This window comes from Sphaeramia orbicularis, chromosome 11 (genome assembly GCF_902148855.1).
Source record: "Sphaeramia orbicularis chromosome 11, fSphaOr1.1, whole genome shotgun sequence".
NCBI classification, from domain to species: Eukaryota; Metazoa; Chordata; class Actinopteri; order Kurtiformes; family Apogonidae; genus Sphaeramia; species Sphaeramia orbicularis.
In genome coordinates this window covers 44,419,485-44,563,663 of record NC_043967.1, presented here as the reverse complement: position 1 = coordinate 44,563,663, position 144,179 = coordinate 44,419,485, and the positions used below count along the sequence as shown (strand labels likewise).

At 37.3% G+C, this 144,179-nt stretch overlaps 1 protein-coding gene and 1 long non-coding RNA gene across 3 annotated transcripts; one reads left to right on the top strand and one right to left on the bottom strand.

The window, feature by feature from the left end:
* Positions 1-24,772: 24,772 nt before the first annotated feature.
* LOC115428716 (TGF-beta receptor type-2-like) lies at positions 24,773-133,764 on the top strand. 2 transcript variants are annotated; one of them, XM_030147901.1, is made up of 7 exons: positions 24,773-24,825; positions 76,875-77,016; positions 81,117-81,307; positions 92,428-93,203; positions 102,722-102,863; positions 128,361-128,485; positions 132,601-133,764. In XM_030147901.1, exons 2-7 carry the CDS (start codon positions 76,883-76,885, stop codon positions 132,778-132,780), a joined length of 1,548 nt encoding a protein of 515 aa, XP_030003761.1. In that variant the 5' UTR covers positions 24,773-24,825; positions 76,875-76,882; the 3' UTR covers positions 132,781-133,764. The 2 variants fall into 2 exon arrangements, with proteins under 2 accessions (XP_030003761.1, XP_030003760.1); XM_030147900.1 differs by lacking the exon at positions 24,773-24,825 and adding an exon at positions 65,562-65,796.
* On the bottom strand, positions 99,894-105,466 carry LOC115428717 (uncharacterized). The gene is made up of 3 exons (XR_003936677.1): positions 105,347-105,466; positions 102,877-102,879; positions 99,894-99,904 (listed from the first exon to the last, which is right to left on the bottom strand). It is a non-coding gene; the product is annotated as an uncharacterized LOC115428717 (long non-coding RNA).
* Positions 133,765-144,179: the final 10,415 nt, after the last annotated feature.

Here is a 144,179-nt window from a genome sequence, read left to right as displayed (position 1 = left end):
CATCAAGACTCTGCCATCTGCTCAATATAGACCAAGATTAAGTTGGAAAAGCCTGGATGTGCATTCAAATATATCTGTCCTACTTGTGGTACAAATTGTCTGATTGATGTGTATTTACATCGGAGTACATGGTCTTTGAGGGGTTTTCGGATGCAGCATTTGGTGGTGATAAGGAACTGATGGCAAATCTGGTACCATCTCCACTGGTGTATATAGAAACTGATAAATCCCACATCTAGTGTAAATGTGGAATTTCTTAAAATGGTTTGGATTTATAGAACAAACACTAAAAGGAAAATACAGTAGGAAGTTAAGTGGGAGGCAGAGCTGACCTGATGTAAATGATATTTGGTTTATAAGTCGGCTGAAATTTGCTTAGAGGTCTTATTTCTGTCTTTGTGCATAAGAAATCAATAGAAGTGAATCCCCAAAGGAACTTTGTGTTGGTAAATGCAACTTATGCAAATTTACAGGATTTCAGTTCTGTTCAACATGTTGATGCTCATATGAACTATGTTTTCAGCTCAAAAATGTCCAATTTCATCACAATTAATGCTATATTTTCATGTCACAAATGGCCAAGTTACATTTGAACTGAATTTACCTGAAAAACAAATATTTTACTCTTTTAGATTCCCCAATTTTTCTTACCAGATTCTATCCTACATATCACATGTTTTATTTTTACAGGTTCAATAAGGAGTATGGTGCTGATCCATCCTGCTTATGTTACACCAATACATACATGAAGAATGTCACACGTCACTTTTTAAATCAACAGTTTTCTAATAATAAGCATTTTTTATAAAGAAATAACAATTCTATATTGTTATTTACTCTTTAGTATGATGATAAACTATACAATAAATAATTCTGATCCTAGTTTTTGCACAGGGATCATTAGTGTAAACAGTGACATGGCTGCCGAGCATCAGTATGATGGGATCTGGAACAACCATGTCACATCCGTCCACTGCCACATTTTGTGTTTTTGTGTCAGCTGTTATTGTTTTAGATCCACAATACTAACATTTATGAATAAGAGGAGAATTAGCAGTTGTAAGTCTATAAGTTTATTACTAATAAAGTACTGGTACTGACCAGATCATCATGGGTAATGTCATGTCTGTCCACCAGCAAAAGTTTTCACATACACGTGCTGTTCTTAATCCAATATTTCTGAAAATATAGCTTCCACTGTCAAATAATATCAGTAGTCTGTGCACAAATGGATTAGCATTATTTCAACACAGTTCTATGGATTTCTTACAACTTTTTTTTTTTTTTTTTTTGACGAAAATGCCCACTCATTTGACCCCCTAAGTAAATTTTCATCGTAGTATGTTTCACCAGTATCTCCATCACCTCTGAATGTAAACCGGTTTTCTCTAAATTGCCTGAATGTAACCATCTGATCCACTTGGCGCTGCAGCCGCTCCAAATGAACAACACTAATTACTTGTAACAGTTGTTTGAGTTGCGGAGGTAATCTATTTGTCTCCAACAAACGATCTATTCAAACCTCAAGGCTGACGAGGCCTTAGGTTCCAGCAGGTGAACACAATTGATTTTTATTCCAGGCTGATCTAAACAAAGGATTCTGGGAAATTGGCTTGATTGGGAGTTGAGACCTTAATGACCCTGAGCTTCCAGATGCAGCCTGAATAGTTTTGCATTCAATCAACAATCTGTGATAGTCAGCAACCAAACACACACCTGGTGCTTGCTTATTAGCCTGTACTCCGCTAAAAGAGACATAATTAACCAAATGGGAATCTGCTCTGCTGAGCTCAAATCTAAATAATGCCCAAGAGGCAGTCGGTGTTTTTAAGGGGAGGACTCATTATTCTCTTCATCTAGGACTATGTGAAAGCAGCATTAGGACGGTAAACCTCATTACAACACACTAAATGTAGAAATCTCATTTATTTGGAAATGTGTGATTCATTTTTGTCACTATCTGATTCAGTCTGCTTTCTTGAGAAGCTAACATGTCTGTAATCAGGGGAACATCTGAAACTGTGACGAAGGCGCTTTTGGTTTGTTTAATTGATAAGGCATGATTATTTTGGCATAACTTAATGACTTAATTACTGCAATGTGGGACCGCTCAGAAAGACGTGAATAAGAAACACAGATTTCAAAGAAACATCACAGGTTATACAGATTAGAAGAAAAAATGAAAATAAGGAGTAAAAGATGAAGATCTGGGGAGTGAGTAATTATTACAAACATTTCCTGCACACATACTTTTAGTTTTACTTCCAAATAATAGATATGGACAAGTATGAATTCATATTTTCAGTTCCTCATTGAATTTTGTTGTGACAGCAGTTACTTTAGTGGGTACAACGTTGCAACAAAATCAAAAAAAAAAAAAAAAAATCACATTTAGTTTCACAAACTGTGAAAGGTTTTACATAAGTACGACACTTGAGTGTTTTGTTTTGACAGTTGGCAGCTGTGGCCTTTACTTAATTTTCATCAGATTCAGTTTCAGCTCCAGGTGACAGCAGTTTTCAAGGAAAAAAAAGTAAAATAAAACCAACAAAGACTGATGTACAGTAAAAAAAAAAAAAAAGTAAAAAGAGTAGAGGCTTTTGTAAGTATTTTTTCATAATACTCCTACAGTAGTTCAAATATACTTCTAAGTATATAACAGATTAGAGAGAATATTTGTCTGATGGTAAATATACAAAATTAACTGCTTTTCTTACTCTGTTTCAGGCAATAATAGAAGACATATAAAAAAAAAAAATTTAAAAAAATAAACTTTTTGACTAATGCTAGAGGAAAACAATGACCTGATGTTTATTAAATGAGGCAGGCTGATTCCAAAGCTGAAAGCAGAATTATGATTCATGTTATGATCATGTAAAAAGCTTACATTTTCTAGTGCAAATGCATTTTATTGTTTATTTACAATCTGCAAATAACATGAGCTGAATTTGTCACTTACAGAAATGAACAACACACCCAGTGAAGAATATGTAAGTATGAGAGTCCATCAGATTTATTCCAAAATGGTTCATTCTCTGTTTGTTGTGCTTGTGGGTTGTGACTGGAAATGAATCGATGAGCATGTGACTGAATGTGGACTTGGGTAAGGTTTAGGAGGTTGGTGCAATATTTTATGAAACTGCTTGAATTAAAGCTGAGAGTCCACACATGGATCACATCTTTATCCACTGTAGTGCTATATGGAGGTGAAGTTAGAACATTTGTGCCACTGTCCAGATCTGTATGGACCTGACTGTATGAAGGGAATGTTTACACTGCTGGTCTTAAGGCTCAGTTCAGATTATTTTGCTGAAATTTGTGTTGTTGTTCATATTATCATGTAAATACGACTCATGTGTGAACAGTCTATGGTCCTGAAGTGACCTGCATGTGTGGAAGATGTAACACAATGCCTTTACACAAGTAAATATGGGTTGTGTCAGGTCCCGCCTCCTCCAAAGCAAAATTGAGACGTAAAAGTCGGATGAAATGCGACATGGTCACATCGCAAAACATCAGGTACATATCTGATTTAGAACCATGTATGAAAGTGGCCTGGGTCTGGATATTAACAATCCCATTTGAGCTGATCTGTCATAAAATAATCAGATGTGGGTCAAATATGGATGAAAACTCTGATCTGAGCCACTTTTACCTGCAGTGTGAACAGAGCACCAGATGTACAGGTCCGCTGCTTCCATGTATTTACTGTAGATTTAAACAGTACTTGCCACTACTTAAATTTCTCCATATGTTTCCTTTTGTGCTGTTTTCCAGTTTTAATCCTGCCTAGTTCTTTTCCAGGAGCAGAAGCAGCTTTATCAGTCTCAGGCCTTTAGCACATGCTGATAAACAAGGTGTGAACATCTTCGCCAGATGTGCTCCTGAAGCCGACCAGAGAACAAATGAAAACATGGATGTCTTACCCCACGTCCACAATACAAACCCACTGAGTCAGACAGCAGCTCCATTTCAATATTCCCATGATGAATTGCTATCATTGTGTTGCAGGAATTGGGAGCTCAGCCAAAGCCTATTGAAGTTTACAATGACATTAGTGGAACAATTGTATCCCAGGAGATCCTGGGGGCCGCACACAAGGCATTTGTTCCCCAGGTGCCCCGGCAGTCGCTCTGTGCCAAGGGCCCCGCTCCGTTCTCAATACACTCCTGACAATAGGTGTTAATTGAGGATTTGAGAAGAATGCCAGAGCCTCATGACTTTTACATTAACACACTTCTGCCTTTCTGGAACTGATCTGTGAATTCAGCAGCACCGATAAAATCACACACCTGTGGTCAGTGTGACTGATCAAAAACAAAGTGTTTTCATATGGATAAACAGAATATTCACAGACGGAAAGAATTACAAAAGTGATGGAGATGGGAATCATGATGGAAAATAAGTATATTTATTTACAACATATTTTCCATGAGTAGTAGCAGATCCAGAAAAAGAGTCCCGATGGGGGTCCAAGGGGATGAAGTGAAGCAAAATGAACATTATAAATGACATAAAACTGAATTAGTTTTATTTTCATACACTAATAAAATGAATACAGTTTCTCCTCACTAATGTGACCACTTTTGGAACCAAAGCAAAGACTTGGCTTTAATAAGGTTGTCTTCAGTTGTGGCACTGAATTCCATTGCATTCCAAACAAGTGATGACAGGCAGAACAAACCCCGCCCCTCGCATGTATTTCGCACATTATATGAGAAAATTACAAAAATGTGAACTTTGACCTACCTTTCCCAAAATGTAATGACATCTATTCTGGGTCGCTGACAATCTATAAACCCAATTTGGTATGAATTCAACTAATAGTTTAGTTGCTAAAGTGTTAACAAACAAAGAAATAAACAAACCAAATCAAAATCAATACCCTCTCCCTCCTCTTTGGGTGGCGGGGCAATGATTTTAAATGATAAAAAACAGGATACAGTAGAAGTTTGACCTGTATGACAACTTTGTGTGATTCACTCGATCACTGGCTTTGTTCCACGGCAACTCCAACATGTTTAATATTCAGTCCATACAGTTCTATAGTTCCATCTGTGTAATACATTCATACCTATTATTGGTTTGTAAAGCCTGGAAAAAGCAACAGATGTGTTTGTTTAAATAGGTCAGTATTTTGTTTTGTTCATATCTATCGTGCCTATTGTCTGGTGTTTGATTTTTGGTTTGTATTTTTGGTGTCTTATAAGCCCATGTAAGGGCTTGGCATGTTTTTTTTTTAATATAAGACACAATAATAAAAACATTCATTCATTCATACCTTCTGCAGCTGCACGTTTGTTTTTCATGCAGCTTGAATAGACAGTCGTCTCTTCATGATTGAACTTCAGTCTCTTAAGTCTTTAATATGAAGATTTTTAATGAAAGGCAAAAACACATGAGAAAATACCAGTTTTTTCCAGATGGATGTCTATGTGCACTCATGACATCACATACCTCAGGTCGTTCCACCAGGTTAGGAACCTTCAGAGGAGCCTAAGGTTAGGACACACCTGAGTGTTCCCCCCCTCCACCTATACTCACCTGTTCTCCATTCTGTCACCACTGCCTCCATAAACCACCCCAAGGCCTTTTGTTCTCCTTCATTTCTTTACGTCTCACTTATCGTCCTTGTTCCTGTTGGGTTCTCCTGGTGCTTCTCACATTCCTTTTGTGTTTTGGTATTTTCTGCTTATCTTTATAAAGTTTAATAAATTCCTTTTTGTATCTGTATCCGAACCATCCATTCATCCCAAAACCGGGACATCGAAACCATTTTACCACATAAAACTAAACCTTTTAGCTGGTGTTTGGAGCTCTATGTTGTCGTATTAAGACAAATGTATTACATCTGTGAGTAAAGGATGCACTGACATTGATGAGATTTATGCCTTTTTCTATAGAAAGTTATTAAACATTACTCTTGAGAACATTTATTGTGTATCTAAGCAACTTAGTCAGTCCCAACCCTAGTTCTCCTTCCAGCAGCGACAACAGTCATTACATGTGCATTCTTTCAACATTAATAATCTAATGATGTCGCTCGTGTACTTTTAAGTAGGTTGGATTGTGCATGTGGGACTTAATGGGGTATTTTAACGTTGTTCTTTTGTTACTTGGGAATAGTTCTCCACCACTTGATAAGAAAGCAACAAAGGGAGAGGAAAGAGAGCCTCAAAGAGAAACAGAGATGAATGGAGTGAAAATAGGGGGAAAAAGGAGGAAAACTAAGGGAAGTAGAACCTAATCCCTTCCATCCTCTTCTCCCCTCTGCAGCTCATCAGGCCTGGGGGGGCTGAAGGATGAACCCCTCACAGCTCACTGTCTCCTGCAGACCTGCTGATGTGATCTACAGCAACAACATGCAGGTGGAAAAACAGAAGAAGACCACACATGCTCATTGGCCGACCCCACGCCCCCGCTCTGCAGATTTGTGGGACTGTAATGGCAATATGTGTAAGCTACTGACACATGGGGTTGTAAAACACAGCTCTGTGCAGCTCTGCAGACCTTCACCCCTCCAGATGTGACCCCGAGGTATGGTAGGAAAATATAGTGAGGAGAAAACACAGAGGGCCTGATTTACTAAAGATTTGCGCGTGTAAAAACGTGCGCAAACTTGATTGCGCACGTAAAAACACATTGACGCTGATGTACTAACACAGTGTTTCCGAATGGGGGGCGTTAGGACACTGTGGGGGGGGGGCATTTGGAAGGAGAAAGATCAGAAGGGGATGCTGAGACCGAAAAAGGGGCGTTAGTCTGTATGAGTATCAACATCAAGCTGCATGTTATGTCAGTGGCGAATTTCCGTGCCCCCCCCACACACACACACACACACACAATAAGGTATGTCGTGTACCTTCTCCCATCTTCGGTGGTAAAGTCCGACCACCCCCACCCCCACCCCCCTTTCACGAGGGCAGCACTACCTATGCAATGTATTGAGGTGCCACTACCACCCATGGGGGGATAGCAGTCCGTGATTGTTGAAGCTGGGAGATTGTGGTCCATGATTGTCAGAGCAGGGGCAGTAGCAGTCCGTGATTGTTGTAGTGGGGGGGTGTTAGGAGGGTCATGATAACATAAAGGCCTGTCTGCTCAAAAAACAGAAACACTGTACTAATAGGACGCACCAAGGGTTGCGTCTCTCAAATCGGCAAAATAACTTGTGCGACCCATTTAACGTGTTTGATGAATATGCAATATGGGTGTTTCTGCCAGAACGTGCAAAATTATTGGAAGGAGTAGATGCAAATATTTATTTAGCGCGCGAAATATGATTTACCAAACCTGAAACTGATTGCGGTGGCGGATTTTGTGTCTATATTTAGTGCGTTTGAAAGGCAGGTTTTAACTGGCACAGAGGAGGCGGCATAGGCCCAACCAAAGGCAACGGACTGGACGAGTCTTTTCTGCTCATGTCAACATTTTTGGAATGATGGAAGAAAACGTAATTGAGACGTTTAGCCTACCCAGCAATGACATTTTGGAACTTCTACATGAACTGGGGGATGATTTGGGGCCAGAAACAAGGAGGAGTCATGCAGTACCTTTTATGACAAAACTCGCAATGTTACATTTGCTTGCGTCTGGATCATTCCAGCTCACTGTTGCCATGAGTGGTGGTGTATCTCAGAGCAGTTTTTCCAGTGTACTGTCTACATAACGACCATCAGTAGTGCATGCAAAATCCTCATTTAAATAGGGCGGTCTCCAAGACTTTGTACTTGTTGTCATTTGCACAGGCAATCTTAAGCCACTTTTACACACAGATCCCGGAAAAAAAGGTGAGATGGTGATCCCACCGTTTTTCCACCATCGACACATTTCCACAGCCAAGCCAAAGGAGTAACAGAGGTGAGACAGGCTGGACTTTTACAGAGCAAACCTGCGCTCCACAATTAAAGGGGTGGTGATGCAGCGCAGTCTATAGTGTGACATATAACTTGCACATAGAAAATACCCCCGGCATAGCAGTGTTGCTAACCTGTCCAGTTCCACAAATGCTAGCATGGATAGAGTCCTCTGCTCAAAGTGACAGCAGGTTGTGGATCTCGGTGTGTCCCCACTTCGACATCTTTCTGGTCGCGTTGATATGTTTGTTTACTGTACTCGGCCTGCGCTCATTTTTAACCCCCCCCCGCCCCCCCCCCCCACTGTGGGGGTCGTACACGTAATATGTCATCAAAATGTTACACCTGTTACTACCTTCAGAGGCGTTACAGAGCCACAATAAATTTGGGACCAAATGATCCCACCATTTTGTTTACACAGACATCATTCTGGAATAAAGACAGAATATTCCCCTGACAGAAGTGCTGTGTAAAAGGGGCTATAGCGATCACCTGTGACACGTAAATCAATAGCGCGCACATTTTTAGCGCAAGCAAGCAAATTAGCATCCGTTATTTGCGATCTTAGTACCGTACTTTCTGGGCTATAAGCCGCACCTGAATATAAGGCACATCTGACTATAAGCCACAGGTGTCCACGTTGTGACATGAGATATTTACACAGAAAGATGGTAAACAGAAAGATTATTTAAACATCTATGTACATGCCTTCACTGCTTTTTTCCAAACGGTGCCTTTAACATGACAGTAAAACGGCAGGAACACGGCTGGTTAAAAACCCAGAAAAGTCATTCATCTCTATCTTCATCTTCCTTCTGCTCATTGAAACCACTGCAGTTGTCTTCTTCAGTGTCAGAGTTGAACAGCCTCAGAAAGGTTCCGTCACAGACCTTCTCAGTCTCTCCTCCGTTGTTGCTCAACGGCACTTGCGTGCAGCAACTCTATTTCCTTCTTGGACAGACAGGTCGATTGGTTTTAACTTAAAAGCTGCATCATATGGATTTCTTTGTGTGTTTTCCATGATGAAGGTTTGTGCATGACACACAAAATGATTGTTAAAAGTTAAGCTTAAAACTTCTCTTCATCACTTCTTCCACCTGTCTGTCTCCCTTTTGCGCTTCCCACTAGAGCGCCCCCTGGAGGCCGTTACCCCGGAAAAATCTATACTGGAGCTGCATCGCTGTATAAGCCGCAGGGTTCAAAACGAGAAAAAAGAAGGGGCTTATAGTCCAGAAAGTACAGTAAATCAGGTCCAAAGTCCCCTCTGCAAACTATCTGAATATTGACACTAAATATGAACTTTTGAAGTGTTTTCCAAAGTATAGTTGAACTATGATCCCAATCCTCATTCTGCCTCTAATACTGTGTATTGTAATTCTGTGAATGCTATTGTTGGTTGTCTTGTTACTGAGTCACAGGGTGTTTATTTCATCTGTCAAGTGGATAACCCTTTGCCCTCATCAGGCCGGGTGTTATGAGAGCATAATGAAAGAATGGTCTATATACCACAAATGTCATGCCCTCTCCAGCAGCAATAACAATAGAAGGTGGACTTGGTTAAGGGCAACAAGCAGGGGAAATACCGCTCTATAAATATGTTCAAAGTGCTGTATGTGAGTCTGTAAAAGGTTGGTGTTGACTGACCGAGGCACTCAGCCTTTTCTGGATTTAAGATTCAGTAAAGGGGTGTCGACTATAAGCTGAGGACAGAAATGAGGGCTGCTTATTCTTGGTCAGTGGTCCATGCCGTACACTTAGACACACCAGACCCACTCACATCACAGAGCTTAAGCTGATATCCTGCACCCAGGTATACTTTTTTCTGTCTCATACACACTCATATAGACTGTTTCCTGCAGAATGTTTTAATCTCTGCAGAGTTATGCTACATTACACATGTTATGGCTATGGCAGCCTAACCCTCCACTGAACTACAAAGAAACTCAACATAGGTGAAGCTCGGGCCCCAAATGCTCTTAACTACTCCCACATGCTGTGTATTCAGCTCGGTTTGCCAATGTGCAAGTATGCCAACTTCTATTCATTCGTGTGCACTTTTTTGTTTAATTAAATTGATTTTCTTTTCTTTTTTTTCTTTTTAACCCACAGTTCTGGCCTACAGCTCATGGACGTCTGTTTCTTTATGCATGGTATTTCTGTTAGTAGCCTCTGTAGCTGTGTGTATGGGTGCATTTGCAATCCAAAACAGAGCAGCAAACATTATCCATCTCAAATTCTTGACCCCACAACTGCCTCATCTGGTTTTCCTCTCAAAGTCGTATTTTTTTCCAAGTCCAACCTCCACAAAGTCACAACTTCCGACCCGTGATGGACTGGAACAGCAGAGTTTCACTGCTCCACAGGGCAAGTTACCGACATGAACAAGCTGCACTTCCAAAAGTATGACCTATTTAAAAAGAAACATTTAGCTTTTATGGAAACACACTTATTTATTTCCTCACCAGCAGCTCGATGAGTAGATCGATGCTAATCACAGTCTTAGTTTAATATGAGGCCAAAACTATAATCTCAGAGTACACCTGTCTCAGATTACATACTTCAGTACTGTAACTGTGTGTTACAGCAAAATACAGTGCACTTTAAGTACCTGATGTATATTAAAAACTATCCAAATGTTTAGATCACTGTATGCTTCTCACTCCCAATTAGTGCTGTGTTGGCTGTACAAACTGACTTATTAAAGAAGTACAGTATAAATAGAAGTACAAGTCAGTAAATAATGTGGCAGAAATCCAACAGAAAGTTATGTTTATTGCAGATATTCTAGTGGGTGGTAGTGTTCTGTGGATTAACCATTAAAAAGGTTCATCAGTAACAAAGGAGAACGTGTCTCTATTTATAGTTCAAGTTAGCAAAATAAACACCTGGTTTTATTTCAGATTCAGTTTATTGTCATTACACATGTACAGCGACATGGCAACAAAATACAACTTAGCATCAGAAGTGCAATATCAGCAATGTAGAGAATATACAGTATTAAACAACAAACTGTGTACAATGAGTATAATATCTGCAGATATTAGTACTATGACATTCATAATAATAATATTATTTTAGACTACACTAAGTACACAATGTACACGTCATACTGCATATAAATGGAAATACCAAAACTGAAATGTAAAGCAGGTTGGATATATAAAATCCAAGACTTTGCCACTGGGGAGTGGAGTTTGCATCCTGATTCCTATAGGGTTTCAGAGCCAAGCAATATATATACTGTATATAAAATAAGATTTGGTAAGGTTTAAATATTTATATACATATTTTATCATATATTTGGAAAAGTTTTAAAAACACACAAGTACTGTGAATTCTTTCTTAACTGACAGTTGTTTGTGATTTGGTTGGAGTCATGTTGAATTTCTGGAGTCAGAAATTACTGTATTTGGACAGAGGGAGGAGCTATAAGAGGATAAGGGTTATGTGTGAGCTAATGCTAAATGCTAGCTTCCTGACTGGATAATACTATTAACTTCATGATGCAAATTGTAATTAAATCATTTTACTGTCTTAGTGTAACCTGTTAACTGCAACTACAGTGGAGCTGTCTGTCAGGAAAAAATGTTATTAGATGAAAATAAACTCCAAAAGCAGGTCAGTGAGCTATCACACAGCCCTGTAAACTCTACCTGTATTTGAGCTGTGATTTAATGAATGGAGTCAAAGTTAATATATGGACCAGATCACTTATTAGTAGGGATGGGAATCGATAAGAATTTAGCGATTCCGATTCCATTATCGATTTTGCTTATCGATCCAATTCCTTATCGATTCTCTTATCGATTCTCATTGGGTGAGGGAATAAAAGAGTAAAAATGGGTGTGTTTGCATTAACTGTCTTTTATATTTCCATCTCTGCACAGAAAATATAACATATACAGTATGTACAAATAATAATAACAGATGATGCCGGGCCTGGGGGGGGTGGCGTGCAGTGAAAGTGAAACTATAGACGCTTTACTAATTGCTCTATTGCCGCATGTCCACTACATGGAATCGGTTCGGCTCAGCTCGGCTCGTCTCCTGTTGTTGTGCACCTCATTTCCTTTCCCCTACCTTTAGAAACTTGTATTTGAGGGGGAATGACGTTAGTTGCCCGCACCAGAACCGGACCTGGGCCCGGCGTTCTGCCGCAACATTCACTAGTGTCGCTAAGTGGCGTATCAAATATGTGACATTCCTGTAAATGAATCACATGCTGTGGACAAATGTTTGAGCATATAGGAGGGATTCCACCCTTTTGAAGAAATGGAAGCTTTGACAGTGTTCCAGTGGACCTGGTATCGACTTTTTAAACCATTTCTGCCTCAACACCATGTTGACTGTGTTCTGACCAAAACAATGCAGCGTACACGCGATGTCATCGCGCATGAGCAACAAAGGCAGAATCGATAAGCAGAATCGTTAAGCAGGCAGGTAAACGATTCCAAGGAATAGAGCTACTGGCATCCAGTTCTCAAAAAGAACCGGTTCTTGATTCCCATCCCTACTTATTAGGGATCCAAATAAAAAGGATGACACCAGAAACACCTCATGTTATCAAAGGGAACCTGGGCTTTTTGGAGGAGCATCTAGTGGTCATCAGTGGTATTACAGCTTTACATACTTCAGCCCTGACATCCTTGCGTCTTATTTATAACCCAGACGTTGATGGACCCACTGTCAGCTTCGTGTTCGTGTTTTGTTGGACTTTATGTGCAACTAAAAACACTTTATCACTGTATGTGCTTTCCACTGTGACTATCACCAAAACATCCTCCCCTCCCCGCCTCTTTTTTCTAAAATATGGAGCTTTGCCAGGGACTTGATCATTTAATGCAGCCCGAATAGTCTGAAAAACCTCAGATAGATAAGTGGTGAAGTTAAATAACGAACACGCCTCATAGATGTGAAGGTTGAGCCATGAAAACCTCGTCTCATTTATCTGTTACTGCCCACACCATCATTACAGGAGCTGAGCTTAAAACATCCAAACTATAAAATGGGCTCTAATTGGTCGTTTTTCTGAGTGAGGAGTGTGTTATTTAGTCATCTCATTCCATGTGCTTGGGAATCTGCCCGGCGATGTTGCTATAACCAATTGCACTAGCTTTTAATAACACAATTATGGCTGTTTTATATTTCATCATTTAAGCAGGTCGAGGCTGTTTTGCGAATGTGGCACATCCTCCGTTTTAGTGAGTTAAATGGCTAATGCAGAGAGGTGAAGGCCGACCATCACAGCAAAAAGGACTCAGGCCAAGACCAACAGAGCTCCACAGACGTACCTCACCTTCCCTCTGCCAGGATTTCACCGCTCTGCTTTAGGAACTGGCCTGGCATTTTAATGTGCACTCTTTATTACTTTTCCTCCTGTTGGTCTGTCTTTTGACTCCAACATATGTGTGCACTGCAAAAATCTAAATCTTACCAAGTGTATTTTTCTCATATCTAGTCCAAATCCATGCGTTTACATGACAACTTTTATTCCTGGTTTTATCTGATTAAAGGTTAGATCCTATTTCAGATGCCCATGTAAACACCTTATTCCAGTTGAAGAAGAAAAGTTCGGTTAAATTTATGCCCAATTAAAGTCACTGGTTTAATCCCCTTTTAATTCCGATCTAAATTATTCCTCGGACATGTAAACCCTTTATTCCGTTTGGCCTTTATTCCTTCCATTCTGCACATGCTCGTTGTCTTGTCCTGTCGCGATGACGCACACATTCTGCACTGGTGGAAGAACATGCACTGCAGTCTAGTCAACCCAAACCGCTCCACTGGGCTATTCTGATGGGATCTACCAGCCTGGAAAACCCTGAAGGAAGAGTTCATCACCTGTTTTTTTATTAATTCATTTGTCATGCACTAATGAGTTCGATAAGTGGGCAAATCAGTTTGCACTGCAGTGCACCATTTGACTTGTTCTCGCAGCCCTTCCGTTAGTTTAGCTTAGCCTAGCTTAGCATAATCGCTTCATTCCTATGGTCAGACGTCGCCAGGCTTTTATAGGTGATCCGTAGTATTTTATGAGTGATTTAGTGAAATTCAATTCTCCCTAATCATTCCTTTAGTCCGCTGGGGTCAATATGATCACAAACTGAGGCTCAAATCATGGTGATGTGACTGACTGCACTAATAAAATCTTGGGAAATAAAAACTAATGCAAAGCTAAAGTGGTAAAGCAAAGCTAATTTAGCGCATGCATCCCTTCCAACAAAAAGATTTTCCAACTTCCGTCAACACAACAGTCCCAAGATTGTATGAGTGCGGTAAGTCGCAGATCTAAAGAAATAATTAGGGAGAATCGGATTTCAGAAAATCACTTACAAAAGACAACAAATCACCTTTAAAAAACTGGCTACGTGTGACCATGGGAATGCAGTGACTATGCTAAGCTAAGCTAACAGAGGGGCTGCGAGAGCAAGGCAACGTGAGCACTGCAGCACAAACCCTTTTTGCTCACTTATCTACCTCATTAAAACCTCATGTAAACCTTTATTCAGGTTTAACATTTCCATGTAAACAGAAGAGAACATACTTTAGTTACGAATTAATTTCTTCTGGAAAAATAAATCGGATTTAAAAAACATCATGTGACTGTATCCATTATTATCTCATCACACTTAACCCTTTCATGCATGAATTATGTGAACCTTAGTCAAGACATTTTTCCTGATTGTTTTTATTCTTCTTCAGGCATGAAAAAACAATGCAATCAAAAAAATTTTTTGTTGTTTTTTGTTTTTTTGTTTTGTTTTTTTAAAGAGTTACAAAAATGTCCACTCAGCCAAACACCATGCATTTAATTTTTGAAGCAAAGAAACATTCAAAGCCTAATATCAGAAAGTGATATGGAATACTATACAATAAAACTATTTTCAAGTGCTGCTAATCAGATGTTTTCTCACATTTTAGCATACTCTAATACTAGGTATGATTCACTTCATGGAGATAAAATGCAAAAAAAACCAAAAACCTTTTGTTAAAAAAAAAAAAAAATACAGTTTAATAACAATTAGCAATTGCTTTACACTAAAACATATCACTGCAGATCAGGTTTATCAAGAACACCAAAGTTACAGTAACAGTATGAACTGCATTGCATGGGATGATGCATAAGTGTCCACTGTGTTGGCTGATATGGAACTAAAACAACAAAACCCATGAATATACAAGAGAACAGCTGGAGAATAACTGTCCACTGCAGTGACCACTATGCATGAAAGAGTTAAAATAAGACCTGCAGTGGTGTGCAAAAATAATAAAACACTTGTCAAATCTTAAGAAACTGGTGGTTTATTTGTTCCCAGAGCCTGAATTTCACTTTTTTTTGCCATTGCAAAAGGTAAAGGCAAAGGTACTAAGAATATTTCACCTACAAATTTATCAGTCCAGTCCTTTTTTTTTTTTTTTTTACATTTTACTCTGATATTTAGTGTGGCCCCCTCCGCAACAATCTAAGGAAACTCTAAGGAAACTCTCTGGAATGAGCTTCTGAGAGCGTGGAATGACATTGGGGTTGAAACTCAGAAAATACATCAGCACAGTGCTAGAAAGATGCACTGCTGTGATTGTTTCCAAGGGGGACCACACTAAATATTTGAGTAAAATGTACAAAAAAAAGGACTGGACTGATACATTTGTAGGTGAAATATTCTCAGTTCCTTTGCCCATGTCTTTTGCAATGGCAAAAAAAAGTGAAATTCAGGCTTTGGGAGCAAATAAACCACAAGTTTTTTTAAGATTTGGCAAGTGTTCTAATATTTTTGCACACCACTGTAATTATTTTCCAGGACTTTTTCAGCCGCTACACAGACTAGTTATGACATCATACCCTAATCCATCCCCCCTCATTCTTCTTTTCTACAGATGTAACTGTCATTTAAACAGATTGTTTCTATTTTTATTATTCAGACATTTAATGTGCAGTCTATGGCTATAATTTATCAATCAAAGATAAGTAGGACAAATATATCATAGAATAATGCAAATACACTGGAAAAATCTAAATCTTACCAAGTGTATTTTTCTCATTTCTCATCAAAATATGTCATCACACTTAAAAATAAGACATAATCACCTAAAGAGTAACTTATCAGTGAGATGCACGAACTTATTTTTAGACAATAGATCTGGAAAATCTTATTTCAAGAAAACTTACCAAGGTCATTTTCACTTGTTCCACTAGCAGATTTTTTTTTTGTTGCTTGAATTAAACAAAAAAAAACCTGAAATTAAGCAAAAAAAATTTTTTTTTAAAATCTTGAATGAAGCAAAAAAAAAATCTTGAATTAAGCAGAAAAAGTCTTGAATTAAGCAAAAAAAAAAAAAAAAAAAAAAAAAACTTAAATTAAGCAAATAAAATCTGCCAATGGAACAGGTGAAAATGATTTTGGTAAGATTTCTTGAAATAAGATTTTCCAGATCTGTTGTCTAAAAATCAGTTCTTACATCTCACTGAAAAGTTACTCTTTAGGTGACTATGTCTTATTTTAAGTGTGATGAGATATTTTGACTAGAAATGAGAAAAATACACTTTTTCTTTTTGATTTTTTGCAGTGTGTTTGACTGTTTCTAACTCCAGATATCATACTGAAGGCCTAGCGGAACTCAGCCTGGTTTCCATGGTAATTGCCGAACAACAAGTGTACACAGCGGTGAATATGAAACCGTGCGGGCTGAGGCTGGCAGTGAGCAGACACTGGGCTAATGACGCTGTGTCAGAGCGCCAGGGCATTCCACACTGCTCCTCCATGAAAGTACAGAAGGAGCTCCAAAGGAATTGAAAGAGACAGATAGGGAGAGAGAAAAGGGAGTGACGGGAGAGGCCTGAAGGCAGAGATACACACTGTGGCTCATGGACACAGCTGGCAGCTGCTCCAACTGAACATCTGGACTTGGAGGCCTCATTAGATGAAAGATGGAGGCTGGATGAGATGGGCGTCCGAGTGAGTTAAAATAGAGGCTTCATGTGGTGCTGCTGGTCAGAAGGCAGGAATATGACCAGGAGAGTAACAGGCTGTGATGTGTGTGTGTGTGTGTGTGTGTGTGTGTGTGTGTGTGTGTGTGTGTGTGTGTGTGTGTGTGTGTGTGTGTGTGTGTGTGTGTGTGTGTGTGTGTGTGTGTGTGTGTGTGTGTGTGTGTGTGTGTGTGTGTGTGCGTGCATGCATACACTTGTGCGTGCATGTGTGTGTGTGACTGATATCTGATTCCATGTAAAAACAGATATTTTCTCATGCATTTTTCCTTTTCATCCACATGAAAACTCCAGTTTAGGTCACTGAAAATGATCATTTCTTAACCCTTTCATGCATAGGCCACTCCAGTGGGCAGTTCTTCTCCAGCTGTTCTCTTGTATATTCATGGGTTTTGTCATTTTAGTTTCAGATCAGCCAACACAGTGAACACTTACGCACCATCCCATACACTGACATTCAGACCATTACTCTAACTTTGCTGTTCTTGATAAACCTGATCTGCACTAACATGTTTAAGTGTAAATCAGTTGTTATTTGTTAGACAAGAAGGGTTTTTTTGCATATTATCTCCATGAAGTGAGTAATTACTAGCATTAGAATATGTTAAAATGTGAGAAGACATCAGATTAGCAGCATTAAAAATGTTTTTATTTCATTGTTTTCGTCTCACTTTCTGATATTGGGTCTTAAACACGTTTCTTTACTTCAAAAATGAAATGCATGGATATTTTTGTAACTCCATAGGAAAAAAAAACTCAGTCGCATTGTTTTTTTCATGCCTAAGGAGGAATAAAAACACTGAAGAAAAAAATCTTGACTAAGGTTCTCACAATTCATGCATGAAAGGGTGAAAATGAAAATAAAGATAAAGATAGTTTTATTTGCCATCTGTACACATTCAGGTACATAGGAATTATTATGCAGAGTGCAAGTATAAACGATGCAATCAAAATAGAGGTCAGAGATAAAAGCAGCAAAAAACAGAGGGGGGGATGTTTTGGGTTTTTTTTGTCGGGGGTGTGTGTGGGGGGGTGGCCTATAACTAACATAACTAATGCTAGTGTGAAATGACAGTGAAACTTTACATACTTTCAATGTCCAGCTCTCTGATTCTATTCGTCTATTATACAACGGATCTTACATGAAATTTTCACAACTTCTAACCCAGTGTTTTTCAAACTTGGGGTCAGGACCCCACGTGGGGTCGCCTGGAATTCAAATGGGGTCGCCTGAAATTTCTAGTAATTGATAAAAATTAAAAAAAAAACCTACAAAAAAAACAGACTGAGTTGAGAGAGACAATCACAATACATAAATTGTGATAATAAAATGTTCATTGTGGTCAGTTTCAGATGCTGCAGCTCTTTCATAATTCATAGTTTGAGTTCTTGTTTGTTCAGTATTAATTGTCAGCCTTGTAAATCCAAGCTGGACTGACTGTACATATCCTGACCAAGGAAAATCAAATTCTCACTTTGTGCAGTAATCTACACCTGGCTTTTCTGCCTCCATCCATAAAAACATACATTATATAGACTAAATGTCATCTAAAATTAATGTTTATTTGCAACATAGTATAACAAACTATTACATGATCGAAAACAAATTAATTTTAGCACCAAAATGTCTGGGGTCGCCAGAAATTTGTGATGTTAAAATGGGGTCACGAGCCAAAAAAGGTTGGGAACCACTGTTCTAACCTGTATCTACTGGACCCCCCCCCCAAATGCTCGGCCCCATGAATTTGTCACGTTTACCCCCTCTTTTATGGCGCCCCAGTGCATGGGGATGTTTGTGAATTCTGAGACAGTTGGGTTCAGGTGAACGTTAGTGCCAGTAGTGTAGGATATAGGTGGAAGAAAACTGTCCCAACCTGCCTGTTATTTACATTGGTTGGTTGTCCCCACCGAGAATGAAATTCATTGAGCAGAAGTGGGGATGTAAAAACCAGAGGTGGGGTTGATCCCCCCCACCCCCCACCCCCAACAAATCGCACTCTGAGTAAAAGTATAATAAAAGTATAAAAACAATTAAAAGACAATAGCACAGTGACTTGTAATAAAAATCTATAATAAATACTATCCACAAATTGGACTAAAATGATTGACTGATGATTGAAATGATTATTTTCTTAAAATTCCAGCCAGACTTCATTTTCCTGCTTGAGAACAGGGGTAGATGGAGTTTTAGGGTCTGAAAGTCACACTATGCAAAAAAAAAAAGCATTAATGTCATACGTGTCCTCTGTTTATTGTAACGGTAACCCTATGATCTATAGCAGGGGTGTCGAATTCATATTTGTTCAGGGGCCCCATTCAGCTAAATTTGATCTGCTGTAAATTTGAACCAGTAAAATAATAACATAATACTATATAAATAATGTCAACTCCAAACTTTTCTCTATCTTTAAGAGTGAAAAAGTTCATTTTCATTATGAAAAGGTTTACATCTACAAACTATCCTTTAAAACAATGTGTGTAACATAAACAAACTGAAAAAAAAAAGTGTAATTTTAACAATATTCAGCTTCAGTTTATCATTTACACATGTACATTATAATATGAAAAATACACAAAACATTTAGTAACAGGCAGAATCTTGTTAAAATTGTACTTACTTCTCTTAAAAACATTTCAGGTTATTCATATTTGTTCAGGTTATTCAATTTTTTTGTGAAATTATACTTTGTTTTAGTATAAATACATGAAAATATTTACATTTACAAAGAGAAAAAATTGGAGTTGTCATTATTTATATGTTATTATGATAGTATGTTACTGCTCCTGCCCACTGGAGATTAAATTGGTCTGAATGTGGAACCTGAACCAAACGGATTGTTAACATCTTCAGTGTAAGTTTTGCATTTCATAAATTCATCCCAAGGGCCAGATTGGACACTTTGGCGGGTCAGATTTGGCCCCCGGGCCGCATGTTTGACACCTGTGATCTATACAGTGTATTTATGTGGGTTTGTGTAGATGAAAACTTTACTGAAAATGAACTGGTGTCTACGATGCTATGACTGAAAACAGAGGTGGGAAATATCTGTTTCTGCTACATGACGGCATGGTCTGACTGATAACCAATAACCAGGTAAATGCAGTAGCTGGAACATAAATGTACTTTATTTGAGTATTTTCATTTTAATGTTGCTTTTTCTTCTCCACTTCATTTGTCAGACAGCTTTAGTTACGTTCCAGAGTACAGTTTTCCATCCCCATCCTGTGGAAAAACATCTTCATATGAGTTGTTTTTGGATGTTTATGAAACTGAGGGATTTACGGTTTCTTTATGGGTTTTGTTTAGAAGAATCCCCTTTTTAAAAACCTACTGAACTCTCTTAAAACATGGATTATTTGGAAAATTCATGTTCACAGAGCTGAAAATCCCATGAAAAGTTGATTTCTACAGCAGCAAAGTGCAAGGTTCTGCTTGCTTCAGGTATATTTTGCCACTACTGTATAAATGCACAATGAGAGAATGAAAATATTGTTTTTCATAAATTCTGATGGAGCAAACCTTGAGCTCATATGATGATCACCTGACTGATGAGCTCTTTGTTATGTTTTCTCCAAACTGCAAGGACATGAGGCCAATGCAGAAGTATGTGAAAGGTGGAATAATGCTGACGGCTTCAGTTGGCTGCAAAAAGCCAAGGTTCCCGAAGATGGACAATGAACCTCTCTCTAAAAATATTACTTTATAATTTTTATCCAGGAGTCATTCCATGTCTTCTGTATTATTTGGACTGTTACGCCCTGGCTCAGTGGGTGCCTTTAATAAATTATCTGGCTCTGGTTCCTGACAGACAGCTATAGTTGTAGTTAATACATTTCACCAAGGCTGTAAATTGACTTTGTTAAACAGTATGTGATGTTTACCATTTTACCAAAGCAGTAAGCTAACAATTAACATTAGCTCACCCCTGACCCTTCGAACTCTTATGTTACACCCCTTTTGTCCAAATATGGTCACTTCTGGCTCCAAAAAGCCAACATGGTGACAACCAAACTGCAAGTTACTCAAATAGTAGTTCACAAATCACTGGGTGATGTCACAGCTGCTCCATCCACAAACTAGGTCAAATTTATAAGATAAGATAAGATAAGATAAGATAAGATAAGATAAGATAAGATAAGATAAGTGTTAGAAAAATTAGGAATCCTAGATTCCCCCATGCATTGTTTTCAGTCCCCAAACCTGGATGAAGGAAGGGATGTTGGGATCCAGCTCGAAGGACCAAGTTGATAGAAAAATTCTGTGATATACTCTGAGACAAAAGACGGAGTCACTGGATTCTGGAATCAGAAGATTTTACTCGCAAGGAGTCAAGTACATACAGTGAGATGCAGCAGTTGACTGACTCTCAACAGGAAGTGTAAGATCTTGTGAAAGAACATGAGTGTTACAATCATTGGACCAAATGTACAAATATTATGACGTTGATCAGGTTCTCCATTGGCTTAGGTATTCAAAACACGGTGATGCATGGGTTCAGTGACTGCGTCTGTACTCTTCCTCCACCTGCCCCATGGCCTGATCTCCTTAAGGGCAGCAGCCCGCTGTAGTCCCAAACTGGATGGACAACAAGTACACTTTGGTCCCAAACTAGAACAAAACAAACAGATAGCAAAGAACTGGTAGACATATCCTGAGTGGATATGTCCGGGCATTCTTGCAAAATGTCATCATAACCCATCCATGACTCGTGCTCTGGACACCTGATATTTACAGGTAGCCTAATTTTTCTAACAGTGAGATAAGATAAGATAAGATAAGATAAGATAAGATAAGATAAGATAAGATAAGATAAGATAAGATAAGACTTTATTGATCCCACCATGGGGAAATTTCACAGCTGACAGCAGCAACATACAACACACCAGTGCAAGAGAAAGACAGGTAAAAAAAGGAAAAAAAAAACACAAGTGAGAGTGAAATATAAAGAACTTGAAAAGCACTCAGAGAGCGCAGACCTCTACCAAGGCAGATCAGCCCCCCCCCCCATCACCACCAAAATTCAATCATTTGTTCCTTGTGCCAGTATCAACATTTCCTGAAAATTTCATCCAAATCCGTCCATAACTTTTGGAGTTATCTTGCTAACAGACAAAAAATCGACAAACCCCGATGAAAACAAAACCTCCGCCGTTCCTTAGCGGAGGTAAAAATGAGAAATTTGGTATTTAGAAAAATACTTATATAAACAGAGAATTAGAATCGAACATTTTTAAAATGTACATACTTACATTATTTACATTGTAGTTGCACATGTACATGGTGTGATATGCAGAATCTATATAGCACATGTATAAACTGTTGGGTTTCTGTAAATTGGCTTAGAGTCTGGTACCAACTCTATTTGTAAAGTGTCATGAGATAACTTTTGTTGTGATTTGGCACTATATAAATAAAATTTGATTGATTTGATTGGTTTTTCCCTGTATGTCGCTTTGGAAAAAAGCGTCTGCCAAATGCAGAAATGTAAATGTAATTTTTTTTTTTTTTTCTCTCTCTCCTTTTTTACGGGCTCAGCTGGCTGACAGGCAGCTGTCTGTACCGATAAGGCAGCAGCCGACGCCAACTGTACTCCCAGTCATCATTGCCCATTTTTCTGACACCTTTGCTTGTGTATCCTTTTTATTTGGACATTTTACCAGGGAGTATCTCACACTACTTTTTTTTTTTTCTACTTGTCTTGTCCAGCGTCCTAACAGCAGAATGGTAGCCTGGTTCCTTTTGGTGCTGAACAAATTTGCTTTGCCAAGGGTAACTTCATAAAGTATATGAAGCACCCTTTGATATTCTACTGTGTTTATTATGAGTTTTGTTGAACCACATTTCGATGCCAGACCTGACATGGGGGGTGGGGGTAGAAGAAGGGGAGAGAACAAGAAAGAAGAAGGTGGCGAAGACCCTCCCAAGAAAGTATGAACAATACAAACAGTAACAACCATGGAGACAATTATAATGGAAACAATAACTACAACCAGAACTGAGTAAACTGGGCAGAAGAGAGAGAAAAAACAAAACAAACAAAACTACAAAAAAAACCCAACAACAACAATGAAATACATAAGACCTATGAAATGATGAATATAAGAAAAGAAAGCATGAACAAAATATTGTATACCACGTTCGCACAAATAATACCTATAACAAATAATACCAGTAACAAATCCACATAACATCAGTTGTTCACATTAATCTGCTGTGACAGATGTATGAATGTGAATGTAAATGTAATTTAAAACAACACAAAGTGCCGTACAAAGTTGTAGATACAAATATAAGATACGCGAAAACTAGTAAAATAAGAATAAATACAAGATATACTAAAACTGATAATAGGATAAATAGCATCTAAAAGAAAACCAGAAGATAAACAAATAGAAGTCACACACTTGTATTAAAAGCCAGCGCAGATAGATGGGTCTTTAAAACAGATTTAAAGTATTCAATGGTTTTCCCAGATTCTGATAAACTGTGAAAACGTGTCATTTTTAGATCGAAAACAACATAATGCTTCCTCTATTTGTAAGAGCCATGTGTAAAAACTATACCCAACTCCCAACCAGTTTATGAAAACACAACTTTTCTCGCATCTCTTCCAAAGTTTTCTTCACATTAACTCGACATTCTAAGGAAACGCAGCTCACGTCCCTGTATGGGAAATACTCTGGGATTCGGTGCCTAAAACTATTCTTTCTACATATTTCCCATACTTTGCCACTCCACTTTCCTTTGCAGCCTGCCACAGATTGTCCCAGACACAATAGGCTGTCGTGAAAAATCAGAGTCTTGAATGCAAGCTGTAATTTTGGGGTTGACTTCAGGTGACCACACGCTTTCCTCAGGACGGTAACAGGCAGCAGTAGCAGCGGCGGTTTTCCTGTCACGACAATAAAACAACACAAAGCTGCTACTATCATTGTTGTTGTCGTCTGGCCAGTGGTGGGATGATGCAGACGAGGCCAGGGCCGGGGCCGTCGGAAAATCCCAGCACGATAAAGCCAGATGGACCAGCACGCATACACACACTGTCCTTTTTTTTTTTTTTTTTCTTTTTTTTTTTTAAGGTCATTCTTATCAGATAGGAAACGTTAAACCTTTTCACCTCGTGTTCCTGTAACAATGTCTCTATGCGCTGAGGTCATCCCACAGTGAGGGGGAAATTCACCTCATAGCAGCTGCACTTAAAACAAAGAGCTTAGGCAGCAACTTGAGGTAAAAGTTGAGCCATAATAGCAATGCATTTTAATGAGGCTGGACCACTGAGGCTGTCCTGGAAATAGATGCAGTGTGATCCATTTCCTCTGCAGATTTTTAGGACAGGACCAGCATGCATGAAAATGGGCTGCTGTGGCGAAATGGGGTTTTTTTTCTTTTTTTTTATTTGTATCAAGTACATTATGCCAGAATATATAGTCGTGAATGGATAGCTGTGGACTGCTCTGCCTACTCCCACTCAGAATTTAATCTTAGCACAGTGAAAGCACATTTAAGGAAACGCTCCTTTACTAATCTATTATGGCTGAGGGCTGGTCTGCTCTGCTGCTTGGGGGAAAAAAAAAAAAAGTATAAATGTTGCAAATTCACTGCAAGATACTGATATCTTTGAATTCTTTATCTTACTTCCCAGGATGTCTTCATCTTGCATTAAAATATCATGAAAAATCTTCTCTTTCAGCAAGTATAATTTCAACATCCGTACAGCAAAGAGGCAGAAAACAGCTGGAGAGAGGCAGCACTTAGACAGAAAAGAGCAGCTCTGTTATCCAGCAGTGTCAACAAAAGCCAGCGCACAAGTGACAGCCATGGTATTGTTCACACAGCAGCTGATTATGTTGTAAGACGCTTTTTTACAATGTGGAAAACAGTGTCTTTCTTTCGCAGAGAGAGAGAGAGACGCATGCACAATTAAAAGGAAAAGGTCGGATTTTAAAGTTGGAAAAGGAAGGGGTTCAGTGGCAAATAAGGTTCAGGTAGGTGGGCTTCAGTTCAGATTTGTCATCTTATGTTTACTTTATTCATCCTTTATTTATCCAGGAAAGTCCCAGTGAAATACAAGATCCATTCTGTTACGGAGTCCAGGTCCAAGTGTTAGTGTGTTCTAATGTTTTCTATGAGAAACTAAGAACATAATAACACAAAAAGATGGTAATAAAGAAGACAATAGGCAAGGCAAGTTTATTTGTACAGCACTATTCATACACAGGGAAACTCAAAGTGCTTTACAAAGGCATAAAAAAAATCACAGAAGAAAAAAAAAGCAAGACACTGAAGTTACATTAACCCTTTCATGCACAGTGGTCACTCCAGTGGACAGTTATTCTACAGCTGTTCTCTTGTAGATTCATGGATTTTGTTGTTTTACTTGCATATCAACCAACACAGTGGATACTTATGCACCATCCCATAATACACTGCAATTCATACCGTTACTGTAACATTCCTGTTCTTGATAAACCTGATCCGCAGAAACATATTTGAGTGTAAATCAATTGTTAGTTATTAGACTGTAATTAACAGTTTTTGTTTTGTTTTGTTTTTTTAAGTTGTTGTGTTTTGTTGTTTTTTGCATATTATTTCAGTGAGTAATAACTACTATTATAGTATGTTAAAATGTGAGAAAACATCAGATTAGCAACATTAAAAAAAACATTTATTTCATAGTTTTCACACAGTATGACAGTAAATGCATGTTTCTTTGCTTCAAAAATTAAACGCATGGTGTCCAGCTGAGTGGACGTTGTTGTAACTCCATGAAAAATAGGTTCATTAAAAAAAAAAAAAAAAAAAAAAATTCAATCACATTGTTTTTTTCATGCCTAAAGAGGAATAAAAACACTCAGGAAAAAAATCTTGATTAAGGTTCTCATAATTCGTGCATGAAAGGGTTAAATACACATTTCTTTGCTTCAAAAGTTAAAAGTATGGTGGACATTTTGTAACACCATGAAAAATAGGTTCATAAATAAAATATTAAAATAGCAGTTGCATTGTTTTTACATGCCTAAAGAGGAATAAAAACACCCCGGAAAAAAGTCTCGACTAAGGTTCTCATAATTCATGCACGAAAGGGTTAAAATCAAAAAAGGGAAAAACGACATTAAAATCATTCAAGATAAAATGTAGTTTTAATATGCAGGAATAAAAGAAAAACAATTCTATTAAAATCATACATAAAATTAACATTAAAATTAAAATAGAGTAAAGCAAGACATTAAAATAAAAAAAAGTGCATTTAAAGGATGAGACTGAACAGAGTTTATTCATAAACACATGAAAAGAGGAAAAATGTTCATATTTGGGGCTGATTTCAGTTCAGTTAGTATTATATCTTGTTCCTGTGCAGCATAACGGCTAAAAACTGCTTCATCATGTTTAGTTTGAATAAATCATATCAGTGTTATCCATAACTGATAACATCTACTAAGATATGAAACAGGTTTGTTTTATAAAGAAGGAATTGTTTCAAGTATGATTAAGTTCTGCCGTTCAGTCCATGTTTATGATGCATTTAATAGAAAAAAGCAGTTTAACAGTGTTACTATTGAATTATGATAAAAGACTGGAGATATACAGGGTGGGGAAGCAAAATTTACAGTGAACATTTAGTTGTTTTTTCTCAGCTGGCACTACGTCAATTGTTTTGAAACCAAACATATATTGATGTCATAATCATACCTAACACTATTATCCATACCTTTTCAGAAACTTTTGCCCATATGAGTAATCAGGAAAGCAAACGTCAAAGAGTGTGTGATTTGCTGAATGCACTCGTCACACCAAAGGAGATTTCAAAAATAGTTGGAGTGTCCATAAAGACTGTTTATAATGGAAAGAAGAGAATGACTATGAGCAAAACTATTACGAGAAAGTCTGGAAGATACTATTAAAGAAGAATGGGAGAAGTTGTCACCTGAATATTTGAGGAACAATTGCGCAAGTTTCAGGAAGTGTGTGAAGGCAGTTATTGAGAAAGAAGGAGGACACACAGAAAAAAAACATTTTCTATTATGTCAATTTTCTTGTAGCAAATAAATTCTCATGACTTTCAATCAACTAACTGGTCATACACTGTCTTTCAATCCCTGCCTCAAAATATTGTAAATTTTGCTTCCCCACCCTGTAAGTAGTTTAGCCAACAATGCCTTAGCACTAAAACAATCAACAGTTTTTCTTTGTTAAAGGGACTGTTTTTTTTTACATTTTCAAAAAAACTAAAATCACTATATGCTTTAAAATATCATTAGTGTTTAGAAAAAAGAGCTCTAAAGTTCTGCCATAGATCTCAGTGTATTTTATTGTAAAGGTATAAACTGAATTATTTACAGTGACGGGTCTGGGCATTTATGTGACCACTAGAGGGAGTAGTGAGTCACTCTGCCGGTGTCACATGGTGAGGAAAACTAACACCACAAGGCCTTTGACCAAAGTGTTAGAAAGTGACCAGATGGAATGAGAACCATAAAGAAACAACTTTTAGAGTCAAGGAAATTGACAAAGTGATAAAATCTAGAACCACTCTTGTTGTTTTCTCCACTGGACTCAGCTGTAAATGAAAAAAAATGGAGTTTGATGATGAAATGGTAGCATTTCTTCCACACGAGTGAGTTTAATTATGAGGTTTATGAAGGTATAAAGTTATTATGGGATGTTATTATCTAAGTTTTTGTTTGTTGATCCTCGGTTCAGACTAAGCTGTGACAGTTCTGACCTTGTTTGTTGGATTCCAAACAGATCTTTAGTTCAGCTTCTGACAACACAAACTGGACAGAAAACAGAGGTGATGTGTGGTTTTACTGTGGCTGAGCTAACAGAGCTAAGCTAACAGAGCTATAATGTAAACTATCAGCTGATGTAGCATGTGATGATTATGAGACTGTAATTTTGACTGATGGGTTTTGGTTTGAAGAAGAAAACTTGATGATGCTATAATATAAATGTGTGTAAACTGTGGGTTTTCTACTTTATTCAGTGAGTGAAACAGTCTGTGGATACATAGTGTTGATTTGTTGGTGGTTTTAGTAGCTGTAAGGGTGTCCTGGTGTATGATGTCCCTGTGCTCAACAATACATATGAGTGCTTCTATGAAACTGGTCCCTACAACAGGACATGGAGGCTAAAAATTCAAACCAGATGTAGATTAATGTTATGAAGCAAGTTTGGAAGCACTTTGGGTCTATTTTAAAAATAAATATTTACTGAGATAAAAGAGAAACTATTTTTCAGCTAAAACACATTTTTATATTATTTATATACAAAAATTTGTATATAACACGATAAAAAGGACACTAAAATTATGTGCTACTATTTTTTCAAATATCTCTTTATTCTATCACAGGTACATTTTGGGAATTGAACTAATTATGCAAGGCAGAGTGTTTCACAAAAATGACCACTGCTGCAAAATCTCTCACGATTTATATGTGTTTAAATGGGAAGGTTCTGCATGTAATGCACGTGGACACAATGGATTACACACAAAATCTGGAATGAGACTGAGATTCATGAAAAACCCACATGTCTGAATTAGAAAAACCACTAGGATTGACAAACGTAACACAGTGTCTGACACATAGGTAGCTTTTCCTGTCCCAATTTTGGTCCTATTTTTGGCCCCAATATTTTATTAAAAATTCAGTAATTTTGGGATGGCTCAGAGCAAGAGTATATATATATATATATATATATATATATATATATATATATATATACATATATATATATATATATACACATACAGGGTGGGGAAGCAAAATTTACAATATTTTGAGGCAGGGATTGAAAGACAGTGTATGACCAGTTAGTTTATTGAAAATCATGAGAATTTATTTGCCACAAGAAAATTGACATAATAGAAAATGTTTTTATTCTATGTGTCCTCCTTCTTTCTCAATAACTGCCTTCACACACTTCCTGAAACTTGCGCAAGTGTTCCTCAAATATTCCGGTGACAACTTCTCCCATTCTTCTTTAATAGTATCTTCCAGACTTTCTCATAATAGTTTTGCTCATAGTCATTCTCTTCTTTCCATTATAAACAGTCTTTATGGACACTCCAACTATTTTTGAAATCTCCTTTGGTGTGACGAGTGCATTCAGCAAATCACACACTCTTTGACATTTGCTTTCCTGATTACTCATATGGGCAAAAGTTTCTGAAAAGGTATGGATAATAGTGTTAGGTATGATTATGACATCAATATATGTTTGGTTTCAAAACAACTGACGTAGTGCCTGCTGAGAAAAAACAACTAAATGTTCATTGTAAATTTTGCTTCCCCACCCTGTATATATATATATATATATATATATATATATATATATATATATATATATATATATATATATATATATACATATATATATATATATATTATATTTAACTGAGGTCATCATTAGGTACATCCTGGGGGGAAATACTGTATGTCTAAATGTGTCTTTTATTATTGGGTCTAAAAGTGCCAGATACCAAAATGAACCCAGTTTTGTAGAAGCACATATAACCCCTGTAACGTAAACATTAGCATCATCCAGATTCATGTCAAATACAGTGGTGTTCACATTTTTAGTCTTTACACCCTCTTAAAGACAGCAACAGTCACACATTAGACCCTAAGAAAGTAAATGATGCTTGAGGGGCCAGTTTGGAACAACTAAGTCACTTTGCTGAATTTTCTGGGAAAGTACTTTATATTTCTGATCGGATCCCATGATGAGATTCCAGCCAAAAGCAAAAATAAACAAAGTTTTAAGAGTCTCCCTGTTGCACCTGAATGGAGATGAGTGCAAAAGTCAAATTTCCTGAGGTATTTAAATCATGCCTGTGTCAGGAGAGCTGGTGGGAGCGCACTGGAAGAAAATTCCTCCCAGTGAGAAAGCTGGCAGGCTCTGTGTTTGGATAAACATGCTGGGATCTGGGAGAGGGGGAAAAAAAAAAAAAAAAAAGGTGTCTGGGCCCAAAAACCACAGTGAACTTCATTAAAACTGATGAGTAAATGTGAAATTGATGCCATGGCCCAAATGGAAAAATCATTTTATCTGAGAGCAGTGCATCCAGCAGAGGCTACCATCAATATTCAGCTTTGACATCTGGAAATCTGTGCAAATTATATTCAGCTGAGAGAATATGTTAAAATATTCAATCATCTGCTTGTTGTGAGCCTCATTAGCTGCACTACATACAACTGTAATATGGTGTGTGTACTAAATAAAGCCTACAATGGCTCTATTAGGCGAAGGGTGTAATTTTCTTGTCATTTGCATGCTGTGTTGATGCACCGGCTTTGAATGAACATACAGAGATTCAATTTCACTCTGTGTCATGCACAGTTTGTTTAAAAGGAAGACACTGCGAGCAGGTTTTTTCATGATCACAGTTATACAAGAGGAGCCGGAATTTCCATGGAGCGTCTGAAAAATGAATGCATGTTCACAGTCACAGGGAATTTACGAATAAACCGTGGGGGGGGGCGAGTGTTCCGACCGAGGGAAAGCTCACGGAATGAGGCGTTAAATTGAATCCATTTGAGCGTCTGACGTCACAGCCGTGCATTTTTAACTGCGTCTTAAAGTGTTTGACATAATTCTCACTGAGTTAAGAGCATGAACATGTTGGCTGACTGCCCAGATATGGAACACATTTAAAGCACATCCACAAAGAGCGTCACAAGTGTCGAACTACAGACACCAGCTATAATACTGTGAATACGAAGAAGTAACAAAGACCTTAAAATTCATTTAAAAACACGTTAAGTAACAGTGTTTTGGCACAATACACTGTAAAATGTTTAAAGAGGTTCTGTGCAGTATTATTATACAGTAGTGTTGACCGAGACCAAGACAAGACCAAGACCATGACACACTAAGACAAGACCAAGACCAAGTCTAAGTCCAAGACAGAAAACAGACTAGAGGTAGAATCGACATGACATGATTACTCACATCAGTTGTAGAGCAAAAGGCATTGCTGTGAAGTATCATGACTAGTTAAATCAGATTCATATTGTCCTTTCTAGTAAGTGGTCCTTGTGTCTTGAAGAGGGCGTGTAATACATAATGATACTATTCTCGGATGATGCGGTTTTTGGACAAATCTCATTGAGACCACTATGTCCTAGGCCAAGACAAGACCAAGACCAAATGAGCTGAGTCTGTGACAAGACCGAGACCACCAAAAAAAGACCGGTGTTGAGAACTACATTACTATTATGTGGTAAGAATAAGAACACATTTCATTTATCGGCGCCTCTCAGGACATTCAAGGTCACCGTACAAAGTTGTTAAAATAATAATAATAATAATGGATTGGATTTTATATAGCGCTTTTCTAGATACCCAAAGCACTTTACATCATTGATCCATTATTCATTCACTCTCACATTCTCCCTCTGGTGGTGGTAAACTACATTGTATCCACAGCTGCCCTGGGGCAGACTGACGGAAGCGTGGCTGCCAATTTGCGCCTACAGCCCCTCCGACCACCACCAAACATTCATACACATTCATACACCAGTGTGAGTGGCACTGGAGGCAAGGAGGATGAAGTGCCTTGCCCAAGGACACAACAGACTGACTAGGATAGAGCGGGATTCGAACCGCCACCTGAGCCATGGCCGCCCCCCTAAATAAATAAATAAATAAATAGTATATTCCAACTCTCAAAAGCAAAGGGGGGCTTGTACCAGAACAGTTAGACCAGGGGTCACCAACCCTGGTCCTCAAGGGCTACTATCCCGCATGTTTTTTTTTTTCTCTTTCTTTATTCTTTTACCAATAAGGCAGCAGCCGACACCAACTGTACTCCCGTAACTGTAATCCCGTATGTTTTAGATGTGTCCCTCTTTCAGCACACCTGACAGTCGTTGTCAGGTTTCTGCAGAGCTTGATGATAGGCTTATCATTTGAATCAGGTGTGCTGGAAGAGGGATACATCTAAAACATGAAGGATGGTAGCCCTCGAGGACCAGGGTTGGCACAGGTGTCAAACTCCGGTCCTCAAGAGCCAGTATCCTGCATGTTTTAGATGTTTCCCTCTTCCAGCACACCTAACGGTCGTTATCAGGCTTCTGCAGAGTTGGATGATAGGCTTATCATTTGAATCAGGTGTGTTGGAAGAGGGAAACATCTAAAACATGCAGGATACCGGCCCTTGAGGATCTGAGTTTGACACCCCTGAGGGTTGGTGACCCCTGAGTTAGACCAAATCCACTTCTGAATTAACACTATGTGTCCACAGACTGTTTCACTCACTGAATAAAGTATAAAGCTCATGTTTACACACATCTGTTTTATGGTATTATCATGTTTTCTTCTTCAAACTAAAACTCATAGCTGCTTATTTTAACAGTCAGCGAAAATAACATTGTATTTTATAATCTTCACATGCTGCATCAGCTGATAGTTTACATTATAGCTCTGTTAGCTTAGCTTTGTTAGCTTAGCTCTGTTAGCTTAGCCACAGTTAAACCACAAATCACCTCTTTTTTCTGTCCGGTTTGTTTTGTCAGTAGCTGAACTAAAGATCTGTTTGGAGTCCAACAAACAAGGTCAGAGCTGTCATAGTTTAGTCTGAACTATGAATCAACAAACGAAAACTTAGCAAGGATAATAACATCCCATAATAAATGTATTTCTTGATAAGCCTCATAATGAAACTCGCTCGTATAGAAGAAACGCTGCCACTTCATCATCAGATTCCATTCTTTTCATTTATGTCTGTGTCCAATGGAGAAAACAACAGTAATTCTAGCTTTTATCACTTTGTCGCTTTGACTCTAAAAGTTGTTTCTTCATGGTTCTCATCCATCTGAACACTTTCTAATACTTTGATCAAAGGCTATGTGGTGTTTCTTTTCAATGGGAACCAGTAAACAGATTTATGGAGTTACATTTGAACTCATGGAGTGACTGTGGAAAACATGGAATAGACAGACCAAAGGTACTGAGCAAGTTGGATGGAAACATTTTTGCATATATTTTACTACTTTTTTGCGTGTCATTGGACTCATTTGCCTGCTCTTTGTAGGTTACTAGACAACAGTTCATTTCTACAATTCGACAATTCTACATTTTATTACACGATGCACCCACTGCAGCACATGATACCCCAGCCAGACTACTTTTCCTAACTGTACTGTAACTCTAACCAGTTTGATGGTGTATCAGATAGAAGTTATGCTTTAAAGCTACTATGTGTCTGCAGCTTGACGTACTTTATAGAAACATAAATAAACAACCAACTGAAAAGCTCTGTTAGTGTTCTAGAACCAGGGATGCTTTCAAATCCATCTGTTTGTGCTGGACTTTTCTGTTTTAGCTTCAGGTGTGGCTCAGGCTGCTGTTTTTTGGTCCAGTCAAAAGAGTTTCTTATCTGGCTGTTTTTGTTCCGATTTTCCCCCGTTCTCGACCAAGGACGGCAAACGCCACATTATCTTATGTTTTATAAGTTTATCCTATCAGATTATCCCGTGGTCTGAGGTGTGTTAAGAGTCAGTTTGTCCTGATAATTGGCTCCGAAACAGGTCAGGGCCGACAATCGTAAATACTAAACTTGTTCAATATTTACGACCAAAAATCTTCACGTGTGTGGGGAAAACCAACGACTCCTGAGTCATGACTCTGTGAATTGTGATGTGGAACGGAATGTAGCCAATCAAGAAGCGAGCTGACTGAGGAACAAGGAAGCAGGCGTAAATAAAAACAAACATGGCCGACCTGAAACATAAAGTGGACCTTAGAAATTCAGGATTTTTCCGTCAAAAATAGTCCCAAGAACACCATCATTCCTTTCTCTTGTATGTCCTCTTCCATGCTGTGTGTTGTCTTTTCCGGTTGTTGCTATGTTTCTTCTTCGTTTTTGTTAGATCACGTTTGATCACGCGAAATTTGTGTCTTGGTGGACTAGATTTTAGATTAGTGGTGGGACAGAATTGATGTGTGTGGTGTGCTGAGATTATCGGAGCATACCACACACAGTACGATCAAAACTGTTCAATGCCTGATTTTTTATCTTCATGTGTGGGGTCTGTGACAGATAAAAAATCTCCTCAGATTTATGTGTGTGCCCGCTTTAGTCTGAGACATGGTTTGGTTCATCTAGTTATAGACTTTTTAGAAGACTTTCAGACTTTTAGACCAATCACAGGAAGTTACACAAGAATACAGTTGCCAAAGAAGAAAAAAAGTAGATTTTGGAAGAAGTTAAACATAAGCTGAATTAGTAACATGCCAACATTTGATACTCAAGATGCAGAATGTGTGGAGCAGTGGTTCCCAACCCTTTTTGGCTTGTGACCCCATTTTAACATCACAAATTTCTGCTGACCCCAGACATTCAGAACGGAGACCTTTTTTTTTTGGTTGCTAAAATTAATTTGTTTTTGATCATGTAATAGTTTGCTATACTATGTTGCAAATAAACGTTAATTTTAGAGGACATTTAATCTATATCACAGGTGTCAAACATGCGGCCCGGGGGCCAAATCTGGCCCACCAAAGGTTCCATTCCGGCCCGCGGGATGAAAGTGCAAAAATTAACCCTTAACAGTCCAGGTTGTCCAAATCATTTTGGTTCAGGTTCCACATACAGACCAATGTGATCTACAGTAAAAAATAACAACACAATAACCTACAAATAATGACAACTACAAATTTTCTTTGTGAAAAATAATGTGGAAAAAATATAAGTGAAAAAAATAACATTACACTGTGAAAATATTTACATTTACAAAACTATTCTTTCACAATAAAATGCAAATAAATACATAAATATAAACAAAGATGAACAACCTGAAATGTGCAATTTTAACAATATTCTGCCTGTTACTAAATGTTTAGTGAATTTATGGATCCACTGTGATTTGTAGTTGTGTTAATAATAAGAGATGGAATATTGTAGAAAATGTTCAAATTTTAGTTCCAAACTCCAAAATTTTTACAATATTCTGCCTGTTACCAAATGTTTGTGTAACACTGTGTGTAATGTATATGTATAAATAATAAGTCGAGGCATAATATTGTTAAAATTGCACACATTTTTCAAATGAAATTTCTGTTTTTTCAGGTTATTCACATCTTTTTTGTAAAATGTAAATATTTTCATAATTTAATTGGGGTTTTTTTTGTACTAAAACAAAATGGAAAAACTTGTATTTGTCATTATTTATAGGTTTTTAAGTCATTAGTTTACTGGTCTGGCCCGCTTGAGATCAAATTGGGCTAAATATGGCCCCTGAACCAAAATGAGTTTGACAGCCCTGGTCTATATAATTTATATTTTTATGGACGGAGGCAGAAAAGCCAGATGTAGATTACTGCACAAAGTGAGAATTTGATTTTCCTTGGTCAGGATATGTACAGTCAGTCCAGCTTGGATTTACAAGGCTGACAATTAATACTGAACAAACAAGAACTCAAACTATGAATTATGAAAGAGCTGCAGCATCTGAAACTGACCACAATGAACATTTGACAGATAAACAGAACCACAGTGCTTCAGTTTCAGCTTCAGAGTTTGTCATGTCTTTTATGGATTGAGATTGTCTCTGTCAACTCACCATATATTTTTTATGAGTAAGTTTTTTTTGTTTGTTTGTTTGTTTTTTTTATCAGTTACTAGAAATTTCAGGTGACCCCATTTGAATTCCAGGCGACCCCATGTGGGATCCCGACCCCATGGTTGAAAAACACTGGTGTAGATAATGTAGTCATCTGTTCTTAAAATGGAACATCCAAAAAACTAAAACTAACCAGACCAAATGATTTCATTAAAACCCAGATTAACCTTGTGTCAGACTTTTCAGATGACCCTGTGAGGTCTGGGTTCTTCTACTGCTGTTAAACACAAGGTTTCCACTGTTGCAATACTGTATGTCTTGTGTTTGTTTTTGTCATCTCTGTCAGTTCCCTTCCTCTTTCTCGGCCTCTTATTCTCGCTCACACATAAACACAGAGTATATGGTTCCCTTTTGTCTGGCAGGGTTTCACCACGTGGCTGCGGCTCAGCTCCTTGTCCTCCTTGTTCTTATCAGCGTCAGGTCGTGGTGGTATTTCCTGCTTGCAAAAAGAGCAGAAGGTGGCACAGGATGAGTGCTGTTTCCTGTTCTGGCACACCCACTGCACACTGTACCCACTGGCCCCGTCCACATCCACAGCCCTGCAGTCGGGGAGGATTAGAGGGGGCTTGTTAAGTTGGCCCTAATATACGGAGTATGTTTCCAGCTAATTCATACATCTGTTTGCCTCAGATCAAAGATAGCTGCATGATGCTGATGGCTGGTTGGCTCCGAGCTGCTCATTTACAATTCATTTGATCTCGGTTGGATTAATGGGATCTGTTGGAGGGGTTTATGCTCTTTGGACAATATGCAACAGGGTGACAAAAAAATACAGAGGGGTCCTTTTGGAACCACTGAACCGTTAGAAACACAAATAGTTCCGTTAGTCTGTGGACCACCATGAATTATGTCGATTTTTAAAAGCCAATCATTTTTTTCCTTATACTTTCGATTGAGCAGAAAATCTACTCAAACAGAATTTAACCTCTTGAAACCCAGCGACGCATTTTTGAGAAGAGTTTCACAGCTTTACTAAAAGTGTTATCCACTGCAAAGGACATTCCATTAACCCATGAAGACCCAGTGCTACTTTTGTGGCAGTTAAAAAAGAAATGAGTTTTTCTCTCTTCTTAACCTTTCTTAAAGGTACAGTGTGTAACTCTCCTATCCTAGGTGGAAGAAAATACTTGAATTACTGCAAACACAGCGTGATTTCTCTGTTCGTTTGTTGTGTTTACCGAACAGCTGGCACTTCGGGACAAATAGCCTTGGCTGTATCTTTTGTGATTTTCGTATACTTCGTTTTCTGAACCTGCCAAAATGGAGAGCACCTCAACTTCTCTGTCATCACTTCCATCAACCTGGTCTCACAGAACTGTATTTTACACCAATTATTTACATGGATTAATAGGATTAGTGGAGCAGTTTAGGTCAGTAGGTGGTTTTGGTCACCAGTTGCTGTTTGGGTTTTTGTGGGTTGTAGAGCCCCGTTATGTAATAATAGTGCTGTAATGCGGCTAGTACAAACTCTGAATCCAAATGCAGTAACTCGGACACAAAAATAAGGTTCAAAGGATTTATTATTCACACACAGGTGAAAGAATAATAATAATGACAGAATCTTGAGGATAAAGGTGGGAGATATCCTCCTCTGATTCGTCCTCCGGTTCGAGGGCGGCAGCCCGTCTCCCCGAGCGGCGTTTGGGGTATTTTCCCCGACTGGGGAAAAGCAAAGGGAGGTCAGGGACGGAAACAGGTCATGCACAGGCAGGCTATCACTCAGGCAACAGGACATAAGGGCTAGACAAATACTCACGTACCAGAAAGTCAGGGTGAGAAGATCGAAACCAGGAAATCCAATGAGGCAGACAAAACCGACAGGGAGCAGGCAGTAGGCAAAAAACCGAGGAATCCAAAAAGGGTCACAACAGGCAGACAAAACGAACAAACGAGGTCAAGACGCTGGTAAGAACTACAAGAGTTACAAACTGGCGACTGACAAGGGGAAAGGACAGGGTTTAAATACACAAAAGGGAGGGAAGACAACTAGACACAGGTGGAGCAAATCAGGGCGGAGACAGGTAATCAGGTAAGAGGTCAGGGAGAACAGAGAACAGGAAGTAAAGACGACAGACAAGACACATGAGGGGAAACTTAACAAAATAAAACAGGAAACGACAAACAAAACATAAAAGACAGACGAGACCAGACTAACGTCTGGCTGCGGGTATGACAAGTGCAATATGTAATAATGTAAGAATTTTGCATTTTGTAATATCTTATACATATTGTGTCTTCCAAACGTCTGTGCATCAGTAAGTTTCTTGTCAGTAATACCTAATTAGTGCAGCTTTTGTCTCTATCTTGCAAACACATTCTCCATTATAATGAATACAGTTACATTTGATTTATGCTTGACCATTGAAACATCTGAGTAGTTTTTAGCTTACCGGCCAACAGGCCATAAGCTATTGTTGTTATGTGGTGTCCGGCGGCGGCATCTGTCGTTGTCTGTCGTCCGTTACAAAAATTTCAATTGTCTTCTTCTCCGAAACTACAACTCCGATTGACTTCAGACTTGGTATACAGCTTCTTTATGATGATGTCAACAAAAGTTAGTGAAATTATTTGGATCCGGATCTGATTCTGGATTTGGTGTGACTTTGAAAAATTTCCACATTGTATGAGATAGGAAGTGGATTGATCCAATAAATCAGTAAGTATCAATGATATCAAGTTGGAATTTGAATTTTTTGCAGATCTGATTGGAATATGACCAAAACATGGGCTATTTCTGTAATATAATAAATACACATAACTGGGTGATAATAAATGGCATCTGGACACATTTCCCAAAGCTTTTAATTTGGCCGGTAAGCTACAGGGCCATTGGTCCGATTTTTAAAAATTAATTCTAGTTAAGCTGGAATGCTAACTGCTGTTCTGCTGGTATGATGGTTTTTCCAGTCAAGGCATCAATTTTGATGGGTTATTCCATAATGCACCAAAAAAAAAAAAAAAAAGTGTTACACCTGCATTTTGTAATACAGGGTGGGGAAGCAAAATTTACAATGAACATTTAGTTGTTTTTTTCTCAGCAGGCACTACATCAGTTGTTTCGAAACCAAACAAATATTGATGTCATAATCACACCTAACACTATTATCCATACCTTTTCAGAAACTTTTGCCCATATGAGTAATCAGGAAAGCAAATGTCAAAGAGTGTGTGATTTGCTGAATGCACTCGTCACACCGAAGGAGATTTCAAAAATAGTTGGAGTGTCCATAAAGACTGTTTATAATGGAAAGAAGAGAATGACTATGAGCAAAACTATTATGAGAAAGTCTGGAAGTGGAGGAAGCAACAAAAAACGTACCAAAGCTTTTATTAAAGCTCTCAAATCCAAAATCCTAAAGGATCCAACCAAATCCATGAGAAAAATGGCAATTGAACTTGAGGTAGACAACAAGACCGTTAGAAATGCAGTAAAATATGATTTGAAGATTTAAATTCTCATGACTTTCAATAAACTAGTTGGTCATACACTGTCTTTCAATCCCTGCCTCAAAATATTGTAAATTTTGCTTCCCCACCCTGTAACTGTTGTAATATGTAGTAAATTATTTTGTAATAACTGTTGTAATATGTAATAAATGATTACAAAATGCAGCAAAGTTTATAACAAAATACGTTCAAGAGTTTTTATTACAAAATGTGGCATGTTGTTACATAATGAAGTGAAAAATGATTACTTTTTTACACATTGCACTGTTATTACATAATGCAGCGTTACATGGGTTAAAAAATGTATCTGAAAAAACTGTTAGATGACACTGTTTTCAATCAAGATAATTATTTAATGTGAAAAAGCCCAAACTGTTACTTTCCTGGGTCTCAGGAGGTTAAGATGGGAAAAAGAAAGAAACAGGCAGTAAAAAAAAAAAGGGAGTATTTAATGAAACTTCACTTAGTATGAAGGGTTTATGTAACAAGTAAAGCAGTGATTAATTTTAAAGGAATATATAATCATAGATAATCATCTCCACGCGCTCATGTTTTTGATTTTACATTTAGAAGAGAAATGTCAGCTCACCAATTAAACAGTCTATCTCCACTTGTGATGCTTTTCAAGTTTGTGTTAATATCCACAAATGAGGCTCATGTGTCCCAGGCTCTCAGAAGGAAAGTCCCAGTGGCCACCTGGGGGGGTCCCTGTGGGTGAAGGGGGGGGTGTCTGTGTGTGACATTAATATACTGTCTTCTATCATTTATTGTGGAAAGGCTGTTTGGTTGGAATGTTGTTTCATCGTGGGCTCGGTGCTGCCTTTCCCATGGGAAGTACACAGAGCAGCCTTTGGTCTCATCAGGGGGAATCTGCAGATGTTTGTAAATATCAACGCGGCTGCAGAGACCAGGGAGGACTTGCCCTTCAAACACTCTGATGTTGGATGTTTATTAGAAGTGGCTTTCTTGGGAGACCGTGATCACTGGGCTGGCGGCCTGGCTGTGTTTGGAGAGCGGCCTGTTGCATGTTTTTGACTTTCCTCCGCATACGCCCATCCCCTCCACATCCAGGCTGCATTCCATAATAAGCCCACTGTAAATCAGTAGATGCTGGGTGTAGGTTACCGCCGCTCCGAGGCTCCACTCTGGGCGTCCTCGTGTCAGATTACAGAGGTTTAAGGTCACACTTAAACAAATTAAAGCTGTTTCTTGCACAAACATTGGCTGTAACCCTTCAGTTTCATGGACTCATATATGATTATACGTATACACATATAATAATAACCCTTATTTATATAGCACTTCTAAAAACAGCAGTTTACACAGTGCCCTGACAGTAAAGAGGACACTCACAGCCAAGGTTATTATCGTTAACGAAAACTAACAAAATGACGAAAACTAGAATTGTAAGAAAAATTTTGTTAACTGAAATAAATAAAAAGTATAATTTAAAGAAAAAAACGATAACTAACTGAAACTGTGTGCTTACAAAACTAACTAAAACATATAAAAATTCTGGATAAAATTCCCTTCGTTTTCGTCTTTGTCAGTATTGGATTGATGTAAAATCGATTTATTTCTTTCAAGCAGTTTTAGCTGCTGGCACCATATGATATTTAATGGTTCGTCACTTGTGGTTTACAGTCGTCTTCTGGTCCCCGCTCTACCTGGAAACATGGAGACTAAAGTTGGGAGAAAGCAGCAGAGTCCTGTCTGGGATTTATTTGAAAACGATGAATAAGAAGATGAAAGATATTTTTTAAAAAAACTTAAACTAAACTAAAACTAAGCATTTAGAAAATAACAAAAACTAATAAAAACTAGCAAACCTGCTCTAAAAACGAATTAAAACTAACTGAATTAGAGAAAAAAAGCCAAAACTAAATAAAACTAAACTATAATGAAAAATCCAAAACTATTATAACCTTGCTCACAACGATACCAATTAACCAAACAATAGAGAAAAAAGTGGGAAAGAACTGTCACAAAGGAACAATTCTACAGGCAAATCTGGAATTATAGTGGAAATAATGAAAATGAGACAACAAAAAAACAAAAGAGTAAACTCCATATTCAATCCCAATAAAAAGGGCCATGAAAGAAAATAGAAAATAGTGATTTTTTATTTTTTATTTTTTTTTTACATATTTAATGATCTTTTTGTCGTTTACATGTCTTACCTCTTCTTTTCATTCACTCAGGTTCATTTAGAAACTTTTCCAGACACATTTCTATTTTAATTCAGCTAAAACATCCTGCATTATGTTATTATTTTGAATTTGACTTTGCTGTTTGCAAGCCAATTAAAAGAACTGTACCGCACTTTCCTGACCCCAAATTTGGGATAATCAGCTCCGACCATTCGCTGCATTCACTGCATTTACTAAGTTTGGCCTCTTTATCAATCAGAGCAAAATTCTCTTAAACCCTGTAACACTCACTTCATTGCGATACCAGAGAGTTGTTTATTTCCAGATTCCACTGAGCAGCAGTAGTGACTATAATTCTGATATTCAGCCATTAAACCCTTCCACTATTTCCTGGAGGACATGTTGGGCTCTTTATCTGCTAAATGCTGACTCTACTTCATCAGATATTGGTCTGTCTGTACATTTTCCTGTGGTTTATAAAGTGGTATTGATAAGTGCTGCTTCAAATAAAAGTCTAAATTACATGAGGATATGCTGTTACGTTTGCTGTGGTATTGTGTCGATAAGCTTATGAGCATATATTGGCGTCCATACGTAACAGGGTCAGTTATTTTGCAGCAATGTGGGTATGTAGACAATATTGTGTATTGTTTGTTATAATTACACAAAATCTGTTCATTTTATTTTCATTGGTTCAATTGGTTAATACCTGGCATTATGGGCCTCCGTGTCAGTATGTGGGACTTTTAATTTGAGTCTGTTCCTCAACGAGTAATTTACTGCCCACTATAACTAGAGTTTTCGCACCTTTACCTCTTCCCTTTTGTTCTGGATCTCTATAAGCAGCCGTGCAGTCAGAGGAAATTTTTGGTTTAGCCTCTGCTAATTGAATTTTTAAATGAACTGGCTGTAAACTGTATGAGGTGCTTATGATGTGCTCAAACACATTTGTGTATAATTTGGTTTGTGTTGGACACAGGTGTCAAACATGCGGCCCACCAAAGGGTCCAATCCAACCCGTTGGATGAATTTTTGAAATGCAAAAATGACACTGAAGATACTAACGATCAATGGTGTAAAAAATCATTTTAATTCAGGTTCCACAGTTAGACCACTTAGATCTCAATTGGCTCAGACCAGTAAAGTAGAATCATAATATCCTATAAATAATGACAACGGCAGATTTTATCTTTGTTTTAGTGTAAAAAAGTAAAATTACATGGAAATGTGTGCAATAACAAATTATCCTTTACAAAAAATGTGAATAACCTGAACAAATATGAACAACCGGAAAAGTCTTAATAGAAGCAAATGCAATTTTACCAATAGTCTGCCTGTTACTAAATATTTTGTGTATTTGTAATAATAATGTAATTTGTAATACACATGTATAAATGATAAACTGATAAACTGAGGCAGAATATTGTTAAAATCGCACTTGTTTTTTCCAAGACATTTCAAGTTGTTCATGTTATTCAGATTTTTAAGGAAACGTAGATGTAAAAAATTATCATAATGTAATTTTACTTTTTTCATTGTTATTATTTTACTGGTCCGGCCCACTTGCAATCATATTGGGGTGAATGTGGCCCCTGAACTAAAATGAGTTTGACACCCCTGATGTAGGGGTTTTTTTATGGGGGTCGCTGACTGGAGGTTTTTGCGTCTCATGCCACTTTTGTCAGGAGCCGAAAAAACAATAAACGGAGACTGCCTCCAAAGTTATATGTGCGGGTCTTCTCCTTCAAAAAACACAACGCTGAGTCCGACACCACCGGTTACACATAGTTGCATTAATTATTGGTCTAACATTAATGACTGTGTAAAGTCTCCGTCAAATCCCAAAGATTAACCCTGAACGACTCTTTCATAAAATTAACCTGATGAATCCCAGCTTTGTCATCCTACATTATGTCTGTGTGTATGAAATACATGGAATGACCCATTGTTGGTTAAGTTGTGTAGCTAATATCTGATCATATGGAAGTAGCGAATATTGATTGTATTTACATGCACATCAGGCTCTTTGGTTCTGTTTAGGAGTATCCTGTCTTTGTTAATGTATCTGGATTTCAGTATCCCAGGTACAACCTTATCCCAGTTTTAAGGAACCTGGATACTCTTGCTCAGGGGTTCCCAAAGTGGGGTAGTTGGAAGTAGTACTTGAAGTTATATCTTTTTTTTTTGTTTGTTTGTTTTTTTCAAAGTCATTATGTACCGAATATAAAAAAAACAAGAAAAGCACTCAGAGAGCGCATACCTCCACCAAGACAGATCTGCCCCCCGCCCCCCAATCACCACCAAAATTTAATCATTTCTTCCTTGTGCCAGTATCAACATTTCCTGAAAATTTCCTGAAAATCTGTCCTGAACTTTTTGAGTTATCTTGCTAACAAACAAACAAACATTTTAACAACATTTATATTTTATATTTTTCAAAATGAGTTTATTTGAGAAGCTAAGTGATTATGTTTTGTTGATGAAAGGTTCGTTTATTAATTAATGACTAATGTATTTTTCTTATTAATGAGAGGGCACTTTTCAGTTTGTATTCTGCACAAAATTTACTTTAAAAAATGTGTTATTTTTATATCCTACAGTTATATATGTTTATACAATGTTTACCTGGTGATCCCGTCTCCCATAAAACACCAAAACAACTCATCGACAACGCAATTTACTGCAGCCACAGTAACATTAAAGTACATTTAACATCAGATTATATTCATATGTTGTGCTGTGAACATCACAGGCACAAACAGCAGCAGTAATGGCTAATGGAGATACTGTTATTATACCGTCATGTTTACAGACACATGAACATTTTCTGTCATATAAATACAATCATAACCAGGATACTAGTACACATGTAAATACTACAAACTACTACATATTACTGCAAACTATTATTTTCTGTAACTTATTAGGACACTGTTGACTTGTTATTTGTTACTTGAAATATTCTGATACACCAAGTATCCTCTAATTATAGCTGTGAAATTCTGGGGTGAATTCTAATAATGTGGTTTTGTAAATGTAGAAGTGATAGTCAGATGAAATAGAAATACTCAAGTAAAAGTATCTGACTGTGAATGAAATGCTGTGCTGAGGCGGTTCCGTGCCATCTTATGTCCACATGGCTTCCATTAGCTTAAAGATCAGACATTCAGGGTATAATTTTGTTCTGGGGTTATTTACTACATGTACCTCCTGACGACACCACCACACACTGATTGGGACTAACTGTACCCTCAGCCACATTAGGGGACTCATATTAAAGCATTTTATGGGGGGGGGGGGGGGGGTTGAACCAAATCATTTCCCTCTTTGCTTAAATAGTAGATTCCCTGTCATCTAACTTTAGTGGATGTGTAACCATCCTCTTCATCCCACAGAGGTAGTTAGAGGCCACACACTTCAGATGGCTCTGACCCTGCAGCACAAAGTCACTTTGAAGCAATTAGAAATCTGGATGGAGCTAATCTGCACCCAAGCCACAGGATGTGGAGATAGGCAACAGCTTTACCATAATAGTGGAAGTGTGTGTGTGTGTGTGTGTGTGTGTGTGTGGAGACATTTTTAACTGACCAGTTTGGTACCTACAGTTGAGCAGTAGTCCCATATCGACATTAAATATAATTTTTTTTTTTAAATTCTCCTTTTTAAAGTCATTAGGAACGGATTTAATTCACGTTGCTAAGCAGTTGCCAGGGAGAGGGACGGGAAGCAGCGTTGCCCGTCAGGAGACAATGGGCGTGTTCAGTGTTGTCATCATCTGACAAGTGAGGACAATCTTGTACTGAAGAAAAATCAACAAGATGGTCAGTGAGTATATGATAAAAGGGAAGTGACTCTGTTTGAGAGTGTGTGTGTGTGTGTGTGTGTGTGTGTGTGTGTGTCTCGGGCATCACACAAAATCCGGGAAGAGCTGACAGCTGCAGTTTGGTATACTTGTGTATTTTTGGTCAAAGAAGAGACTCGTGAAAACGGCAAGTTGATAGGACCAATATTTTGGGAGATATTAGTAATTTTTTAATACAATAGCCTTATAGTCATGTAGCTTAGCCCATGACAGTTGACAGGAAGCACAGTACCACGCTGCATGATGGGAAATTAAGTTAAAAACAGGAATGATACATTTACTAACTTCAGCCCCTAGATATCAGTATTAATATTTTAATTGTCATTTAAATTTTAAAGAATTATTTACCAAACAATTTTTATGTCAGTACTTATAAAACATAATATGTACAGTATGTGTGAATGTATCTTTATGTAGGCAGGACAGTGCACATTAATGAACACATTCATACGTTCCATTTCAATATAAACATGTAAATATGCCGGAGTTAGCATCAGTGCTAATTTTCATCCACAGTCCCCACTTAATAAATAAATAACAGTGATCTGTGCAATACAAAGCAATACAGTGGAGTAAGTGCAGTACAGAAGAAGACAGTGTAATACATTATAAAACAGTACAGTATAGACTCACATCTTTTCCCAACAGTCAGCTCCCCCCACCATAAAAACTACCACATCTAGAACCCATGGTTCCCCACAGGTCAACGTGTTAGTTAACCCATAAAGACTATGATCTACTTTTGTGACAGTTCCCAAATGAATTTTTGTTTCTTAAGTGATCTATCAACATGTATTATAATATTTTCTTCTGTATTTTTGATTTTTTCAGTGAAAATCAGGTATTTTCCCACATCAAATTTACTGATCATGTCGATGTTCATAAAAAAGTCAGATTAAAGTTGTGTTTTATTATATCAGAAACAAAGAAAACTGAAAAAAAAAGTTACTTTTTCAGCAAATCTATCATTAACTGAACATAACCCCAGTGTGTCCATCCACTGTCATTGATCCAACTCCATGGGTTTTACTGGTGAATCAGTGTTGTAGAAGATGACGGTGTTTCCATGGTAACTACAGAGCCTTTGAACTTCCAAATGGGTCATATCTGATGACCTTGAAAAGACAACAAACTGTATTTTTTTTTTCTTTTCACTTAAGGTTGTATTAAGATTTTACAAACACATAATCAACAAAAACAACAAAAAGCGAACAAACAAACCTTGCTTGGGTACACTACACGACATTACATTCTCATTATTCAGTCCTTCTACCATTCTGACTTCTGTAATCAGTTCATTTATTCCATTTTTTGTCCATTTGTGTTTCTTGTAGTCGCAGCTTGTGAGTTTTTTTTTTTCCATTGTATATATTCCGTCAATAATTGTGATCCATTGGTCCTTCGTTGGTGGTTCTGTCTTTCCCCAGGTCCTTGTAATTTTTTTTTTTTTTTTTTGCAAGCCACTAAAAGTACCTTAACCAAGTATATGTTGTTTCCCACTACATTTCCATCAGACATGTTTCATGAATACAGTACATCCCAGCACATTGGTATCTCATACCATACACCATCTCCCAAAACAGTTATTTTATCACATTTCCAAAAGACGTGTGTGTCAAACTGTATTTTACACCAATTATTTACATGTATTGATAGGATTAGTGGATGAACAGGTATTAAACAGTGTAGATCAGTAGATGGTTTTGGTCGTCAGTGTTTGGGTCTTTATGTTATATGGGCTCATTTACATTTAACATAATGAACTGGTGTCGTTTCTAAGTTGCGTGCAAAGTAAAAGCCAAACACTATTTGTCGATCAGGTTTTTTCATGGAAAATTTGGCTTCATTTTATCAGTGTACACAGTTTATACAAAGCAGGTAAACACATTGTGTCAAAAGCATATCTGATCTGACAAACATCTGTCACTTGGTCTCCACATGAAGAAACAGGATGTTGCCTGTGACACAGTGATGGGAGTCGCACTGTGGCGTTGGGTCACATGTTCGCTTCCTCTTCAAATGCGTTCTGTCTTTTGGCAGAGTTTAGGACACCTATCAGTGCAGCACCACAGAACAATGGCCCTAAAAGTGTTACCGTACCAAAGGTTGTCTTTTAAGATAAACTTTCCCTTCCGTTTACACCGTCTGACTAATGCTGGGACACACAGCGGTAGAAGACGGACACAGGCTGTTGTTGGTTTAACCGTGGAACCAGGAAGACGGTGCCAGTTCATTGTGTGGGCGTGTGTTTGTTATCATGCATCTGTAAGAACTGGGTTATGTACAGTATGTTAGCGTGCACAAAAACCCACATGCAAACCATTGAGTCACATTTCCCCAAGGCTTTGACAAACTATGTGGTAAGAATACATGTGAAAAACATCAAAGCAGAAGTGAGGAGTGAGTGGTTAGTGTTACAGCAGGAATTTACTGTCAAACTTCACTTTCACTCCAGTCATTTCAACACAAATATCTAGATACGTATTATTATAATTATTATTATTATTATTATTATTATTATTATTATTATTATTATTATTATTATTATTATTACACTGGGTTACAAAAAAATGTTTTTTGCAAGTTGTCTAGGTTTTTTCAACTGAATTAGGACCATTTTGCACCGCTAAATCCAAAAATGACATCTGTTTTTCTCAATCAGGTCAGGTTTTTTTTGCTAATTTGATTTTGAAAAATTTGATCTCCTCACAATCTGCGCCCAAACTTTATCTTGGTCACCAAGTTTAATACCAAAATAAGATTGGTAAACACACTTTATGAAACTTGTGACTTGATTCCTGTTAGGTACGTTGGTGTATTCACCGCAGATGTAGCAGAATACGTCAGGCTTATTTTTGCAAGATCTTCTAGTCGAAGCCATTTCATTCACCTGTAATATTAAAAAAAAACATTAATCATAAATTGGCAAAAGTAAAATCTTCAGAACTTGTTTATTGCAAGAAATATGAAAGAATTTTGTATCATATGATGTGAAAATGCCCATAAATGTAAGCAAAAATGTTAAAAAGCCAATATGTAGCATAGTTCAGAAAGTTGACCTGATTGAGCAAAATTAATGTGATTTTTGGATTCAGCACACCAAAATTATCCTAAATCAGCTCAAAAAACTTAAACAATAAATTTGTTGTTGACCAGTGTTATTATAATTATTATTATTATTATTATTATTATTATTATTATTATTACACTGGGTTACAAAAAAATGTTTTTTGCAAGTTGTCTAGGTTTTTTCAACTGAATTAGGACCATTTTGCACCGCTAAATCCAAAAATGACATCTGTTTTTCTTAATCAGGTCAGGTTTTTTTGCTAATTTGATTTTGAAAAATTTGATCTCCTCACAATCTGCGCCCAAACTTTATCTTGGTCACCAAGTTTAATACCAAAATAAGATTGGTAAACACACTTTATGAAACTTGTGACTTGATTCCTGTTAGGTACAATGGTGTATTCACCGCAGATGTAGCAGAATACGTCAGGCTTATTTTTGCAAGATCTTCTAGTCGAAGCCATTTCATTCACCTGTAATATTAAAAAAAAACATTAATCATAAATTGGCAAAAGTAAAATCTTCAGAACTTGTTTATTGCAAGAAATATGAAAGAATTTTGTATCATATGATGTGAAAATGCCCATAAATGTAAACAAAAATGTTAAAAAGCCAATATGTAGCATAGTTCAGAAAGTTGACCTGATTGAGCAAAATTAACGTGATTTTTGGATTCAGCACACCAAAATTATCCTAAATCAGCTCAAAAAACTTAAACAATAAATTTGTTGTTGACCAGTGTTATTATTATTATTATTATTATTATTATTATTATTATTATCATTATTATTAGGCCCGAGCCAAGACATTCATGTCAGCGAGGGCCTATTAAAATCGCATGGTTCCGTTATTTATTTATTTATTTTATTTTACTTTCGCCACTTTGAACGCAAATTTGACCCCCTGAATGTGAACAAAAAGTTAATTTTATTTGACCAAAAATTCAAGCCTGGCAAAATTGTTTTTTATTTGAAGTCGCCAAGAAAAAATATCGCAAAATGACTCAGTAGCGCCCCCTCAAAAATCAAAATACATTACGCGGATGGGAGCCCTCCCAAAAAATTTTTTCCACGTACAAACATGAAACTTGGTGCAGACATAACCCATGGTAGGACAAGTAAAAAAATTACATTATAGCCCCTCCCTAAACCCAACAGGTAGTCGGCCATATTGGATGGAAGTGTGGACCTGTAAAATCCCACCCCTCATCCTTTCATCATCTCCTCCTAGTGTTTACATCCAATTTGGACCAAACTGGGTGAAAATCACCTACACACATGTGGGATCAAAAGTTATCGCCTACATTTTTGATCAAATGTTGGGCGTGGCTGTGACGAGCTCGTGATTAAGCGGCCATTGTCAGAAGTATAACGCGGTGTATATCTCGCAGAATGTCAGATCGAGCCCACGATATGGTGTTCTCTCGCTGTCAGTGGCCTCGGTGGTCGCATAGGGAGGCGGTCACGCAGGAGGGTGAGGGCCTTAATGCCACTTGCGGTTTTTATTATTATTATTATTATTATTATTATAACCTTTATTTAACCGAGGGAAAAAAAAGCTCATTGAGATTAAAAATCCACAGCAGCAGAAGTTACACAAAATGGAAATCACTGTCATGCATCCACACTGAAAATATACATAAATACAATAAAAGTCAGGACTACTTAAAACTGATAACAACATGCATATAAAACGTCACCAGTTTTTTAAAAGGTACTAAAAGTATGACAACAACGTTCCTTAAAAGCATCTCAAAGCTGAACCCAATTCAGTCAATTCGACAAACATTTCCATCCACATTTGTCCTTTTCCTATTCATTTAAAAAGACTTTGAATGTATTCAAAGATATACGGATCAAGCTCAATTCTATACAGTTGAATTTTTTTTCTTTACATCTGTATCATGACACGGCATGACCCACTTTAATGCTGATCATAGACACTTTTAGAAACCAACTGTAGATGTATTTATTTCAGCAAGCATTTAAATACACCTTAATTATAATGATATACACCTTATAACCACATAATTGTAATCACACATGATATATTGCACACATATTATGTATATTTCTTTTATTATATATTGATAATATATTGTCTAGTACATATTGTACAAATTGCTGTTCTAATTTTTTGTCCGAATAAAGTGTTTTAATATGTATATTTGGTAGATAGATAGATAGATAGATAGATAGATAGATAGATAGATAGATAGATAGATAGATAGATAGATAGATAGATAGATAGATAGATAGATAGATAGATAGATAGATAGATAGATAGATAGATAGATAGATAGATAGATAGATAGATAGATAGATAGATAGATATTTTTGTATTAATAACTTCTTACACTTGACTGGAGCAGCTGAAACACCCAAGAATTTCCTCCTGGGATAAATAAAATATTCTGATTGGCTGACTGACAGGCTTGTTTACTCTATGTCTACTCTATGTCTACTCTATGTCTCTCTGTATTTTGATGTATTTAATTATGTACTTAACTGTTTTTTATGACGCTTCTATTCTTTTATTATTTATTCACCTGCTGTAGTTTTATTGTGAAGCACTTTCTAGCCGTTGTCTGTGAAAGCTGCTGTTTAAATCAGTCTTACTTATTGATGGAACTGTAAGGATCAGTTCTTGTATTTCATATTTATGTACTGTAGTTAATTTATGAAATACCTGCAGTCTGACTCACCTACACATTCATATTTATCAGTGGTGGGCTGTGTATTTTAGCCCTAGGCCTTCAGTGCAGCTCTACCTGATTTAATCCAATAATTGCAATTCAATAAGATTGATTTACCTTGTACAGAACTGCATCACATTTATGAAAAAGTAGTTTTTACCCCTTGTCACTCATTGTTATGGGATTGGATCTTGAATTTGTAAGAAAGGATGGATCTCATCATTTCATATTCAGGAAGCATCAAACATGATTTTTCTTTAACCCTTAAAGGTCCAAACGCTCAATAACCTACAAAGCATCTACTGATATAAAATGATTAATAACATTTGATCCATTAATTCTATCAATACATGTAAATATTTCAGATAAAATACAGTTTATCATCTTTTTATGGACATCACATATGACCCATGTGGACGTTCAGAGGCCCCGTAGTGAACATGAAAACACTGTTATCTTCTGCAGCATTTATTCACCAGTAAAACCCATGGAGTTTGACTGAAGCCTGTAGTTGTGGACCTGTTTTTATGTTTAGTTAATGATCTATTTTCTTTAGTTGTCTTTTTTTGGTATAATAACCTTTGAATTTACTCTGAGCTTTTGTGAACATCCACATTATTAGTAAACTAAATATAAGAAGACACCTTATTCGTACTGAAAAGTGCAAAGTGCAGATGATAATATTATAATAAATGGTGATAAATTATGTAGGAATGGTTCAATGGGAGAAGCCACCATAGAAATGATTTGGGTCCATTAGGCTTAATGGATGCACTGTGCCTCCATTTATTCCAGAGCCTGTATTTTTTCACTTTGGCTTGAGTAAAGAAGAGGATTCAGTGCTCTATTTTTTTTTTTTTTTTTTTTTTACTTTATTACCAGTGGTGGCTGGTGAAATTATTTTTTGGTGGGGCACGGTATCCAAGTCAGTTTTCAGCTGCACCATAACCACATATGCCAACTAGGATACATCAAAGCACATGCACCACTATTTGAAAACATTCATTTAAATTAAGATAAAAAAAAAAACAACACAGTATGTGTTTTCACTCATGTATTTTTTACATGTACATTTCACTGTCTATCCTTCAAACATGTACATTTTTCTGTCACTGCTGTTAAAGTCAGACATGTCCCTTACAGGTGTCTTTTCCACTGATGGTATGGACAGTGCATGTAGACCAGGGGTGGAGGTAGTGTGAGTAGATCACATGGTATTGAAAAATAGAAAATCAATGTAAGGGTTAAAACATATTCCTGACTTAACTGCACATTTATCTGTATGGATGTAAAAGTCCCACACGCAGTCTGTATGCAGTAAACATGTAACTGTATGACAGTGTGCTCTAATAGAAAACATCTGAGAAAAAACACAAACAATATTTCTGATAACACTTGTACCAGGAATCGATCCTGCGCACCCCCCCCCCCCACACACACACACACACACACACACACACACTGTAGTCCATTATGGTAACCACTGAACTAACCAGATGTTTAGTCATATCCCAGCAGTATTACGTACAGACCCATTCGCTGATTCCATTTCTGTGGAAGGTCTTGATTCTTTTCGGGATGTGATGTTTACTCCTGTGGGCGGGGCTTGGGTGCAGGTTTTTGCACCCTGAGGCTCTCCTGTCTCGTGTATTGGGGCGGGGGGGGGGGGGGGGTCCACTGTGCACATCAAGGTTATATTATAATAGTTTTGGATTTTTCATTATGGTTTAATTTTATTTAGTTTTGACTTTTTTCTCTAATTCAGTTAGTTTTAATGTGTTTTTAGAGCAGGTTTGCTAGTTTTTATTAGTTTTCATTTTTTTTTCTAAATGCTTAGTTTTTGTTTAGTTCTAGTATTACTTGTAGTTTTTTTTTTTAATATCTTTTCTCTTCTTCGCCGTCATATTCAAATAAATCCCAGACAGGACTCTGCTGCTTTCTCCCAACTTTAGTCTCCATGTTTCCAGGTAGAGTGGGAACGAGAAGACAACTGAACGACAAGTGACGAGAAGTGACGGACTGTGAAGTGCCGTATGGTGCCGCTAGCTAAAATTGCTAGAGTGAAATAAATCGCTTTCGTATCAATCCAGATACGACCCAAGCAGAGCATTTACAGTTTATGTAGACCACAGAGAAATGTTTGAAAATGCATAATTCCATTCCAAAAAAGCAAAATATCACTCCTTTAATGTTTTCGTAGAATTATTTTAGATGATTCCTATTGTGGGTGACATTGTGGTGCAGTGGATAGCACAGTCACACTTTGCATGTTCTCCCCGTGTTTGTGTGGGTTCTCTCCGTGTACTCCGGCCTCCTCCCAACATCCAAACCTAGTATTGGCCATAGGTCTGAATGTGAGAGTGATTGGTTGTTCGTCTATATGTCAGCCCTGCAATGAACTGGTGACTTGTCCAGGGTATACCCCGCCTTCGCCCATAAGTAGCTGGGATAGGCTCCAGCACCCCTGTGCGACCCTAGTGAGGATAAAGGGGGTTCAGAACAAGGTTGTAATAGTTTGGGATTCTTCATTATAGTTTAGTTTTATTTAGTTTTGACTTTTTTTCTCTAATTCAGTTAGTTTTAATTAGTTTTTAGAGCAGGTTTGCTAGTTTTTATTAGTTTTCACTTTTTTCTAAATGCTTAGTTTTAGTTTAGTTTTAGTATTTTTTTTATGTCTTTTCTCTTCTTCTCCATCGTATTCAAATAAATCCCAGACAGGACTCTGCTGCTTTCTCCCAACTTTAGTCTCCATGTTTCCAGGTAGAGTGGGGACCAGAAGATGACACTAAACCACAAGTGACGGTCCATTAAGTGCCATATGGTGCCACTAGCTAAAATTGCTAGAGTGAAATAAATCACTTTCGTATCAATCCGATGCTGACAAAGACGAAAATGAAGGGAATTTTATCCATAATTTTTATCCGTTTTAGTTAGTTTTATAAGCACACAATACAGTTTCAGTTGGTTATCATTTTTTTCTTTTAATTACAGTTTTTTTTATTTATTTCAGTTAATCAAAATGGTTTTTCAATTCTAGTTTTCGTCATTGTAGCAGGGCTCAACTTGTAAACTCAATAATATGGCTAGTCGAAGAAAAACAAAAAAGATGAAGGTCTTCCTTTTAAGGCTTTTTTTATTCCGGTTCTCCCAAACAGTGACAGCTATTTACATGAGTTACCAGAAAAAGAAAAAAAAAAAGTCAAAACCTCTTTGTAGACTGCCAAACACCCACAATGTGCTGTCAGCTCTTTCTCACTCACCCAACAAAGCCAAAATGGCCGACATATATAGGGAAAAGCCCCTCCCACTGGACATGACCCACAGCAATCAATTACTCAAACATGATTTTTCCTCAGAAAATCACAAGAAAAAGACACATCAGAACACATGGGAAATAAAGAAAAATACCCTCTTTAAGATTTCCCCTCTATATTTATCACAAACTACTCTCTAGCAGAGAGAAATAAACCTAAAAGTGAAAACCACCAATTAAATGGTCAGGTGACCATTTTCCCACCTGGCGCCCCCTTTATTAGACAGCGGCACTAGCTACGCCCCTGTTTGACTCACTCGCACTCAGCAAAGGGGACGCTCTGTCATAGTCATTTTGTTAGTTTTCCGTTAACGATAATAACCTTGGTTCAGAAGATGAAGAGGATTCCTATCATCTTCATCTTCATGTGAGACAGGTGGGGCGGCACCCTAGCGCCCTCTATTGATGAGCCACTGCTGTTTATTACCAACTTTCTGTATTTCTACTGTTTGCAATGTGTGTACTTTTACCATTTCTTATGTGTATGTAGTTTGAATTCCTGTGCGTCTGTGGGTTTTAATATCTAATAGACAAATGGAGATGAGTCTTAAAAGCAGCATTCTATGGTGCAGCGTTACTGTAATAGTGGAGGAGATTATGGGAAGTCTCAGGAGTAATAGAAGAGTCACATCCCGAGGCATATTCACCTGACATATTGTCATCCAAAAGAAGCAGCGTAGTTAATGAAAAAAAGCCTCTGCACTTTCAGAAATCATCTCATACTCTCGGTGTGTAGGCGATGCCCTTAATCATGTGCAATGTAAGCGTAGAAGGCGCTGATTTAATATTACCTGATTGTTTTGTGCCTCTGTTCTCATAAGCCATTTGCAAGTTGTATTACATTCCCCTCCGCTGTACAAAGAGACACTCCTGAGCTGCGTTCTTGTGTCGGTACGAGCTGGTTTGGAGGCGACAGACGGTGTGAGGTTCCTGTCTGGGTGCAGTGATTCAACAACCTGCACGCTTTTACAACACCGACTCAATCCCACTGTTAAAGTTAGAGTGGATTTCTTCACATAATACTCCCAAGCAGCTACAAGGGCACAATATACAGGCATATATATATAAATCACTGTGCTACAAGACGCCCTGGAGAGGCAGGTTCTCTGTTGAAGCCTGTAATCTCAATATAATACAGACTCGCTAACAGGTCTGCTCTTTGTGGAGAATTTCCCACTTGGACGACTGACATCAAGGATAGCTTTAAGATGATAACCTTGATGTTTTGGTGAGAAATTACCTGTGGAGCCTGTCAAACAGTGATAAGGAGGCCTTGGTGGAAACAGTGGGTGGAGAATTTTAAGGTTCTTATATACTAGACTTCCACCACCCGATTATTAATCATGTTTCACTTGTTTCTAGGTCGAGTGTTGACCAAAGAAAATATGCAGATTTATTTTTTTTTATTTTTTTATTTTTTTGGATAAAACCTGTCATATTTGCAGACCTGCAATGATTCAGTCAGTGGACAAAAGCTTTCATGTATTTGTTATACATTCAACACTATTGTTCCTTTAGGACAGTGTTTTTCAACCTTGGGGTTGGGACCCCAAGTGGAGTCGCCTGGAATTCACCTGAAATTTCTAGTAATTGATAAAAATTAAAATAAAAACGTACTAATAAAAAATATATGGTGAGTTGAGAGAGACAATCCCAGTACATAAAAGACAAACTGTGAAGCTGAAACTGAAGCACTGTGGTTCTGTTTATCTTTCAAATGTTCATTGTGGTCGGTTTCAGATGCTGCAGCTCTTTCATAATTCATAGTTTGAGTTCTTGTTTGTTCAGTATTAATTGTCAGCCTTGTAAATCCAAGCTGGACTGACTGTACATATCCTGCCCAAGGAAAATCAAATTCTCACTTTGTGCAGTAATCTACACCTGGCTTTTCTGCCTCCGTCCATAATAATATACATTATATAGACTAAATGTCATCTATAATTAATGCTTATTTGCAACATAGTATAACAAACTATTACAGGATCAAAAACAAATTAATTTTAGCAACAAAAAAAAAGCCTCCGTTTTGAATATCTGGGGAAATTTGTGATATTAAAATGGGGTCATGAGCCAAAAAAAGGTTGGGAACCACTGCTTTAGGGCCATTTTTCTTGGGCTGCTTTGACATTCATTTGTACATACAATGAATCAGTCAAATGATGGGAGGAAAGTCTAGAGTGGAAATCTTCTGACCCACCAGAAGTGTCTGTTTGGCTCAGCAATCTGATGTTTTCCCTAAAATTAGAAAAAATAAAGTATTTTACCAGAGGATCAATTAGGAAGTTCCATAAGTTATGGGACCCCTTAATTACCTCCACCAAGGAGGTTATGTTTTCATTGGGGTTTGTCTGTTAGCAAGATAACTCTAAAAGTTATGGAAAGTTGGCATCCTGAGGGTCCGTCCGACACAGCGGGGGCAGTGGGATAGTGGTTTATATGCAAAGTTGGCTCAGTAGGGTCCGTCCAACCCGACGAGGACAGAGGAAGGATAGTGCAGGAATATACGGAACTGTGGGTCAGTTGTACCTGACAAAGACTGCAGGAGGGTTAAATATGAATGTTTTTGTAAAGAAGATAACTCAAAAAGTTATGGACGGATTTAGATGAAATTTTCAGGAAATGTTGATACTGGCACAAGGAACAAATGATTAAATTTTGGTAGTGATTTGGGGGGTGGGGGGCTGATCTGTCTTGGTGGAGGTCTGCGCTGTCCGAGTGCTTTTCTAGTTTTGTATTTTGATAGGCTCTACACCCTCCTGTAGCATCATATACCCTGTACACTAGAAACAACGTGTGAAAGTGTCCATTATTTACCCTTTTTTATAAAAACTTTTTGTTTTGTTTTGTTTTTGTTTTATTTATTTATTTATTTATTTATTTATTTATTACCTCCGCCAAGGAACAGCGGAGGTTATGTTTTCATAATATGTCTTCATAATGTTTGTTTGTCTGTTAGCAAGATAACTTAGAAAGTTATCGAAGGATTGTGATGAAATTTTTTGGGAAATGTTGCTGCTGGCACAAGGAACAAATGATAAAATTTTGCTGGTGATGGGGGGGGGGGGGGGGTGATCTGCCTTGGTGGAGGTCTACCTTCTCCGAGTTCTTTTGTAGTTGGTTCATGTTTAATGGCAGTTTGTATGAATTGAGATGGGTGGGACGGAGGGGGGTGGTTAAACTAAGAAAAACAATTCACGACATTGTATCTAAAATGCATCATATATGGTTTTTCCTTTCTTGAATAAAAATAAATGATCGGGTCAAATATTCAGCTTCGTTTTAGTTCAAACAGATGGAGGTCAGAGCTCTTCTCAAACCTCTTTTCATGGTTTCAGTCTGTCCCACCCCCATTAGTGAGATTTAGAACTAAAACTATTCACTGCACCCCTGATCATAACACTGCCCCCATATGCCTGTACTATAGACACAAGGCATGATGGGTAGTCACTTCATCCACCTTTCTCCATTACTCTAGAACAGGGTCAGTCTGGACTCATCAGACCACATGAACCACAGTCCAGTCTTTATGTTCTCTAGAGACTGATGGTTTCCTCATTGCATCAGTTAGGATTAAAGAAGTGAAACATGTTAATGACTGCAGTAATTATCCAATGGAAGGATCTGAAATATGGGCTCACTTAAATCCGGGTGGTGACTTTTACTGGCCGTGCACTGTTTTACACAACTTACCGCGCAATTTAGACCTACAATATTATCACAATATTTGTACCACATATTAGACATGAACACTTAATGCTGTAAAAACCCTTTTATTTCCTCCAAACACTGATATGTACTAGTATCTAATATCTGTAACTGTAAGCCGTTTGTCCAGGTCATTCGTCCTGTTTTCGACTGGACTGGTTTTGTTCTCAAAAAGGTTTCTCGTCTCTCGCCGACAAGACTCCATCAGTTCTATTTTCAGGCTTGACAGAGGAAATGTTTCTGAGAACAAAACCAGTCCAGTTACACAACTAAGAACACAGCAAATAACATGTAGAACACTACTATAAAACTGCATTAACCCATAAAAACCCAGTTACTTTTGTGGCAGTTCCCAAATGATTTTTTCCTCTATATTTAACATTTCCTAAATGATTTATCGCCATTTATTACCTCTGCCAGGAGGTATTGTGATCACTTTGCTTTGTGTGTTTGTTTGTTTGTTTGTTTGTTTGTTTGTTTGTTTGTTTGTTTGTTTGTTTGTTAGCAACTTTATGGGAAAAGTATTCCAACCATCTTTACCAAATCTTTCCCACAGATAGGCCTAGGCCCTGGACCAACCCATTAAATTTTGGGCCAAGTAGGCCAAAGTTCAAGGTCACAGCAAGGTCACAAAATCTCAAAATTTCCTATCTCTCATCATTGAGCAATTTTCGAAAATTCACAAAAATTCAAAACAACTCCGATTAGCCTCCAATTTGATACAACTGTAGCTTATAATAATATTTTGTATCTGGCACAAAATTGTCCACATCCACTGTGGAATGTGGACTCTGTGGACATTTCAATTTAACATTGAAAATCCCATTTACGACACATTTTTCATTATAACTCAACAAATATCGATTGGAATTTAATATAATTTGACATACACATGACTGGTACCAAGCTTCAACTTTTTCTGTTGTATGGAACAACCTTGAAACTGTTGAATTTAAAAAGAAATAGTCGATCCTCACATGCACACCGTTCATGCACACTACATGAATTCTGGTGAACAACGCGCCGTTGAAAACATGCGGTTGGACGTAAACATCCGTTTGACACATTGTTACCAAATTTTCTGCAGCCAGGGAGCAGACCAAAATCTGTCTAGTTGTGCATATTTAGTCATAATAATACTTAAATAACAGGTTCCCATTCTATTATTACAGTTAAAGGGCTGTAAAAGAAGGGTTTTCAGAACAAAATGGTTGATTGTCTTAATACTGAAAATAAGAATTGATAATCAAACAGCTGTTCAACAAAAATGATCAATAAATGAAAAGCAATGTGATATGTGTATTTTGTAATAAAAAAAGACACAGGAGTTGAGTAGTAATTATTTATTGTTACAAACATTATGTACATTAATTTTGCACTCTTAAAACAATAAAATTGTGCACATGTTTTCACGCTCATTGGGTCACCATTTTATCAGTTTTTATCCGATTTTCTTCAAATTTGGAGGATTGCAAGATCTAGTAATAAGATGGCCAAAGAAACATTTTGGGAATGGTTTTGGGGGGATCTTTTTGCAATACTGATTAATAACTCATGCAAATATACTTGTACACCTTGATTGTGATCAGGCCGCCAGTGTCAGCTGAGTACAGACTGATGATTCAATATTCCTGAGCAGCCTCGGGTTTTGGTGGCGTTCCTCCAGTTGGCACCGGCGTAATCCCATAAAACCTGCACATACAGAGTGAGGAGACGCCGCACCTTTTCCCGACAGAGATGTGGCGCTGGATGCAAAGAGGCTGACATCTCAGGACGCCTTTGTAACGCGCCGCTCGCATTACTTGTTTGCCATCCGTGTTTTCTCAAGGCACGCATCCAGAGATTTGTCATCAGGTCGCTCTGTTTGCCTTTCCACTCGACCAAGGCAGTTTACAGGAACGCCAAGCACCTGCTATTGAGCATAATACCACTCAGGATGTTTGTCTGGGGCTTGTTTATCTCTGTTTGTGCAATGAGGTGGAAAAAAATCATTCAAAGGCAAAGGAACACTGAGGAACTTGTGCAGAGGGAAGCTATAAGTAACAGTGAAAGAGGCAAATAAAGTAACACTAAAAAAGACCGTGTTTAAATAAGCCTGTCTTTGGCACAGTGGAGCGCTGTGTGTTTCCTGTTGAGCTGAAGCAGATGAAGTAAAGTTCTACAGGAGTGTGTTTGGCTGTTGTGGTCAGTGAGCAGGATGTTGTGACCCTCTGGGATCCCACATGTGCTGAGGTCAGCGGGGAATGTCCATTTTGGGTTCACAGTGCTGTTGGATCTCCACCTTGTGGTTGGGCACCGGTTTGCAGTGTTAAACGACTGCCTGGCATAAAGAGCTCTGACACAAACATAAATCCATGTGTCCACACCCACATGGGACTTGGAGTAAAATGAGATCAGCTGGAGAGTCTTAGCGAAATATCCGGCGAAATCTCTTTCCCACATTTGTATTTGTGTATATTAACCCATAAAGACCCAAACAGATGACCACAAGCATCTACTGAGCTCAAATGTTTAACCCTTTATCGGCCAAGGGACTATTTTTGGTAATTTCCGCATACATTACAAGACAGTAGTCACTTTTCCAGTGGACATCTGCACAAAACTTTACTGATGTTTACTAAATGTCGAAATAACAGAAGTGCGTAATGTCAGTTTTTTCCATTAAATCACAAATGCAATGATTTGTTTATTTATTATCGCAAGATGACACGAGAAGTCATTCTATAGACATGGCAACAAATAGGGATGGGAATCGATAAGGATTTAACAATTCTGATTCCATTATCGATTTTGCTTATTGATCTGATTCCTTATCGATTCTTATTGAGTGAAGGAATACAAGAGTACAAACGGGTGTGTTTGCATTAACTGTGTTTTATATTTCCATCTCTGCAGGGAAAATATAACATATACAGTATGTACAAATAATAAGAACAGATGACACCAGGCCCTGTTGGGGGGGGGGGGGGGGGGGCATGTGCAGTGAAAGTGAAACTTAAGACGCTTTACTAATTCCTCTATTGCTGCATTTCCACTACGTGGAACCAGTTCGGCTCGGCTCGGCTCGGCTCGGCTCCCGTTGTTGTGCACCTCATTTCCTTTCCCCTACCTTTGGAAACTTGAATTTGAGGCGGTACAACGTTTGTTGTCCGCACCGGAACTGGGCCCGGCGTTCACTCTGCTGCTACATTCACAAGCGTCGCTAAGTGGCGTATCGAATACATGACATTCCTGTAAATGAATCTATAATAATGTTTGAGCAGATTGGAGGGATTCCACCCTTTTGAAGACATGGAAGCTTTAGTAGTGTTCCAGTGGACCTGGTGTCGACCGTTTTTGCCTCAACACTATGTTGGCTACGTTCTGACCAAAACAATGCAGTGTACACGTGACATCATCGCACATGCACAACGAAGGTGGAATCGATAAGCAGAATCGATAAGCAGGCAGGTAAACGATTCCAAGGAATAGAGCTACTGGGAACCGGTTCTCAAAAAGAACCGGTTCTCGATTCCCATCCATAGCAACGAACATAAATATCGTGTTGATTTACAGATATATTCATTATTATTATAAATTACTCCTTTATCCTGTACTAAATTAAACGATGATTCAGTTTCCTGGTGTGTCCACACATACCGCGCCAAGTTTCTTTAAAACTCTTCTTCTTCACTGTTTGTGATGTTCGTCAACATCCGGTTTGTTTTATTCACGTGACTCTAGTTACATAAAAAGGTTTTTCCATTGCACCCTAACAATAAAAAAATTTGGAAAAATGTCACAAAAGTAATTCATTCTTGTTATGTCGTCCAACTGAAGGTTGAAATTATGAATTTCAGAGTATTATATGAGTGTCAAATAAATGTTTCATATCTTCTGAACCACTAAACCTATCAATATGCGTAAATTATTTAGGCAAAAAACAGTTTGTCATCTTTTCATGGTCATCAGATTTGACCCATTTGGACGTTCAGAAGCTCCGTAGTTACTGTGGAAACATCGTCATCTTCTACAACATTGATTCACCAGGAAAACCCATGGAGTTGGATCAATGACAGTGGATGGAGACACTTGTTTTACATTCAGTTTTTGATATATTTGCTGGAAAAGTCACTTTTTCTTCAGTTTTCTCTGTTTTTAATATAATAACTCTCAAGTTTAATCTGAAGTTTTATGAACATCTACAAGATCAGTAAATTAAATACAGGAAAATGCATGATTTACACTGAAAACATGGCAAAATACAGAAAATAATATTATAATAAAAGGTGATAAATCATTTAATCCTTTATTGGGCAAGTGACGATTTTTGGTAATTTCTGCATACATTACAAGACAGTGACAGCAACAGTTCCAGTGAGGACAGTGAGTCAGCAGTCTCAGGTCCAATGTGGTCTACAGGGTCTGTAAGGTCCACCTCTGCATGAACAGTGAGTGGACCTGCTTTGTTAGGTACCATGAAGTAATGGTACTAATGTAAGGGATGATGTTCAAAGGGATAATGTGGATGTGGACAGGGGTCTGGATCAGTACTGATGTTGGTTTAATGTTCTAAAATACATGTTCCTTTCACCTTACATATGTTTTTCTTGTATTTTTACCTCCGCCAAGGAACGGCGGAGGTTATGTTTTCATCAGGGTTTGTCTGTCTGTCTGTTTGTTCGTCTGTCTGTCTGTTAGCAAGATAACTCAAAAACTTATGGATGGATTTTCATGAAATTTTCAGAAAATTTTGATACTGGCACAAGGAAGACATGATTAAATTTTGGTGGTGATTGGGGGGGGGGGGCAGCAGATCTCTCTTGGCAGAGGTGTGCGCTCTCCGAGTGCTTTTCTTGTTACCTCTGCCAGGACGTATTGTGATCACTTTGCTTTGTGTTTGCGTGTGTGCGTGTTTGTTTGTTAGCAGGATAACTCAAAAAGTTATGGACGGATTTTCATGAAATTTTCAGGAAATGTTGATAGTAGCACAAGGAAGAAATGATTACATTTTGGTGGTGATTGGGGGGGGGGGGGGGGGGTGCAGATCTGTCTTGGCGGAGGTCTGAGCTCTCTGAGTGCTTTTCTTTTGTTTTCATTGTGGTTTGTCTGTTTGTTTGTTTGTCTGTTAGCAAGGTAACTCAAAAAGTTATGGACAGATTTGGATGAAATTTTCAGGAAAGGTTGATACTGGCACAAGGAACAAATGATTAAATTTTGACGGTGATCGGTGGGGGTGGGGGGGTGAGGGGGCACTGATCTTCCTTGCTGGAGGTCTGCGTTCTCCGAGTGCTTTTCTAGTTGACTCATGTTTAATGGTAGTTTGTATGAATGTGGGGGGGAGAGGATTCGGTTGGTTAAACTAAGAAAAACAACTGAAGACATAAATGCATTGTATATTGTTTTACCTTTCTTGAATGCAAGGAACCAAAAATGGTAACTTCCCTAACCTTGATTTTTATATATACGGGGTGGGGAAGCAAAATTTACAATATTTTGAGGCAGGATTTGAAAGATAGTGTATGATCAATTAGTTTATTGAAAGTCATGAGAATTTATTTGCCACAAGAAAACTGACATAATAGAACATGTTTTTATTCTATGTGTCCTCCTTCTTTCTCAATAACTGCCTTCACACGCTTCCTGAAACTTGCGCAAGTGTTCCTCAAATATTCGGGTGACAACTTCTCCCATTCTTCTTTAATAGTATCTTCCAGACTTTCTGGTAATAGTTTTGCTCATAGTCATTCTCTTCTTTCCATTAGAAACAGTCTTTATGGACACTCCAACTATTTTTGAAATCTCCTTTGGTGTGACGAGTGCATTCAGCAAATCACACACTCTTGACGTTTGCTTTCCTGATTACTCATATGGGCAAAAGTTTCTGAAAAGGTATGGATAATAGTGTTAGGTATGATTATGACATCAATATATGTTTGGTTTCAAAACAATTGACGTAGTGCCTGCTGAGAAAAAACAACTAAATGTCCATTGTAAATTTTGCTTCCCCACCCTGTATGAAAATAGAATTTTTTGAAACATTTCACAAAATAAAGTCTTGCTTTGTCCTCCAATAACACACTAAGGTTTCCATTTTGAATTTCAGAGTATTTTTCTGAGTGTCCTATAAAGGGTTTCAAATAGTTAAATGTAGAATGGGTTAAATATTCGACATGGACACAGGTTCAGAGGAGCTGTTGATAAAGCTCAGGAAACTGATGGTGTGAGAAGGAAAAAGACGTACTGTGTGCAGAGTTATGATCTCTGGGGTCAAAGGGTCAGGAGTGAAACTTGACATCACAGCCCGGGTATGTAGAACAAAAACACATGTCTGCAAAGCCTCAGCAATAGACGGCTAATTTATGAGTGTGATAGTGGACCTAACCTGTGTGTGTGTGTGTGTGTGTGTGTGTGTGTGTGTGTGTGTGTGTGTGTGTGTTCAATAAAACCAACAGTAGATGTGGAAACAGGGACACTCAGCACATTTATGTCAGTCTGATGAACTATGAGTCTGGAACATGTCCAGGAGAACATGCAGCAGAGGAACTGAAATAATTTATAATAATAATAATAATAATAATAACAATAATAAACTTTATTTGTATAGCACCTTTCATACAGAAATTGTAGCCCAAAGTGCTTCACATTGATTGAAAAAAATACAATATTAAAATACATTAAGATTTGATTAGAAATACAATAAAATAAAAATAAATATAAAAACAGCGCACATTAAAATATTTGATTATGCATAGAATTTTTGAAGTGCAAGAGATAAGATGAAATTTGAGAGAAATACAATAAAATAAAAATAAAAGCAGCGCACATTAAAATATTTGATTATGCATAGAATTTTTGAAGTGCAAGAAATAAGATGAAATTTGAAATACAATAAAATAAAAAATAAAAACAGAAATACAATAAAATAAAATTAAAATTAAAAAAAACGCACATTCCCGGTTCCTGAATTGTGACCCCATTTTTATCTCCTTTCAAAGGCTAATGAGACTAAAAATGTTTTTAATTTGGTTTTAAATATATTCAGTGAACTGGCTTCTCTAATGTCTTTTGGAATTGTATTCCATTACTTTGGTGCATAGTTAGTAAAGGCTGCGTCCCCCATTTTCTTTGTAATATTTCTGGGAGTCGCTAGTAACCCTGCGTTTGATGACCTCAGTGTTCTAGTTTGTACATAATTGATCAGTGAGTTTGTAATGTAACTTGGTCCGGTTCCATTTAGAGCTTTATACGTGAGGAGTAGTATCTTAAAATCAATTCTGTAGGTTACCGGTAGCCAGTGCAGGGAAACCAACACTGGAGTAATGTGCTCTCTCTTCTTGGTTTTGGTTAATAACCTAGCTGCAGAGTTCTGAATCAGCTGAAGTCTGTTTGTGGTGCTTTTTGGGAGACCTATAAGGAGTGCATTACAGTAGTCCAGTCTGCTGGGATAGATAGATAGAAGCATGGACCAGTTTTTCAGCATCCTTTCGATTTATAACCGGCATTACTTTGGCTATGTTTCTGAGGTGGAAGAATGACGAATTTACAGACTTGAAAAGTACACTTAATTGACTTGAGTGTGGGACTGCTCATTAAAGCTGAGTGGAAGCTCCAGCTGAACTTGTGGTGTGTGAGTGGAGTTGGAGGTGGAAGGTGTGAAGCAGGCTGTTTGGGTCCTCAGGCTCCTGCTGCTATTCTGGAACATGTCATTTCAAGTCCACTTAATAACATGCTTTGGAGCTCTGCGAACCACATAAGCACGGCTGAGAAGAAGAAGAGGAAGAAGAAGAAGTAGAAGGAGGAAAGGAGAAAAAAAGCGTCCAACCCTCTGCACATTTCCTGTTTGAGGACTCGTGCATATGTGAGTCATATATGCGCGCGCACTGGGCTGAGGGTTTATCTGCGTCTGGACGGACTGTGGAGCGCAACAGGCGGACGGATCCAAGCCCGCACTGACCCCACGGACCCCCACCCACCCCACTGTCAAAGCCTCGGGGAAATTCATGAGAAAGAGGCGCGTGGATAGTCCGTGTCCAAATGGAGCTACTTCGGTTTTCCGCTTTTTGGTGTGGAACCATACTCTGTGCTAGTATACTGTTCGGCCAAACCGGTGAGTCAAAGTTTGTGTGTTTTTTTCCGTCACTACTTTTGAGGTGAGTTTTCAAACTCCTCACGCGGCTCCAGTGAAACTTACGGACCACAACAAAATCTGAAATTCTGCTTTTACGCACGCGCGTGTTAAAGATGAAACCGTAGTGTCCCTTTGACGCACGTGATCATAGGGATAGACGCATTTATGGAAGGACGTCAACTGTGTCTGCATGTGCTTTAGACTTACTTTATATTATTTTAACCCTTTCATGCATAGCGGTCACTACAGTGGACAGTTCTTCTCCAGCTGTTCTCTTGTATATTCATGGGTTTACTTGTTTTAGTTCCATATCAGCCAACACAGTGGACACTTACGCATCATCTCATAAACTGTAATTCATACCATTATTGTAACTTTGCTGTTGTTGATTGGTTCTTGAGTGGAAATCAATTGTTAATTGTTATTTTTTGCATATTATCTCCATGAAGTGAGTAATAACTAGTATTAGAATATGTTAAAATGTAAGAAAACATCAGATTAGCTGCATTAAACATGGTTTCAGTTCACTGTTTTCATATCACTTTATCATATTTGGTTTTAAATACATGTTTCTTTGCTTCAAGAATAAAATTCATGGTGTAGCTGAGTGGACATTTTTGTAAATCTATGAAAAAAACCCTCAAACTCATTGGTTTTTTCATGCCTAAGGAGGAATAAAAACACTCAAAAAAAAAAAAAAAAAAAAAAAAAACCTCAACTATGAGGTTCTCGTGATTCATGCATGAAAGGGTTAAGTGTCTGAAGGGGGCATCACCTGAAGGATCCACTCCAGATCTACATATTACAGGGGTGTCAAACTCTTTTTTTTTTTTTTTTTTTTTTTGTCAAAATGTTTTTATTTAAATTTTTATCATTTTAACAAAAACATACAACAAACATCAAACAGTGCATATATCAGATCCATGCAACCTGTTGACTACAATCACAAACATTATTATGTTTACAAGAAAGAAAAAAGTATACAAAATACAGAAATCTGAGCATTGTTGTGGAAATGTTCAACTGATAACCCACACAAAGAGGAGGAGAGAAAGTTAGAGTTAAAATAAATGCATTTATTGAGAAGTCAATCACAGAGAAACTCTGTAAGTGAAGTCTGATTACACATGAGAATACTAAAGATTATATAGACCCAAAATCCAACCCCCTCGTACCATGGTGACACCCAGCAGTATAGAAGTAAATATAAAAGTAAATTTTCCACCACAGCATCCACCTTTAGAAGCCACAGTGGTAACTTTTTCAGTTGTTTGCATTGTCCGCCAATAAATTTAGATTCTTAACATACACAATGAAAGGATTCCAAACACGTCCAATGACTACTGTTTGCCCTTAAGAATATAGGACATTTTTTCTAGTGGAAGGGTAGAAAGCATCTGCCGTATCCACTGACTAACAGTTGGTCTATGAGTTTTTTTCCAAAATAATGAAATACATTTTTGAGCAATAAGTAGACTGAAGTCTATAAAAAATTTGTTCATTTGTTGTATATTTATGTTTTTCTGGATATATGCCAAACAGAAATAACTTTGGGTCTAACATGACTTGTTTAGAAATAATTTTTTCAATTATTTCCCTGATTTCCCCCCAGAACAGTGCAGTTTGTCGACAATACCACATATAGTGAACCAGTGTTCCTTTACATTCTGAACATTTGGAGCATACATCAGGTATATTCTTATTATACCAGTTGAGATCTACTAACGTAATATAAACTTGCATCAACCATTTAAACTGAGTCAAACTCATTTTAGTTCAGGAGCCACATTCAGCTAAATTTGATCTGAAGTGGGCTGAACCAGTAAAATACAAACAAATAATATATATATAATGTCAACTCCAAACTTTTCTCTGTTTTAGAGCGAAAAAAAGTAAATTTACGTTATGAAAAGGTTTGCATCTACAAACTATCCTTTCAAAAGATGTGAATAACATGAACAAATGGAAAAAATAAGTGTAATTTTAACAATATTCTGCCTCAGTTTATTATTTACACGTACGTTGTAACTTACAGATCACAGTGGATCTACAAACACACAAAACATTTAATAACAGGAAGAATCTTGTTAAAATTGTACTTACTTCTCTTAAGACATTTCATGTTGTTCATATTTATTCAGGTTTTTCACATTTTTTTTTGCAAAATTACACTTTGTTTTACTGTAAATGAAAATATTTACATTTACAATGAAAAAAAATTGGAGTTGTCATTATTTATATGTTATTATGATAGTATTTTACAAGTCCCGCCCAATGGAGATTGAATTGGTCTGAATGTGGAACCTGAACTAAAAGGATTGTTAATTTCTTGGTGTAATTTTTGCATTTTACAAGTTCATCGCAAAGGCCAGACTGGACCCTTTGGTGGGCCAGATTTGGCCCCCGGGCCGCATGTTTGACACCTGTGACATATTAGGTGTGCAGCCACATTCAGGTTTAACAGCCCCCCCTGAGGAAGACTATTCACCTTCATCTGTCAGGGTTCATAAGGGTTGAAACACAGTAATGTCCCATCAGAGAGCAAACTTTAATTAATTGCCATTCCAATATTTATTTCAATATAAAGTAGCTGATTATTTTGGATAATACCTTATGGTCCAACTAAAGTAAAACTGAATTTAAAAGTAAAAATGTGGGTCATTTAGCAACACTAATCTGTCAAATTGTTTTTAAAATGTCCTGTCAGAGAGACTCTGAATACCGTGTTTTCATCCATAACAACAAAGAGGATGCACTGTACACATCCTGTCTGTGATGTGGGCATAATGATCATCTATATTTTAAAGAGCCTTTTTACAAAGAAGTTGTTAAAACACAAAATGAAACCTACACAAATGTGACTAAAAGGTTAAAATCCAATAAATAAGGTAAAGAAATTGAATTCACCATTAGTTGAGTTGATTCTTTTAAGGTTAAAGAGGTTCTATGTAATATTAATGTTCCAGATTCTCTACAGCAGGGTGTAGTTTCATAGTAGAACACACATATTTCTACTAAAACCTCCAACAAATCAACACTATCTGTCCACAGACTGAAAAAAGTGTGAAGGTCATTGTTCACACACATCTGTTTTTATGGAATTATCAAGTTTTCCTCTTTAAACTAAAACTCAAAGCTGTTTTTTTTTTGTTTTTTTTTTAAAGTTGGTCCACATAACACTATGCTGATAGTTTACATTATAGCTCTGTTAGCTTAACTCTGTTTTTAACCAGAAAATAGACACAGTGAAACCATAAATCACCTCTGTTTTCTTTAGTTTGTGTTCTCATCTGTTTGGAATCGAACAAACAAGGTCAGAACTGTCACTGTTTAGTCTGAACCGTGGATCAACAAACAGCAACTTAGCAAAGATAATAACATCCCATAATAACTTTATACCTTCATAATCCTTATAATCAAACACTGTCATTTCAGCATCAAACTCCAGTCTTTTCATTTAGAACTGTGTGAAAACAACAGCGATTGAAGATTGTCTCACTTTATTTGACTGTAAAAGTTGTTTCTTTATGGTTCTCATCCCATCTGGTCACTTTCTGATGCTTTGGTCAAAGGCTCCATGGTGTTAGTTTTCCTCTCGGTCAAAAGGTATATGGACATATTTATTATATTTCAGGAAAACATGCACCAGACAGACCAACAATGATACTGAGCAAGTTGGATGCAAAAATAATTAATGATTTACAACTTTTTTGCGCGTCACTGGACTCGTTTGGAGCTGTGTCCTGTATTAAAAACAACAACAGTGATTCTAGCTTTTATCATTTTGTCACTTTATGTGGTTGGAGAGAGTAAGACGCATTTACAGGCAGACTCTGACTCAAATACATCTCTATTATTATTATTATTTAAGTGTTTTGAGGGGGCATCTCTTACCTGCAGGATCCCCTCCAGGTTTTTATACAGGTCTAACAGGTCTACTACCCCCCCCCCCCCCCCCCCCCCCCCCCATACACACACACACACACACACACAAATATGCAAAAATGACATTTACAACTTTTTTGCATGTCATTGGACTTATTTGAAGCTGTGTCCAGTGGTGAAAACAACAACAGTGATTCTACCTTTTATCATTTTGTCACTTTATGTACAGTTATGACCAAAAGTTTTAGGAATGACAGTAATTTTTTGATGGAATGTTATTTATTTCCCCAGAAAAGTCTTTGAAACCTATGTAATTTTTTAAAATTATTCTTCAGTGTTTCTTAGAAATGTATGGAAACTTGTGCCATTCCTAAAACCTCTGGCCACGACTGCAGTTGGAGAGAATAAGACGCATTTACAGGCAGATTCTGACCCTCAAATGCATCTCTATTATTATTATTTTTTAAGTGTTTTGAGGGGGCCTCAACTGCAGGATCCCCTTCCAGTTTTTTATCTCCACCTCGGGTGTGCAGCCACATTCCTAACAGGTCTAACCCCACCCCAAAATGCAAAAATGACATTTACAACTTTTTTGCATGTCATTGGACTTATTTGAAGCTGTGTCCAGTGGTGAAAACAACAACAGTGATTCTACCTTTTATCATTTTGTCACTTTATGTACAGTCATGGCCAAAAGTTTTGGGAATGACAATAGTTTTTTGATGGAATGTGATTTATTTCCCTAGAAAAGTCTTTGAAACATATATAATTTTTTAAATTATTCTTCAGTGTTTCTTAGAAATGTATGGAAACTTGTGCCATTCCTAAAACTTGTGGCCACGACTGTAGTTGGAGAGAATAAGACACATTTACAGGCAGATTCTGACCCTCAAATGCATCTCTATTATTATTATTTTTTAAGTGTTTTGAAGGGGCCTCACCTGCAGGATCCCCTCCAGGTTTTTTATCTCCACCTTGTGAGTGCAGCCACATTCCTAACAGGTCTAACCCCACCCCAAAATGCAAAAATGACATTTACAACTTTTTTGCATGTCATTGGACTTATTTGAAGCTGTGTCCAGTGGTGAAAACAACAACAGTGATTCTAGCTTTTATCATTTTGTCACTTTATGTACAGTCATGGCCAAAAGTTTTAGGAATGACAGTAATTTTTTGATGGAATGTGATTTATTTCCCCAGAAAAGTCTTTGAAACCTATGTAATTTTTTTAAATTATTCTTCAGTGTTTCTTAGAAATGTATGGAAACTTGTGCCATTCCTGAAACTTGTGGCCACAACTGCAGTTGGAGAGAATAAGACACATTTACAGGCAGATTCTGACCCTCAAATGCATCCCTATTATTATTTTTTTAAGTGTTTTTGAAGGGGCCTCACCTGCAGGATCCCCTCCAGGTTTTTATCTCCACCTTGTGGGTGCAACCACATTCCTAACAGGTCTAACCCCCCACCACCACCACCACCACCACCACCACCACCACCACCACCACCCAGAGGAAGCCTGATTCACCTTCATCTGTCTCCAACCCAGTCCCAGCGGCTCCAAGTGGCTTTGGCTGCTCCTAATCCTCTCTCCCCCTCTCTGCAATTATATGTAGCCCTGGGTGACAATTACTACCATTCATGTCTTCCATAGCCCGCCTCCTGGCTTTAAATGACATGCTCTTTGAGAGGAGTTGCTCTAATGATATAATTACTCCGGCACAACCACCTTCCCACCACCGTCCCCACTCAGCCATGGTCTATCCTGGACCGTCCCCTCAGTGCAGTCCCACCAGCACATTTAGAAATCACACCATTGAGTAGTTTAGACCATGCCCACACGAAACTGTGTCTTTTCCTATCTGATCTTTTTTATTGTCGTTTTTAAAAAACTGCTCTGAAATTTGTTGTTAGTATATATTATATTAACTCTCAATCATCCCTGAGCATTGGAAAGAGAAGTTGATAATATTGTTTATGTTGTTTTCTTTTTTTTCTTTGTATGATTTTGCCTTGTTTTCTTTTGTTTAATAGGTTTGTTGTGTAATTTGTTTTTGTGTATTGTGTTTCTGTGGTTCTTTATTTCTAAGTACATGTTTATGTCAATGTATATTTCAATTAAATATTAAAAAAAATATATATATAAAAGTGCTCCATAAACATGGAGTCATTTCAGGAAATATCTGCATCCACACGAAACCACTGAAAACAATGTAGTACTGATACCAGGCCTGTATGTGGCGTTGTAATGCCCTCATAAAAAAATGAAGAAGACGTGGAGCGTGTGGATAAAACTTGTTTGGTTCTACTGGGTCTGGTCCAGTATTTCCTTCTGGTTGCTCCTCTTCGTGGTAGATCCAAGAGCATGTAGTGAATATTGTTGCTATGGTTGTTTGTTGCTGATTGTAATGACAGAGTACTCAGGAAATTTGCCTGAGTAAAATTTACTCAAATTTAAGAAAATGTTACTCTACTCAGATAATATTTGGTCCCTCTCTAAAAAGAGTAGAAGTTACTCTGGGTAGAGTTCTCCAAAGTCAATATAGAGCTAAATTTAGTCTTTTTGAGGAGAATACTTTTGACTCTGGAAAAAATGCTCAGTAATTTTTGCTGTGTAGCTGAAGATTTGGATTCAATATTTGCAATAAGTACGAGCACTACTCTGTCGTCCACCATTGTTGTTGTTGCTGTTTGTTGTTGTTGTTGTGAAGTGGCATCTTGCTTCTGGGGTGAAAGGTTAGAGAAGTGTGGCTATGACATCATCATTTTAGAAAAGTTGTGGTTTGGTCGTACAGACGAAGACACAAAACCAGGGCGCTGTAAAGGGGGGGTAAGTGTGACAAATTCATGGGACCCAGCATTTATGGGGGGCCCATAGAGCAGTGGAGGGGCTCCAGTGGATACAGGTTAGAAGTTGTGAAAATTTCGTGTAAGATCCGCTGTATGATAGAGGAATAGAAGCTGGGAGTCGGACGTTGAAAGCATGTTAAGTTTCACTTTCACTCAGGGTGTAAAATTAACACCAATGGCTCGTAAAAAAAAATAGTTTGGCGTGTAAAACAAAAACACTCACCCACCAGTGGCCGACGCAAAATGTTGAATTGCATGTGAGTTTTTGTTTTCATGCATTCGACCATTTCTGCCAGAACCAGGTCAGGTGCCATAGGTGATACTATGACCTGTGGATTAAAGCTGTCAGACTCGAACGTCAAAGGTGGCACTTTTGAATATTTTTATTACATGATGACACAGCAGTCGCCTTAAAATTAAATATAACCTAATAAAATAGCAATAATCTAATTTTAGCTGTACATAACTGTATTCTTTAAGTGATGCTTAAGTTGGATTTTCATAATAAAAGCCTACAGTAATTATTTTAACCCTTTAACTGCTTGCTCGACCATATGGTTGAGTTACTCATCTGTTTTTGTTTTTTTTGTTTTTTTTTTTGTGGGGTAGTTAAAGCGTTTAGTCAAATAAGGCATGATTTTTTAATTTGGCCAGTGAAAAATATTTTTGGAGGTCACTAATCAATGGCAGATGAGGTAAAAAGTTAATTTTATGCCAGCATTAGTTACGTTAATAATGGACCAAGGTTATTATCGTTAACGAAAACTAACGTAATGACAAAAACTTGAATTGAAAAAAACCTTTTCGTTAACTGAAATAAATAAAAACTATAATTAAAAGAAAAAAAAAACGTTAACTAACTGAAACTGTATTGTGAGTTTACAAAACGAACTAAAACATATAAAAATTATGGATAAAATTCCCTTCGTTTTTGTCTTTGTCAATGTCGGATTGATATGAAAGCAATTTATTTTGCTCTAGCAATTTTAGCTAGCGGCACCATACGGTACTTCTTGGTCCGTCACTTGTCGTCACTTGTGGTTTACAGTGGTCTTCTGGTCCCCACTCTACCTGGAAACATGGAGACTAAAGTTGGGAGAAAGCAGCAGAGTCCTGTCTGAGATTTATTTGAATACGATGGCGAAGAAGAGAAAAAATATAAAAAAACCTAAAATTAATACTAAAATTAAACTAAAACTAAGCATTTAGAAAAAAATTAAAACTAATAAAAACTAGCAAACCTGCTCTAAAAACGAACTAAAACTAACTGAATTAGAGAAAAAAGTCCAAACTAAATAAAACTATAATGAAAAATCCAAAACTATTAGAACCTTGTTATGGACCACACCCCCATGTACATAACTGCTGCCCCACCCCCCCACCCCACCCATGCTCTGACAGCTTGACAAGATACTGAATTTCATGAAGGACCCATAACGTTTACCTTTCACGGGGCGCCCCAGACTTTTACGAAAGGCCTATCCGATACTAAACTTTTGCCATCTCGGTATGGACAGGGCCTCAGTCTGGAGTTTGAGTATATTATTTTCATGTTTTTATTTGTGGGGGAGTTCAGTTAAGGCAAGGCCGCAAAGCAATATCCGTCTGTAATATCCTGCGAGCTTCCTGTGAAAGTGGCTGTGGCGGTCTGAACAGGATACCATCTACGTGTAATGCAGTAGATGTGCCGTTCTGTCACGCTGCAGGTTGGACTGTACTCGTGCTGCTGAAAGCCGCAGGTCTGACCCCACCCTGCAGGCCGGGTGGAAACGACACAGTGGATTTTTTGTGCAGAGGTTAAGAGCGTGCACAGCAGCTTTTCCTCAAGTCGGTGTGAAGGCAAACATATACGCACAGACTTCTTCAAAGCCGACACTGTCTGCTTTCACTCGCACTTCCCCGCCTGAGTCATGTGATCGAAAAAAATACTCTCGTCAGTGTCATCATAAGACCACCGCGTTTGTTTCTGTTGCGTTTTTTTCTTCTGTTGTGATGTTTCAGCAGTAACGCGTCAGTAGGAATGAACTCACTTTTGCTCCTTTGCTGCGTATTTTAGTGGAAATAAACAGGTTCTGGTCAGCAGAAGTTAGCGCAGTTATGTGGTTTTTACTCCCACACACACTGTGTTTTCCTCTGTTTTGGTGATTAACATGTTTTGATTTTCAGTTTGTGTTTGCTCTTAACTTAAAATGATCTCAGAGTAACATTTTCCTTGTCTTCTTCGCCTGTTTTCTCAAAAGATCCAGGTTGTTTCTACTTGTACAAACTCATAATGTATTAACAAATCATGAAGACAAGCTGCAGAACATATTTTTTATGGCGATGCTTGAGGCAGATGCTGTGTAAACTGAAATATCCTCTTTTAGAATCATGTCCTTTTCATTTTATGTGGTGGAGAGAAGGAAAACAACTGTCTTATGTAGGAAAAGGAAAATAAGGGAGGCATCCTCATCCTTTCTAGGAGTGTGATGATGTTTGTCAGTGGTCGCCTCTTTTCACACTGCGTGGACAAGTTACAAACTGTCATGTGGAGTCTGGAAATGTAAACACATATTTCTGTGTTTCTCTGACATTGATACAGAACTACGCTGCAAAAAAGATTTTTTACTTAATTGAAGATTTTTTTTTGGCTTAATTCAAGATTTTTTTCCTTAATTCAAGCTACTTTTTTTTTTTGCTTAATTCAATTCAAGACTGTGGAATTTTTGCACTTGGCAAAAACATCCCAGGGGCCAAATTAGACCCTTTGCACTTGGCCCCCGGGCCACATGTTTGACACCCCTGATCTAGATCAGTGGCGATTTCTCATAGACTGCAAGGGAAGCTCGGCTTCCCCTAAAATTACGAAAATTAAATGGTTAAATATGTACGGTTGTGTTGACATTTCATTGACTACAAATGTGTTAGAACACGTTCATCTCACAGACGAGTTCGCTCAGAATCAGCTTTATCACAAATCAACGGACTCGATGTTGTTCACTTCTCCTCCATTCCCGTTGCGCTGTTTTCTCATTCGATCTCTGCTCAGTGCATTTGTCCGTAGACTGCGGGCGTCTCTGGGCTTCAATGGGACTGAGTGGAACAGTTTTTTTCATCGCCTCAAAACTGGACGGTAATTGGATAAATGCCATGATGTTGTCCCGCCCCCGGACGCCAGACGTCTCTGGGGGTGAATGGAGCTGTGGGCGGAGCTCGGCCGGGCTGGACGCCAGAATCCCACGTGCTGATTGGAGGATCAGTCGAAAGGCTGAATCCCATTTGATTGACAGCTGTTTTCAGATCTACTCCCTCGCTGACACAGTTCAGTTTAATACTGTCGCTCATTCTGCTGTGAAATCGAGAGAGAAACCACTACGAAATTACTCGTTCATTTCTTGCACTGTAAAAAAACACACTCATTGTACTTCTTTGTTTCAATTTAACATAATTTCAGGGTTTTCTTGTTTCAGTTTCATAATTTAATCATTTCTTGTTTGAGTTTAATATCATTTTGTAGATAGTTAAATCAATCAAACTGTCGGCTAGGTCGGAGTGAAAGGAGCATCTGTAGTTTAAAAAGGCTGAAGTCTTACACCAACAACACAATGGGCCAAGGCAATCTGAGCAGCTCAGCTCTGCTGGACATTCAGAGGACACTGGTCCAGTCCCTGGAAAAGACGCCTACTTGGTACGATAAGGTCACTGACCATTTTCTTAAAAAGGAACGGAGACTCGAATTTATGTTTAAATAACTTGACAATTTTTTTTTATGTAAGCCGACAATGAGCTTCCCCTGTCTGAAAGACGAGCAGCCGCCACTGATCTAGATGGTGTGTAACAGTATCTATCCATAATATTATATTGCGTACGTTTACCCCTTGCCTCTCTCACATATTTGCCACAATCGGCCACAATAATTGCTCACTTATCACTTTCAATCTCTCCACCAAGGTCCCTCTGCCAAAACATCTTTAACTGGTTAGAGTCATTAGAGTCACTGGTGAGAGAAGAAGTGGAAGTTTCATATATTCTATCACCGTGTCATCAGTGTTATTGTATGGCTTTTGAATTAAGACATTTTAACCTAATAATGAGTTGAATGTTCTTATTTTTGTACAGGTCTTTTCTGCAGTGTAGTGCACAGAATTGCTAACTTTTAACCTCCACTGCAGGATCTGTGACAAATAAATAAACCAGTGCACTAAATGAGCATATTTTCTGACTGACAGTTACCCTATTAAAGTGTGAATGTAACTGTACAGGCCTGCGTCTACACTCAGACTGTTTACACACACATATCACATCATCTTACCACACTCACTTCCTGTTTCTTTTTTTTGCAGATGCCACCATGTTGAAGATAAAAAGGTTGTGCAAGTTCTGTGATGTGCGGGCGACCAGGTGCACCGGGAAAGGCAGCTGCAAAGTGGAGTGTGACATTACATCCATCTGCCCCAACGACAGCGACGTGTGTGTCAGCATTTGGTGAGTCCACAGTGTGCACACTCCACTCATGTCAAACACTAGTGGAATGACTGTGGGTTCATGCAGACAATGTGCAACTTTAACTGTGTGGTTTGTGCAGGGTTTAAATGAACAGACGTGTTTATTTCTTATTCTCTTTTCTTCAAATACAACAAGAAAATATCAGAAATATGTGCACAGCCTTAAAATACACACAAAAAAACTGGACTAAATGTGTTCTAAAGGTACAAGTCACTGTTTAACCCAGAAAGACCCAAACATCCAGCATGGACCAGAACCATCTACTGATCTAAACTGAGTATTACCTGTTGATCCACTTGTCTTATCAATGCATGTAAATAATTGGTGTAAAATGCAGTTTGTCATCTTTTCATGGTCATCAGATACGACCCATTTGGACATTCATTACTACATTACTATGGAAACACTGTCATCTTCTACAACGTTGATTCACCAGTAAAACCCATGGAGTTGGATCAATGACAGTGGATGGAGATTGATATCTTTGCTGAAAAAGAGCTCTGACAAAACATAAATCCAAGTGTCCACACCCACATGGGACTTGGAGTAAAATGAGATCAGCTGGAGAGTCTTAGCAAAATATCCGGCGAAATCTTGTTTGTAACATTTGTATCCAGTATATTAACCCATAAAGACTCAAACAGATGACCACAAGCATCTACTGAGCTCATATGTTTAAACCTTTATCGGCCAAGTGACCATTTTTGGTCATTTCTGCATACAATACAAAGCAGTAGTTGCTTTTCCAATGGACATCTGCGCAAAACTTTACTGATATTTACTAAATGTCAGAATAACAGAAGTGCATAGTTTTTCCATTAAATCACAAATGCAATGATTTGTTTATTTATTATCACAAGATGACATGAGAAGTCATTCTATAGACATGGCAATGAACGTAAATATCATGTTGATTTACAGATATATTTATTATTATTATATATTACTCCTCTATCCTGTACTAATTAAACAATGATTCAGTTTCCTGGTGTGTCCACACATACCGTGCCAAGTTTCTTTTAAAACTCTTCTTCTTCACTTGTTGTAATGTTTGTCAACATCCGATTTGTTTTATTCACGTGACTCTAGTTGCAGAGAAAAGTCTGTCCATTGCACCCTAACAATAAACAATTTGGAAAAATGTCACAAAAATAGTACACTCTTATTATGTCCTCCAGTTGAAGGTTGAAATTATGAATTTCAGAGTATTATATGAGTGCCAAATAAATGTTTCATATCTTCTGAACTACTAAATCTATCAATATGTGTAAATTATTTAGGTAAAAAACAGTTATTCATCTTTTCATGGTCATCAGATTTGACCCATTTGGACGTTCAGAGGCTCCATAGTTACCATTGGAAACAACGTCATCTTCTACAACATTGATTCACCAATAAAACCAATGGAGTTGGATCAATGACAGTGGATGGACACACTTGGTTTATGTTCAGTTAATGATAAATTTTACTAAAAAAGCCCATTTTTCTGCAGTTTTCTGTTTCTGATGTAATAACCCTCAATTTTAATCTGAAGTTTTCAATCCAATCCACTTTATTTATAAAGCACATGTAAACAACAAGAACATTTCCAAAGTGCTGCACATCATACAAACAATAAAACAATCAAGAGAAATACTAAAAAACATTGAATAAGTACATAAAACTACAGGAATGCTCTAAATAACGCAAATAGTTAAAAGTAATAAAATCAATAAAAGTAAATAAATAAATAAAAGACTCAAAGGACCACAACTCATGCGGAGTTAAAAGCCAGAGAATAAAAGTGGGTCTGAAGACAAGACAAAACACTCCACTGTTTTATCAACATCTGCATGATCAGTGAATTAAATAAAGGAAAATACATGATTTACACTGAAAAATGCTAAGTTTAGAAGACACAGGGTTCCTACAAGTTTCTACAAGTTAAATTTAAGACTTTTTAAGACATTTGTAAGACTACTTAGAACAGAATTTAATGCCCATTTAACGGCCTATTTCACAGCCATACTGGCGAAAATTTGTGACTCCTAGAATTAAGGAAAGTTTATTTATTTACACCAACACCTTGAGTCCCATAATTCCGAGTCATTTCTCACCAGGGGCTCTAAAGTTAGAGATAACTGGTTCCTAATTTTCATTTGGTGGGTTGGAACGGGTGGAACTGAGTAGATGAATGTTACTTTCTTTGGGGCTTGAATTAAGCAAAAAAATCTGCCAGTGGAACAAGTGAAAATTATCTTGGTAAGATTTCTTGAAATAAGATTTTCCAGATCTATTGTCTAAAAATCAGCTCTTATATCTCACTGAAAAGTTACTCTTTAGGTGATTCTGTTTTATTTTAAGTGTGATGAGGTATTTTGACTAGAAATGAGAAAAATACACTTGGTAAGATTTAGATTTTTGCAGTGTGATGTCCACATTGCACAACATTTTGGAGTTTAGAACCGTTCCTCCTCCTCCTCCTCGTTCCTCACCTTGTTGTGTTTCAGTGACGTTGTGTTGTTGGATTATACCTGTAAGAAACTAAGAGGGGAGGAAATAAGGACACGTTGACTGCTCTTTCATCAGTCCAAGTGGGAATCATTTCCTCCCTCAGGCCTAAACATTTCCTTTAGCTGACCTTTTCCTCTGATCACTCTGTCAGTCAACATCACTCTGAAGACGGTTGGCTGGATTATGACAGCGCATGAGCCCAGAGCCCATCAGCACCGGCTACATGTGAGAAGCAGCAGGATGCACACTGTAAAAAATCTAAACCTTACCAAGTGTATTTTACTCATTTTTAGTCAAAATATCTCATCACACTTAAATAAGACGTAATCACCTAAAGAACTTTTCAGTGAGATAAGAACTTATTGTTAGACAATAGATCTTGAAATCAAGAAATCTTACCAAGATAAGTTTCACTTGTTCCATTGGCAGATTTTTTTGCTTGAATTAAGCAAAAAAAAATCTTGAATTAGGCAAAAAAAAAAAAAAAGATAATATCAAAGGATCTAGAACCCGCAGCTTCCCAAGGATCACCGCACTAATTAGTTATATTATAGTGTATATATAGTTATATATTATATAGCTAATATAATATGTGGTTGGATTGTATGTGTCTTTCAGCACAGTATTTAGGTTTTAGTATTTCTCACTTGAATAACATGCAATGTAAACGGCTATGTCAGTGGGGTCAAACATATGGCCTGCAGGCCAAAATCAGCCCGTCAAAGTTTCCACTGCGGTCAGTGAAATGAATTTCCAAAATGAAAAAAACTGCCAATTTACCAAGATCATTTTCATTTGTTCCATTGGCAGATTTTTTTTGCTTGAATTAGGCAAAAAAAAAATCTTGAATTAAGCAAAAAAAAAACTTGAATTAAGCAAAAAAAAAATCTGCCAATGGAACAAGTGAAAATTATCTTGGTAAGATTTCTTGAAATAAGATTTTTTAAGATATATTGTCTAAAAATCAGTTCTTATATCTCACTGAAAAGTTCCTCTTTAGGTGATTCTGTCTTATTTTAAGTGTGATGAGATATTTTGACTAGAAATGAGAAAAATCCACTGGGTCAGATTTAGATTTTTGCAGTGCAGATCTGTGCTGGTGTTAAAAGCTTAAGGCGTCGGCTGCTGTTTCTCATTATATTAGCAATGTTGCGGGCATGTTAAGAAGCTGAGGTTAGCAGAAAGCTAATGGCACACGGACATCAGCACCTCTTTAAAATGTTCCTCATAACTGCACAGCCAGCGCTGCTCAGCGGGGGGGCGGCAACATGTAAATATGTAAATGTTTATGCAGGTTCAGGGTTTTGCTTGTTTCCTGTCTGTGATGGAAAAGGGAAATCTTGCTGTTGGTAAATGTGACCTCTGTATTGTAGTCATTTACATAATGCTGAGACTGTGGACTGCTGAAAGAGACAAATATGGCGTTTATAGTTGCCACTTTATCACTGTACCGCTGAAAAAAAAAATGCATTATTAGCACAACTGTAGCCTCGCCATCGTTGCCTTGTTGCGTGATATCACAGATCTGTGAGACAGGGACAAGTTAAGAATAAAGATGAGTTTGGATTGTGTTTTCTGTTTCTTAGGAGGAAGAAAGACGACAATGTCACGTTTGATACGATCTGTCACAACCCAGAACATAAACTGCACGGTTTGGTCCTCAAGGATTACAACAACAGCAAGTGTGAGATGAAAGAAAGGAAGGGCATGGGCTCCCAGTTCTTCATCTGCTCCTGCTCTGAAGACGAGTGCAACGACCAGATCTTCTTTAACTCCAGTGAGTGAACAGAGCCTACTTTTGGAACATTTATCATTGATATAATCCTGTTTTGTTTTGTTTTTTTAAGTAAAACAGTGAGTTACAGATCATAAACAGCTTCATGTGTAACATTTCAGCATCAAAATAGAAAATGATGAAACCATTAAACAAAAAAAAAAAAAAGATGAAACATACAAAGGATGTGAATAAAAGGTTAACAAGAAAAGCACTCTGAGAGCACAGACCTCGGCCAAGAGAGATCTACCCCCCCCCCCGCCCCCCAAATCACCACCAAAATTGAATAATTTCTTTCCTTGTGCCAGTATCAACATTTCTTGAAAATTTCTTGAAAATCTGTCCATAACTTTTTGAGTTATCTTGCTAACAAACAAACACGCAAACACAAAGCAAAGCGATCACAGTACCTCCTGGCAGAGGTAAAAATCAAGAATATAACAGGAAAATGAGGATACTATAGCTAATTTACCATTAGGTAAGTTGATTCATCTAATGTTAAAGACATTCTGTGTGGCATTAATATTCCAAATGATCAGCACCAGGGGAAGTTTCGTACCAGAGCACAGTTAGAACTATCAAACCCACTAATGAATTAACGTTATGTATCCACAGACTGTGTCATCAACAGGTAGCATAAGTAACATATATACTTATGCACATTTATTCTATCATCAAATTTACTCCCTCAAATAAAAACTCATACTGGTATTTTGACAGTCGGTCAAAATAACAGTATATAATCTTCACGTACTGCATCAGCTGATAGTTTACATTATAGCTCTGTTAGCGTAGCTCTGTTTATAGACAGAAAACAGTCACAGTAAAACCACACATCACCTCTGTTTTGTCAGTAGCTGAACTAAAGATCTGTTTGGAATCCAACAAACAAGGTCAGCACTGTCACAGTTTAGTCTGAACCATGGATCGACTCACAGCAACTTAGCAAAGATAAGAACATCCCATAATAGCTTTATACCTTCATGAGCCTCATAATTAAACTCACCCATGTAGAAGAAACGCTGATATTTCACCATCAAACTCCATCTTTTCATTCATGTCTGTGTCCAGTGGAGAAAATAACAACAGTGATTCTAGCTTTAATCACTCAGTCAATCAATATTTATCTATATAGCACTTTTTCATTGAATGAAATGTAGCACAAAGGGCTTTACATAAAAATGTCAGTACACCCTACCACCACCACACACACATACACGCACATATGCATACACGTACACACAAACACACGCACATTCACCCCACCACCCATGTACCTAATGCTAATACCCATAAATAATAAAACAAAAAGAAATAGATAAGGAAATAAAGAAAAGCAACAGGCTGAGCACGGGGAACCATAAAATCACTTTGTTAATCACTTTGTCACTTTTTTTTTTTACTCTAAAAGTTGTTTCTTCATGGTTCTCATGCCATCTGCTCACTTTCAGACACTGTGGTCACAAGACTAATGGTGTTAGTTTTCTTCACCATGGGAGACCGGCAGAGTGACTCACTACTCCCTCTAGTGGTCACATGTATCCAATGATCCGTTGGTGTAAATAGATCCAATACTGTGGCATCTACGATAGAACTTCAGAGCTATTTACTCGACAGATTCAAATGATAATTTTAGGTCATTCATTCATATATCGCTTTATGTGTGGATACGTCCATCATGTTCTAAATGTTCTTAAAACAGTGCACAGCAAAAAATGCCCCACTTAAAACAAGAAAAATAATCCCTAAAATGAGGTTAAAATCATGCCAAATAATCTGCCAATGGGGTAAGCATTTTTTTCTTGGTAAGAATTCTCAAATTTGCATGACGTTCTTGCCACTAACATTCTTAAAACTAGGCCAACTTTAACTTAAAATAAGATCATATGGCTCATATTCAGTAGTGATGGAAGTCCCATTCTATTTATTGTCTCGATTCTTTCGGTTTGTTCATCTGTTGCGAATTGATTCGTTTGATTCACATTCATTCATTTTTTTCATGATTTAAGCCTGAAAATAATAATAAATGGTTAAAAAAAAGTTAGTTGCTGTCATTTCTTAAGATTCTTAAATCAAGAAGTTGTGCAAGTGGTTTCAGTCTTAAAATAAGGAAAACAATCTGGGTCCTTAACTGAGATAATTTGCTAAATATTGTCATACCTTGTTATTAGTAAAATCTGGCTTGATATTAGCTAGAAAATCTTATTAAGAAAAAGTTAGATTTTTTTTCTTGTCAGAATATTTTCTGATGTAAAAACTTCTTGGCAAGCTATTTTTTCTATTAAGATGAAAAATAAGACAAATCTTCTAGAAATAAGACTTTATTCTCTCTCTAAAAAATCATTTTTTACAGTGTGTGTGTTACTAAACTCTTATCTCTCACACTGTTGCGATGATTTCTTACTGCTTCCTATTTTTTATGCATTACAAACTAACACTGCAGCACTCCATTAAACATGTAAAGAAGTGCAAGTTTATAGCTGTTACATCTGTACAACATAACATAGTAACGTCATAGTCACGGTCGACCAAATATTATTATGCCAGTTCCTGTCAGCCTGTCATGTAAGGTGTCATGCATGATCGCTAACACGTGTGCGTTGTAATTCTCTCCAGATACATGATTACAAACAGCTTTTGGAGACACTGACTTGTAGACTCCGGTTACAACCCTGGCTGTGGAATCACATGTATTTTGACTACGGCGTCCAGGCAGTAATAACACAGAGGTACATTTCCGAGACCTGGCTCTGCACCGACTGCCAAATTGAAAGCATCTGCACAGCGCAGACCACGTCATGGAAATACATTCGCTCACTGCTGAGAATGTCTGTGCACTCTGTGTAACTTCTCAGTGAATAACGCACTGTGGGATACGCTGGAATGAACCGAGTGAGAAAAGGCAGTGTTGCATCTAAATACGATTAGAGTGAAGTATTTTCAGAATGTGTGCGAAGTTTTCAACCCACAAAGACCCAAACAGCCAACGGTGGCACAAACCATCTACGCTTATAAACTGTTTAATACCTGTTGAACTATTAATCCTATCAGTATGTAAATAATTGGTGTAAAATACAGTTTGTCATCTTTTCATGGTCATCAGATATGACCCATTTGGACATTCAGAGGCCCCGTAGTTACCGTGGAAACACTCTCATCTTCTACAAAAAAGGGTCAAACATGCGGCCCGGGGGCCAAATCTGGCCCGCCAAAGGTTCCATTCTGGCCCGCGGGATGAAAGTGCAAAAATGAACCTGAACAGTCAAAGCTGTCCAAATCATTTTAGTTCATGTTCCACATACAGACCAATGTGATCTACAGTAAAAATAACTACACAATAACCCATAAATAATGACAACTACAAATTTTCTATGTGAAAAATTACATAGAAAAAATTGAAGGGAAAAAAATAATATTACACTGTGAAAATATTTACATTCACAAAACTATTCTTTCACAATAAAATGCAAATAAATACATAAATAAAAACAAATATGAACAACCCGAAATGTGCAATTTGAACAATATTCTGCCTGTTACTAAATGTTTGGTGCATTTATGGATCCACTGTGATCTGGAGTTGTGTTAATAATAACAGATGTAATATTGTAGTAATTGTTCAAATTTTAGTTCCAAACTCCAAAATTTTAACAATATTCTGCCTGTTACCAAATGTTTATGTAACACTGTGTGTAATGTATATGTACAGGGTGGGGAAGCAAAATTTACAATGAACATTTAGTTGTTCTTTCTCAGCAGGCACTTCGTCAATTGTTTTGAAACCAAACATATATTGATGTCCTAATCATACCTAACACTATTATCCATACCTTTTCAGAAACTTTTGCTTTTTCTTTACAAAATACATGATTTACACTGAAAATTATCTTGGTAAGATTTCTTGAAATAACATTTTCCAGATCTATTGTCTAAAAATCAGTTCTTATATCTCACTGAAAAGTTACTCTTTAGGTGATTGTGTCTTACTTTAAGTGTGATGAGATATTTGGACTAGAAATGAGAAAAACACACTTGGTAAGATTTAGATTTTTGCAGTGTATGAGCCATTTGGACATTCAGAGGCTCGGTAGTTACCATGGAAACACTGTCATCTTCTACAACATTGATTCACCAGTAAAACCTATGAAGTTTAATAAATGATAGTGGGTGGAGACACTTGGTTTATGTTCAGTTATTGACATATTTGCTGAAAAAGTCACCTTTTCTTCATTTTTCTCTTTTTTGATATAGTAAACTTTGTATTTAGTGAGTTTTCATGAGCATCTAAATTAAATATAGGAAATGAAATATAGGAAAAAACATGATTTACAGTGAAAATTGCAAAATACAGATAATAGTATAATAAAAACAACGGTGATAAATCACTTAAAGGGTAAATAAAGAGAAAAGTTCATTCACAACATAAAATTAGCACCGGGTCTTTAAGGGTTAAGTCCATCTCTACAGTATTTCTATTATAAGTGAAATGATAGTATTTTCCACATACAAGCCAAAATAAAATAAGTGTTGTCATGGTAACAGTCCAGTTTAATAACAGTCGTTGACTTTTCATGAGCATCTAAATTAAGTACAGGAAATGAATTATAGGAAAATACATGATTTAATATGACAATTGCAAAATACAGATAATAGTATAAAAAAACAAAAAATGGTGATAAATCACTTAAGAAAGGGTAAATAGACAGAAAAACTCATTCACAACATAAAATTAGCACTGGGTCTTTAAGGGTTACGTCCATCTCTACAGTATTTCTATTATAAGTGAAATGATAGTATTATTTTCCATATACAAGCTGAAATACAATAAGCGTTGCCATGGTACCAGTCCATTTTAATAACTGTCTTTGAGTTTTCATGAGCATCTAAATTAAATATAGGAAATGAAATATAGGAAAATACATGATTTACAGTGAAAATTGCAAAATTCAGAGGATAGTATTAAAAAAAAAAAAAAAATGGTGATATGTCACTTAAGAAAGGGTAAATAAAGAGGAAAAATTCATTCACAGCATAAAATTAGCACTGGGTCTTTAAGGGTTAAGTCCATCTCTACAGTATTTCTACTATAAGCGAAATGATAGTATTATTTTCCATATACATAAGTGTTGCCATGGTAACAGTCCATTTTAATAACCGTCTTTGAAATACAGTATTTCTGTCATAAGTGAGATAATAGTATTATTTTCCACATACAAGCCGAAATACAATAAGCGTTGCCATGGTAATAGTCCATTTTAATAACTGTCGTTGAGTTTTCATGAGCATCTAAATTAAATATAGGTAATGAAATATAGGAAAATACATGATTTACAGTGAAAATTGCCAAATTCAGAGGATAGTATAAAAAAAGTGGCAATAAATCACTTAAGAAAGGGTAAATAAAGAGGAAAAATTCATTTACAGCATAAAATTAGCACTGGGTGTTTAAGGGTTAAGTCTATCTCTACAGTATTTCTACTATAAGCGAAATGATAGTATTATTTTCCATCTACATAAGTGTTGCCATGGTAACAGTCCATTTTAATTACCGTCTTTGCCCTGTTTAGTAAACTTGGACACTCTCACATCAGTCTTTCTCTTTACTTATTTCATTTCATTTCATCAGTCAATGTCTGCTCAGAACTGTCTAAAGGAAAGCTGGGCAGCACAGCGACCAGTTTGTTGCTTCTCACTCTACGAAAATCAAAACAAACTGGCTGGGGCCGCGTTGAGGATTTCAGACATGTGGTTTCCTGTTTAGAAAAAAAGAAGAAAAAAAAAAAAAAAATCGGAGTGAACCAGAGGGCTTGACTGGGCAGTCGGCTGGATGCCTCCGCTTTCATCCCACTCCTGCTTCACTCGCTCTAAAAATCTTCCTTTTTAATAAGCAGACGACATGTTTTCATACAGACGCGCACACATCCACAACCTGTGACTATCGCACATTTTACAAAAAGAAGAAGCTCGTAATTTAAGAATAAATACATCGTGACACTATCTTAGACCCAGACCGGACTCGTAAAAAGCTTAAATTTAGAACGTATTAAAGTGCAAAGCAGAGCAGGTTGTCTAGTTTAGTGTGTTGTGTCTGGACCTATTCTTTTTATAGGTCCTTTTTTTATAACTTCAGCTTTAAAAGGCGGACCGCAAACACAGCCCGAGCATAAACTTTCACTGTTTTCCAAAACCGTGGACAAGCTCCCAGACACACTAGCTCTAAAATTATAAGAATCAGACATAAACTATAAAGAGACACAATATGCGGTCGGCTGGCTCAGGGTTTGGAACAGTGTGCGTTTGTGGCTCCGACGCTAACTTTAGCTTCCTGATGCTTGTAGACATACCACAGGGGAGGCGAAGGTTCCTCTGCTTCTCTGAGGATATTACTTTACTCTTAGCTACATGTTGATACAATTTACTGAGGCTGAATTTAAGGCTAATAGTCAAAACATAGTGTGGTGACATTTTCTGCCCTTAGTTCTGTTCCTAATATCTGTCAGTAGGTTGGACTTATATCAACAATGTTCCTCATAATATAAATGTTATCTCATAATCACAGGATCTCTGGTGTCGTGTGTGTGTGTTTTTTGAGTTTAGTTCACGGAGTCTGAAGGAAATAAAATACTAGAAACCTAGAACTTAATCACAATCTGTGCATCTTCTCCGTATCATTTCAGCTGAACTCATAAATACACAAGTAAAATAGGAGCAGAAATCAATACATTTTAACACATAAAGACCCAAACTATTGACTGATCTAAACTGTTCAATACCTGTTGATCCACTAATCCTATCAATACATGTAAATAATTGGTGTAAAATACAGTTTGTCATCTTTCATGGTCGTCAGATATGACCCATGTGGACGTTCAGAGGCTCCGTAGTTACCATGGAAACACCGTCATCTTCTACAACATTGATTCACCAGTAAAACCCATGGAGTTGGGTCAATGACAGTGGATGGAGACACTGGGTTTATGTTCAGTTAATGATACATTTGACTGAAAAAGTCACTTTCTCCTCAGTTTTCTCTGTTTTTTTATTTATAATATATAATAATTCTAAACTTTAACATGAGTTTTTATAAGCATCTACATTATCATTGAATTAAATATAGGAAAATACATGATTTAAATGGAAAAAACACAAAATACAAAGGATAATAGTATAGTAAATGAAGATAAATCACTTAAGAAAAGTCAAATATAGAGAATTGTGCCACAAAAGTAGCACTGGGTCTTTATGGGTTAATAACTGCTATCATTACTATCCTTAACCTCCTGAGACCCAGTAATGCATTTTTGTCCTCTGTAGGGAACAAAAGATTCACAGTTTTACTTAAAAAATCCTGTCCATTGCAAATGATGTTCAATTAAAAAAATAAATAAATAAAAATTCTAAAATGTGTCTGAAAAAAACTGTTGCATTATGCAATTTCTAATTAAGACAATAATATTTAATGTAAAAAAGCCAAAACTTTGACTTTCTTGGGTCTCAGGAGGTTAATTTCCTGAGGGTTCTGCCCGAGGGATCAATAAAGTTCAATCTAATCTAATCTGATCATATTTTAACATGGAAAGAATTATACTACACATTTAAGCCCAAATTATAAGGAATCAATTCACTACAAATAAGCCATACTTAAAAGTGCAAGAGCTGGAATCAGGAGGAAAAACGTCAGATGTTGATGTTGAACTTCCTTCTGCAGCTCTCTCCTCTCAGTCCACAAGTAAATATAGATGATCTGATTTAGTTTCACAGCGTTACTCAAAACAGAAGCCACTTTTCCAAGTTTCCATGTCGAACCCTGGAGTAAAGCAGTAGAATCAGGTCACATCTGACAGAATCTGATCAGTTATTGATCATTGCAGTTTCATATTTAAGCCTCACACCTGGCTGGAAATGCATGTTTTTACCAAAATCTGTTTGTCACATGGTAGATTTTCCTAAAAACAAAAGCAAAGACTAAAGCAGGAGTCTCATGTTCTCTCAAATTACTTCAATTACAATATGATTAAAAGCAATTATAGAATTTTTACCCAGAGAGGCTGAAAAACTATCAATCATTGCAGCTTTAAACTGATGTCTATTCATACAGCGACTCTGAACACCTTTAATCATATTATAACGGAGTGAATTACACTGATTTGTCATTTAAGTTCTCCTTTTTTTCCAAATCAAATCATTAATATCTTAACTCTAATCATTCCTGTATATGGATTTTTTTTATTACAGTGTAATTTATCCTTGTATCAGTTATTGTAATACTGTCTGAGCTGCTACTTGTCCCACTTATCTGAAATTATATTCAATTCGATTTTGGAGAATTATTAGCTTCGTTCAGAATGTGATCCATCTGCTTCTCTTTTCAGAAAATAAGACTTGATCAGTTTTTAGTAGGAATCTTAACCAGACGTGTGTCTTCATCTGCAAAAATGTTCATTTAACTCATGACTTTACCAGTGATTTCCAAAACTTTTTACATTTTTCTTCAGACATTCACAATGACACTGTCACTTTCAGCTTGTGCAGTGTCAGACTAATGTTTAATTTTACCAGTCAATAGTAGGGATGTAACAATTTGAAAATTTCATATCACGGTTATCATTATTATCACGGTATTGTTGAAATGTGCTCAAAATGTTCAAAAAGTACTGATACACACACTGAAATAATTCAACCAAGTTGTATTTTGAAAAAACAAATAAAATAGCAAACACAATGTACTTTCTGTTGGCAGAAACATTAAAATATTAACATGTAAACCAAGGTTATAATAGTTTTGGATTTTTCATTGTAGTTTAGTTTTATTTAGTTTTGACTTTTTTTTTCTCTAATTCAGTTAGTTTTAATTCGTTTTTAGAGCAGGTTTGCTAGTTTTTATTAGTTTTCGTTATTTTCTAAATGCTTAGTTTTAGTTTAGTTTTAGTTTTTTATATTTTTATCTTGTTCACCGTTGAATTCAGATAAATCCCTGACAGGACTCTGCTGCTTTCTCCCAACTTTAGTCTCCATGTTTCCAGGTAGAGTGGGGACCAGAAGACGACTTTAAACCACAAGTGATGACATGTGACGGACCGTTAAATATCATATGGTGCCAGCAGCTAAAATTGCTTGAGGGAAATAAATAATAATAATAATAATAATAATAATAATAATAATAATAATACATCAGTTTTATATAGCGCTTTTCTAAGTACTCAAAGACGCTTTACAAAAAACAACCAAGGGACAAACATACATCCAACGGGTAAACAGATACAAAGTTAATGCTAAATGGTAATCGAAGAACAAATACAGAGACAAATACTGTTTAAAGAAAAACACACAAAATAGGGTATGTGAGAGTGGAGGAGGTTGAGCGGGCGATCAGTTTTCGAATGATGATCTGAAGAGGTGGGATTTATGTATCAATCCGACATTGACAAAGACAAAAACAAAGGGAATTTTTTTCAGAATTTTTATACGTTTTAGTTAGTTTTGTAAACACACAATACAGTTTCAGTTAGTTAGCGTTTTTTTCTCCTTTTTTTTTTAATTACAGTTTTTATTTATTTCAGTTAACGAAAATGTTTTTACAATTCTAGTTTTCGTCATTTCATTAGTTTTCGTTAACGATAATAACCTTGATGTAAACATCAAACATACAAATGTGCATTGAAGATGGAATCTTATGGCCATAAAAGATATCTACACAAAGGGTGGAAATGACAGGATTTTATCAAAATCAATGCCATTGTCAATTCTGTTTACCAATCCAATTCCACATTAATTCTCCTTTTGATTCCAGAGTGTTTTTTTGAGTAGGGAAAAAAGTAGTTGGACAGGTCATAGTGGAGCTTGTTTGACCATTTTCCAGATCAAATCATTCAGAATGTCACAATGAGAGAGGGAGATGTATGGGACCAGCTCTGCGCGCTCAGATCAGGTTTGTGCGGGAGCCCGCTATGCCCGGATCTCTGGAGCGTTGTCCGTGCAGGTGCCTTCAGCCATGATTTCACAGGCCAAACATTGCAATCTGAGCATGTGCGCCTGGAGTGCCACTGCTTCTCCAGTAAGTGAGCTGTATCGCTGTGAGTTTTCAAAGTGCTGTAATCAAACACGGTTTTCATGATAATAGCTTTGTTCCTGTCGCTGTCACTGAGCTCAATAAGAAATAGTGACATTGCACTTTACTAACTTATTTAGTTATTTATTCCATTTCTTTGCTCTATTTATTATTATTGTGACTTCAAATTTTTTAATTTTTTAATTTTATGTTCTTATCCTGGTTTTTCTTCTTCTTTTCTTTCTTCTTTTCTGGTTTTTATTGTGTTGCATTGCATCTTGTTTTTATTTATTTGATCTTATTTATTTTGTTCTTTTACTTATCCATGCTGCTATACCGATGAATGGTGGAACACTGAGTACTTTTTGTCCTGTCTTTTTGTCCTGTCTGTAGGTGTGATCAAGTGCCTGTCTTGCATGTTTAGTGTATGTGTTGTTGTAACGCCAAGGCAATCACCTAGACTGCAAAACAAATCTACCTACGGGTACAAATAAAGTAACCTTGACCTTGACCTTGATAATTAGATTTTAAATGGTAAAACCAACCGTCACGAATTTTACTGCAGTTTATCGTTATACCGGTAATTGTTACATCCCTAATCAATAATAGAATCAAATATTCACTGAAATATTGAGGGTCATCTCTTTGGATTGGTTTACAGCCCACACTACAATCAACATCTATATTATTTTGTATTTAAGGCATCTAACATCTGAAAAGGACTCGAATTAGTGAAAATTTAGTGTGTTATTTATTTGTTATGTATTATATGCATAGATCCTAATTACTATAAGCAGGGTGTTTGTACAGGTCTCGAAAGTCTTGAAAAGTCTGGAATTTTGTGTGAAAGTCTTAATAAAGTATGAAAAAAATTGCAGTTTTGAAAAAGTCTGGAATTAGATATTTGTTTTTTTTCTCTCTTATGTTACGTTGATGCCTGTGTTTGGATTAATCTGTGATTTTTACATGATTGCTTAATTATTTTAATGGCACCTATTTGCACGACCCATTTTTCTTTAATGTGCCAACTTTTCAAATGCTTTATTATCTTTTTATTGTCTTTTTAACCCTTCAGATACCATGGACTCCCAGGTGGTGGCTGTCATCTTGGTGAGCCTGGTTCCTCTGCTGGTCATGGCGGTAGTCGTCATCACCTCCTTCTACTTCTACCGGGTTTACCAACAGCGCAGAGCCAACTCCAGACGCAAGAAGGGACCTCCTGATTTCAGCGACGCTCACGCCATCATGATTGACGACGAAGGTTCGGACAGCAGCTCCACGCACGCCAACAACCTCAACCACAACACGGAGCTGCTGCCCATAGAGCTGGACGTCCAGGTGGGAAAAGGGCGCTTTGCAGAGGTTTACAGAGCCAAGCTGAAGCAGGGCTCCTCGGTCAGCGAAGAGCAGGGCTTCGAGACGGTGGCGGTCAAGATCTTCCTATACGAGGAGTACGCCTCCTGGAAGAACGAGAAGGACATATTCTCAGACGCAGACCTGAGGCATGAAAATGTGCTTCACTTCCTGACGGCGGAGGAGAGGAAGGTGCAGAGGCAGTACTGGCTGATCACCGCCTACCAGCCCAGGGGGAACCTCCAGGAGTACCTCAGCCATCATGTGGTCAGCTGGAGGGACCTGTGGCTGCTGGGGGGGTCGCTAGCTCAGGGGGTGGCCCACCTTCACAGTGACCACACCTCCTGCGGCCGCTACAAAGTGCCCATCACTCACAGGGACATTAAGAGCTCCAACATACTGGTGAAAAATGACCTGACCTGCTGCTTGTGCGACTTCGGACTCGCTCTCCGCCTCGACAACTCGCTATCTGTGGACGAACTGGCCAACAGTGGACAGGTAACACCACGGGTTTACTTCATATCTGATCCTACACAAGATAAAAAGACATCCAGTGGTATGAATTCAGCTGCTGTAGAGGACGGTTGGTTGGTTGGTTGGTTGGTTGGTTGGTTGGTTGGATGGATGGATGGGTAGGTAGGTAGGTAGATAGATAGATAGACAGACAGACAGACAGACAGACAGACAGACAGGAATGATGTACTTCGAATTGTATTCAGAGTTTACGGCTGAATTTCATAGAACAAATGTCTGCACACTAATGTAGCTCCCGTTTGTGGAAGCATTTTAAGGTGAAGACGCACCAACCGGATTTTTTGGCGGACAGACGTCATCAGGCAGTCTGGCGAGGTCGGTGACATGAGTCTGTTTGGTGTGTTCCGTTCAATTGGCCGTCGTTAATGCCGTCGCCAGTCTTTTCAGCCAATTCAACATGTGTAATCGGCCACTACCTGTCGTTCAGTCGGACCTATCTGATTGGTGGAGGAATAGCCCTTGACTAGTGAATACTGAAGCTGACAACGCCCGTATCTTCTTATTACTAACCATCCGTTCAACAAGTACAACAACAACCACCCCTCTGGACTACTCAACACTCTCCTGACAACAGTGAGCTCTGGGTTTTGGTCTACAGGGATGTTCCACTTTTTCCGGGTTTACGTCTCAATCAAGCGCAGGACATACGTTCAAGTCGGTAGTCGATTTGGTATGTTCTTCACAGTTTTTTGACTGTGTTGGGGAGACGAGAGGCGACTGATCAGTTGGGCTACTTTTTCTGGTGACCATCAGCAGTCAGGTTGGTGTGTCTTCACCTGTAGGTGCGACCTTGACAAACATTTGTAAAGAATGTACTGGGGGGTCCTCGGTTGTTCACATCCAACATGGTCATTGGTCTTAAAACCATGACCTGCATGTGATTCACAGCCCAAGTCCTTATTGAATGTGTCTCCCAGTCTCTCTCATCCCTCACCACTATGGACTGTTTAAATGCATGTTCTAAGATCCATGGGCTTTACAGGTGCTGATTATTACCTGTCATCAGCTGGTTATCGTATGTCCTTCTAGACTTATTTAAGATGTTGACATCATATCCAAAATCTGAGGAGTCACTGAGACATCACAGCTCAAATATAGCAGCAGATAAAAGTTTTCACTTAAAATTTACAAATATAAATGCAGAAAAAAACAAAACATGCATAATTTAAGATTCGAGGGCTTTTGTGTGGGATGCTAATTATTACTTGTCATCAACCGATTATTATTTGTACTTCTGGACTTGTTTAAGATGTTGATGTCTTATCAGAAATCCAAGGAGGAGTCACTGTGTCCAAAACATCACAACTGAAATATAGTAGTAGATAAAACTTTTCGGACACATCTCAAATATTAGCATCAAATATTTGTGGGAAAATGTCAAAAGGTGTGGCTCCATCAGACAGATACAAACAAATGCACATTTTTTTTAACAATACCCAAGCTAAATTCTTAACAGTTTCTACATGTCAGGCCCTGGATGTGTTTCATTCTCTTGCTGAAACATCCAGTTTTGACCTCAATGCAACAGAGCATGTGCAGACAGGAGTTTAGAGAGTGGAACAACACTAGGCAGTTCAGTGACTTAAGAAGGATTCTTAATGCGATCTATCACAAATGCATGGATGCTCCAAAAGCTTTTTTCCACCAGTGGAAGTCTTCAAACAGGAGCTACTTTTGTGTGAGGACTATTTTTCTGTTTTGATTCACATCCAGTGTTTTGGACACCAGGATGTGCATGTAGTCTTTTTTTTCTTCTTGCTTGGTTCATCTTTCACTTTCAGGAGCAGTGTCTCTGGAGAGCCAAATTGGCAGGAGTAAACATTTAGAGCACCTGCTTTATTTGACAAAAATATCACTATTTGGCACATGCACATGGGTAACAAGAGGAAGCAATACAATATATCAGCATATGATTATGTTCCTCTATGATACTTATCAAACCCTGATGAGAGGCGTGTTTTTAATCAAACCTTTCATTTCTGATCCTCATTACTCGGGGCCAGCGTCTCTGAATATCTGGCACCTATTACATCTTGGCGCTGAAATAGCGTTGTAGCTTGTCGTCATTACAGTGACTCAACAAACAGCCTTGATTGATTCTTAATGGACTCATTAGGCTGACGTTAGCGGCCGGAGTCATTTCGTTCTATGTTCTAAAAATGACTCATTATGAAAAGGCTTCACCCTTTGCTGCTCAGCACACCTAATGCATTGTAATGCTCTGAACGCATTTGGAGGAAGCGCCGCTGAACACATTTTCCAAGGCGGTAATTATAGTAAGACAAGCGCCATGTTATTGAGGTCTGAGCTACCTTTGTTTTTCCAATTATTTTATACTTGGAACATGTTTTGATTCAAATCATTGTGATATGACACCGCAGCACAGCATGAAATTACCACTTGACTCGTGCCGGTAAATAACTGCTCCTGTAACTATACACGTCCAACTTAACATCTCACATTTACAAGAAAACAAGACAAGAAAAAGTATGTAAACCCTGTGAAAAAGCATAGTTTTCTGCATGAACTGGTCATAAAATGTGATCTGATCTGAATCTAAATCACAAATACAGACACAAACACAATGTTCTTAATGTAATAACACGCAAACAGTTGTAATATTTCATGTATTTATTGACCACGCTTATGAAACAGGAAAAAGTCTGTAGTCTAATGACTCCTCAAAGATCTAATTAGAGTCAGGTCTGAGAAAACCTGAAGTCTAATCAACAAAATGAGATCTGAGCCCAGTGTGGAGCTAATCTGATTTATGAAACAACACTCAAAACTTCTGGAATGTTCTATTCACAAGGAGGATATGTGGATGTGAACCACACCTCGAAAAAAAAAAACATCTCCAAAGGTCTTCGATCAGAATTGTACATTTGTGTACAGTGCTGGGAGTAACGCATTACAGTAACAGATTACTTTTTGCTGTAACGCAGTACTGCAAGGCGTTACTGATCAATTTTCATATATTATCTATCTCATAAAACTGGAAGGGCTCAGAGTGTGTGTGTGTGTGTGTGTGTGTGTGTGTGTGTGTGTGTGTGTCAGCACCATTCTGACAGATTGAGATGTTTTTAACTGACCAATTTGGTATTTACAGTTGAAGAGTAGTCCCATCTCCACATTAAAGGTGGGGTAGGAGATGTTTTCCTAGAGCATTTTTTACTATATTGCTTAAAATCCCCTTCACACCTCGATTACAACCAATTAATTAATGCTTTAACATAAAAATAAAAACATTTTAGCCACCTGTGGAACAGACAGGACTGAAAAAACACCATTACATCATTTTTAACCGCCCCATTGAAATGATTGAATGCTGATATGTCAATCAAACTCAACTGCCATTTGTCCCTCCCCCCTCCCCCCTCTGCGCGTACCCCTCTTTGTGCATGAATCGTGCGTTCTCAGAGGCTTGGAGCACATTTTTGGAAATATTAGTCATTTTGGAATACAATTGCCTTACAGTCATGGAAGCACAGTAGCATGTAGCATGACAGGAAATGAAGTTAAAAACAGGAACGCCACATTTACAAGCTACAGTCCTGACATATGGGTACTGGTATCAGTACCAGTTCTGGAGAGGGCAAGAGGGGCAGTACCCCCTTAAACAAACATCCTGCCCCTCAAAACCAAGTTTACAAAGTTTCAGGAGGTAGGGAAAAGGTAAATGAGCTTCACAACAGCAGGAGATGTCGAGGACTTAGGAACGCCTGTTAAGTTTCACTTTCACTTCTGCACATGCTCACTGGGAGGTACGTGCACCTTTGACTTTATGTGTTTTGGGACAAGGATCAGACCGACGAAAAGAGCTTATTGATACAACCGATACTTTTGGAGTTATTAGTTACTTTTAGTTCTACCGTACACGCATCATTTATGATGAGAGCAAAGACAGGAGAAGTACAGTAATAAAGTAATACAGTAATGTAGTAATACAGTAATAAAGTAATATAGTAATACAGGAGTAATACAGTAATAAATTAATACAGTAATAGAATAATGTAGTAATACAGTAATACAGGAGTAATACATTAATACAGGTGTAATGCAGTAATACAGTAATACAGGTGAAATACAGTAATACAGTAATACAGGTGTAATACAGTAATACAGGAGTGATGCAGTAATACAGTAATACCGGAGTAATACAGTAATACAGGAGTAATACAGTAATACAGGTGTAATACAGTAATACAGATGTAATACAGTAATACAGGGGTAATACAGTAATACAGGTGTAATACAGTAATACAGGAGTAATACAGGAGTAATACAGTAATACGGGAGTAATACAGTAACACAGGAGTCATGTGAAGCATTACAATTCTCAGACAGTAATATTATTAAGTAAGGAATTACTTAAAAAACAGTAACAAGTAATCTGTAATTATTACAGTTCGGAAGTTTTTGTTGTTTTTTTTTTATCTTTATTTCGAATATGTAGACAGTGAAATCAAAACAAAATCAACCAACAAAATATCAGTGATGATACATAAACGGGTGATAAGTAAACAACAGAGAAAAGAGAATAAATAAATAAAATGATAAATAAAGTAAAAATGAATAAAATTAAACATGCTCGAAAAAGTAACTCACACAACACTGTTTGTATAAAAGTGGAAGGGGCTTCACAGTAGTCCACCTTTAGACCAGATGTCCCCAGATGGAGGTGCTTTCATCCTGTGGCTCTAGTAACAGTGGACGTCCAGCCAAGTTGACTCCAAGGACACAATACAGAATGTTCAGTGAGATATAAAAAAAAAAAAAAAGAGCCCTGGAGTAAGAGGGAACATGTCTGTGTGCTGTGGAACAGGTTCACATCTGTTCATGAGTCGAACAGACTGAACAGGCACATGTACATACAGGACACCGTAAACAGAAGCTACTGCTTTACAAAAACGTCCAGTTCACCAAAGAGCATCTTAACATTCGACAACACTACTGGGAAAATATCCTGTGGACGGATCAAATCCAGTAATAATAATAATAATAATAATAATAATAAGCATGTACACGATAAACTCAGAGTATATGAATATGAATATAAATGTAAAGTGGATTATTTGTGCTTAGTGTGCGATGTGCAGTTGGACGAGTAAAGAAGAAGTCAGTGTTTGTTGAGGATGCAGATGGCCTGAGGACACAAGTTCCTCCTCCTCCTCCTCCTCTTCCTCCTCCTCCTCCTCTCGGTGTTAGCCTTCAGGCAGCGCTAGCGTCTCCCTTAAAGCAGCAGTGAAAACAGTTTATTGCCGGGGTGAGTGAGTTCTCCTAAGATTTAGATGAAACTAAGGTTGAATAGTTTAGGAGGAGCTCTCAGTGAAAGACGGGCATCGCATACCAACAGTAGAAGATCATCCATGCAGGAGTCTGGAGGAGGAGGGCCGTTTGACCGCCTCAGGGCCTGGAGCTCTGGACCTGAAGAGAAAATGAAACCCAGCTTTATCAACATATCCTACAGGATCATGTCTGGAGCTCAGTAGAAGATGGATGCAACAGGATGATGATCCTAAACGTAAACCTACTACAGAAAAAGAAAATCCACCTTTTGGAGTCGGACCCAGACCTGAATCCGGTAGAGATGGTGACCTCTAGAGAGCAGTTCACAATAGACATACTAAGAATATGACTGAGCCGACCCAGATCTGTGAAGAAGGATGATTTAAAACTTCCTCCTGAGAATTGTGTAGGTCTGATGAGCAGCTACCGGAAGGACTTGGATGAGGTTTTTACTGTCCAAGGAGGTTGAACTGGTTATTAACCCTTAACAGGGCTAGGGCTGTGCATTGGCAAGAATCTGACGATACAATACAAATCACAATACTAGGATCACAATACGATATATCACGATATATCATGATACTGTTAAAAAGGCCATTTTTTGTTTGTTTCTTTTTTTTTTTTAATGATAATTTCCTTGAAGAATTGAATTACACCAGAAATATGTACAAATACTAAACACCATTTTTATTTGATCACAACAGGATCTAATGCTATCTCACAAAATGTTCCTGTGTTCAAACTTAAATTATGTTTTACAGACATTACAGTTTAAGATCCTGATCAAATGTTCATATTCTGTTAGTTCATAATTAACATCATAATATCATTTTTGTGCAATCCCAACAAAGGAACTAGCATTATTTAATAAAAGACAGTTAAATATTAATAAATAAAATATAAACAAAAAAGAAAAACAAAGATGAACCTCCATGATATCTGCATTTGAATAAATACCTAAAAATATCAATACAGCACTTTTTAATATCGATACAGTATTCTGAAATGAAATATCGCGATATATTGCAGAACCGATATTTTCTTACCTCACTAAATAGGGCAGTCATTGAACTAATCTGAAATTCAGATTTTCAAATTTAGTGTGTTATATATAGTTCAATTCAAGATTTTACATAGATTGCACTTCTCTGAAGTTAAACTTGCAAAAATATTCCCAGACTTAAACCCCATCTGCGACAGGTGCAAACAGGCCCCAGCAACAATATACCACATGTTATGGTCCTGCTCCGAGCTGATCCCTCTCTGGAACTCTTTTTTTAATTTCATTTCCAGGGCATATGGGTGCTGTATTCAGCCATCTCCCCTTACTGCTATTTTTGGAATCATTTCATGCACAGATGACTCAATCCCTCCAGCTAACCAACAAAAAGTTGTGGCCTTTGCATCCTTACTAGTTAGGTGTACTATTCTGTTCAAATGGGAGGAGTCATCGCCTCCAACACATGATCAGTGGATCAGAGACATCATGGTTAATATAAAGTTAGAAAATATTGGGTACACCCTAAATAACTCTTTCAATAAATTTTACAAAACATGGGAGCCTCTTTTACACTGCGGGAATATGTTACCTGGCCTGGAACTTTAAATACACTTTAGGTGTTTATATAGACATGTATTTTTTTTTTCTCTCCTTGGGTTCTGTTTGTTTATCATGTCCGATGTCAATCTCTTTATCATGAATACATTACTTGAAATTATAAATGTTATATTTGTTAAATGAAAAGTTCTATAAATGTTGAAAAGTTCTATGAATAAAGTTTAAAAGACAAAATTATCTGAGCAGAAAGTAAACACATGCAATAAAACAACTCTTACGAGGTCATAAACTGATAAAATTACTCCTATTCACTATGTACAGCTTCAAAATCTCTATAAAATCTCTCGGAATCACTGTATAGCGTTATAAAAACCAACATGCTTCTTGATCCCACTGAGGAACAGGACTGGCCCCATATTTAATGTTTGCAGAAGTTACCAACAATAGTCACTTGCGCTATAAAGGGTTAAATCCAAGGGCTAGCTTACTACATCCAGCATCACCATAATGGATGAGATTTATATAGCGCTTTTTTGGTCACTCAAAGGGCTTTACATTATTGACCCATTAAGATTAATTGGAAAATAAATGACAAAAGTGCCGGTTTGCTGATGTTTTCAAGGTATATCATTAAGTGTTATTACACATATATATTGGTTTATGTACATTTATATCATAGTTTTTTAAATCTTCCACTAAATAGAACCTGTAAAGTGAATGTATTCTAATGTGCAGACAGTGTTTTGAAGTAGATCTTGTAGCTCTGAGACAAATATTCCTTTTGAGTCAAACCCATTCTGTCGTTAATTCTTGAATTTCACATTTTGACCCAAGGCTATATCTTGGAAAGTTCAGCCAACCAGCATTTTTGACTTGATTTTTCTTTATCAGTGACTCTCATGTGGTAAAATTTCATTACTTTTATTCTGGAAGCATTTTCCTTGTAGACCAGTTTTATTCATTCGCTCTCACATTCTCCCTCTGGTGGTGGTAAACTACATCTGTATCCACAGTTGCCCTGGGGCAGACTGACGGAAGCATGGCTGCCAATTCACGCCAACAGTCCCTCCGACCACCACCGAACATTCACACACATTCATACACCAGTGTGAGTGGCACTGGAGGCAAGGAAGGTGAAGTGTCTTGCCTGAGGACACAACGGACTGACTAGGACAGAGCGGTATTCGAACCGCCAACCCTTCGGTTATTGGACGACCCACTCTAACATCTGAGCCATGGCCGCCCCAAATCATACACTATGAATGTGTGCTCAGTAAAGACTTGAATGTTATAATTATCTGTGTAGTACCAGGCTGTGTTTGTCTGTCGTATGGCTGTAGATGCAGATCAGATCACATGCTTCTACACTGCATGTCGATTTATCCTGCAGAAAAGGATATTTTATAGACAAACTGACACAGTAGTAAAAAAGATCACAGTCACCCCTTAAAATTTTACAAAATCTCAAATATTGTGATGAAATGTTTTGAGAAAAATTCCAAAAAGTGAGGCTTCATCAGACAGACACAAACATACACTATTGTTTGTCTATTGTTAACAAGAAAAACAAAAACTAAATTCCGGACAGTGTCAACATGTCATGTACGGGATGTATTTAATTTTCTTGCTTAAAAAAATAAAGTTCTGACTTTGATGGAACAGAGCATGTGCAGAAGGAAGCATGTGGGTTTGGAGACTGGAACAATACTTGGCAGAGTTCAGTGATTTAAAAGTGATTTTTAATCAGAGGTGATTTCTCATAGACTGCAAGGGAAGCTCGGCTTCCCCTAAAATTCCGAAAATTAAATGGTCAAATATGTTCGGTTGTGTTGACAATTCATTGACTACAAATGTGTTAGAACACGTTCATCTCACAGACAAGTTCGTTCAGAATCAGCTTTATCACAAACCAACAGACTCGATGTTGTTCACTTCTCATACATTCCCGTGTCACTGTTTTCTCATTCGATCTCTGCTCAGTGCATTTGTCCGTAGACGCTCAGTGTCCGTGGACTTCAGTGGGACTGAGCAGAACAGTTTTTTCATTGCCTCAAAACTGGACGGTAATTGGATAGATGCCACGATGTTGTCCCGCCCCCAGATGCTCGGTGTCTCTGGGGGTGAATGGAGCTGTGGGCGGAGCTCGGCTGGGCTGGACACCGGGCTTTCACGTGCTGATTGGAGGATCAGTTGACAGGCTGAATCCCATTTGATTGACAGCTATTTTCACATCTACTCCTTCACTGACAGAGCTCAGTTTAATACAGTCGCACATTCTGCTGTGAAATCGAGAGAGAAACCACTACGAAATTACTTGTTCATTTCTTGCACTGTAAATAAAACACACTCATTGTACTTCCTTGTTTCAATTTAACAAAATTTCAACGTTTTCTTGTTTAGTTGGTACGATAAGGTCACTGACCATTTTATTAAAAAGGAACGGAGGACCGAATTTATGTTGAAATAACCTGACTTTTTTTTTATGTAAGCCGACAATGAGCTTCCCCTCTCTGAAAGACGAGCAGCCGCCACTGTTTTTAATGTAATATATGACAAATGCATGGGCTGAACTAAACCATGCGATGCACATCCTTCATTAACCTGGACCTCCTCGTCCTCTGCGTGTCCTCCTCAGGTGGGAACAGCCCGGTACATGGCTCCAGAGGTCTTAGAGTCAAGAATCAACTTAGAAAACATCGAGTCTTTCAAGCAGGCAGATGTTTACTCCATGGCCCTCGTACTGTGGGAGATCACCTCCAGGTGCAGCGCAATCGGAGGTAAGATGTCAACACACTCACGTGACGACAGCCTCTAATACACTATGAAGTATTCTGGTTAATATACCACACTGGTGGAAGTAGATCACAACACTAAGAGGTTTTCCATTCCATCACTGTTTGAGTTTCTGATGGAAGCTGCTCTTGGCTATTTGGAAAGTTTGAAAATGTTTACATGTTTAATATTTATGCCAAATACGCTTTTAATCTCAATTATCATAAAACAGCAGTTGGGCCGTGGAATATAAAATCCTCCAGTGAACTCTAATGAAAATATTTTGACTTTTTAACTCAGGCAACTTTGAGCAAACTGGTATATTGGGCTTTAAATGAATTATTTATCAATATAAACCATTACTGCAGGATTAAGTGAATAAATCGAACCCTGCTATGATTTTATTTACATCCATTTAGTACGAGCCTCTGTACAGAGACATGGAACTAGATAACAGGGAGTATTTATTTTTTATTGTTTGTAATATTTTGCTGGGTCAATTAATTTATAATTCAGTCTAAAAATGTAAAAGCAGTCTTGAGTGTGTAGATCAGATTTTCAATTTGCTTGTTTGCAGAGAAAAGTAGTAAATCCCACAGAGTTTATTCTGCACTTTCCTTCATGAATGAAAAGGTTTTATCAGTTATGACTACTGTTGTCAAATGATTAAAATGTTTAATTGGATTAGTCACAGGGTTGCTGTGGATTATATTTTATTTATCACAGTTAAATATTCATTTTTAATCTTTATTAATCACGTTTCATTTTCCATGATCAAACAGGCTCAACAAAGAAGGGAATATATATGCACTTAACATGTTTGCCCAAGCTGGGCGACGCGTTAGCCGCAGTGTTAGTAGAATCCCAGACTAACGTATGCTTCACGTTAATGTGGTATTTTAAGATGGAAGTGTTTCAGTGGAAAGAAAACTCCTTCTTGTAGAGCAGGGGTGTCAAACTCATTTTAGTTCAGGGGCCACATTCAACTAAATTTGATCTGAAGTGGGCCGACCAGTAAAATAATAACATAATAATATATAAATAATGTCAACTCCAAACTTTTCTCTGTTTTAGGGCGAAAAAGTAAATTTGCATTATGAAAAGATTTGCATCTACAAACTATCTTTTCAAAAGATGTGAATAACATGAACAAACTGAGAAAAAAATGTGTAATTTTAACATTTTTCTGCCTCAATTTATCATTTACTCATATACATTATAACTTACAGATCACAGTGGATCTACAAACACACAAAACATTTAATAACAAGCAGAATATTGGTAAAATTACACTTACTTCTCTTAAGACATTTCAAGTTGTTCATATTTTTTCAGGTTATTCACATTTTTTGCGAATTTAATCTTTATTTTAGTGTAAATACATGAAAATATTTACATTTACAAAGAGAAAAATTTGGAGTTGTCATTATTTCTATGTTATTATGATAGTATTTTACTGGTCTGACCCACTTGAGATTGAATTGGTCTGAATGTGGAACCTGAACTAAAAGGATTGCTAATATCTTCTGTGTAATTTTTGCATTTCACACATTCATCCCAAGGGTCGGACTGGACCCTTTGGCGGGCCGGATTTGGCCCCCGGACCACATGTTTGACACCTGTGCTGTAGAGTGTGGATAATACTTCATATCAGTCGACTGTTCTGTGGGTTTTTTTGTCCTCAAGTTTCCATCCAGAGGGACAATGTGCTGTTTAGCTTCTTCCGTCTTTTTATTATTATTATAACCTTTATTTAACCAGGAAAAGAAGCTCATTGAGATTAAAAATCTCTTTTTCAAGAGTGTCCTGGCCAAGACAGCAGCAGCAGAAGTTACACAAACTGGAAATCACTGGCATACATCCACACTAATATACGTAAACACAATGAAAGTCAGTACTAAAAACAAACTTAAAACTGATAAGAACATGCATATAAAATGTCACCATTATTTTAAAAGATATTAAAAGTGTAACAGCAATCAGTTGGTTCCGCTGCCTTTCACTACCGGATCAACTGCCCATTTGTTCATGCGTGACGCTAACTCAGAGTCATTCCTCACTGCAGATGGGTTAATGGCGTTAAAATTTTGAATCAGATAAATTGTTTAAAATTTGTTTTGACTTTAAAACCATGTATCTCAGTGATATAGAAGAACTCAAGAGTGCAAAGAGAGATAAATGTTTATTGAGATTACTCTTAGTAGAAAGTAAGAAGACCCTGATCAGAAAATGACTGAAAATAGACATACCTACTATAAATGACTGGACAGTATATATGTTATGGAGAGAGTCATCATTTAAATTGAGATGTAAAATTGATACCTTTGCTGAAAATTGGTTAAACTGAGTCATTTATGTTTCAACGGTAAGGCCTGGTTTTGTATATTAACAACCTGCTCCTATTGGGGGGGGGGAGGGGTATATCCTCAAATTTTACTGTGAAGACGAAATGAATATGGGTTTATGAACGTATGATGTACTTGTGGACTAAATTTTACTCAAATGTTGGATTCTCCTCCTGCTGTTTGTTCTATCATTGTTTGTATTTGTCTTATGTTTTTTTCTCAAAAACAACAGTAAAAAGTAAAAAAAATAATAATAATAATAACCCCCCTCTCTCTTTCTCACTTTCATTTACACCCCCCTCTTCCCCTTCTCCCTATCACCCCTAACCAAGCTATATGGTTTAGTTGCTATTTACATTTATGATCTTTTTCTTTGTAATATGACGTTGTTGTTGTTGTTGTTGTTGTTGTTGTTGTTTGTGAATACTCTGTCATTGTTGTTGTTTTTGGTTTGTTTGTTTATTTGTTTGAGTTTCCCTTTGTTTATGTGTTGTTGTTTTTCTGTCCACATTGTCTTGTTAACTATCACTAATAAAAAATAAATAAATAATAATAATAATAATAATAATAATAATAATTTTAATCAGATTAATCATGATGATGGATTAATCAACATTAACACATTAATTCTGACAGCCCTAGTATTTTTCTTTTTTCTTTTTTGTTTTGTTTTTGTTTTGTTTTTGCTTTTTTTTTCAGAACATTGTTTGGTGCTTTTATTTTGAAGGAAATTTATCAGCGCTGGGTTGAGTTGTAGTCCACAGATCTAACTTATGCCGCGTTTCCACTACGTGAAACCGGCTCAACTCGGCTCGGCTCAGCTCGACTCAGGTACCAGGTGCTATTCCTGTAGACCATTTCCATTACAGGATACTACAGATTTTATAGTACCTGGACGTCATAGCAATGTGGCGCGTTACTTCTGTGTCGTCTGCTCAGAGAGTTGCTGATAAACTCACTCGTTGCATGTTGTCTCATCAAGCGCACGCTGACTTTTTACATCTGAACCTCCTCAACAAACCATGGTGGGCTGTCATCATGTGGATTAACCTATCGCTATATTTACTGTCAACTTCCACATCTGTTTTTATTAAAATGGCGGGTCACAAAGACGACTCTCTGACCAATCAGTGGTCTGCAGTGTTTACACGTCACGTTTTAGTATTTGGTCCCCAGTCCTGGAACCTGGGTGGAGATGATACCAAAAAAATAGTACCAGGTACCAGATTCCAGGTCCTTTTTCGTAATGGAAATGCAAAAAGGCCAAATGGAGTGGAGTGGAGTCGAGCTGATACCACGTACTGGAACCTTTTTTTTTTTTTTTCTTCTTTTTTAAATTCTCTTTATTGAGTTTTTTCATATAGTAACAAAAACGTGTTCATGTACATTCATTGTGCTCAATGCAACAAAAATGAGAACGCGCAGTAAAACAAAAAGCACACAAACAGCAGTAAACAATAAACATCAAAAACCAAACTGAGGACATCATATATCGCCAATCCTAAGTTGTTTACACATTTGCATTATTAAAATAATCAATGAAAGGTTGCCATGTTAAGTGGAATGCATTTAATTTCCCTTTTAATGAAAATTTAATTTTTTCCAATTGTAAGTGTTTCATTACTTCTCTCATTAAGGTTGAATGGGCGGGGGGAGTTTTTTGTTTCCAATTTAATAGGATTAATCTTTGCGCTAGCAACACCACAAAACATATCATATTGTTTTGGTTGTTGGAAAGTTCTACAGCAGCCGGCTTCACACCAAACAAAGCAAAAACTGGATCTGGTTTAAGTTGTTTTTTTAAGATTTTGGATAAAGTCTGAAATATCTTGGTCCAGTATATTTTGACACAAGGACAGTTCCAAAACATATGTGCAAGTGAGGCCGGCCCCCGTTTACATCTGTCACAGGAGGGGTTTACTGACGGAAACATCTTTGATAGTTTCAGCTCTGATAAATGAAGTCTGTGCAAAATCTTGAATTTTTTTTTTATTTTTATTTTTTTTTATTGTAACTTTTGAACATACAATACACTATACAAACTCTTTTAGAGGACATTTCACTAATGACAGGAAACAGGTTCAAAAAGGAGCCTGTAAAATGACAGCCCTAGTTTATCACATTAGCTCTGAATGATTTTCTGTATAAAGGGTTATTACTTTATCACTCCATAATTACAAGGGTGTAAAAAATACAGCCGCAAATGTACGAAGACTCCTTCACATTCACCTTTTGTGTTTTCTGACCCAGTGAAGCACGTACTTCTATTTTTTCTTCATTATTGGATGTTTTATTAAATCTTCTCGTATACACAATATTTCTTCCCATTGCAGGAACGCGGTACATCTGTCCATACATCAAACAAAACCGCTGACCTTTAGTTAATAGCTGTGTTTCCTTTGGTCATTTACAGACCTGTCTTTGTCATTGGGTGTAAAGGAAATCAATAGAAGGACTGACGGGTGAAATTCCCACTTGAGTCTTTGTAAATATCCCAAATAATATAAAAAGGAAAAATTGCTCAAATGGGACGTGACCTCCGAGGAGCGTTCACACTCTGATGACTTTACCAATTAGGGAAGCGGCGACCGACTCCACCCTGCGTTGGTTTATGTGTGTGGGTGTGTGTGGGTGTGTGAGGACGTATGTGTGTGTCATTCCCATCCCATTAATCACTGTGGGAACAAAATCTAAAGGTGTCAAACACACAATCCATCTTACAGAAGTCTCAAGGATCAGCCTCCACTTTACTAATGTACCATTAACTTGTGTTTGTCATTCTGTAGCAAAAACAAGGCCAGGATATGTGCAAATAATAGGAATGGGTGATTATCTGAGGGCAAAGCGCAGGGGCAGTATTTCATGTTGACACTGGGCCATTTGTTTTCACTTCCCTTTAGTGTCTCTGTGGTCCAGTTTGTTTCTGCCACTGGTGCTGTCTCCACTGTGTGAGGGGCAGTGATTGAAAGCTGGGTTAGGGTTCTTACTCTGACTTTTTCCTGTTTTCACCCCCCGCTCTCCCCCTTCCCTCCTCCCCACAGGGGCCCCTTGAAGTGTATCGCAGTTACCCTAGAGTCATCTGAAGAAAAAACAGAGCCAAGTGACCCATAATCCCCCTTGTTTTTCCGTCCCAACAACAGGAATATGTGTGCCCCGTGGGTACACCTTTTGAAAAGAAAATAGACTATTTCCTGTTTTGCACAGAACACTGTGCCAGGTCAGACTGTTTTAGGAGTAAATATAACTGTTGAACGTGGATGTCTCCCACACATGAGGATGTTTTGTGGTTTTGCTGTCGGAGGAGTCCACTGTGGAACGTACAGGACACATGCCGGTGAGATGGACTAAGTGAATCCAGTCTCAGCGGATAAAGGTTTTTGTGGCTTTGAGTTGTTTCCTCTTATGGGAATTGAGAGCATCTTCAAGTACAACTGTTGTATTCATCCCATCCCTCCTCCATTCCCCTTTATGAGTTTATGATTTTAGTCCTTCACTTCCTCTTCCTGCATCACAGTTTTATGAGTATTCCAGTCGTTTTTGAGGAACTGAATGGTTTTAGTTTAGTTTTTATTCAGTTTAAGGTTTTTTTTTTTTAAATTATAAGCAGGAAGGTATTATAACTTTTGATTTTTAAACAGTTTCTGAAGTAAGCATTAAAGGTGGGGTGCGAGATGTTTTCATGGAACATTTTTTACTATATTGCTTAAAATCCCCTTCACACCCTGATTTCAACCAATAAATTAAATGCTCTAACACAAAAAGAAAGAAATTTACTCACCTGTGGAACAGACAGGACTGAAAAAATACCATCCAATCATTTTGAGCGCCCAGTCACAATGATTGAACGGTGATATGTCTGTCAAACTCAACTGCCATTTGTCCCTCCCCCCTCTTCGCGCATGAATTGTGCGTTCTCAGAGGCTTGGAGCATTTGTTCAGGAAATGAAGCCAGAGCCAGAGCTTGGCTATTTTAGTCATATTAGGATGGAAAGTTCACCGGCAAACTGTTTTGTCACTAACATAAATCAGTAGGAAATGTAACGTTAGTCAGATCGGTCTGAAGTGGGGCTGTTCTGGAAGAGGGGGGGTGTTGGAGGAGACTGAATGAGGTATGCATGGATCGGGGCTGGAGGCGGTGAATTGTTGCTGTGCAGCGCTCGTGAACCCTCAAGAAAAAGCATTGCACGTGCCAGTACTTTGGAGGCGTGGCTTCGGAGGGATGTCTGAGGAAAGGGGTTTGGACTTTTGAATTGTGTATTTTCAAAATGTCGCTTGCTCAAACCGTTTTTCTAAGATCTCATACCCCACCTTTAAGTCCCGCTTTTTGCACTATGACCCATGGGACATAATCTTAGAAAAAAATATTACAGGAGTGATATTTTTTTCTTTTTTTAAATGGAATTATGCATTTTCAAACATTGCCCTGTGGTCCACATAAACTGTAAATGCTATACTTGGGTCTGAATTCTTCATTAATTCAACTCCACAGGTCCATCTTCAACACTATTTCTGAGTAATGACACCAGACTTCTTCCAGGAAGCGTTTTCCAGGGTTACACATCAGCCACTTCATGACACTTTTAAATGCAATGATTAAGATTTTAAGGAGGCAAATGTCATCCTTTTGAGAGATTCACATATGACTGGAAGATATCAGATAAACTGTCATCCTTGTGTTCACATTAGGGCTGGGCGATATGGAAAAAAAACATATCACGATAATTTTTTTCATATCAGACGATATTGATATGTGTCACGGTATAAATCAAATCACTGTTTAAATTTCATGTTACTCATAAGTTAGTTGTAAGACATCAGACAGAGAGAGAGAAAGAAATACATACGTCGAGGTACTTATGGAGAAGTCCCTCCCTCTGCTCTTAGAATGACCCCCCCTCAGCTGTTTTGTATTAACCACACCACCACCATCCCTGTCTGTCGAACCGTGCGTCCCTAGTAGCGTAAACCGAAAGTGAAACAACATGCTTTGACCATCTGACTCCCGACTTTTAAACCTTTGTTGTACGCCGGAGCCGAAACAGTTCTACCCTACTTTTCAGTAACCCGGTCGCCCGAGGTCTCGGCCATATTTTCTCCGGAGGGAACACTCATTACCTCCCTCTGTAGCCCAAACATTAGCCTATGTGCTGCGGCTGCTCTTACATTTGTACTGTGGGCATCAACCTAACTTGACATGGCTCTAGCGTGATTGGTTCGGTGTGGCGCTACTTTTATAACAAATTTTTATTAGTGACAGTTAACAAGACATTGTGGACAGAAAAACCTCAACAACAACAACAACACATAAACAAAGGGAAAATCAAACAAATAAACAAACCCAAAAGACAACAACGACAGAGTAATGACAAACACCAAAAATGACAACATCATATTACAATGAAAAAGATCATAAATGTAAAGAGCAACTGAACAATATAGCTTGGTTAGGGGCGATAGGGAAAAGGGGAAGAGGGGAGTGTGAATGAAAGTGAGAAAGAGAGAAGGGAGTGGGGGGGAAATAATAATTGTTGTAATAATACAAAAATATATAATAGTAATACCAGTAGTCTTATTTGCAGCGCTACTTAATTATGTTTGGCTGTTCTCACGTCTGTCAAAACATGAACGAATGAATTCTATAAAAATCGTATCGAGCATGTCTCATATTTCTATCGGGGAAAAGTCATATCGTGATATACTGTATATCGTTATCACTTTATCGCCCATCCCTAGTTCACATCACCTCTATCAATAGTCGCTTTTCCATTGACCCTCAAATTGTGCAAATATAACTTGCACATAAAAATTTACCTCATGTAAAAAAACGACAATTTCGCCAAAAGTCTCATTTTTCGATTAAAAGTTTTTGCGCTGGCAAGAGGTGGTTTTTCGGGCGTAGCGTAAATGGTATATCACACAAAACTGTAGTGGAAAGACCTTTTTTCGCAACTGAAGTCAGGTGAATTAAAAAACGGAGGTTGACGTATGTTACAACAAGCGAAAAAGAAGAAGAAACATATGTCAGTATGTGAGGACACACCAGGAAACCCAATCTTTTTTTAAAATTTAGTACAAGATAGAGGGGTAATATATGATAATAATGAATATATCTGTAAATCAACACCATATTTACATGTCGCCATGTTTATGGAATGACTTCTCGTGTCATCTCTTGATAATAAATAGACAAATCATCGCATTTGTGATTTAATGGAAAAACCATCATTATGCACTTTTGTTTTTTTGACATTTAGTAAATATCAGTAAAGTTTTGCGCAGATGTCCAATGGAAAAGCGACTATTGTTTTGGTGTTCGCTTTTCTCCCAGTCACCATTTCATGTCCAAATCTGTATTCATTTCTAAAAGACGAACATGATGATTACGTTCATTTTTATTCTATTCCAGTCAAATACTTCACTTTACTTTAGTTTTAGACTTAGTTAAGTGTAATTCAACCTGTTTTCAACACTTTTTCGTCTTTGCACAGAAACAACAAACCTGACACCCACGGCTCTGTGTTTCTGTCTCAGTCTGTCTTCTCCTGTCTCTCATTTCTTCCAGCCCTCAGGCAGGTGAGGCAGCAGTTAATTACTCTCCCATCGCTCCACAAACTGCAGCTGTGCAGCCTTACTCATACGTTCACAGACAGACAGGGAGGATAGGCTTGTGTAGATTTAGTGGAGAGGGGAAGCAGAGGGGTTCCCGTCCCACCCCTGGCCAAGAATAGAGACAATAGATAGAAGCAGCTGGGGTAGTTCTGCTCTGTACTTTTCTAGACTTGGCATCGCTCCGAGGTGACACGGAGCAGTAAAACCTGTAGTTTATTAACAGTGGTGGGAGTAACAAAAGTAATGCATTACAGTAATGGATTACTTTTTGCTGGAACGCAGTAGTGTAAGGCATTACTAATCAATTTTCAGTAGTATTTTACTCGGTACATGTTCAATAGGACTTGCGTTAAATCTGTGTATGATTTGTTCTTTTCATATTCAATTGAGAATCCACAATCGGACAATGAAAAAATGACTAGTTTTTTCATTATTCATGTACAAATCAAAACTCAAAAATCAAAAAATGAGTTGTTTTTCATTCTTTCGATTATATGCACAAATTAAAAATTGGAAATAAGCAAATTGACCAAAATTTTGGGTTTCATGTTGACATTTTTGACATCCGATTTAGATAGATAGAACAATAGATAGAACGATAAATAGAACGATAGATAGATAGAACGATAGATAGAACGATAGATAGAACGATAGATAGAACGATAGATAGATAGATAGATAGATAGATAGATAGATAGATAGATAGATAGATAGATAGATAGATAGATAGATAGATAGATAGATAGATAGATAGATAGATAGATTGATTGATTGATTGATTGATTGATTGATTTACTTTATTAATCCCCTAGGGGAAATTCAAAAAATACAAAATGCAGTCACCGTTCCACAAACACAGCCATGCCACATCAACACACAATAAATAAATAAATCCAGAGTATAAGTAGCTGTGAATAACTAAGATTAAAAAGAGGTAGACTTAAAAGACAAGATGTGTTTTCTACCTGTCACATAAAAACATAAAAGCATAAAAACATTAAATCATTTGACTTCTTTGTGTGTTGCGCGAAGTGTCTTCTACTTAGATTGTCTACCTTGGCCGCACTGTATTAGACAAAACAACAATACCTGGAAGATCCTGCCGATTTATTCAGTTGTCATGTTGTCCTCCTTTAGAGTAATATGTTTGCTACCTCTGAATAACACAAAATTCTTCATTACCGCAGAATGCATTAGGCAGAATACTAGCAAGCCCACCATTGTCCAGATCAACACACGCAGAAGTCAGAAACTTCTGGGTCATACTAAATCAGATATCAAAAATGTCAACATGAAACCCAACATTTGGTCTATTTGCTTATTTCCAATTTTTAATTTGTGCGTACAATTGAAAGAATGAAAAACAACTCATTTTTTGATTTTTGATTTGTCCATGAATAATGAAATGAGTCATTTTTTTTGTTTTCCAATTGTGGATTCTCATCTGAATATGAAAAGAACGAATGTACATGGTTTGAGTTAGAACACACTTTATGCCCATAATTTAATTGCTCAAATTTAAAACAGCAAGACCGTGAGACCTTAAAGAATCAAAAATACATCAGGAAAGTTCTATTTCCTGTTGGTGTTCAGCCAATGGGTGCAGACGACAGAAGACAGTCCATTGTCCACATGGACGTATGCTCATTACTAACCCTAACCCTGCTTTAAGAAGCTAGTTAGCATTAGCATGATCCCTGTGATCAGCAACAACAAGGTAAGCTAACGTTTCTATGACTAGTTAGAATTCTTTATCCATTGTGGATTTATCTACCAGCGTCCTCGGTGCCACGCCCCCGTTTGAACATGTAAAATGTTGAAAAAAGTGAAAGTGTTCCTGCTGGGATTGGAACATCGTAGACTGTAGTGGTACTTACTGAGCTACCCGTCCACATGTACTTCAGGGCGCAAATTTATGTGTCCCAAGGCTCTCCTATCTATTGTATTGGAGGGGTATGATGAGAGTCTTTATGTAACTCAAAAGTAATACAGGAGTCATGTAATGCATTACAGTTCTGAGACAGTAATATTGTAAGGCAAGGAATTACTTTTAAATAACAGTAACAAGTAATCTGTAATGGACAGTGTTGGGCAAATTACTTTTAAAAAGTAATTAGTTATAGTTTTGAGTTACTTTCCCAAAAAAGTAATTGAATTAGTAACGGAATTATTTCTTCACAAATGTAATTAGTTATCAGGGAAAGTAATTATTACGTTACTTTTTTTGAAAAACCTTGAAATATGTAAAAGGAAATAGATTTTTGAGCGTGTTTCACGGGCCAGTTGCATAGAGTAGAACAGCAGACAGGTACTGCATACCATAACTGTGGTGAGGCTGGGGTCCACCAGGGCCCGGCTGGGGTCCACCAGGGCCCGGCTTCTCTACCACATAAGTGCGTATCTGCATTTATAGGAAGAAGATGCTCCTCCAGTTAATCCCACATCTCTTTTTTCAGTCGCTCCTCCCTGATACAGCGGTAAATGTCTTCAGTCCAGTTAGTAAGTCAGACCGTTACTGATAACTCCTCCCCTAAATTAGCTGTGCGCGTAGCTGCGTTCAAGTGAATGGGGTGTGCTGAGGACAACTCAAACTCGGAGATGTCATTAATCGTTCAGGTGAAGACAGCGTGGACAACTCAGACTCATGGACACACAGGTGAAGCATGAAGGCAGTGTGGGAAGTTTGAATATGAGAACGGCTCGCAAACGAACGGCTCGCAACGAATCGGTTCTTATCGTTCATTGAAAAGAGCCGTTCAAAAGACTTGACTCATCCCTGAACGTCACATCTCTCGTGCCTGGCTGAGCGAGCCAGGACAGATAACAGCTGATATCAGTGCATAGTAACATGCCACATTTCACTGCCGGTAACGGTGTTGTAACGTTTCAAATAGTAATTCATTAGATTACCTGTTACTGGAAAACAATAACAGCGTTAGTAATGCCGCTATTTTTAACACCTTTATTCCCAACACTGGTAATGGATTACAGTTTTGGAGTAACTTGCACAACATTGTTCTTTAAGGCCAAACCCCAAAGAAGCTCTCATGCTGAAAAGTTGAAACATTGTACAAACACAGATACTTTTCAACCCTGAAGACGATGGAAAGAACAAGCATCCCAAATGAGATGCAGTGATTTGGTTTCACTTCACTGGAGGTTCAAACTCTGTGTGCAGGTCGTACGCTGGCAGAGGTCTGGTATCGATTTAGAATCAGGGCACCGTGAGAGTCAAACCCATGTGTTTACAGAGTATATTTAAGGAGTTTCATTCTTTGGCGCTGATGGTCTGTACTGAAGTTGTAGAACTAACCCCGGGGATCCGTGAGTCACCGGTGACAGCCAGAGAACTCACCTCGCTGGAGACCAAATATGAACATGCGTACGCGCACACACAAATTCAGAGTGACACATCCCAGGGCATCATTATAATGACTGGGGTGAATCCCTGGTTTCCTCTTGTCTCGCTCGTCTCTGATGCCACCTGCCTCTGAGTGTCTGTGGGAGACAGATGTCTGATCAGCGCTCTGCGTCTCGGCGGCTGGCAGACACACATAGCTGCTCTGTCACAGCTCCTGAGGCAGCGGTCTGATCTGAGATCTGCCAGGCAAGGAGAACACAGCCGTCTGTTGACAGCACCAGTCAGCCAGCCATGAGCCATCACTTTGCTTTCTTTGTCTTCCAAAACTGCAGAGACGTAGGAAGAGTTAGAGCGGGGCAAACAGAGAGATCAACACACATCAGAGAAGAGGAAAAGGCTGGATTCAACGCTCAGGCCTTTTTATCTCTGCCTCTGTTCCCTAAAATGTCTCTGCTGTATAATTTAGCCCGGTCCAGATTTGGGACTTGGAAAGACTACGAGGGCGTTCCTCAGGCGGGTGGGGCTAAGTAGAGGGATAATAGCTGAGTGGTGTTGAACGTGGAGCTGCAGACGGAGAAATGCCTTCAATCCCCAGAGGCAGAGGTTGGGCTAGACTGGAAAAGAGGAGAGGTTAAAGCAGCTGCTCACCAGATGTCAGATCATCAGCCCTTTTCAATCCTCATGATTTGGTGTGTGTATGTGAGGTCGGCCATTGTACGCATTCGGGGACAAATTTTAGACTTCAAACCACTTGATTGGGGATGAATTAGGTCAAAAAATGTGAGCGCCCAATTCGGTTAAACTGGTTTCATCCAGCATGAGCTAAAAGTGTCTTTAATGAGGTTGGGTAAAGGTTAGAGCATGTATGGGCTGTAGTTAAAGGCAGGGTACAACTACGGGGAATGATCTGTACTTAAGTCCTGGAGCAGGGTCTGGTACAAGGTTATTATCGTTAACGAAAACTAACGAAATGACGAAAACTAGAATTGTAAAAACATTTTTGTTAACTGAAATAAATAAAAACTATAATTAGAAGTAAAAAATGATAACTGAAACTACATTGTGTGCTTACAAAACTAACTAAAATGGATAAAAATTATGGATAAAATTCCCTTCGTTTTCATCATTGCCAGTGTAGGATTGATATAAAATCAATTTATTTCCCTCAAGCAATTTTAGCTGGTGGCACCGTATATTTAACGGTCCGTCACTTGTCGTCACTTGTGGTTTAGAGTCGTCTTCTCGTCCCCACCCTACCTGGAAACACGGAGATTAAAGTTGGGAGAAAGCAGCAGAGTCCTGTCTAGGATTTATTTGAATACGATGAAGAAGAAGAGAAAAGATATTAAAAAAAACTAAAACTAATGCTGGAGACCATGGATAGACTTTATAAATACTTAAAAAGAACATACTTGACGCCCATTATTCAATTGCTACTCAATTGTTCTCTTTGTTTGTTTGTTTTTGTTTGTTTGTTTTTTGTCTTGTTTTATAAAAAACAAAACTATCAATGTATAAAATATGTAAATCTTGCATTGTAAACCAAATAAAAACTTGAATTAAAAAAAAAATAAAACTAAACTAAAACTGAGCATTTAGAAAATAATGAAAACTAATCAAAGCTAGCAAACCTGCTCTAAAAACGAATTAAAACTAACTGAATTAGAGAAAAAAAAAAGTTAAAACTAAATAAAACTAAACTATAATGAAAAATCTAAAACTATCATAAACTTGGTCTGGTAATGTGCAGTACACATGGACTTGGCCTTCCACTGTGTGTGTGTGTGTGTGTGTGGTGGGGTGGGGGGGGTTAGTGTGTGTCTGTCAATCTGTACAAAATGACTTTAACAACCTGTGAGAAACACATAACAAGTGTCGCAGCCACCACAGCCTAATGGAAGCCAGCAGAGGCGGCTGGGAGTGGATTAGTCCAACTGTTGTTGCACATTCAGACTGACTTTGGGAAATAGAAGATGTTGTAGTGATCACATAACTAATTTATTACCAAGTATGTGTTTAAACTCTGTGTGTGGAGGGATCTGTTTTCCTGAATTATTTATGTGTTTAGGTGACAGGAGTTCAGTTTGTTGAGTGTTTATGCTTTTGCTGCGCATAATTACACAAAAATGTTCACTTGGAAGGACGGCAGAACAAGAACAGCAAACAAAATATGGACTACTGACATGCGTCATACATGCTTACGACTGGGCTGAAATATTCTCTGTTTTTTGTTTTTCTTTTCCTTCTCCACTTCATCTTTCTGACGCAGTTTGAGCAGATACCCTGGCATGCACCGCTGAGACTATCAGGAGTGTGGGGTTTACTTTTTAGGTCACAGTAACTTTCTATTTGTATTGTAGAATTATTTTATTTAACCCATAAAGACCCAAACCGCCACCGGCAACCGAAAGAATCTGCTGATCTATACGAGCTGATCCACTAATGCTGTTTATACGTGTAAATAATTGGTGTAAAATACAGTTTGTCGTCTTTTCATGGTCATCAGATATGACCCATTTGGATGTTCAGAGGCTCTGTGGTTACCATGGAAACACTGTCATCTTCTACAACATTGATTCACTAGTAAAGCCCATGGAGTTGGATCAATGACAGTGGATGGAGACACTTGTTTTTACATTCAGTTGTTGATATCTTTGGTGAAAAAGTTTTCTTCAGTTTTGGTCTGTTTTTGATACAATAACCTTTGAATTTACTCTGAGTTTTTATGAATATCTACATGATCATTGAATTAAATTTAAAAAAAAAACCTGATTTACACTGAAAAATGTGAAATACAGAGGATAATATTACAACAAATGATGATAAATCACTTAAGAATGGTTAAATATAAAGAAAAAATGATTTGGGAACTGACACGAAAGTAGCTCTTGTTAACAATTCTAATGTGAATTGGATGATTCAATGACTTTATTGGCAGGCAATGAAGTGACACAGTTTTAACCACAGCAGTCTAAGCTTGGTTACTGAAAACCAGTGAACTCATTTTAGCTGCACAAACAGAAATGATCCTGTGGTTTTTTTCACCATCTGGTGGGACTACATAAAAACAAAACGACCTATTTAGAACTGTTGGCTAATAATCGATAGCAAATCATTCAGCACCCTGAGAATGTACAGGGGTTGGACAAAATAATGGAAACACCTTCACCTCAAGATGATAATGCCCCAATCCATACAGCTAGAATTGTTAAAGAATGGCATGAGGAACATTTTAATGAAGTTGAGCATCTCGTATGGCCGGCACAGTCCCCAGACCTCAACATTATTGAGCATTTATGGTCAGTTTTAGAGATTCAAGTAAGACGTCGATTTCCACCGCCATCGTCTCTAAAAGAGTTGGAGGGTATTCTAACTGAAGAATGGCTTAAAATTCCTTTGGAAACAATTCACAAGTTGTATGAATCAATACCTCGGAGAATTGAGGCTGTAATTGCCGCAAAAGGCGGACCTACACCATATTAAATTATGTTTTGTTGATTTTTTAAGGTGTTTCCATTATTTTGTCCAACCCCTGTATCTGAATGGTGGATCCATAAACAGAATAAGATAAAAGGGGTTAAAAATAGTATAAAATTATCCTTAGAGTGTTTGAAATAAAGAGTACTGAAGTTCTGTCAAAGTTGCCAATGTATTGGACGACAGAGACGTGAACTGAGTGTATTTACTGGATTTATGTGACCACTAGAGGGAGTAGTGAGTCACTCTGACGGTCTCCCATGGTGGAGAAAACTAACACTACGAGGCCTTTGACCAAAATCTCAGAAAGTGACCAGATACAATGAGAACCATGAAGAAACAACTTTTAGAGTCAAAGAAAGTAAAAAAGGGATAAAAGTTAGAATCACTGGATTCAGACATAAATGAAAAGAATGGAGTTTGATGCTGAAATGGCAGCGTTTCTCCTACATGTGAGTTTGATCCTGAGGCTTATGAAGATATAAAGTTATTATGGGATGTTATTATCTTTGCTAAGTTCCTGTTTGTTGATCCACGCTTCAGACTAAACTGTGACATTTTCTGACCTTATTTATTCCAAACAGATTTTTGGTTCATCTATTAACGACACAAACTGTACAGAAAACACAGATGATTTGTGGTTTAACTGTGTCTGTTTTCTGTCTAAAAACAGAGCGAAGCTAACAGAGCTAGAATGTAAACTATCAGCTGATGAAGCACATGAAGATAATGAGATGCAGTGTTATTTTGACTGAAAATAACCATGAGTTTAGGTTTGAATGATACCATAAAACAGATGTGTGTAAACAATGAGCTTTATACTTTATTCAGTCTGTGGATACATAGCGTTGATTCGTTGGTAGTTTTGGTAGAAATAAGTGTGTTCTACTATGAAACTACACCCTGCTGCTGAGAATCTGGAATGTTAATATTACATAGAACCTCTTTAGCATTAGAAGAATCAACTCAAATAATGGTGAATTAAATTTGTTTACCTTATTTCAGTCAGTATAGTATTGATTCGTTGACTCATACATGGCTTCCCTGTTCTGTTGAGTGTTTGGAATATTACTACTTTAATACTTTAATTAATACTACTATAAACCTTAAGTTAAATAGGTGCTTACACAATAATACACAGTAGTGATTGATTTAGTGATTTATTCCGAACATGCAATGAAATTTAACATATATGTACTTGCAAAACATACATAATAATACAAATATCAAGAATTATAACAATCTTAGTCAGAAGAAAAGCACAATAATTCCATTTACATGCCTGAAAAGGGGTGGGAAGAAGTATAATTTATTTAATCCCACCCCCTCTCCCTACAATATTATTAATAATACATGTCCCTCTGCCTTTTACATTACTCTGCTATATTTATATATCTATTCACACACACAAACACACATACACACACACTCATTCATCCATATACACATATATACATTTATACATATACACACATACAAATACACATATAATCTTTTACCAATGCCTTTCTTAGTTGTGCTAGCTAATAAATAAACAAACAAATAATAACTAACTCAAGGAAGGAAATATATACATAAACAACAGTGAACATATAGTGACAATTAATAACCCTCTTCCCTATATCTTGTGAAAAACATGTTCTTATAAGTGTTTTTGAATTGTCTTATGTTTGAACATTCCTTGTGCTCACAGTACAACATTTAATGATTCTTTCAGTTGCTATGGGTCAGTGTAGTCACTTGCTTTATGTTTGATATAGATATAGATATAGATATAGATATAGATATAGATATAGATATAGATATAGATATAGATATAGATATAGATATACAGCAGGGGTGTCAAACTCATTTTAGTTCAGGGGCCAAATTTGGCTAAATTTGATCTGCAGTGGGCCGAACCAGTAAAATAATAACATAATAATATATAAATAATGTCAACTCCAAACTTTCTCAATGTTTTAGAGCGAAAAAAGTAAATTTACATTATGAAAAGGTTTACATCTACAAACTATCCTTTCAAAAGATGTGAATAACATGAACAAACTGAAAAAAATTAGTGTAATTTTAACAATATTCTGCTTCAGTTTATCATTTACACATGTACATTAGAACTTTACAGATCACAGTGGATTTAGAAATGCACAAAACACTTCGTAACAGGCAGAATATTGTTAAAATTGTACTTACTTCTCTTCAGACATTTCAGGTTGTTGATGTTTGTTCAGGTTATTCACGAGTTTTTGCGAAATTATACTTTGTTTTAGTGTAAATACATGGAAATATTTACATTTACAAAGAGAAAAGTTTGGAGTTGTCATTATTTATATGTTTTTATGATAGTATTTTACTGAATCCTGCCGACATGAAATTGAATTAGTCTGAATGTGGAACCTGAACTAAAGGGATTGTTAATGTCTTAGTGTAATTTTTGCATTTCACAAATTCATCCCAAGGGCCAGACTGGACCCTTTGGCGGGCCGGAGTTGGCCCCCGGGCCGCATGTTTGAAACCTGTGATATACAGGGTGGGGAAGCAAAATTTACAATATTTTGAGGCAGGGATTGAAAGACAGTATATGACCAATTAGTTTATTCAAAGTCATGAGAATTTATTTGCCACAAGAAAATTGACATAATAGAAAATGTTTTTATTCTATGTGTCCTCCTTCTTTCTCAATAACTGCCTTCACACGCTTCCTGAAACTTGCGCAAGTGTTCCTCAAATATTGGGGTGACAACTTCTCCCATTCTTCTTTAATAGTATCTTTAAGAAAGTCGACATTGCTGTGTGATGTTCTATTGGTAGCATGTTCTAAAATGCCCCAAATAGCAGAATCCAGAGGGTTTAGATCTGGGCTAGAAGGCGGTCATAAACATGATTCCCAAAAATTGCTAAAGTTGGATTTGTTGCTGTTGTCAACAAGTGTTTTGGTGTTCTTGTGTAAGATTTTAACTTCAAATCCTATTTTATTGCATTTCTAACGGTCTTGTTGTCTACCTCAAGTTCAATTGCCATTTTTCTCATGGATTTGGTTGGATCCTTTAGGATTTTGGATTTGAGAGCTTTAATAAAAGCTTTGGTACGTTTTTTGTTGCTTCCTCCGCTTCCAGACTTTCTCGTAATAGTTTTGCTCATAGTCATTCTCTTCTTTCCATTATAAACAGTCTTTATGGACACTCCAACTATTTTTGAAATCTCCTTTGGTGTGACGAGTGCATTCAGCAAATCACACACTCTTTGACGTTTGCTTTCCTGATTACTCATATGGGCAAAAGTTTCTGAAAAGGTATGGATAATAATGTTAGGTATGATTATGACATCAATATATGTTTGGTTTCTAAACAATTGACGTAGTGCCTGCTGAGAAAAAACAACTAAATGTTCGTTGTAAATTTTGCTTCCCCACCCTGTAGATATAGATATAGATATAGATATAGATATAGATATAGATATAGATATAGATATAGATATAGATATAGATATAGATATAATAGGGCTGCATGATTTGGGCCAAAAGTAAAGTCCCAATTTATTTCCTCTAAAAAATGGAATTTAGATTTAGATTCAGGCTGGTGGTGGCATTGTGCTGCTGTCTTTGACTGATACCGCCTTCAGGTTGAGTTTGCAGCGAGGAATGGTTTGGTCTTCATCGGAACTTTAAAGGTGTACCAATTCCACACAACCGACTTGCTCTTGATATTTTTAGCCACGAACTTTTCACTCTCCTTAACAAACGGCATTTTTGTACTGGTATGTGGAGACCAAAGACTGTGGAGACCACTGTCACAGTTAGGAGGAGGAGCCTACGGTAGCCTGGAGGAGGAGCCTACGGTAGCCACACGTCCCAGAGACTCAAGAGAGATGAAATTCAATTTGACAATTACCCTTTTTAAACGTCGTCCTAATTAAATAATCTGATTTCAATTTAAATCAATTAATCATGCAGCCCTAAGATATAGATATAAATATAAAGTTTCTGAAGGTAAAATTCACTGACAACTTTTGAGACACGGTTGTCCAGGTTTGCTGCTGTAGCTAAATTTAACTAAATTTCTCATAGCAGGACTTTCTCAGACACTTTCGACAGGCGTGGAAAAAGACAGAAAGGATGAAATATGTGCTAGTGTTGCACAGATTCACACCACTACATGTCAGCTGTCTTAGGACACATACTGGAGTGGAAGTTCCTCTTTGTTACTGTGCTGAACTTGTTACACCACATTTTGCTGCAGAAATCTTGTCAATATGTAGTATGTAACTTCTGCAAACACAGCGCTTCTTTCTTGCCCTGTATTGTGTTTTGAAAAGCTTTTGCCAGTTCAGAATTGAATTTATGGTTTGCCTGGAAAAATCTGTCCTTTTAGAGCAGGACTGGCCAATTTTTCCATTGTGGGGAAACACACTTTTGTTTACACTGCGTTGCTCATTGGAATGATTCCTGTATTTTTTGGACTCATTGTGTGGAGATGAACTCATAAACATGTTTGCCCAAGAGTTTACAAAGTGGATTTTCACTCAAGTGCACGGTTCTACACTCTGTTAGAACTGTCAAAACAAAAAGAAACATCTGTCTCCTTTTTTTCGGAATATTTACCAATGCTTGGGTGTGGCTGTGTTTAGGTTTTAACACCAAACCAGAAGAACTCTGCACAGAAATAGGACGCTTCAGCTGGTGAAGAATCACTCCACTGTTACATTAGGAGTTTGATTTCTTCAAATAGTCACTTGAAACCGATCTGTTTTCATACAGAAAGGAGGGTCTATGCCAAAATTAAAGCCCCTTCAACACTTACGAGGACAGATATGATTCACGTCTGAGGCTTATGCTCTCAATCCTTTAATTGTGGGATGTAAAAAATGTGTAACAAAGCGGTGCAGTCATGAGACAACATGTCGGTCACGTTCCTACATGTTACTGCAGAGCTCGCCGACTCTAGTTGACGCTGCTTTTGTTCTCTTTATCAGAATAGTATGGGCTACATTTACAAAGAATACACAGCAGATTTCATTCAGTTTATGTGTGTGATTTGTCTGTTTGAGTCTGATTTGTTACAGCGGAGGCTCATTATGTAACCAGTAAGTAGGACGCCTTGTGGATGTAATTTTTTATAATAAATTTTTTGTAATAAATGAAGCAAATACAGATGAGTCAGCAGTAGGTTTTAACGACAACAGTGAGATTAAGCAGAAAAAGCAGGTTATAATACAGTACGAAATCAATAGAATAATCCTAAAAAGGTCTGATCCTAAACTGATAATTCTCACTATACTGTACAGTTTTCCACAATATCAATATAACAAGTGTTTGATTGATAAATATTAAGCATAATTTCAGTGTTTACATCATAATAATAATTATAATAATTTCAATAAATGTTATTTGTAATGCACTTTACATTTTTATCTAAAAACCTCAAAGTGTTACAAGCAGGGTACAATAAAAATGATTAAAAAGGAAGTTAAGAAATAGAAAGCAAGTAGGATGTAAAAATAGTTTTAAAAAAAACAGTTAAAACAGGTGAAGATCACAGCCACAAGCCCAAATCTGCAGCACATTCACATTCATGTCCAGTAGAGGGCAGAAATACATCAATGTTGCATCGAGGCGTCTTAACCCACAAAGAAGAAGAAGCAGAAGACGCAGTGGCTGTTTAGTTATTTTGCAAGTGTTTATCCTGTTGTGACAATAAACAAAGAATCTTCTGGTTTCATCAACTGTCACTCAGAAGCGGACACCAGCCTTTAAAGTTAGCAGCAACAAATATACTGTACACCTGTGATGTAGATGTTCATAAAAGCTTCGTGGAAAGTCAAAGGATATTATATCAAAAGAGAAAAAAATGAAGAAAAAGTGACTTTTCCAGTCAAATCTATCAATAACTGAACATAAACCCAGTGTGTCCATCCACTGTCATCGATGCAACTCCATGGGTTTTACTGGTGAATCAATGTTGTAGAAGATGACGGTGTTTCCATGGTAACTACGAAGCCTCTGAACGTCCAAATGGGTCATATCTGATGACCATGAAAAGATGAAAAACTGTATTTTACACCAATTATTAACATGTATTGATAGGATTAGTGGATCTACAGTTTAGATCAGTAGATGCTTTTGGTTGATGGTGGACGTTTGGGTCTTTATGGGTTAAGGTTCAAGGCAACATCTATGAGGCCTGTTGGACTGTTATTTATGTGAATGTAAGGTTTTAAATTGGACCAAAGACCCCTGATAATATCTTAAAAAGTCATAAATGTGTCTTCCTCAAACCTGCAGACACCCTGGTACTGCTGAGTCAGCTGTTAGTCATCATTCCTGAAATGTTACACGTCTGACGCTTTACACTGTGTGATAGCACTCTGTATGTGTGTGTGTGTGTGTGTGTGTGTGTGTGTGTGTCAGGCATCACACAAAATCCATACAGAGCTGACTGCTGCAGTTTGTCATACTTATGTATTTTAGCTCATGGAAGAGACTAGCGAAAACAGCAAGTTGATAACACCAAAATTTTGAGAGATATTAGGAATTTTGGAATGGAATAGCCTCACAAACACCAGAATCATAGAATCATCATTGAAGTGGGTTACCTAGCAACAGATTATTAATTAAATGACCCGCCCCTGTCCCTCCGTGTGGTTGACTCCATGGACTCTTAAAAAGCAACTCAAGACGTTTTTATTTAGGAAAGCTCTTGGTTGGTGGATTTATACTTTTTATTTATTTTATGAAATTATTCTTTTTTTTTTTAACCCTTTCATGCACGAATTATGAAAACCTTAATCAAATTTTTTTCCGGAGTGTTTTTATTCCTCTTTAGGCATGAAAAAAAACAATGCGATTGAAAATTTTCTTCTGAAAAATAAACAAAAAAGAATAATAATAATAAAAAAAAATAATAATAATAATGAAAAAAAAATTCTTATGAACCTATTTTTCATGAAGCTACAAAAATGTCCACTCAGCTGGACACCACACATTTAATTTTTGATGCACAGAAACATGAATTTACTGATAAATTGTGTAAAAACTATGGGGAGGACTTGTGATTCTGGGGGTTTATGCTCAGGAGAGATCTACATAATGTTACCAATTCATGTCAGAAAAGATATTTAGTGTCTTAAAACTTTAATAAAGATATGTGTAAAAAAAAAAAAAAAAAAAAGAAAAGAACTACAAAATCCATGAATATACAAGAGAACAGCTGTAGAATAGCTATCCACTGTAGTGACCAGTATGCATGAAAGGGTTAAATTCACTTTTTTATTGAAATTCTGCATCAATTTTGACAAAGATATTCATTTTACATGTCATTAACAGTATATTAGTCTGAATGTCCCTTTTTTTTCAACAATGAAACAAACAAACAGAACACTAACAAGTAGGGAGTGAATTGCGGTTATTGCATCTAATCTTCTTTACAAAAATAAAAGAATTAAAGTCCGGTCTGCATGACATGATGTATTCCATCCATTTCTTCCAGCGCGTAACGAATAAGTCCTTCTTATAGTTCACTTCTGCAGTAAGTCTCTCCAGCTTATATATGTCCACTGTAATGTCCATCCACATGCTCAGCGTTGGGCTTTCTGATGAAAGCCATTTTCTTGTGATGGCTTTTTTGGCCGCTATTAGCAGGATATTAAATAAAAATTTGTCTCTCTTTGGCCATCCTTCTGGTATAAGTCCAAAAACTAAAGATTTACATTCAAAGGATAAGTGGCTCCTGATAATTTCTTGTGTTTCCTTATGTATTTCCTTCCTGTAATTTTCGATAACTGAACAATTCCAGAAGAGATGATAATGATTTGCATTTGTATTACCACATTTTCTCCAGCAAATTGAGGAGTTATCTCTATAGTGGGACTTTTGATGTGGTGTAATGAAATATCTAATCAAACTTTTCCAGCCAAACTCTTTCCAACTCTGTGAACCACTACACTTCCATTGATATTCCCAGACTCTTATCCACTCTTCTTCTGTCAGATCCAGTCCTCCCTCTATTTCCCATTTTGTTTTTATATATAAAGTGGAATGTGTTTTCATGTTAATAAGCCCTTTATTAAGACCTGAGATTATACCTCTATTTTTGTGTGAAACATGAGCCCTTATGAATACATCCAATAACTGATTACTTTTTTCTGCTAAATTTTTTATTTTTTCATTAACAAAGTGTCTCAGCGTTAGGTAACGATAGAAATCTTGTGTCTCTAGAGCATATTTCTCTTTAATTCTTTCAAAACTAAGTAGTATATTATCCTTTATAATCTTACATATAGCTGTTATGCCTTTATTCGCCCACTCTTTAAATCTATTATCCAATTATGAAATTATTATTATGTTGTTTTATTGCACCCACAGCACTTTATGATTTTTATGTGAAAAGTGCTTTATAAATAAACTTTGCTTACCTACTTACTTACTTAATAGGCCCACGCAGGGTTGCCGCTACCAATTGTGGGCCCCATGAAAGGTAAATGTTGTGGACCCTTCATAAAATCTGTCAGACCGTCAGGGGAGATACGTGGGGGTGCGGTCCATAACTAATGCAACTTATGAATCTGAAACTTAACACGATTTCAACGTCTGACTCCTGACTTCTATTCCTCTATTATATAACGGATCTTACATGAAATTTTCATAACGTCTAATCTGTATCCACTGGACCCCCTCCACTTCTCTATGGGCCCCCCAGAAATTCTAGGCCCCATGAATTTGACATGTTTACCCCCCCCCCCCCCCCCTTTACGGGTCCACATTGCCATGGTGTCATATTTCATGTGCAGAAACAGACATACCAGCTGAGAGGTTGTTCAACTGAAAATACCAGTGGAATTTACCAAGAAAGTAAAAGAATGAACTGGATCAGAGGATCTAGAACCTGTTGTTCCCCACAGGCCCACGCACGAGTAAATGTATTTGTCTTCCTGGGTGAGGGAACACTACAGTATTTCCGTTCTAAAGCAGCTGCTCCAACAGTCTGATTATCTTATAAAGGGGATATTTGTTCAATGCATTGTAATTCATATGCTGCTATTTAATCTTCTGCTTATCTTTTAATTATTGACAATCTGCTAGAACTAATTATTTTTCCAACGTTCTTCACACAGTTATGTTCCTTATCGTGCCTTTTCTTACTCATTTCTCTGCTTTTTTTTGTTGTTTTTTTTTGTTCTCCATGCTTCAAAGCAAATTGGATTTTGATTTGTAGTTTTACTCCAAGGATACAAGAATCCATGTAAAGATAAATATTCTTTGGAAACTCTTGACCCCTCGTGTCCAGAGTGCACGCTCAGCTCCGGTGCTCTGGAATAAACTCGACTGGTAAATTGCCTTTGACAGACACTGGTATTTTGTTGTGTAAGACAACCAACACAAAGCCAGAGCTGTGTTGTGTGATACTTTAAGCCCACTGACGCTGAGGGTAAGAATGTGATAATAATAAGTTTTTCTCTTCGGAAAAACTCCCTGTTGGTTACTGTCAGCAGTGCAGGATTCTCCGGTTGTTTGCGCCCGTTCGGTTCTATTTAAAGTCTCAACCTGCAGTTTTAATTTAGAGTGCACAGTGAATCCTTTGAGAGGTGTCGATGCCCTCTGATCTAGTCTCCGTTCAACAGAGCTGCGTCTGGAGCAAGAAAACAAACCACTGACTAAGTTCACACCTTAGACTTGGCATTGGTTCCAATATTTCTTGTTTGTGTGTGATGACTTGCAGAGGTGAAAGAGTACGAGCCACCTTTTGGGAATCTGAGGGAACACCCGTGTGTGGAGAGCATGAAGGACAGCGTCATCAGAGACAGAGGAAGACCTGAGATCCCCAACAGCTGGATCAACCACACAGTAAGAAGATCCAACACACACTGCACTAATATAAGTAGAACATCTGCACAACAGTATTTCCATTACCGTATTTTTCGGACTATAAGTTGCACTTTTATTCATAGGTTGGCCAGGGGTGCGACTTATACTCTGGAGCGACTTACATGTGAAATTATTGACACATTATTATATAATTTCACATGTTCATTATTTTCACACTGACAACCGCAAGAGGGTGTTCTAGGCTTTTGTATTTGTACCTGCTACTTCTGTACCACTGAAAATTGAAAATTTCAACATTACTGGTAACTTATAAAGACAACTGAGAAGGGCTGAAAAGAAATGCCATCAAAAAGAAAATCATGTTCTGCAGATTACAAGCTGCAAGTAGTGAAATATGCAGCTGAAAACAGTAATCGAGCAGCAGAAAGAAAGTTTGGAGTGAGCGAGAAACTTGTGAGGGACTGGCGAAAAGCGGAGATTACTCCGACTGCAATGAAGAAAACAAAAAAAAGCTAATCACGGGCTAAAAGCTAGGTGGCCACAGCTAGAGGAACGAGTTTGCACATGGGTGCTTGAACAACGTGCTGCCGGGAGAGGCTTGTCAACAGTGCAGTTGCGTCTCCACGCCCAGGTAGTTGCCAAGGAGATGAATATAAATCCCTTTGCGGGAGGACCTTCTTGGTGTTACCGCTTCATGCGACGCAGCCGCCTCTATCAGAGCAAGGACAACAATGTCCCAAAAACTGCCAGCAGACTTCCAAGCCAAGGTCGGCAGTTTCTGTGAGTTCATTGAAAAGCATGTAACTGAGCACAACGTGACACCCGATCATATTATTAACATGGACGAGGTCCCCCTCACCTTTGAGTTCCCCATGGGCTGAAGTGTCGCAGAGAAAGGGCTAAAGAGTGCGACTTAAAGTCCAGTGTGACTTATATATGTTTTTTTCTTCTTTATTATGTATTTTGTGGCTGGTGCGACTTATACTCCGGAGCAACTTATAGTCCAAAAAATACGGTATATGTAACTTTATACTTATACTCAAATACACAGGTGTCAAACATGCGGCCCGGGGGCCAAATCCGGCCCACCAAAGGGTTTAGTCCGGCCCTTTGGATGAATGCGTGAAATGCAAAAACTACACTAAGATAATAACAATCATTTTAGTTCAGTTTTCACGTTCAGACCAATGTGATGTAAAGTGGGTTGGATCAGTAAAATACTATAGTAATAACCTAAAAATACTCACAACTCCAAATTTTTCTCTTTGTAAATGTAAACATTTTCATGTATTTACACTAAAACCAAGTATAATTTTGCAAAAACTGTGAATAACCTGAACAAATATGAACCACCTGAAATGTCTTTAGAGAAGTAAGTGCAATTTTAACAATATTATGTCTGTAAATGATAAACTGAAGCATAATGTTGTTGAAATTGCACTTATTTATTCAGTTTGTTCATGTTATTCACATGGTTTTGAAGGACAGTTTGTAGATGTAAACATTTTCAGAATGCATCCATGGGGGCCACCATTGTTATTTTACGGGCTACGTGATGTCAGAGCTCAGAACTGGAAGTACATCGACCTAGTACGAGTTCATGGATGGAAGTCACATGTTGGACTGACATTCCAGTGCATTTTCACTGGTACAAGTTTGGAAAAACACAAGTTATGGGTGGCCTGAAACGCAGCATTACACACAGGAATAATGAAGCAAACTTTAACCTTATCTCTAAGACAAGTACTGTACATTTTACTCTGTTACATTAGTGTGACACTTTAGTTACTTCTCAGATTACAGATTTCAAGCCTTTCCTATCCATTAAAAATTCCAATTCCTGTACATGTTGAGAGAATTCTTCTTATGTTAACCCTTTCATGTATGAATTATGAGAACTTTAATCAAGGTTTTTTTTTTCCGGAGTGTTTTTATTTTTCTTTAGATGCAAAAAAAAGAACGTGATTGAACTTATTTTTTATTCACCTTTTTTTCATGAAGTTCCAAAAATGTCCACTCAGCTTGACAGACACCATGCATTTAATTTTTAATTTTTTACTGATATATTGTGTGAAAACTATAAAATAAAAACATTTGTAATGCTGCTAATCTGCTGTTTTCTCACATTTTTAATATATTCTAATATTAGTCATTACTCACTTCATGGAGATATTATGCAAAATAATAATAATAATAATAATAATAATAATAATAATAATAATAATAAAAAACCTTTCAATTGCAGTTTAATAACAATAACAAGCAACTGATTTACACTCAAACATTTCACTGTAGATCAGGTTTATCTAGAACAGCAAATTTACAGTAATGGTATGAATGTCAGTGTTTGAGATGATGCATTAGCGTCCACTTTTTTGGTTGATATGGAACTAAAACAACAAAACCCATGAATATACAAGAGAACAGCTGTAGAATAACCGTCCACTGTAGTGACCACTATGCATGAAAGGGTTAAACTCATTAAAACTTATAGGAATTTATAGGAACTTATAGGAAAATGCATAGTGACAAACCATCAAGTAGGGATGTTTTTAGAAGCTCGCTAAAAATTCACATTTTACAAAGAATTGGTCGTCTAGAACAGTGAAATGCAAGATATACGTTCATAAAGTAGTATTATTATTACTAAACAATAACTAGTTTTTACTTTCATACTTTTAAGTGGACGTGCTGATAATATTTACATAGGCTACTTCAACTTGAGGAAAGTTTTGAAGGCAGAACTTTAACTTCTAGTGGAGTGTTTTATAGTGTGGTTTTAATGTTTTTATTGAAGAGTGTAAACCAGGGGTGTCAACCACAAAACCAGCCCACCAATGTGTCCAATCTGGCTCATGGGATCAATTTGTGAAATGCAAAAAAATTCACTGAAGATATTAACAGTCGTGGATGTCAAAATCAGTTTAGTTCAAGGGCCACATACAGACAAATGTGATCTGAAGTTGGCCAAACCAGTAAAATACTGTCATCATAACCTATAAATAATGACAACTCTAAATGTTTCTCTTTGTTTCAGTGTAAAAAAGTAAAATTACATGAAAATGTTTACATGTGCAAACTGTCCTTTCACAAAAAATGGGAGTAACTTGAACAAATATGGACAAACTGAAATGTCTTAACCTGTTTAACCCTGACCATATTTTCAGGGGAAAAAAACGTCTAAAAAGACAAACCCAAAGTAAATGACAAATTACTTCACAATAATAAGGTTCATATGGATGTTCTTGGTGTCTATGGACATTTAGAGACCTCACAGAATCTATTCCCATTGTCTAAAATATTGTATCTATTACTCTGCTTGAGTAAACTGTAACAAACTAAAAGAGAAATTAGAATTTTTTATCCTCGCCTGTTTTTTTCCGGCTGGACTGATGATGATATGCATAAATTAATTGTTCGTGTCGGAGATTTTTAATAGTGTATATTTCACTCCACAAAGATTAAAAATCAAGTTTGAACATTAAAGTTTGCACTAAAATACACTTTTGATGTACTTTTATGAACATTAGGGTCTAAACTTTGAGCAAAAGTTGAAAAAAACATCCATTGTCCTGATTTATTATATATTTATAGTAAATGAATATTAATGTAATTTTTTCAGCCCGCGGGTGGGCCGATAGGGCTAAAGGGGTTAAGAGAAATAAGTGCAATGTTAACAATATTATTCCTGTTATTGTTAAAATTGCACTTATTTTTCTTAAGAAATTCCAGGATAGTTTGTAGGTGTAAAGCTTTTCATAATGTACCTTTACGTTTTTGACTCTAAAACATAGAGAAAAGTTTAGAGTTGACATTATTTATTTGTTATTATGCTATTGTTTTACTGGTCCCAGCCACTGCAGATCATGTTGGGCTTGTATGTGTTCCCTGAATTAAAATGAGTTTCACATCCTTTATCTAAAAACTCCTACCACTGTTTCCAGAGTTTTCACTTCTCAAAACTGCAAAAATTGCAAAGTCCGAAACAAAGCAAATGCTGATACACTATCCATATAAGGTTGTTGTTTTGTTTTTTTTCATTAGACTTGTAGACACTGACCGATGCACATGTAAAACCACACAAATCTAATACTGGTCATAATCAGTGAGTGTCTCCACTGCTCCCCCTGCAGGGTATTCAGATCGTCTGTTCCTCCATACAAGACTGCTGGGACCACGACCCAGAAGCCCGTCTGACAGCCCAGTGTGTTGCCGAGCGCTTCAACGACATGGAGTACCTAGACAAGCTGTCGGACCGGTCTGACTCAGAGGAGAAGATCCCTGAAGAAATCTGTGTGGTGGATGAGAAGTAGAGCTCAGCAGAAACACTGCCACCAGTAGGGCATGACCGGAACTACAACCGAGCAGCTGGTAGAGAAACAAATCCCAGTAGATGGATGTTGGCTGTGGTTTTGGCAGAACGGTGTGATGGAAAAGCAAATGGAAAGGTCACAGAGATGAAAGAGACCAGCTACCAGAAGTGGACCTGCATATATTCATGAGGACCAGGAAGATTTTAAACATCAACGACTGACTTTCCTCTGAATTCTTCAGAGACTCCAGTAATAAACAGGGAAATCACCGTATAAAGCTTTCTTAACCAAGTACTTTTTGCACTTTATCTATATATATATATATATATATATATATATATATATGCACACCAAATAATATATATCCAGTGCCTTTTTACCATAATTTTCAGGTAAATGAACTATATGTAGGAAATCAGTGTAAATATAAAGGCAGTTAAGAACACTAATATACTCCTTAAAGTGTATTTAACTGCGTACTTGGCCTTGGAGCGAAGTCAACAGGACTAAATAATGGAGCGACATGTGATTCAAGATGCAGAGATGATTCCTGCTGGCATGAAATGGAAATCACGCACAGACACAAAATAGGAAACCCATCCAAGGCAGTAATCTGCAGGGAACGCTGATATCAAACCTCAAGGACTATGAACTGTAAAATAAAGACAGAAAAAGGGAATGGATACGTGTGTGTGTGTGTGTGCGTGTGCGTGTGCGTGTGTGTGTGTGTGTGTGTGTGTGTGTGTGTGTGTGTCTTACTCAGAGGACAGTCTGTTTAATCAGACCAAGGAAAGGGAATAACGGTATATGCATAAAGGGCTCTAAACTGGAAAGTTCCAGCCGACTGCCGACCTGTTACAGGAGCTGAACTCCTCCTAAAATGTTTTGTTACACAAAAGGGAGCTCTGATCCCAAGCTCATGAAAAGTCTTAATCAGAGTCGTTTTTGTTTAAAACTGTAAAGCTTTAATAAAATCGGAAAGTATTTAGTGTATGAGAGTAATGTTTTTAAAGCAGATTATCTGCAGTCGTTGCCTCCCACTGTTCCTCTGTATCAAGGTTATACAGGGTGGGGAAGCAAAATGTACAATATTTTGAGGCAGGGATTGAAAGACAGTGTATGACCAATTAGTTTATTGAAAGTCATGAAAATTTATTTGCCACAAGAAAATTTACATAATAGAAAATGTTTTTATTCTACAGGGTGGGGAAGCAAAATTTACAATGAACATTTAGTTGTTTTTTTCTCAGCAGGTTTCAGGAAGTGTGTGAAGGCAGTTACTGAGAAAGAAGGAGGACACATAGAATAAAAACATTTTCTATTATGTACATTTTCTTGTGGCAAATAAATTCTCATGACTTTCAATGAACTAATTGGTCATACACTGTCTTTCAATCCCTGCCTCAAAATATTGTAAATTTTGCTTCCCCACCCTGTATGTGTCCTCCTTCTTTCTCAATAACTGCCTTCACACGCTTCCTGAAACTTGCGCAAGTGTTCCTCAAATATTCAGGTGACAACTTTCTCCCATTCTTCTTTAATAGTATCTTCCAGACTTTCTCGTAATAGTTTTGCTCATAGTCATTCTCTTCTTTCCATTATAAACAGTCTTTATGGACACTCCAACTATTTTTGAAATCTCCTTTGGTGTGACGAGTGCATTCAGCAAATCACACACTCTTTGACATTTGCTTTCCTGATTACTCATATGGGCAAAAGTTTCTGAAAAGGTATGGATAATAGTGTTAGGTATGATTATGACATCAATATATGTTTGGTTTCAAAACAATTGACGTAGTGCCTGCTGAGAAAAAACAACTAAATGTTCATTGTAAATTTTGTTTCCCCACCCTGTAATAGTTTTGGATTTTTCGTTATATAGTTTAGTTTTATTTAGTTTTGACTTTTTTTTCTCTAATTCATTTAGTTTTAATTAGTATTTAGAGCAGGTTTGCTAGTTTTTGTTAGTTTTTGTTTTGTTTTTTTGAACATTCTTTTTATTGAACATTTTCAAAATTATCCAGTCCGGTACATACAGGTTGTATGAAATATAAGGCAGATCCAAAATATGTCCACAGCGATGATCTCAAAAGTTCCTATTAAGTCTGTTTCAGGTAGTTGCAGTCTGAGTTCCCAGATATTCCAGCTCTTTTCCAAACTTTGCTGTAAAGACATCCTTCTGATCGTTAATATAAAATCTTAGTCTTTCCAGAGAAATATAGTCTGATATCAAAGACTTCCACAGATGTATTGAAGGAGGTTCTTCTCCAACCCATTTGGTCATAACAGCCTTTCGGCCCAACATTAACAAAAACTGAACAGTATACTTATGTGTTCTCAATGATTCAGAGATACATCCAAACAGACACAATAATGGATTAGGCTGTAACTGGTGCTTAATGACCACACTAACCTCAGCACATATACAGGGTGTCCCAAAGGTCTCCATACATAGGAGACATAATACATTCCATACATATATGGTTCTAACATGTATTTCTTTATATTTCTTCTTTATAGTTCTTCAGCAGACGCGCATTGAAATGTGTTCCCGACAAAATGGCAGTCATATAGAGCATATTATATAAATAAAAATGGTTTATATCAAGAAACGTTTATTTTTCCTATGTATGGAGACTTATGGGACACCCTGTAGTTTGCCAAAACTGTTGAATCTTTTCACATTCCCAGAGGCAGTGAAGTCTTGTCCCTAAAATAGTTTTACATTTGGGGCAGTTTGGTAGTTTTTGTTATTTGCTAGATGCTTCGTTTTAGTTTAGTTTCAGGTTTTTTTTCATATTTTTTTTTATCTTCTTCTCTGTCATATTCAAATAAATCCCAGACGGGATTCTGCTGCTTTCTCCCAACTGTAGTCTCCATGTTTCCTGGTAGAGTGGGGACCAGAAGACGACTCTAAACCACAAGTGACAAGAAGTGACGGATTGTTAAATATCATATGGTGCCAGCAGCTAAAATTGCCGGAGTGAAATAAATCGCTTTTGCATCACTCTGACGTTGACAAAAACGAAAACGAAGGGAATTTTATCCATAATTTTTATACGTATTAGTTAGTTTTGTAAGCACACAATACAGTTTGAGGTAGTTATGTTTTTTTCTTTTAATTACACTGGTCTAAAAGGAAAATGCTTCCAGAATAAAAGTAATGAAATTTTACCACGAGAGTCACCGATAAAGAAAAATCAAGTCAAAAATGCTGGTTGGCTGAACTTTCCAAGATCCAGCCTTGGGTCAAAATGTGAAATTCAAGAATTAACGAGAGAATGGGTTTGACTCAAAAGGAATATTTGTCTCAGAGCTACAAGATCTACTTCAAAACACTGTCTGCACATTAGAATACATTCACTTTACAGGTTCTATTTAGTGGAAGATTTATAAAACTATGATATAAATGTACATAAACCAGTATATATGTGTAATAACACTTAATCATATACCTTGAAAACATCAGCAAACCGGCACTTTTGTCATTTATTTTCCAATGAATCTTATTAAAATACGTAACATTTAGCACATTTAATCTCTAAAGCAAATCATTTCTAAAAAAAAAATGGTAGACCAGTGTTACAGTTTTTATTTATTTCAGTTAACAAAAATGTTTTTACAATTCTAGCTTTCGTCATTTCGTTAGTTTTCGTTAACGATAACCTTGCTCTGTATGATGGTACAGCAGAGAATACATTTACAGATACTTTAGGAAATATTATCTGATTTACAGAGCAGGAGAACTATCCAGACCACTGGAATAATTAGAATGAAGATGTTACCGTTTTTAGTTCAAGGGTCACATACAGCCCAGTGTGATCTCAAGTACAAGTGGTGCCAGGCACAGCAAACCCCGCCCCTCACATGTATTGGAGCTTATTTTGGTATCAATCCAGCTGATGTCATCATGTGTATGCATGTGCTGATGACAGTTTAGACAAATTTCAGCCATTAAAAAAAAGATTTTAAAAATTAATAAAAAAAAATATGAACTTTGACTTACTTTCCCAAAATGTAATCACATCTGTTCTGGGTCACTGGCAATCTATAAACCCAATCTAGTATGAAAATAAAGTATCAAACAAACTGAACCAAAAAAATACCCCTTAGTATAATAACCTATAAATAATGACAACTCCAAATATTGTTCTTGATGTAATGTGAAAAAATAAAATTACATTGTGGAAATATTAACATTTAAAATGTGAATAACCAGAACAAATATGAACAACCTGAAAAGAAAGAAAGAAAGAAAAATAAGTACAATTTTTACAACATTCTGCCTGTTAGTGAATGTTTTGTGCATTTGTAGATCCACTGTGATCTGTAAGTTGTGTTAGTAAGAGACATAATACTGTAGAAACTGCACTTATGTTTAGATATTTCTGATTGTACATGGTTGTTTTAGTGTGAAAGTAAAATTGCATTATGAAAAGGGGAATAACCTGAACAAAGAGAAAACAATTTATTATTATTTAGGTTAGGTTAGGTTAGGTTAGGTTAGGTTAGGTTAGGTTAGGTTATTTCAGACACAGACATAATACAAAACATATGAAACAAAAATGATCATAATAATAAACAACACACAAATTTAAAACAATCAAACAATAGAAAAATAATAATAATAATGATGATAAACAATATACAAAAAAAAAATCAAATAATAGACAAATTTATTAGGTTATTTATAGGTTATTATATTATTTACTGGTCCGGCCCATTGTATATGACCCCCTAAACTAAAACAAGTTCGACACCCCTGGATTAGACTCAACTGTGAGGGGTCATGTGTGAGCTAATGCTAAACGCTAACTTACTGATCCGATTAGATTCATACTGTGTACTGAAAATATAAAGACTTCCTGAAAGAAAAAGTAGATTTTTACACTGACATGTTTCGACTCTATCTATCTATCTATCTATCTATCTATCTATCTATCGTTCTATCGTTCTATCGTTCTATCGTTCTATCTATCGTTCTATCTATCGTTCTATCTATCGTTCTATCTATCTATCGTTCTATCTATCTATCGTTCTATCGTTCTATCGTTCTATCTATCGTTCTATCTATCGTTCTATCTCAATCGGATGTCAAAAATGTCAATATGAAACCCAACATTTTGGTCAATTTGCTTATTTCCAATTTTTAATTTGTGCATATAATTGAAAGAATGAAAAACAACTCATTTTTTGATTTTTGAGTTTTGATTTGTACATGAATAATGAAAAAACTAGTCATTTTTTTATTGTCCGATTGTGGATTCTCAATTGAATATGAAAATCTATCTATCTATCTATCTATCTATCTATCTATCTATCTATCTATCTATCTATCTATCTATCTATCTATCTATCTATCGTTCTATCGTTCTATCGTTCTATCGTTCTATCGTTCTATCTATCGTTCTATCTATCATTCTATCGTTCTATCGTTCTTTCTATCTATCTATCTATCTATCTATCGTTCTATCGTTCTATCGTTCTATCTATCGTTCTATCTATCGTTCTATCCATCCATCCATCCATCTATCCATCCATCCATCCATCCATCCCTGGTGTGGGATAAGGCATCAGATCCCTCGTCCCTGTTGAACTTCGTTAACTTACTGACTCATTAAAACTCTGAAAACACAGCTCATTAGGTAAGTGAGCTGTGGTGTTCGCAGACAACAGAGGTTTAATTCACAGATGGACCAGGACACTCATTAGAGGTCCAAATAAAACGACTTAGACCAGAATGACTCCTGAACCTGACTTAGACAGTTCTGTAGTATTCGTCTGAAGGAGCCGTCAGCTGCTTCCCTTTAATACAGCTGTACTTACAGCTGTATTTGAACAGATTTCTGCATCGACTTCATTCTGGAGTCCCCTAGACCCTGATCTGGACTCAAATAAGGCACCAGTGTTTATACTTATAGACAAAGTTGACCAGTGAAGGGAAGAAACATATGACTGAAGGACTCTCTGAAGGGTTTGAATAGTTTGGAAATGATATAAACACACTCACATCCACTAAATGAATAAGTTTTGGAAGAATATCAATCAAGTGTGGAGGCATGCACTAGTCTAACATCGAACTAAGATCATTTGTGTTGGTTTGTCCTCTGTTTTTTCAGCTCTGTGTAAAATGAAAATACACCCAGTGAATCTAAACCTGCTGATTCCACAGATAAACACCAGTGTTCAGCTCTGTAACTGGAAGTTCATGTTCCGTTCTTGGCACACTGTCCCATTCTGACACAAATACTGAGTAAACACCACACTCATGCTCATTTTCATCATTCTGGATAATAAACCCACATACTCCATCATGCATACTTTATATGCACCATCTTTGCAGCCTCATGTTTGGACACACATACTCACACACACACACATTACTTATTAATGGGTTTGAAAAAAAACAACCCAAGAGCATCCCTCATTCATGAATACAGATTCAGACTAAGAAAATACATTCAACCTGGGGTACTCTAAAAAATGCAACTGTCTACAGTGACACACTGAATTGCCAAACATGCTCACCTTGGAGATTTTTGTTGTTGTTTTTTTTTTTGTACTGATTGCATTTTAAAAGACAGGCAGTGTGTGTTAACACTGTTAACACTGACAGTGTTAGTGTTGGCTGGGGGGGGGGGGGGGTCAGCAGGTCCACATGGTGTTTGGCAGTTCAAGCATCTGCAGTTCATGAACCTGACAGAGCTTTCATCCTGAGCCCATCATCCTGCCTCCACCCGGAACATGTGTGTGTGTGTGTGTGTCTGTCTGTCTGTCTGTCTGTCTGTCTGTCTGTCTGTCTGTCTGTCTGTCTGTCTGTCTGTCTGTCTGTCTGTCTGCACCACTGTTGGTCTGCCTGACACTCTTTTTCCCTTAACATTCATCCACTGACTCCAGGAATATTTTAATAATCATGGTAAAGAGACTGCACCAAACAAAAACCCACAGTTTGCACAAGACTATAATTCATAGCACTGGAAAACTACCAGGACTGACTTATATGTAGTATGTACGAGGGCTGTTCAATAAGTTCATGGCCTCACCTAGAAATACTGGTTGTTATAATACAGGATGTTACATTCTTTCGTGATGGGATAGTGATGCTTGAACATCTATGGACCAAGTGCATTGCTGTAAATGGAGATTATGTTGAAAAATAAAATATAAATTATCAGTCTGTGTTGTTCTGTTCTGGGTGAGGCCATGAACTTATGTGAACGGCCCTCATATGTGCACTCATGTCTGTGTTATGGATGTTTGATCAGTGATTTTTAACCCATAAAGACTCAGTGCTACTTTTGCAGCAGTTCCCAAATTAATTTTTCTCTTTATTTAACCTTTTTTAAGTGATTTATTGCCATTTATTATAATGTCATTCTCTCTGTTTTGCATTTTTTCTGTGAAAATCAGGTATTTTCCTATATTTAATTTATTGATCATGTACTTTAATCATCATGCTGAGATTACATTTGAGGTCTATTTTACTAAAAACAGAGAAATTTTAAGAAAAAGTGACTTTTTCAGTAAAACATATCATTACCTGAACATAAACCAAGTGTCTCCATCCAGTGTTACGTATTAAACTCCATGGGTTTTACTGGTGTTCAATCAATGTTGTAGAAAATGACAGTGTTTCCATGGTAACTATGAGCCTCTGAATGTCCAAATGGGTCATATCTGATGAGTATGAAAATGTATTGATAGGATTAGTGGATCAACAGGTATTAAATAGTTTAGATCAGTAGATGCTTTCAGGCACTGGTGGATTATGGGTCTTTATGGGTTAAACCAGTGGTGGTTCTCAAACTTTTTACAGTGGAGAACCCCCTGAAACAGACTTTTTTTTTTTTTTTTTTAGCAAAGTACCCCCAACTCTCGCTTCAGCATTTTTGATTGAAAAAAATTAGGCAAAAGTTGTCCCTGTGCCAAAGATATCTGTTTATATTTTTCAAACTTTATTGTTTATTTGTTTATTATATCGTGGACAATCCCAATTAATTAACTATCAATAACAGTTAAAAAGGGGCAGCTTTAGCCAACATGACTAGTATCCCGGCCTGATGACAATAGGCACCCTAAAAAAACAATATATTACAGCACATTAATTAAAAAAAGAGAGTTAAGACGGCTAAGAGACAAGATAAATCAATAAAGAAAAGAGAAAATAGAGAAAAGAGAACAGTCAAATGTCAGTTTAATCAATAATATCATCAGTAAAATAAACAAACAACATATATCTAACTGTAATATATAAAAACTAGAAGCACTCGGAGAGCGCAGACCTCCGCCAAGGCTGATCAGTGCCCCCCCCCCCCCCCCCCCCCCCCCCCCCCCCCCCCCGATCACCACCAAAATTTAATCATTTCTTCCTCATCCCATTTCCAACAAACCCTGAAAATTTCATCCAAATCTGTCCATAACTTTTTGAGTTATGTTGCACACTAACGATCAGTGGCCCCCCCCGTGGGCCCCCCCACCCCCAATCACCACCAAAATTTAATCATTTCTTCCTTATCCCATTTCCAACAAACCCTGAAAATTTCATCCAAATCTGTCCATAACTTTTTGAGTTATGTTGCACACTAACGGACAGACAAACAAACAGACAGACAAACAAACAAACAAACCCTGGCAAAAACATAACCTCCTTGGCGGAGGTAAAAAACACGTTTTTTAAGTAAATTTTGTGTGCAAAAAATAAACTGAAAAGTGCCCTCTTTCATTGATAAGAAAAATAAATAAATTTCATCAACAAAAAATAATTTCTCAGCTACTCAAATAAACTAATTTTGAATAATATAAAATAGAAAATGTTCTTCAAATGTTACCAAAGCTTAAACAAGATGATTGACAATAAAACTATTATATAAATGTATGAATGTATTTTATATTTTAGCATTATTTCTCATTATTTATTTTGTCTTCAGTACATGATGACTTATTTAATGTATTTTCCCAAAACAATTTGACCCCCTGGGCTTCTTCCAAGTACCCCTGGGGGTACGTGGACCCCACTTTGGGAACCCATCCGTTAAATCATAATGCAAATAACAGTATGTGAAGATGTTTCAACTACCTATTCTACTTTAAAGGACTCAGAAATTGGCAAGAACTCGTCCTTTCATTCAAAAACCGTCAACCTAAGCTTAAGCCGTGAAGCAGCACCAGTGAAAGTGCATGCACAGTTAAACAAATGCACTTGGGAAGAGGAGGGAAGTGATTTATCAGCTGCAGTGAGCTGGACCGCCGTCGCACTGGGAGACATGCTCTATTTACATAAACTATGCCACAGGCACACTTGGTGGTTCCAGATAAATTGGACACGGCCTGCGGATATACATGCCGATGATAAATGATTAATAATTGGACATTATAAATGGATTACCCACAGAGACGTCAAAAGTAACAAAAGCACCATTCTCTTCATTTTTCATAATCAAATAATGCGATGCCAGTTTTCCTGCAGCAAAGGAGTTAAGTTCTCCAAAGGGAGAGACATACTTTATGAAGTGAAGGCCTCTAAATACCTCCTGAAATATGTCTTATTCAGAGAAACATTAGCTAGTGTCAGTGAAAGAATGATGTTTTCATTTTAATATCAAAACCACATGACCTCAAACTACTTTTGTGGTGATTTTGCAAATGGATTTTCCTCTACATCTAAACTTTTTTTTGGCCTTTTTCATTTTTTCGCCGAAAATCTGGTATTTTCCTATATTTCATTTACTAATCATTTAAACGTTCATAAAAGCTCAGGGGAAATTCAAGTAATTATAGTCAAAACAGAGAAAACTGAAGCAAGAGTGACTTTTTCAATAAAATATATTATTAACTGAAGATAGAAACAATCGTTTACAGTCAAACTTTGTCAAACATGGATTTTAATGAGGAATTAACCCATAAAGACCCATACAGCTACCAGTGTCCAAAAGCATCTACTGATTAAACTGTTTAATACCTGTTGATCCACTAATTCTATCAATACATGTAAATAACTGCTGTAAAACACAGTTTGTCATCTTTTCATTGTCATCAAATATGAACCATTTGGACATTCAGAGGCTCTGTAGTTACCATGGAAACACTGTCATCTTCTACAACATTCATTCACCAGTAAAACCCATGGAGTTTAATAAATGACGGTGGATGGAGATTGATATCATTGCTGAAAAAGTCACTTTTTCATCAGTTTTCTCTGTTTTTGATATAATAACGTACAACTTTATTCTGAGCTTTTATGAACATCTATCTACATGATCAATAAATAAATTAAATATAGGGAAATTCATGATTTTCACTGGAAAAATAATCAAAATACAGAGGATAATATTATAATAAGTGGTGAAAAATCACTTAAAAATGGGTAAATTTGGGTCAAAATTCCTTTGGGAACTGCCACAAAAGTAGCACTGGATCTTTTTGGGTTAATTTAGTTGAATAATGACTTTGTTTCCATGTTCACTACAGAGGTTCTGAATGTCCAATGGGTCATATCTAACGTCAAAAAACTGAGAAACTGCATTTTACCTGAATTACTGACCTGAATGGACAGTATTAGTGCTTCAACATTTTCAGTAGATGCTTAGTGGGTGTTTAGGTCTTTGAGGGTTAATGCAGCAGCCACATACTACTGATAATGTATTGTTTTGTGCATAGATTGACAGTGTAAGGAAGGTTAGTCTTGGGTTATATTAACCCATGAAGACCCAGTGCTACATTTTTGGCAGTTTCCAAATGAATTTTTCTCTCTAACCCTTCTTATGAGATTTATCACCAGCTTTTTTTTTTTTTTTTTTTTTTTTAATATTATCCTCTGTATTTTGCATTTTTCACTTTAAAACATGTATCTTCCTATATTTAATCTCCTATATTTAATGTAAATGTACATGAAAATGCATAGTACATTCAAAGGTTCTTATATCCAAACAGAGAAAACTGAAGAAAAAGTGACTTTTTTAGCAAATATATCATTTACTGAACATAAACCCAGTGTGTCCATCCACTGCCATTGATCCAACTCCGTGGGTTTTACTGGTGAATCAATGTTGTAGAAGATGATGATGTTTCCACGGTAACTATGGAGCCTCTGAACGTCCAAATGGGTCATATCTGATGACTATGAAAAGATGAATAACTGTATTTTACACTAATTATTTACATGTATTGATAGGATTAATGAATCAACAGTTATTAAACAGTTTACATCAGTACACTGCAAAAAAATCTAAATCTTACCGAGTGTATTTTTCTCATTTCTAGTCAAAATATCTCATCACGCTTAAAATAAGACATAATCACCTAAAGAGTCACTTTTCAGTGAGATATAAGAACTTATTTTTAGACAGTAGATCTTGAAAATCTTATTTGAAGAAATCTTACCAAGATAATTGTCACTTGTT

What these genes read in the sequence shown, in the direction of transcription:
- LOC115428716 (XM_030147900.1), top strand. Translation starts at nt 65,724, where the DNA reads ATGGAGCTACTTCGGTTTTCCGCTTTTTGGTGTGGAACCATACTCTGT. An exon ending in GACGTGTGTGTCAGCATTTG is followed by an intron (nt 77,017 to 81,116) that starts GTGAGTCCACAG and finishes TCTGTTTCTTAG; the next exon opens with GAGGAAGAAAGACGACAATG. An exon ending in CCAGATCTTCTTTAACTCCA is followed by an intron (nt 81,308 to 92,427) that starts GTGAGTGAACAG and finishes TTAACCCTTCAG; the next exon opens with ATACCATGGACTCCCAGGTG.